Genomic DNA, 144,179 nt, shown 5'->3' with positions numbered 1-144,179 from the left:
GCAGACAATTCACTCTCTGTTTTTCTTTTCACATTACCAGTTCTTCCAGTTCTTATTTTAATGACTGGTAGAATGATTCCAAAATTACTTAAGGTGAAAGAAAGATCAGGAATTTGTCTTAGTTGTAACTGTTGTTTTAAAGATACTGAGCAAATTTTAACCATGTGGAGGAATGCTATTGAAAGAGAAGGATTTGGGGTATAGTTATGCTTCTATTTGTTTGAATTCGACTTTGGCCAAATCCTAAGAACAGAATGAAAAACGGTGTATGAGTCATACGTGATTGCTACAATTCTACACCTGTAGCTTCAAATAAAAAGGAGTCAAGAATGACTACCTTCAAAAAAAAAAAAAAAAAAAAAAGAGAACCATAGCAAATTTAGGAAATGATGAATATACACTTATTTACTGTAATGTTACTATGTGAAAATCGTTAATAATCCAATAGAAAATCAGAAAAAGACACAAACATACAGTTTGTATCTGAAAAGGCTTTTATACTGATAAAAAAAGGTCACTCTCACTCATAATAGCAAAATTGTAAATTAAAACTAATTCTGAGATCTTTTCCTCTAACTCGTAAGAAAATCTACCATAGTGGAGGAATACAAATGCATATGTTTTCATCAAATAATACCAACTAAAGAAAATTATCGTATAGATACCTTCCACTCATTATGTGAAATTACACATAAAGAACATTACTCATTCCATTGTGAGAAAAGATTAGAAGCAACTAAATATCCATCATTAGTGAATTGGATGAATAAATTATATTTATTTAATAAATAAAATGTAATAACAGAATCAAACACTCTGCAGTATAATAGGAAACCACAGGGACACTACGTATTGATATGGAATGCTGATATATTGTTTAGTGAAAAAATATATAGAATCATCATGTAGAGTATCTTACAATATATCTAAAAGGAGACCAGGTATGATGATTCACATCTGTAATCCCAACATTTTGGGAGGCTGAAGCAGGAGGATCACTTGAGACCAGGAGTTAGAGAACAGCCTGGGCAACATAGTGAGAAAAAAATGCTTTAAAAAATTAACTAGATGTGGTGGGGCATGCTTGTAGTCCCAGCTACTCAGGAGGCTAAGGTGGGAGAATCACTTGAGCCCAGGTCTTACTCTGGGAGGCAGAACAAGACACTGTTTTTGTTTTTTTGTTTGTTTGTTTCTTTGTTTTTTAAAAGGAAACAAGAAGGAATATATATTTGTACTGTAATATTTTATACATGAAAAATTGGGCGTCAGATAAATAAGGAACTGGTAAGTAGTTAGCTATTTAGGGGAGGGGATGGGAACTTGGTGGGTGTAAGACAGTGGGTGGGAGAAAGAGGAAGGAAACTTTTCACAAGACACTTTGTCATATTTTATTGTGTTTGAACTGCATAAATATAGCACATATTCAAAAATCTAAAGATTTTGGAAAATCCCTATCAAAACTCCTGAGAAATGTACGTTTTTGAGTAGAAAGTATCCCAGACAGTCTTATATCCCTTATTCTTGTTGTGGAGTTTCAGAATCAATTCTATTACTTACCAGTTTCGCTAAAAATGAAACTGAAACTCTCCTTACTTCTCATATACTCAGTTCTAAAAATGGACTCAGGGAAAAACTCAGAAAAAAAAACCTTCTCATGATAATTTCCAATGTTGATTTTTGTTGCTCTACAGAATTCCAAAGTTTTAGATTACACTTAAACATGCACTATTTAAAGTTCAAACAGACCACTGTTGAAAGATATCCAAACCAAGGCATGTGCTTATGTAACACTGAAGTAATGGTATCAAAGTAAAATTAATCTTTTTCTCCCATCAAGCTCTCCACGAATCCAAGAGAGGGGGATGCTGTCTCACACAATAATAGAGAAAATTTCATCTAAGAAAAGAAGGAATTATTTTTCCACAGGCAAATCAATAAGAGAAAAAGTAACTGTGGTTTACTCATTTACCTCTTAGCATCTACTGCTTTGGGTTATTGTTTATCTTTGTGCACGTATTCTATTACAAAAAAGTATGGGACTGTTATCATTAGCACTTTGTCCAATGCAATGCATACAATAGATGCACCATAAAAGCCTGACCTAGCACGGTAAAATATATGGGTTCTAGGGTCTCTGTGACCTTGCCAAATCAAACATTCTTTCTGTGGCTTAGCTCTCAATTTCTTTATCTGGAGGTGTAGTGCCTAACTTGGAGTACCTCACAATGTTGATATAGTGGCCAAATAACACAATAAATATAAAAGACTTTGGAAAGTATAAATGAAAGTAGTACTACTGTTACTGCAATTATGACACAGATATAAACAGATAGGGCAGAGGGGGAAAAAAGTTGATTCCAGAACACGCTTCATGGAGTCTCACTCCTATAGAAGAGCAAAAGGAAACCTAGGTAGGTTAAGTAACTTGCTGAAAATCAAGTAGCCAGTCAGAAGTAGAAGTGAAGACAAATTCTCATTCACATGTTTTGACTGAATGACTCATTTTTCTACTACTTTACTTCTATTACTTGGCCTTGAGAGCTCATGGAAAATGTGAAGGAGAGGCATCACCTGGTTACTCCAGTCATAGGAAGGCTGGAGAAACATTAAAGAAGTGTTCAGAGAAAGCACAAAAGGATTGGAGAGAGGTGATCAAGTCCTGGTTGCGATGGTTATAAGTAGAAGTATAAGGGTGGAGGGATGTTACGGAAAACTTTTACTAAGCATTTCTGACCTACCAAGGTCTTTATGGCTTTATCTCATGTAACCATCAAAACAATCTAGTCAATGTAATCTCCATTTTCTGATTGTGGAAGTGAGACAAGAAGCAGCTACTAGGTAGCTGAGCTGTGATGGATCTGGCACTGCGTAACTCTGTTCAGGCCTTCCAATTGCTATTCCTCATTCCACAATTACTGATAAAGATTGTAGAGGATGTCGGCCCAGTGGGAGAGTATTAGAGACTTTTTTAAGGGAATATATGCTCAAAACTTACACATCATTTATCGTCACTAAATATTTCCTTTCTAAATTTGTAGAGTAAAATATTAGTAAAAATCTCAAGATGGATTCACGTTGGGTGTTTTCTTCTTGAAAGATAAAAGACCTTTTTTAAGATTAACATTTTTAGGATCCTCCAACCAGAAGGACCAGAACAGGTGGTTTGAGTCAGTGAATAAGTGCTATCACCTAGGGTTCTTTAAATGAAATTAGCCTGGGATATTTTATTTCTCTATATCAAGTAAGTAACTGAGTAATAATAATATCCAACTCATACACAGAACATTCTAAGTACCACGTGCTATTCTGAGAAGTAGCACATTCATTTAACCCTCATAACTGCACGAGGTGAGTTCTCTTATTTTTATTATTCTGCAGATGAAGAAACTGAGACACAGGGAGGTTAAGGAACATGTCCAAGATCAAACAGCTAAAAAGTAGTGGAGCTCGGATTCAAACGCAGGTAGCTTGTTTAGCACTACTCAGTGTTGCACATTGTGTATCACTTTGTATATTTCCTCACCTAGGATTTAATTTAAAAAGCGATTTTTCTGTCTAAAGTAAAGCTTTCAAATTCTGAAGTTAGACAGACAAGGGTTCACTTATTAATTAAGTCATTCTAATATTGATTCATTCAGTATATATTATAATCCTACTACATAACAGGCTAAGTAATAGCAAAAGTAGACATAGTTTCTGCTGTCTTAAAATTTAAAGTCTAACAAGGAAATACACTTAAATCAAATAATTGCAAATAAAATAAAATTACAAACATAAGAAAAATGAAGGAAAGATTCAAAATGTTATGATAAGATTAAAAAAAAAACACGTAAGAGGTATATGTCCTAGTTAAGGGTGGTGGTTCTGAGGAAATGACCTTTGAACTAGAATTACTAATTTAGGGTTCTTTGTTTTGTTTTTGTTTTATATTTTTGTTTTGAGACAGGGTCTTGCTCAGTAGCCCAGGCTGAAGTGCAGTGGTACAATCGTGGCTCACTGCAACCTCTGCCTCCTGGGTTCAAGCGATTCTTATGCCTCAGCCTCCTGAGTAGCTGGGATTACAGGCACTTACCATCACACCCAGCTAATTTTTGTAGTTTTTAGTAGAGATGGGGTTTCACAATGTTGGCCAGGCTGGTCTTGAACTCCTGGCCTCAGGTGATCTGCCCACCTCAGCCTCCCAAAGTGCTGGGATTACAGGTGTGGGCCACCACTCCCGGCCTTAAGGTTCTTGAGTTAACATTACTAAACTTTAATATCCACCTAGGAAATAAGGGTAATGGATTGTCCTAAAGTCTTAGTAACATAATAAATGCAAAGAGGTTATCCCAGCACTTTGTAAGTACTTAATAAATGACAGTCATTGGCTTTGTGATATTATTTTTCTCTTTGCCTCTTGACAGGTATCCCATTAGAGAACAGGAAACAAGAAATATGAAAATTGAGCATGATAGCCATCATAACATTAGAAAGGATGGGGGCAGGAAGAAAATATTTTAAAAATACTATGGATTTTAATTTGTAAAAAATAGAGTGATTCCAATGGATTTTAAATTTTTAATAGAGTTAGTAAAATAAGCAGTAACCGAGTGGGAAAATAAATGCACATGGGAAATTTAATTATTCGTTAATGTTTTTCTGGCATTTCCAGAATTTTGCCATGATATTGATTGTGTCTACAGAGTGCATGTTTTTCTGTGTTTTTAAGTATATCATTCAGTGTTATTCCTGGATTGACTGATTAATATGCTCTGACTTTTACCCACAGCTTAATATTCCAGCACATAGGAGAAAAGGTTAGGTCGTCTGTAGTTGGTGTAAAGGCCAGTGGAGGTGGGCATTGAGAAGCTATAGCTCTAAGTAAGAAAGATATTTCAGAGCTAATATGTGGATGGTAGAGAGTTTCCAACCTGATTGTGTTCTGCTTCAGCTTAGCGAGAACAAGATGGAAAGCCTTTTATGTCTTCATAGAAGCTTATTGACTCTTTCCTGAAATGTGAGGTATCTCTGGAAGAATTTCCCTGGGGATAGGTTAAGTCCTGCTACACTTTTTTCCCAGAAATTTGCTTATGCTCCCTTGGGGAGAGCACTTCAAAGGTACAGAGGACACTTCAAAAGGCCCGGAGCCTCATCCATGACTGGTGTAAACTGATTGAGGTATGCGCCCTGCAAATTCCATGAGTACACAGGCAGGCCAGCAGGTAGGCAGGATGCTCCTGGGGAGAGGGCTGTGCTGATGTGGACCTGAGCACATTCTTATCCAGAATCCCAACTCCACCCCTCTTGATCTGGGGGAGGAGAGAGGAACTGTGGACAGGAAGGGCAGTAGAGAGTGGGGGCATAGGAATCTGTCCAGGCCACATCTGGACTTTAGCTATTACCCGCTATTTCACCCAGCTGATTTTGTCCCCATGGAGACAATCACTGCAGCAGCATCTTTCAGGAGTCTGGTTGACTCTGTCCTTGATTCTTGTACTCTTGAGCACCATCAGCTCTGGAGTTTCCATCAGGAAAATATTTGCTTTTCTTTGGTCAGTCTAAAGCTAACTAACAAATATGACTCACATCCTCTCTGTTATTCCTTCTGGGTTACATTCTGAAATATGGAAGGGAGCTATGTTACAATGAAAATGTGACATTAAGTAATGACAGCCTTAAAAAATCACCATTAACTATGAATGGAATTGCCATGTTCTCTCTAAATGCAAGGGTGTTTTTCTCATCATCAAGGATGAGCACTAAAGATGTCTCACGTTTCCAGAGTGATTCTGAGGGGCTGACTTTTCATTTAAAATGTAAGTTTCGTAACTATGATCACATTTTTCCCCATGTAATTAGACAATTTCATCTGACTACTGACTAATGACAACAGTATTTTTACTCCCTCCTCTTCCAAGCACACCCACAGACCCACAGATTCCAACTTAAGGATAGTTCAACTTCAAAGTTTTCAAATTTACAATGGGTTTGTCAGAAAGTATCAATGTATTTTCTATTTATGACATTTTTTTACTTATGATGGGTTAATCGAGATGTAACTCCATCATAAGCTCCTGAGGAGGTTCTCCCTGGAGGGATAAGGTGGAGAGTATAAAGACCAGTAAAATAAAAAAGACAGGAATAGAACTTTCCAGGCAAAAGGAGGTAATAAATAGAATCACCATGGCAAATCCGGAACAACTAAGAGACGCTTTTAAAGGCAAGACTGCCTTCTCCAGAAGCTCATTCTTCAAGTCCCCTCCCCATGCAAGCAAAGACAGGCAGGCGCTGTGAAAGTTACATGGGTGAGATACTACTTCATTCAAATTCTTCATCTTCAAACTGCACAGCAAAGAGGATGTCTTTCCCCGCTTAGAATTTCAAAAATGTATTTAAAAAATGTATTTCCTGTGTACAGTTAGTCACTGCATTATTGACCACACCTAGCACATAGTAGGTAGGTAAAGGGTTGTTGGATGACATATATAACTCATGGAACACCCTATGCGTTGCTAATTCCTGCTGCCATCTCAGAAAAGAGCTTGAATTTTTTGTGGGTGTCAAGCAACAAAAGCCCCCTTGTCCCCCAGCTCTTATGTTTAAGGTCTCCACAAATAGGAAATACCTTCTTGTTTATTCCTTGACCTGTGTGTGACTGCTGTGTCTGAAGTTTAGCTCCAGAAATAAAAGAAAAAAAAAATCCCCAAACAGTTTTTTTAAAAGACCCTCCCTCAATGCTGTTTGCTGCCACCCTTTTTTTTTTTCCTTGGCTTCCTTCTTTCAGCATGACATCCTCTCAAACGCTACCTGACAGACTGCTGCAATCACCCTGTGAATGTAAGTAATTTCCTTATTGACAGCCTCCCATTCTCTCTGACATCTGCCAGCACTCCCTGACACTTGAATAAGCATTAAGACATTAACAGTCTGGCACAGGTTTAAGGGCTGGAATAGTAATGCTTGGCAGGCCTGCTGCACAAAGCCACATGCAAAGACCCCCACTCATTCAACTCTGCCGTCCTTCTGGTTGGAAAATGTGGCAGAGCCCACAGTAAATGCCGATTATTCGCTTGACTGCTCTGGCATTTCGGTGTCTCCTTAGACAGGCCAGATCGTACATTAAAGGAAAAGAAAGGGAAAACACGAAAACGCCTGCCTGTGAGGCAGTGTGAGAAGTGAATGCTAATAAAAAGGCAGGTCTTTGCTCAGTGAGATGAGTTAATATTTTATTTATCTTATTTTAGTTATGGATTTATTTTTTGAGATGGAGTCTTGCTCTGTCATCCAGGCTGGGGTGCAGTGATGCATCTTGGCTCACTGCAACCTCCACCTCCAGGGTTCAAGCGATTTTCCTGCCTCAGCCTCCTGAGTAGCTGGGATTACAGGCGCCTGCCACCGCATCTGGCTAATTTTTATATTATTAGTAGAGATGGGGTTTCACCATGTTGGTCAGGCTGGCCTTGAACTCCTGACCTCAAGCACTCTGCCTGCCTTGGCCTCCCAAAGTGCTAGGATTACAGGCATGGGCCACTGTGCTCGGCCAATATGTTAAAGGGATTGACTTCGAATAGAAGCAATGTTAAACTCCCCTAACATTACAGAACAATTTACATCATACTTTCTTCTGAGAATATCAGATTCTTTCCAAATACTGGCTGGCAAATGCCATCTTTGTGCCATGAATTTCTGAAAGCCAATTTGTGGATCCATACCCAGAAAATTATTAGGAAAGAACACCATAGTAGTCTTTGTTGCTAGAATCTGTTCACTGAGCAATGGCAAAGCTATTAACATGCTTGATATTAACCTGCAAAGTGAGTCAGAGAGCTGCTTCCATTCTGTTTTAAGTAGAGCTTGTTTTGGATCAGAAACCTGTAATCTACACAGGTAATGCTGAAGTTAACATCGAAACAAGAGGGACAGAACTGTTCCTGTGAATGCTACACTTTTTCTTGAGTGAAAAATGAGTCAATCTGACTGCACTTGGGAAACAAAAGAAGAATTAAAATAGGTCTAACAGAAGGTCAAGGTAGTCTGATGAAAGGGGTCAGGAAGATGTTTCCCTTGGGCATATTCTATGGCTCATGAATCTCCTGACATCTTCTGGGGCTAAAAGTCCCCATCTTTCTCATTCTTCCATTTGGGCACTGTTAGGACTGGGGGGTGTCACAGAGAATGGTTGCTAGTTGCACAGTGATTCCTTCTGCAGATTGTCTTCATTTCCTTATTGATTGGTTTGAACCTGGGGTCATTATCGCTGCTTTGCAAATGAAGAAGAGAAAGAAGCTCAAAAAGGAAAAGAAACTTTCCCCAAATCGAACAGGTAGTAAGTGGCAAAGGCCTAAAATGAACCTGGGTCTTGACTCCTGGGTTGGTATGTTTCAATCACGTTAACTCCCAGCCCTTAATATTCCTTAATATTCACCAAGGCAGCTTGGTGAATATTACCAGAGATAGGACATAGCAAATCTGGAAGGACAGTGACTACCAGTCCAGGGCCAAAAGAGCTGTCTATGACCGTGATTATGCTGACTGATAAGTGTCTGAGCAGAAACAGCAAAATCTGTTCTAATCCACCCAAAGAGGCTGCTGAGATGGGCAGGGCAGCCGCCTTCAGACTGACCTCATTCCTTCATAAGCACGCAGGAGAATCAGGGCCAGCCAAGTGGTGGGTATGGGAGGTGTTTGAGGATGGGTGGCCAGGGAGAGTTAGAGTTTTTAAACTAAATTAAGTGCCTCTTCTGGGTTTGCTCCGAACCTTGAATGTTTTAAGAGTATGGGCTTTGGAGGCAGGGGGATCTGAGTTCTGCACCTCACTAGCTGCTTAGACTGGGCTAAGTTTAGTTAACTAAATCTCATTTTCTTCATTTGTAAAATAGTAATGACAACCATATCTTCCTCATAGGCTTGTTGTGAGGACAAACTGAGATGAGGTTTGTGAAGCGTAAAGCACAGAAAATGCTCAACGTCTCTCTCTGGATGTCCAGCAGTTACTTCAAATGCATCCCCCAAGGCAGTTCATCTTCCATGTAACCATAATAATCACAATAAAAAGCCACTGGGAGCTGTCTGTGTTCTGTGCTTTACACTTATTATCTTATTTAATCCTGCCGGTAGGAATTATTTTTCACTTTTACAGATGGGGTAACTGAAGCTCAGAGAGATTAACCAACCTGCCCAAAGTTTCACAGCTGTTAAATGTCAGACCAGACTTGGAAGCTAGGGTCATCTGATGCCAAAGCCCACTCTGGGCTAAACCACCTTGCCCTTACCAGAGATGAGGCTGCAACCCACAGGAACTTTGATTTTCTTTTTTCCCTTGGTTTCACATTCACACAATGAGGAATTCATCCCCTGCTGTTTTATCTCATGGGGATCTTTTACATCTTGTCCAACCTTTGCATTCACTCTGTTTACCCCACTTTAGGACCAGTTTTGCATCTGCTGGACACCATGAACTGCTTCTGCATGGCATGAACTGCTTTCTGAATGCCTCTTCTTCCACCCAAGTCCCTTTCTAGTTCACCTCCACCTACCATAGTACTGCTCGATTAATCCCCTAAAGCCTAGCTTTCATCATGTCCCTGCAGAAAACCTTCGATGACTTCCCACTGTCTGCAGGAAAAAAAAAAAAAATGATACTAGTTAGCCTGGCAATCAAAGTCTGGTTCCTCCACAAATGCACAATTTAGCTATTCATGACTTCTCCTATATACTCAGTAGAATGCAGATGCCATGACTACAGAAATGTGTACCCTTTCTTCACTGCGACATCCCCAACACCTAGAATAAGACCCTGTTTATACTAAGCGCTCATTAAATATTTGCTGAAGTATGAACTGAATGATTTTTCGCAGCCAAAATGATTGTATTTTCTTCCCACCGTGTTTTACTGTAAAGACACTGAAAGACATGAAACCTGCTTTCTTTTTTTTTTGAAGCTGCTGATATATTTTTTTAGAAATGAAGAAAAGCCAAAACAAGATTTTAAAAATTTGATATATTTTCAAAGATAACATTTATCAAATTAATGCTTTTAGTGTCTACAAAACACAATGTCACATAATTGCGCTGTTCAAAGATAATTACAGGGTCTATAAAAATATTCATTCCTAGTCAGCACGGGCAGCGTGATCCAGTACTGGAACAGTTTAAAATAGGGTGACAGAGGGCGCCTTTAGTATTGCCAGTGTATGCATTCCTGAATCAGGGTATAAACTCTTCTGCGGGCCCTCCTGAATGTGGCCTGGAACTAATGGCTCTGTGGCCCCACCACATGTCCTCACGCCCTATCTTCATGCAGTCCTTTCCTTCCCTTCCATCTGCCCACCTACATACTCCATCTATCCTTCAAAGACAACTAAATATCTCTTTCCCATCTTTTTCTAGGGCTCCTTCACCAGCATAATTCACTTATTCTTCTGACTTTCCCATAGCAATTCAATTGTAGGTTCATATGTGTTTATGATTTATTCTTCTAGTTATATATATTTTCACTAGGTTCATGGGAACAGAGCCCATCATCTATTTCTGGTGTGTCTTTGTGCCCACTCTCTGCCCACTGCTTTGTATCACGCCATGTCCACAGATGCTCAATATATATTTTTGAATAAATAAATGAATGTGGCAATGTAGGTAAAAATAACAGATGGCTGAAGTCTCGGCATTAGGCATTTGGCTGACTTTACCAGTTGGTGGAGGGAGTAGGGGAGAAGGGAACTGTGTCTGACAGAGAGTTAGCAAATGAAAGGCAGCAAATCGTGAAAAGCGGCATGGCCTATTGATTAAGGATCAGTCTTGAGGCCGACTGCTTGGGTTCAGATACTAGCTCTGTCTCTCATTTGTTGTATAAGCTTTAGATAACGGATGATATTTTTATCTACCTAATAGGTTTTGTTGTGAAGATCGGATGAGCTTATAAATGTTAAGTGGTGATTCTCATTGTGGTAGATTGCAATATTGTTTCAAATATTTTGCTACCTTTCATGTTACACACACACACACACACACACACACACACACACACACACACACACACACATCTGTCTTAGCTGCTGTTCTGGCTGCTATTTCCAGAACAGCAAATTTCCATAGACTGGATGGCTTAAAAAACAAACATTTATTTTGTAAACTTCTGGAAGCTGGAAGTCTGAGATCATGATGCCAGCATACTTGGGTTCTGGCAAGGGCCCTCTTCTGTCCTTGTGTCCTCATATGGCAGAGAGAGGATGACTTCTCCTTGTGTCCTCATGGCAGACAGAGGATGAGAGAGATCTCTTGGGTCTCTTTAATAAGAACACTAATCCCATTCATGAAGCCCCCACCCCCATGACCTGATCAACTCCCAAAGGTCCCACCTTCTAATACTATCACATTAGGGATTAGGATTTTAACACATGAATTCTGGGGGAACAGAAATACTTAGTCTGCTAGTCTGCTACATTATTCCTGGTTACTGTCATGTGACTTGCTGTGTTCCTTTCATTGACATCAGGCTTGGCCATGTGACTTGCCGTGATCAGTGGCATTTCAGTGGAAATGACATATGTCCTGACCGAGCAAAGGCTTTCTGGGCCATTGCGCCCTTTTCTCTCTGCCACAAGAATGACATATCTCAAATAGGATCTTCTCATTCACCCTGATCCTGCATTGAAGAAGCCATTTGGAGGAGTCTTACCCATCACGACCACCTACAACCTCTGTTACTGTAAACCATTAAGATTTGGGGGTTACTGCTGTAACACAGCCTGGCGAAAGCTGACTAATAGCCCAGTGTAAAGAAGTACTCAATCCCTATAAAGCCCTTAGAACAGCGCCTGGAACATAATAAGGGCTCAACAATGATTATCATAGTCAATGCACTGACTTTTGACACACTTCCCAATTTGCACTTGCTGGTCTGAAATTAAAAGCCTCATCCTTGGAGTCTTCCAAATATTCTGTCACAGACAATCATCTGACTAAGAGTTGGAAGGCGTGGGTTCCGGTTCTGACTCTGCCCTGTGACGGTGCTCACGGGACATGTTCTTTCTGTTTCCTCACAGATAATTGTCAAAGTTCCTTCTAGTTCAGAGAAGTTTCTGAGTCTGCAGACAAGCAGCTGTTGGAACCATCTACATCAGTAAACAAGTGTTAGCTCTACCAGTCGCAAAGCTGGGCGATTTGTGCACCTTGGCTTCTCCGTCCTTTTCTCCCTTCAGAGGTTTATGTTAGGCGTTAGCCATTGCCAGTTTTCAAAGAAATGGCATTTTTATAGGCTCCTGCGGCAAGCCAATGTTTTTTTTTTTTTTCCATTAAGTTGGGGCGCAAAACTCTTAGCCAGAGGAAAAAGTGGTTCCCTAAAAAAGGGAAATACATGCTTTACAGAGGTTATGAAAAAATCTTTGGCTAACCAAGTATTCTGTAGCATAAAAGTACCAAAAAAAAAAAAAAAAACCAGGGTACAATCAGAGAAGAAAACAAGGCTGCCATAGTGAGCAGAGCTCCAGCCTGAGAACCAAAGCCTTGGTTCCCAGCCTGTTTCTGCAGTTAGTCGGCCAGGTGACCTTGGGTAATCACTCATTTCTTTCTATATGTAATAATAAAGGATCTCCAGATTCCTGTCTAGCACTAGCTAATATTTCATCACTATGACTCCATCAGAGTTAATTGACAGGGTTGTTTTTTACAGGCTTTAAGTGGCAGTTCTCTTAATTTGCAGAGTAGGGGAAATATAATAAAGAGGGAAATGTTTACAGAGGAAGCCCAGCCCACACTAATCTTCTGAATTGGTAATAAATTTTGATCCTAAAGGAGGAATAAAAGAAAGAACTAGATTTATAATCATTTAACAAACAAGCATTATATATGATTTATCAGAAGAACAGGTAGTCTAGTATCTTTTCCTGCCTATCCTCGGGGGATTTTCTGTTTCAACTAAGGAGAGCTGATCTCTGCCATATTTCTCCCAGTTCTGTTGCAAAGTATCCAAGAGATCAGCCGGAGGTCTGTAAAATAGAGTGTGGGTACCAAAGTTTGCCCATGGATTGATGTATTATTGGTTTCAAAAACCAGGTCCTCCTCCCATCCCAGCACCTTGGGATGGGAGGTGCCTGCTGTTCCCAAGTCTCTGGCTTCAGCAGAATAGAAAAGGAATCCAGCTTCCAGGCCCCTCCTTTTCCTAGATTCCCACCATCATCCTTCCTCAGCCTGGCCCACTCTTGCATATGAGCAGAGATGGCTCCAAGATTAGCTTTGGTAAATATATGATCTAAATAAGAACATAAGCTGCAAGACAAGTTCCTAGGGAGCGCCTACTCCACTTTAAGAACATATTACCTTTACCACATAGAGATTTTATGATGGTCAGAACTTGTGAAAGCCCACCCCCAGCCTCAGAAGGGCATGCCAGAAGAATGGGTCACGAAGGGGCCCTGTTCGAATCTCTCTGTGGGAGGGTCTATTGTGTGGGGCACAGTTGATTCATAGTCTTCAGCTGTTGTACCTTGGATTGACTGCAGCGTTCACTTCCAGGTCACACTTCCCCAGGCTGCCCCAGTCATGACTGACTACAGTGGTGGGTGCTAGAGCTGGGCCATTCCTGCCTAAAGGGGGATTCCTCAAATGGGCACCTTTGGTTCAGGGACTCTCCATCAGGCTGGCCACAGCTCTCAGAACTGCACTGTGGTCTGAAGCACTTCCTACTCAACGCTTTCTTCTGTTTCTTCGTTCATAGGTCTCAGAGCTGCATCATGGGCTGCAGGCTTCCTCCACTTCCTCCAGCTCCCTCCACTTTGTCCTTTATCTTTCAGAGGCTCTTCTCTTAGTAAAACACTTGCACATCTAATTCCAGTTGGCATCTGTCTCTTAGAGAAGCAGGGTATGATGCTTTTAAGTCTGTATGCCTGGCCCATTGTATTAGCCAGGGTTCAGAGAAACAGAAGCAATATGATATATCTATATACCTAGATGTAACCTATAGATATATAGATATATCTATTTGTATAGATATGTAGATATATCCTATCGGTCTACAGGATATACACATAGACATACATATAGACACACACACTCACAGAGTAAGGAACAATAAGGAATTGGTTCATGCAATTATGGAAGCTGAAAACTCCCTAGATCTGCATTCAGTAAGCTGGAGACCCAGGACGGCCAATGTGTAGTTCCAGTCCAAAAGTCACCAGGCTCAAGACCCAAAAGGAGCTTGTGTTTCAGTCCAGTTCTGAAAGTCAGAAGAGACTAATGTTCCAGCTCAAGGCAGTCAGGCGAGAGGAGTTCCCTCCCACTCCTGAGAGGGTCAGCCTTTTTGTTCTAGTTAGGCCTTCAACTGATTAAATGAGGCCCACCCACATCACGGAGGGCAATCTGATTCCCTCAGTCTATCAATCAGATCAAATGGTAATCTCATCCCCAAACCCTCACAGACACATCCAGAATAATGTTTGGCCAGTTATCTGGGAAACCCATGCCCCATTTAAGGTAATGCAGAAAATTAATCATCACACTCACATAGTGCAACCGTTAATCAGTTAAATCACTTTTGCTGAAGTCATGCATACCCATCAAGTTCTCATACTGCAAGATGCATTTATGTTTATATCTCTCTCTAAAATGTCTATGAATGCCTCGAAGGTGGGAATCATGTCTTACTCATTTTTAGATCCTAAATACATAGAAGTTCAATAACTTATATTTACTGAGATCCTACTATGTGCCATGCACAAGGTGCTAGGGATATAGCAATAAATGAAACAGGCTAGGTCCTTGTCCTCAGAGACCTTATGTTTAGGTAACAGAGATAAACAAAAATAAAACAATCAGACATACAATATAATGGACTGGTGATAAGTGTGACAAGAGGAGAATAAAGCCTCACAGGGGGATAGAGAAGAATAGAGAAGTATCATTTTACATAGGTGTTCAGAGAAGGCTTGAATGTATAACTGAATAGATGACAGAAATTATGAACGAAGGTATCAGCAAAGTTGTTCAAGTGTGTTGGGGTAAGTGGAATTCGGAGGTGCACAGAACAGAAGAAAGGCCTCCTCCCCACACCAGAGAATCAGCTCCACTAAATTGTTACTTCTCCCAGCTGTGGCTTTACAGTGTTCTTTTTTTGCCTTTCTTACTTCTATTTTCACAACTTTTTTTTTTCTTTTTAATGGAGTGGGCAGAGTGCCTTTTTAAAGGGACTTCCTTACTGAAGTAAGTTTTAAGTCAATGTTATTGCTACACTGACCTTCTTCAACATGAGGGCTTAGGGCCAGTTTCCACTTCTGAAGATATTCCTCTAAAAGTAGTACTCTGGAGACACTTCAGTAAATGAAGATAGACTTGGCAAAGAAATTCCAAGCCTACAGGCAGATAATTAAGAGAGATTTTCAAAGCCGAGGGGGAAATCAAAGACCATTATGTATGTATGGTTTGCACTAAACCACTTTTATTACAAATTGAGCTCCATACAGCTGTGCAGCAATTGAAGAGGAGACTATATAGCCAGTGAAGGAATGACAGCCATGTGGATGGTGACTTTCTAGTAGCCTACAGAAGCCACACATAAGTTAGGTTTCATGGCTTGTCATGAGTAATTTCAAAAACCAAAGTAGGTGATGTTATTACAGGTCTAAGAAGAAAATGATGATGTAGCAAATGAGGGGGAAAAAAATCAAAATGTCCCATTCCCTTTTAGACCTCCCTACTCAATTCCTTACTCTCAACAGGGATGTGGTAAAACGAATAAGATTTTGTGTAGAGCCGTCTGAAGTGTTTGAGAGGTTTAGTGGAAGAGTCTGGGCTTTGGAACCAGGCGATAGAAATACAATTTATTTCATCCACTTATGAGCCGTGTAGTCCCAGGCCAGTTATTGCGTCTCTCAAGCTCCACTTCTCTTGTCTGTAAACTACCTGCTGGAGTTGTTGTGATGATCACATGAGACAGGGCCAGAAAAGTGCCTGGCACATGATAGGTGCTCAATGAACAATTTGTTTCCTTGGGAAGCAAGTTACTTAAGAAACTCAAATGGGCATTTGTCACAGTTTCTCATCAAGAACAGGGGTTACAAAATCAACTGTCTCTGGCAAGTCTACAGTAGAATTTGGGGTTTGCATTGGGAGGAAACAACTGTGGTAAACCTCTACCCAAAGAGGGCAGCTAAGGATTTATGCCTGATAAAAGGGGGTCCCATCTCTCCTTTGAAAGGTGGCTACTAGAAGCCTTGCCTCATATAGAGGGGACAGTTGTTGCTAGCCCCTCTCTGGGGATAGTACAGACCCCATACTGGGAGATTTTTTTTAAAAAAAGAATCTCCAAAGCCATATTTCTATGTGAAATTTCCAGGTCACATACAATGGTTCCTAATTCAATTAATAAAAAACATGTAACCGGGCATGGTGGCTCTCTCCTGTAATTCCAGTGCTTTGGGAGGCTAAAGTGGGATAATCAATTGAGGCCAGGAGTTCAAGACCACCCTGGGCAACATAGCAAGACCCTATCTGTAAAAAGAAAAAAAAATAGCTGGGTGTGGTTGTGCATGCCCGTGGTCCCAGCTGCTGGCGAGGCTGAGATAGGAGGATCACTTGTGCCCAGGAAGTTGAGCTGTGATCACACCACTACACTCCAGCCCGGGTGACAGAATGAAACCCTGTCTCAAAAAAAAGAAAAAAAGAAAAAAACCAAAAACAGGTAGACCATGAAAAGTATCCCTGCAGGCATGATGTGGCCTGTGGGCTGCCAGTTTGCAACTTCTGGAAAAGGAACATTTCATGATTACATTTCCATTCCTTGTATAATAAAATATTTTAGTTTAAAAATAATTCTTCAAATAATTCCACCAAGTGCAAAGAAGCCAACATACGAATAAATTTCTTCTTGTATATTTCTATTTCTAGGACATCAAGGACCCAAAATAAACTTTCAAACCTTCGAAGGAGTTTGTTGGTATTTATTCCTCAGGGGTCAGCTGATTGCTGACGGGCAGACAGTTCAACAGTAATGCACAGGAAAAGACAAATTGATCCCCACTGATAAAGCTGTTTTCTAGGTATGTGTTCATAAAACATGACATTCCCCCTGCTACCCCGTATTCTATTGGTAGCACAGAGGGGTCAAAGAATTAATGAATAGTCCACGAGATTGTTTCCTTCAGATTTTAAGAGAGAAGGCAGAAAGACCTTAGAAGAAATTATTTCATGTTTAGAAAAATCTTCCTGTTGGCTCCAGATTAGCTTCACAATGACAAAGAGTGCTCCAGAGAAGAGCTGACTGGAAACTATCAGTGGCTGAAAAGTATTAAGCCACCAGTATTTTAATTAACTTGTTCCACTCCATTTCTGAACTTACCACAGAGGAAGAAAAGAAATTGTATTTCAATACAAAAAGTCACAGTAAATGTTAAGCTCCATGTTTGATTGACAGTCACCCACACACCCGCATACACTAAAACTAGCAGCTATAAATTTGGAGCATTTGTAAGACCCAGGGGATTTCTAGAGTGTGTGACAATCCAGATATATGTGCCTCGTTTACCCACAGAAGCGGTCTCCTGCGGGGGAAATGTACTGTGACATCCATTTTGATAGGTAACAGGCACATTAAGATGGAATTAGCTCAGCTGGAATATGACTGTGATAGCAGGAATAGAGAAACACTGGACCAGAAAAACTACAGGGCATCCTTAGGGAACATGCTCAGTTCCCTTAACAACATGTACAGTCATTTGTTCAGAATTGACTGGGGGGAGTTGAAATGATCAATACCTCTTCCCAAGGTATCCGTGTATTCTGCAGACGTATCTTCAGCAAATGATTGCTCAAAATATAACTGTGCAAACAGTATTGGGCAAGTATTGGATCTGAAGTCTGATTCACTTTATAAATTTGGAAACTTAGTGACATGCAACGCAAGCTAATTCAGTATTCTTCTGCTTATTTTTCCATATATCCACTACTGAAGAGTAAAGTCTGTAAAGAGGGGCCTGAAGATGATGTTTACACCTATTCTAGGCATGATAGGATTTCTTCCCCTCTTAAAATATTAGGCTAGGAACCAACAATAAGGATATATGGAAAACAACAAAAAATTTTTCTACCCAAATGATGTTTCAGGAATATGCTGGAATTTTTCAAATTCTCACTTATTACTGGCAAAAGGCATAGTTTGGAAGTTACAAAAGTCAGAACCTGAGACACATAAACGATCAAAAGGTGTTATTGGTAAAGTATATTGAGACCACTGAGAGGCAGGCACTAAAATAAAATAGCACTCCTGTGAAGCGGCGTACAAATAGAATTTCTATTTAAAAAACAAATCCTCAGTAACTTCCCTTGTTTGCCAGACTTTTTCTTTCTCACGACTCCCTGTCTCTCATGTTATAATGTCCTCAATAATTAAAGCATTTGACCTCAGGAATCTACCCATTTGGAGGGTGAGTATATTTCCATTATTGTATTGAATAAACTTTAGTTTGAGAAAGGCTTTCTGGGAAAGATGAGTCAAATTTAAGTAAGTATAAATTGGCCACCATGTTTCTTGGGATTTTAATGTTCCCAAGATATTGAATAATCTCAGTTGGGTCAACACTACAATTGACTTGAATGGCAGAACTCCAGGGGAAGTTGCTATGCTGGATTTGGCACTTAATGATGCTGCAGTTGTGTTTTCCCTTGAGAGAGTGCCCCATTATGGAAATGGAATCTCCAGAGTGGGATTTAAGTAGGGGTAGTCAAGACATCACTTTGCAATGTCAGTGAAGATCTGATTGGCCATTTGGGTGCAAGACAGGACACAAACTCTAGCTGGGATAGTGGTAACATTGATTTCAGTGCAGATTACTGCATTCTGCTCAAATTCCTGCTGTCATTCCAATTAAAATCAATAGTCTTCTTTCTTACCAATTCCCCCAAATGTGTAGGTTGCTGCAACCTGCCAAGAATGTATTAGATTTCCTTAATAAAGATAGATACATCACAGCAGTGGGTTAAGTGATACGGCTAACAGTTAATCCTTGCTTCATTAAGCCAAACCAAATAATTCTCATTTAAATGAAGAAACCCATCCTGCTTCCCAGTAACTATTTGGTATTGAAGCAGCAATGAGAGCTCAGGCCATGTAAACTTCACTTCTCTTTAGGGACTCCTAGGGCATTTCCACTAGTACCCCATGGAGAATGATAAACATTCAAAACAAAATGATACTTGTCCAAGGAAATGCATAAAATAGGCTTTGTGAAACCTCTTCCTAGAGTTTGTGTTTTTAAAAAAAATGTGTGTGTTCACTCTCTTGTTCAGTCATGAAAATATGAGAATCCTCCATGGGCCTCTCAGACATTAGTATGAATTAGAAAATCCTACCAAATAATCTCCACAAATCATCTCACGCAAAGTGCCTGGGCTTTACAGACTAAGTGCACGTTATACATATAAATCATTATCACTTTGGGGTTGATTAGAAAAGGGCAGGTATTTTGCAATCCTGGCAGTGCGTGTATGCCTGTAGCAGCTGATTAGCTATTTCAAATTAATAGCTTGAAATTAAAACAAGCCTGGGGTTAGAATAAAGGGAAATGGTTTTTCTATGTAAGGAAAGCTTCAGTCTCTTCAGAAAGCCCCCCTTCCCCCTCCCCCTTTCCCTTCCTCTTATTATGCAGCCTCCGAATGAGGTCTGTCAGCTGGAGGAATTATATGTGTATGACTTAGCATGTGAGTTTCCAGATCTCACAGGCAGGAGAAATGATGGGAATAACTGGAAACGACCAAGATGTCAATAAAATGTATTTTTCTCTAGTCATCTCACAAAAAGGCCTTGAAAGTTTCTCAGGGGGAGTTTTCCTGCTGTGAGACAGGCTGAACCCTCCCTCTGTCTGCCATAGCTCAGGAGATGCAGTTGGCCTCCCCCCAGCATGCCCGCTACACAACACAGGTGTCCCCCATTCAGTGAGAAACCAAAGAGAAAGAAAAAGCTGAACAGAGAAAAAGAGATAAAACAAATACTGTGTTTCCAGGGCAGCTGGGGGCACAGGAACAGGGAGATTGGGTAATGCGATTGAGGTTTATAGGTAGAAAAAGGAACTGGATTTTAATGAAAAAATTTTTTTAAATTTGCTCTTTTGCCATTTTGCCTTCTTAGTATACTTGGCCTGGATTTTGTTTTGGAAAGTATTAGAAATCAAACTTGCACTATCTTACTTTGTCTTCTAAAGTTAAGCAAGAGAGAAAAGAAGAAAAACAATGTGGATCTTTGAAAGACCCTTTTCTAGGCAATAGAAAATATACTTTGATATTCTTGCTGCCTCTCCAAAAAGTCTGGGAGCCTGAAGTTTGTCTAAACTTGGGATTTCTTAACTAAGCTGGGCAAGGCTTTTATTTCTCCAACTATTGACTTCATTTCCCTGATGATTCCCCTTATGTTTCCATATTTTATTTGATAATGATAAGCTGTCTTCTACGCAATTTTAATTTTATTTTAAAAGAAAGATGATAATGCCATTTTGTAGGCAAAACTAATTTTTTTCATGAAATTACCCACTAAGAATGCATAGTAACATACTCCTCAGTCTTAAAGATTGCTACCATTGCAACATATCGAGTAAAAAGAGGGAAAAAAGGAAATGCTTTGACATCAAACATCTGTTTTCAAACTCCAGCTCTGCCACACACTAGCCATGTGGCATTGGGCAAGTAACTTAGCTTTTGTGAACATCTGCTTTTTCCTCTCTAAAAGGTAAGGTTAATAAAAAAATACTTGGCAGCATTTTGTGAGGATTACTTTAGATAACAAACACCCATCATGGCAGATATTATGTATCCATTTCCTCCATTCTCTGCCTCCCAATTTGAAAATGCTTTCTGGCGATTCAGTTTGATTGGTATCCTTAAAACACCTCCTCAGTCCAGTCAGCTCTGTGGTAGGCATTAGGAGAAATGACAAGAAAGCAAAAAAAAAAAAAAAAAAAAAAAAAAAAAAAAAAACCTAGGTCTCAAAAGAACAGTCCTTTGTTCGAGCAGATGAGATGTATGAATAAAATGCAACTGGGAAGCAAGCAGAGCACATATAGACAAGTTATTAGATGTTATGGTATAAACAGCAGATGCCAAGAAAGATTATGGGAATGAGATGGGTTTTATTTAGGCTTTTTTGATACACAGAATTTTAATTGGCATAAGCAAAACAGATCACTTTAAAAACAAATAAACTCAGGAGACTTCTTTAATGGAAAGAATATAGGTTAAGATTTGAAGGTAGAAATGAACAGAGCATATACCTTCAAGAAACTGACCAACTTGGAACAGAGAGCTTCACTGGGGGAAATGGCTCAAAAAGAGTATATTGGCACCAGTCAACAAAGAGCCTTGAATATTATCCTAACTAATAACACCTGATCTATGAGCCCTCCAGAAAAAGAATGAAAGCAGAATTTTGGAAAGGTTATTGCTATCTAGGATGGACTTGAGACAAAGTTTGGGGCCAGAAACTGCTAGGGTCATGTGCGTGGAGGTGAGTTAAGCTGTTTTGTGCTACTTGGATGCTTCCTTCTAGAGTGTGTGTTCCAAGTCCTAGGCTCATTGTTTCACCAACTTTTCTAGATAGATGGTTCCATCCACGTTCACTCAACTCAGGAGAGACTGGCTTATAAAAGCTTATTTAATAATATAGAAAATTATACATAGTTATTAAGGGGAATGGGGGGTATATACGTTAGGCAATTTAGCCTATCTAGTTTCTGTAACAAGAACCCCTTCTGGAAAATTAAACCAGTATCAGAAAGTTCATTAGTCAATCAAGTTTATTGGCCATTCATCAATTTATCAAATATTAACTAAGCATCTACTAAGCGACAAACAGCATGGGGGCACTGGGACCTGCAAGTGGCTTAGTGAGGCTGAAGGGGGAAGGAGTGGCATTAGGGAGTGAGCAGAGGGGAGGGCAGGAGCCAGGACACAGACGGCCACGTATTTGCTGGTGAGGGAACTTGGACATGTTTCTCTTACTGGCAAACCAGTGAAACGTCTTGGTACATTTAGAAAAATAAAAATTATTTTAACTTTTTTTTTTTTTTTTGAGACAAGGTCTCACTCTGTCATTCAAGCAACTTTCCCACCTCAGCCCCCTGAGTAGCTGGAACTACAGGCGTCTGCCACAACACATGGCTAATTTTTGTATTTTTTGGTAGAGACGGGGTTTCACCATGTTGGCCAGGCTGGTCGTGAATTCCTGACCTCAAGTGATCCGCCCATCTTGGCCTCCCAAAATGCTGGGATTACAGGCTTGAGCCACCGTGCCTGGCCTATTTTAACTTCTAAATACGTTACTATTTAATTTGATACAGCATTGACTAACACAGAATACATGTGTTTGCCCCAATAAAGCTACCAGTCTGAAATAAAAATATATAGAAAACACATGAAAGTCAGATGTAACAACCTCTAGGAAGCTAAGTTTTGGTTACAAAAAATGAACTAAAGGCTGATATCACTAATATCCATAAGAGTCATCTATATGCATTTAAAAAACTGGATTGTTATGTTTTCAAGTTAGGAAATAAATTAATTTCAAAATAGTGGGAAAAAAAGAATGAAATCAAATAAAATCATTATTGGGGAAACCATCATAAAATTGAGCAAGCATATCTACTAGAGAGGCTCTAAAATATATACATTCCAAATTAAGCCTCATTACAAATGTGCAATTTAATTTTTTGATAGCTAATGCATTTACATGGCTCAAAATCAAAACAACATGAAAAGTGTAAAGAGTGAAGCAAAGCTCCTACTCCTGTCCCCAGCCCTTTTGATACCATTTTGTTAATTATTGCTGTACTATTCTGATCTTTGTGTATACCCCAAATATGTCTTTGGTAAATATGAAATTTAATTTGGAATTTAAAAAAGAGAAGGAAGCAAATCAACATTCACTGGGCAACCACTACTTGCCAGACACTGTAGGTGTTTTCCCATAAGTGAGGTTACTGATTCCTCACAGCAGCTCTGTAAAGTTGGTCTACCACAAGATGAAATGTCATGGCAGATGGGCGAAAAACCCACCTCTTTGCATCCTGTGTTAGCAGTAGAGCAGTAGTACTTTCTCTAAATTTTCCTGCCTCTAGAGTCACATTGGACATACCTTTTGATTTCTGTATTTTAACTAATTGCACCACTTTCACAGGAGCTTTAAAATACCCACCTTTCAGGGCTGTTTTGAGGATTGAGTTGCTAAGTACATGGCATATAGTAAGAGTTCTATAAATGGAAGCTGTCATTATTATAATGCCTCTGGGAAAACTTTGTATGTCAGGCTAAGCTCATTCGATATGTATTGATTTCTGTTTAACTCATGGGGATGACCCCCTTTTTTGATTTAGTCTATACTGACGCCAACTTTATTCTTGGGTGAGTGACAACCATATAGATATAAATAAATCTAGGTATTAGGTGACTAGATCCTCTCTTAGACAGCCAAGTTCAAGGCCTAGGAATAAAAATGACCACATTCGCCCTATCTCAAGGGTCAGCTTCTATAAAGGGCCATATAGAAATATTTGAGGCTTTGTGGGTCTTTGTCAAAACTACCGAACCCTGTATTGTAGTGCCAAACAGCCATATAAATGAATGAGTGTGGCCATGTTTCAACACAATTTTATTATGGACACTGACATTTGAATTTCATATAACTTACATGTGTCTGATATGGTTTGGATGTCTGTCCCTTCCAAATCTCATGCTAACATGTGATCCTTAGTGTTGAAGGTGGGGCCCAATAGGAGGTGTTTGGGTCATGGGGTGGATCCCTCATGAATGGCTTGCTGTTGACCTCATGATAGCGAGTTCTTGTGAGATCTGACTGTTTAAAAATGTGTGGCACCTCCCTCCGTTCTCTCTTGCTCCCATCCTCACCATGTGACATGCTGGCTCCCCTTCACCTTCTGCACTGATTGGAAGCCTCCTGAGGCCTCACCAGAAGCAGATGCCAGCACTATGCTTCATATACATACAGCCTGTAGAACTGTGAGTAAATGAAACCTCTTTTCTCTATAATTACTCAGTCTCAGGTATTATTTTACAGCAAATACAAAATGGACTAATACAGTGCCACAAAATATTATTATTCTTTTGATTTTTTCCCCAATCATATATAAATATAAAAATCATTCTTAGCTCATGGGCCATGCAAAAGAAGGTGGTGGGCTGGATTTGACCTCTGGGGCATAGTTTGCCAATTCCTACTCTAAATGATAATTTGATAATCTGGTAAATCAACTCACTCCTTCCCCCCACACCCCAACCCCCCAATTATCATGAGCAAGCAGAGAGGGAAAACTAAAGGTCCATTTGGAAGGAATATTCCTGCTTAACCAGGGAGCTACAATGTTCTTTCTCTTAAATGCAGCTTAGAGTTTTGTAAATATGAGTTAATGATTCATATACAAATTTGAGTTGCATTGATATCAACTAAATGATCTTGGTGCTGAAAAGAATAGTGGGAAATATTTCTAGCTGCTAAGAAATCAAGCAACGTTGGAATCTGAAAGCATGTAATAATTTCATTTGAAAACCAAACTTCAGAATAAGTTAAAGTATTCTTGCTATTGGTGTCCCTTACAGGCAGGGAGTTTCGTGCCGTTGAACACACAGGGGAATCCTCGATGCTGCAGGGAGCTCAGGAACACCTTGGTTTGGCCTCCTTGGGGGCTCTGCATTGGCTGAGAGCCTAGAGGTCAGACTTGTTGGGGACACAGACAGCCACTGCCACCTCGATGGAATGCTGGTCCGCATGCAGCCCCTGTCTGCTCCTAAATCTTCAGCAGTGTCATCTTCATGCCCTGCCTCCAACCTTCATCTCTCCTGTCCCCACTACCAGGATTTCCTTAAAAGCACAGGCCTCAAGAAACAAAGGTCAGTAAGGCAAATTGCCTGTGGAAAACTTTTGCTTTCTTTAAACATCCCTCTCCCGAGACAAAGGAGCCCCCAAACCTTGCTAATTGTTTGGAAATGGTTAGGGAAAAATACCTTAATAATTCCATAGATTATCCTGCAACACAAGCGTCTCTTTATCATCTGGGAAGCCAGCCATTCTAAAGGGGCAAATGGCTCCAGTTCACTCAGGAAAATTCCATCTGTTTCTGTGGGGTTTTCAGAGTTATGGAGTCTTTGACACAAGACCTGGAATGCTAGATTGATAAGGGAATATTTTTAGAATTTATTTTAGAATCTTTAATGTTAGTACAGAAACTAGCCTTTTACAGTGCTCAAAAAATGTCTAAATGTTGGAATTTTGCTGAATAAGTATTTGGGGTTAAAGAATTACAATTGGCAAGCCATGAGTGGGAAGTAGGGAATGAACAAAAGCACAAAGAAGTGAAGGCATGAGATATTTTAAGCTCCAGAAGAGCAAAAACCCATCTATCTTATTCCCCATGATGTTCTTCACCACCAGCCCTTGGAAGAGTACCTGGTTCAGAGAATGTTTGTTTAGTGAATGCATGTAGAGAGGAATAAGAATAGAAAACAAGGCCTCCCAGTCAGGTCTCAGCAGAAAACGGAATTTCCTCCCCGATAATTCAAAAGAAGGGACTTTAATGAAAGGATGACTTAAAGAGGTAGGATAGGGTTAAGGGAAGAAATAAGACATGTTGAAGCACCCAGACATCAGCGACAGGCGGCTAATATCACCGCTAAGGCTGAAAGGGCAGGAGCAGCTCCTTGGCAAAAAAGGACGCAGCTAGTGCTAGAGAAGTGCTCTGAAATACAGCATGAGGAAGAGAGACCCTGGCCTCTCTTCTCTTGCACTTCACTCTCCTGCCAGTGCCTCCCAGTGACCAAATCCACCTAGAACCCAGAGAGCCCAGGAGCAGGGCAGAGAAGATTGGAGGATGGATCTGAGAAGGGGAGCAAAGAAAATCACTAGCACATGGGGTGAACTGGAATAGAAAGCTGGTTTTAAAAATCGCTATGCCAACACGAGGTTGAATAGCAGTGGTGAGAGAGGGCATCCCTATCTTGTGCCAGTTTTCAAAGGGAATGCTTCCAGTTTTTGCCCATTCAGTATGATATTGGCTGTGGGTTTGTCATAAAGAGCTCTTATTTTGAGATACGTCCCATCAATACCTAATTTATTGAGAGTTTTTAGCATGAAGGGTTGTTGAATTTTGTCAAAGGCCTTTTCTGCATCTATTGAGATAATCATGTGGTTTTTGTCTTTGGTTCTGTGTATATGCTGGATTACATTTATTGATTTGCATATGTTGAACCAGCCTTGCATCCCAGGGATGAGGCCCACTTGGTCATGGTGGATAAGCTTTTTGACATGCTGCTGGATTCGGTTTGCCAGTATTTTATTGAGGATTTTTGCATCGATGTTCATCAGGGATATTGGTCTAAAATTCTTTTTGTGTTGTATCTCTGCCAGGCTTTGGTATCAGGAGGATACTGGCCTCATAAAATGAGGATTCTCTCTTTTTCTATTGATTGGGATAGTTTCAGAAGGAATGATGCCAGCTCCTCCTTGTACTTCTGGTAGAATTCGGCTGTGAATCCATCTGGTCCTGGACTTTTTTTGGTTGGTAGGCTATTAATTATTGCCTCAATTTCAGAGCCTGTTATTGGTCTATTCAGGGATTCAACCTCTTCCAGGAGGGTGCATGTGTCCAGGAATTTATCCATTTCTTCTAGATTTTCTAGTTTATTTGCATAGAGGTGTTTATAGGAAGTTCTTGCCAGGGCAATCAGGCAGGAGAAAGAAATAAAGGGTATTCAATTAGGAAAAGAGGAAGTCAAATTGTCCCTGTTTGCAGATGACATGATTGTATATTTAGAAAACCCCATCGTCTCAGCCCTAAATCTCCTTAAGCTGATAAGCAACTTCAGCAAAGTCTCAGGATACAAAATCAATGTGCAAAATTCACAAGCATTCTTATACACCAATAACAGACAAACAGAGAGCCAAATCATGAGTGAACTCTCATTCACAATTGCTTCAAAGAAAATAAAATACCTAGGAATCCAACTTACAAGGGATATGAAGGACCTCTTCAAGGAGAACTACAAACCACTACTCAACGAAATAAAAGAGGACACAAACAAATGGAAGAACATATGATGCTCATGGATAGGAAGAATCAATATCATGAAAATGGCCATACTGCCTAAGGTAATTTATAGATTCAACGCCATCCCCATTAAGCTACCAATGACTTTCTTCACAGAATTGGAAAAAACTACTTTAAAGTTCATATGGAACCAAAAAGGAGCCTGCATTGCCAAGATCATCCTAAGCCAAAAGAACAAAGCTAGAGGCATCACGCTACCTGGCTTCAAACTATACTTCAAGGCTACAGTAACCAAAACAGCATGGTACTGGTACCAAAACAGAGATATAGACCAATGGAACAGAACAGAACCCTCAGAAATAATACCACACATCTACAACCATCTAATCTTTGACAAACCTGACAAAAACAAGAAATGAGGAAAGGATTCCCTATTTAATAAATGGTGCTGGGAAAACTGACTAGCTGTATGTAGAAAGCTGAAACTGGATCCCTTCCTTACACCTTACATAAAAATTAATTCAAGATGGATTAGAGACTTAAATATTAGACCTGAAACCATAAAACCCTAGAAGAAAATCTAGGCAATACCATTCAGGACATAGGGATGGGCAAGGACTTCATGTCTAAAACACCAAAAGCAACGGCAACAAAAGCCAAAATTGACAAATGGGATCTAACTAAACTAAAGACTTCTGCACAGCAAAAGAAACTACCATCAGAGTAAACAGGCAACCTACAGAATGGGAGAACATTTTTGCAATCTACTCATCTGACAAAGGGCTAATATCCAGAATCTACAAAGAACTCAATCAAATTTACAAGAAGAAAACAAACAACCCCATCAAAAAGTGGGCAAAGAATATGAACAGACACTTCTCAAAAGAAGACATTTATGCAGCCAACAGACACATGAAAAACAGCTCATCATTACTGGCTATCAGAGAAATGCAAATCAAAACCACAATGAGATACCATCTCACACCAGTTAGAATGGTGATCATTAAAAAGTCAGGAAACAACAGGTGCTGGAGAGGATGTGGAGAAATTGGAATGCTTTTACACTGTTGGTGGGACTGTAAATTACTTCAACCAATGTGGAAGACAGTGTGGTGATTCCTCAAGGATCTAGAACTAGAAATACCATTTGACCCAGCCATCCCATTACTGGGTATATACCCAAAGGATTATAAATCATGCTGCTATAAAGACACATGCACACATATGTTTATTGTGGCACTATTCACAATAGCAAAGACTGGGAATCAACCCAAATGTCCATCAATGATAGACTGGATTAAGAAAATATGGCACAGAAAAAATACACCATGGAATACTATGCAGCCATAAAAAAATGAAGAGTTCATGTCCTTCATAGGGACATGGATGAAGCTGGAAACCATCATTCTCAGTAAACTATCACAAGGACAAAAAAAAACAAACACTGCATGTTCTCATTCACAGGTGGGAATTGAACAATGAGAACACTTGGACACAGGAAGAGGAACATCACACTGGGGTGGAGGGATAGCATTAGGAGATATACCTAATGTAAATGATGAGTAAATGGGTGCAGCACACCAACGTGGCACATGTATACATATGTAACAAACCTGCACATTGTGCACATGTACCCTAGAACTTAAAGTATAATAATAAAAATAAAATAAAATAAAACAAAATTTATCATATAAAAAAATCCCTATGCTTTCGTTCATTGCCTACTCCCAAAAGATATGCTCTGGCCCACTCATCTCTTTTTAATTGCATTGATAAGCTATTAGGTCTCAGTAGCTATTAGCTATTGGAAGTTTTAGATGAGGAAGTGGCAAAATATAAAGCTTTGGAAAGCTTTGCCTATGTTCACATTCCAGCTCTGCCACTCCTTAACTGTAAACACAGGCTAGTGATAGAGAGTTTCACTGACTATTTCAGCAGTAATGATCTAATGGTGGCTGCCTGTCCCTAGTCTCAATTTTCTTTTCTGTAAAATGAGGGAAGTTATGGTAGCTACCTCATAGCATTGTTATACCAATCAAATAAGATAATCTAAGTAAAGTGCTTAGGTCTGATAGTGTTTCTGTTTTTAAAGCTTGTCTTAAATAAAGATTTAAGTAAATTTGTCTTATATTACATAATTTACTATCAAATCAATGTTACAGCAAGGTTTTAGTGAATCTGGCAATCATAAAGGCTACAGTCTTCTCATGAGAACACGGCCATACAATTTCACTCTGTTTTGGTCTACCTAGGCTAAGTAGTTCCCTTTCTTAGGCATTGATTTCTTTCTCCTTTAAGTAATACTAGAATATCATAGAAGCTTTAGGTAACACTGATGAAGTCCACCTACATGCGATCTCAACATACAGCTGTGATTTAGTTACCAGCGCATTTCTGAAAATTGCTTCTTTAGCATTTCAGCATGTTATTTGAAAGAACAACTGAAGTAGAAAGAAAATCAAGCAACAACAGGAGGGCCTCGTTTTTAAATTCATTACTTTGCAAGCTGAAAAACTTGCTTAGATCAGTTGGGGTTTCAAATGTAAAAATTGGCTTCTGATACAAAAGCCAGTAGCTACAGTTTAAAAGTCTGAAGCACATTTTCCCCACTCACTTCCTTATTTTTCCAACAAGAGTTTCACATGCCTTTTTAATAGGTGAGATGTGCAGCCCATGGAATGCAGAGTATTCCTGTTTACATCATTATTAAAATTTAAACAGACATACACTTTATGGAAAAACTGGCCCTAATCATGATTTTATGCCCCTCCCCCATTTCTAATTTTTAAACAAAATTAGTATATGAGACACATTATTCTGACTGAGTTCTTGTTAAGTATTTGTTGAAAATTTCTACAATTTTAAATGCATTTACAACTCTGACAAGCCAATTTAACTTGAGAGGCTAAGTAACAAGAAGATATCAAAGTTTAAAATATTCTTTTGATACCTGAGCTTTGTGGCTATTTCAATATGTAAGTGAGCCTTCACGATGGTTCTTAAAGGTAAGTTATTATCATAATGTATGCTTTATCTAGTAAATACTTCTCTAGCGACTTAGTTTTTTTTTTAATGTAACTAAAAAATAGCATCTTTTGGGTTATGAAAGTCCTTAAACAGTGATTTTCAAGAACTTCTGTCATTGCTTAATAATATTCAAAACCTATAGACAAACTTCAGAATTACATGTTAAAAATTGTACAGGTTGAGTATCCCTTATCTGAAACGCTTCAGAAAAGAAACGTTTCAGATTTTTGAATTTTTTCAGGTTTTGGAATATTTGCATATACATAAAGAGGTATCTCAAGGATGGGACCCCATTCTATAACAAACACAAAATTTACTGATGTCTTATATATGCCTCATACACATAGTCTGAAGGTAATTTTATACAACTTTTTAAACAATTTTGTGCATGAAACAGTTTTGACGTTGTTTGCACTGGGACTCATCATATGAGATCAGGCATAGAATTCTCCACTTGTAGCATTATGTTGGCACTCAAAAAGTTCTGGATTTGGGAGCATTTTGGATTTGAATTTTCAGATTAGGATGTTCGACCTGTATATGCAACCTGTATATAATCACAACTATGCTTTTTCTAAAAAGCAGCAAAACCCATTGCAAAGAAAGATAAAAGGAAATTCACCAAACTCTGAATAATAGTTATATATGATAGACAGGAATAAAACAAAGGTTTTAAAACAATGCTAATCTCTCTTAAGAAATTCCTGATCCATTTTTTGTATACCTCTCTTTCAGAATATGGTGTCAGAGGTTGTAAGGAAGAGCAGGTTGTAATACTGGCTCTATCACTTACTGTGTGACCCTGAACTAGTACAAAAGTCTCCTTGTGCTCTGGTTCCATTATCTGTAGAAAAGACATAATAATAATACTTTGCAGAGTTGTTGTGAGATTAAATGAACTAATGCACGCAAATTACTTAGAACAGTGGCAGGAACTCACTTGAAATAAGTGAGAGCTATTATTTTGTTATTTGTAATGAATCTGCTTACAATTCCAACTCTACCAGTGGAATGTGACCTCTTGAGGGTAGTGATCACCTGTTTACGTATATTCTGTAGCCCTGGACCCTAAGACCATGTCTAGCAAATAATAAGTGCTCAATAAAGAGTTATGACTACATCAATGAATGAATTCCCCTTGGCAAAGTGATAGAGTGTTTCACTGACTATTTCATCAGTAAAGATCTAATGGTGGCTGCCTGCCCCTAGTCTCTGACCCTTCTTTCTCTTAGTGTTCACCATACTTAGCTTCTGCTCCGAAAGTGTTCCAAGCCTATCTGCACTGCTCCAGGCCACTAGCAAATGGTTCAACTGATGACGACACATCTATAGACGAACAAAGAGCACTTAAAGAGCACTTAAGAGGAAGAGTGTTATGCTAAAATATATCAACCTATAGTGTTAGAAACTTGAATCACCTTCCAGATTCTCGTATGGATAATGAACACTAAATCACATCAGTTCGATAGAGTCAAAAGGTACTTCATCCATGTGTAAAAATCAAGGTTTATAAGGCAGTCAGTATTTTTCTTTGGTACCACTCTCCCCTTCAGCAGCTGCAGCCCAAAGCTATTGGGCAAAGCTGAACTTGCCTCAAAAAATCTTCTAGGAAGCCTAGAAGTCTACATAAATGGCTGGACTACACCTTCATAGAGAATGAGTTTGCTCTTCTGAATTTTCTTCAAACTTCATTTTTCCTTGCTTTTTAAAACAGACAGCATTTCGTAAAACTGTAATATGCTGAAGATCTATTCAGAATTTCTTGTGATGAAACAAAAATTGTCACAGTCAATTAATATAGGGTAATAGCTAATACTTGTCTCTCCTTACAAGGTTAGTCAATAATAGAAAACTATCTCTTCAGTTTCCTCTGTGCGTGTTTCCACTCCAATTCTTCCTCTCTTGCTTATGCAGAGGCTGTCCTTAAAATATACTAAACACACACACCTACACCCACACACGCACAAGCCACACCTATATTTTTACTAGTTTGAGTAAAGAAAATGTGTATTATCATATCCCTTTTCTAAGATTTGGCACCCAGAGGAGTGAATAAATCACCTTGGCAAAGTACCTTACAAATCTTCAAAGGGCTGTACCCTAGCATCCCTAACTGCCCTTTATTAACCCATTATGGGTTATTACTTCATTAAATGAAACTATTAAAATACCCAGGGGATGAGGTGGAAGAAATGGGTTGGATGGAATTAGTAAGTACCAAGTAAATATGGTGTAATGGAGGGAATTCAGTACAGGAGAAAAGGGTGAGTGACTAGCTCACACTGACTAGTATTTATATAATGTCCAATAATTTACAAAGTGCTCTTACATAAAGGAGGAGAACCAAAAGACACAGTGGAGGAGAGGGTAGTCAATTAGACTAGGTACAGAGGCTTCACTACACGTATTTTCTTCAGACCTTAAAATTACCTTATTTTAAGTTCCATGGAGATAATGGAATCCATGGGGACTACAGGGATATGTACATATGCTTTTAATTATTTTGAAATGCAAAATAGGTGGGTCAAAATCTGGCTTAAAGTTTTGTAAGCTTTTACACCATAACTCCTGTTATTTGAATGGACAAAAAAGTTCATTCTGAAAATTTTACCTTTTATTTTTTTATTTTTTAAGAGATGGAGATAGGGTCTCACTCTGTCATCCAAGCTGGAGTGCAGTGAAATAACCACAGCTCATTACAGCCTCAAACTCCTGGATTCAAGTGATCCTCCCACCTCAGCCTCCCAAGTAGCTGAGACTACAGGTACAAACACCATGTTCCGCTCTGATAATTCTAAACCTTGATATATAAAGTAGAGTCAGGAAATGGGTTTCTAAGAGCTTTCATTCATCTGATTTCCCAGTACCACGAACATGGCAAATTCAGATTATCACAGCAGAATTGTAGCACAAGAGCAAGAATGACCAGAGGCCCTCCAAAGCCTGGGGTTGCCCAAGAAGAAATTCCTATTTCTGAGCAGTTATTCTGAGGCAGGCTCTAATTCAATCAACTGGATGAAGAAGCAGAGCAGTAGTTCCACCCAGAAGACCCAAGAATCTTTAACTTCATGACAGCTTCTCTTTCAAACCACAAACCAGAACACGGCCCAAATCCCATAAGGTGCAGTCTCCCTGCTCTGAGGTACGGCATTATTCTGTATGAAACTTTAGAAGAAGGAAAGTGTGAAAGTCTGAGAGTCTAGCCTACCCCCATCCCAGGAGGCCATTATGGGTCATTTTACTGCAGTTTCTCTTTGCTTTGTTTTTTCCAACGATGCATTTAGCTACAGCATGTAGAGAGAAACCCTATTCAAGAGAGTGGGGTCATTATCCACACACAAAAGGCCATTTAGAGAAAGAACAGTGCAGTCAGTTCAAGCTATGGCTGCCAGAGTCCAGACCTATTGGAAAAAAAGGTTAGCTGTTTAAGTGGGAATGTGAAACAAAATGTAATAATTAGGGCTAACTAGGCACCCTCCCCTCTGCCGAGAAAGCTGTCTGGGATCATAAACTAATTCCCTGAAAGTTCTAAGCTTAGGCGAAAGCAAGTCATCAACACTAAGTGACAGTTCAGTTGTTAACCTTTACCCTAGAGGCTAGGTTTTTTTTCTTTCTTTTTTTTCTTTTTGGTATGTTTTTAATAGACGTCACTTTTATAAGCTTGAGCTGTTCTGTTTCTAGTTACCACTATTGACAGTTTCAGATCACTGTTGTGTGTGTGTGATTGTGTGTTAAAAAAAAACATGAAAAAATATAAATTCTAAAATTAACAGCGGTTATCTTTAGTGATGAAATATACAAAATAATTGGGAATTAATTTTTCTCCCTTCAACCTTGTACTTCCTAATGGCTCTTTAATTAACACGTAATGTAAACGGGAGGAAAAAAGACACATATATCTCAGGCAAAATATTCTACCATGTTTCACTTAAATGAGAAAAAAACAATTAGAGTTTTGACAAGAATAATCATGCACAGAAAGGAGGTATAAGCCTCTGAGAAGAGGCAGTGTCATGAAGGTATGAGAACTGGTATGAATTTTAACCAGCCTTCGCCCTCTTTTCTTCAGCCATTTAGTGGCATCTGCATAAAAGTAATTTCAGACTAACAGATATTTCATAGTTGTCAGTAAGACAGCAAGTTCTCAGCATTTAGTATGCTCAGAAGTGCAGTGTTCTGGTTAATAAAGCAATGCTAGGATGAGCACATGCTAGTCATTTAATAGACATTTCCTGTTGGATTGATTGGTTGGAATATTATGGTTACAAGAGAGTAACCATGTATACGGGGCATAGATAACCAATATTCAATAAATAAAATGTGAACTAAAATGCTTTTGAAAATTTAATGTGTCATGATTCAGAAGGTTCTTTCAGTTTTGCACAGCCTTGACTAATCATGTTGAATATCAAAGTACAAATTCACAAGGAGTTCCCTTTGCTAGATTACATGACAAATCTGCTTTTTATATGATATTTCTAAAGTGACCTGTAGATAAAATGGAGATAGAAATTAATTGCTTGGGAAATAGAGATTAAGCATTTCACTTACACCTTTATGGACTTTCATTACCATTTGCCTTCATTTTATTGCTCTCATAACAAAGTATTTACTGAGTGCAGGACATTTAATCCAAAAAGCATGATGACTGTGTTCACATCGCTTCATTACAAATGTAAGAATTACGTGTGGTAGGGGTATTTCCTTTAAATCTCATGAGACTTCTTTTAAAATTTTTGTGTCATAAAGTTTTGCCTAGGTGGTAGAAGGAACAAGGGAGACTCTTTACAGATATAATTGCCTTTTGCCTTGTGGGAGAAGAGTAAATGTGAATGAACAGGCATGGGCAGATCGAGAGTTGAGAAAAGGATAACTATATAATTCATTCAACAAATATGTCTGAATGCCCACTATGTGCCAGGCACTCTTGTAGGTGTTTGCAATACATAGATTTTACTAGGGGAGAAAGACAATAAACAATAAGCATTGTCAATATACAAATAATTTTACAGGATGATAACAGTTATCAAAAAACACAGCAAGGTCCAGGGGATTAGGAGAGAGGGTTGCTTCTAAAATTTTAAGTAGCATGATTAGTAGACTTAATTGAGGAAAGTATTGAGCAAAACCTTGAAGGAGATGAAAGGTTCAGCCCAATGGATAGGGGAAGGGAGGGAGTCATTCCAGGCTACAAATAAGAGATAATAGAAAGGGGGAAACTATTGGGTGAGGTAAATAAAAACAGCAGAGTATGGGAAGAAGACAGGGAGAGTCATTTACAGCAAGAAGGTAGCCAGGAAATTCTTAATATAATGGAACTTTAAAATGCTTGGCTTTAGAAATTGTGATTGGCTAGAAGAGTAAAAAATAATCTCTTTGCCCAAAATGTGATTAGCATATGGGACATGGGCCCTACAAAATAAAGAGATAAATGTGGACAACTTTTATACACCTGTACCTCTAGTTAGCGACTAACAAATTGAATGTATTCATTCTTTTATCATGTATGTTCTGAGCACCACATATACCGGACACTGTGTTAAGGACTGTGATGTGGTGCTGAGCAAAAGAGACATGATTCTCCCATTCATAGCAGAGACCTACTTCAATTAAGTGATGTATTTATCTTATTACAACGGCTGTGGAAAATTACGTAGAAGTAGGAAAGCATATTACTAAGTTACCTGACCTACTTTGGGAGTCAGGAAAAGCTTCCATTAGAAAGTGATATTTGAGCAGAGATTTGTGGGATGAGTTAGCATTAACTAGGAAAAGAGAAAGATACATCTAGATCGAGATGGAAGGAAGCATGGAATATTTGAAGAATTGAAAGGTCAGTGGCTCTGGGAGAGAAGAATGGCTCAATCCATCAGGAGCTAGTGGAAAACAGAGGGCACACTCAAATGGGGCAACTGAGGACAGTTTAATAAAGGGGCTCTGTATAATGATGTCTGAATGGTTAAGGGAAAGGAACAAGGAATGAACAGTACTCTAGGATGAGCAAGAATGGAAAGCTACTTCTATGCCTAGGCATCAAAATGGAAGGCGGGAGCATTTATCAGAGAAAATGGTAATAGGAAAGAGACATCACATGGTAGCTGTGACCTTCCATAAACAGGTGCAGCCAAAATATAAGGAGGCTTTTTCCAAAATGTAAATTGTCTCTTACATAAACATTATTTCTTAAGTAAATACTGTCAAGCTGCCAGTCATTTACAAACAAAAATAAAGGGAAATGTGAATACTAATCAAAAGTACTTAATGAAATTATATAAAAAGGAAGAAAGATAATGAAAAATTAAAAATCAATTTAAAGAATTAGAAATTTGAATATTTCCAGCTTTTTGACTAGAAACAAACTTGGTTTTGGGCATAGTGAGTATTTGAGAAAATCAGCTATAACACTGTCACAGGATCTTTGGGGTGTCACTTTTCTGGCTGGAAACCTCTGTGGCTCATGGTGCCTTTGCCCAAGTTTTGCTTGGGCCTGCTGAGCTCATTCCGCCCACTCAGCCTACAGGAAACTGTGCTTGGCTAGCACTACTGGCCTGGATCCCATGCCTGTCAAGGGCAAGCCAGGCACAGGGCAGCAAGGGTTGTGTGAGTGAGTGAGCATGTGGTCCAGCTACTGCGCACATTCAGGGTTGCTGACTGCGGTGAGGTGGGCAGCTCCAGATGCTGGCAGGGGTGCTGGCTCCCTGTGAGGCTGTGGCTGGACCAGGCATACGGCAAGCATCTTCCATGGCTGGCACTGGAGAATGCAGTGTCCTCCAGAAGCTTGGAGATGCCAGGAACCACAGAGCCCCAAAGAAGGTGCCACAGCTCTGGCTCAGGGAGCTTTTAGATCTGGGCCCTCTGAAGGGCCACAACAGTTCTCTCCTTCTCTCTTCTCTCCTCTAATCACCTGCAACATGGTGAGCAAGGGAACTGTTTCAGCCTTGTTTGTGTTACAGCTTTCAGCCCCACCATTCCGTAGTTCCTGAGTTCCTGTTCTGTGTCCAGGAAGAATGAGGAACACAGACAACTGGAGGGTGGGCAAGGTGCAGAGGTGTTTTCTTGAGAGACAGAACAGCTCAGAGGAGACCCACAGTGGGTAGCTCCTCTCTGCAGGCAGGGCCTCCTGACCAGTGTTCAGCTCTCAGCAGACAGGAGATCAGCAATGGGTAGCTCCTCTCTGCAGGCAGGTTGTCCCATCATCTGCCTAAGTCTGGCTGAGTCCGGGGTTTTTATGGGCTTCATAAGGGAAGAAGTATGTGCTGATCAGGTAGCCATGAGAGGGTCAGGGAAAAAGCACTGTAATTTCTCACTCTGGTCCATGGAACTGGCAGCCTGGCCCCCAGGCCTCAAGCCATCCCTGGCCCGAAGGTGGGGTTTCACCAGGGATCTGCCCCTTTCCACCCAAGAGCCTGTCTGCCTCCTGCTGCCATTAACCTGCCATCCATAGTGCCCATAGCATCCAGGCTGTTTGTGTGCAGAGGTGCCTTCAGTTCTGTGCAAAATCGCCCCCTCAGCTTCCCTCCTGTACTCATCAGCATCCAATGTCCAGAGGGGACCAAGGCAGCAGGGGGCTGGCATGTCAGCGCTGCCTCAAGTGTGTGCACACCCAGCCAGATTGTGACAATACCTGGGCTTGGCCACAACTTTGCTCTGAAATCAGAGCTGGTGCCAGGAGCAGGGAGAGGTGAGACAGCAGGAGCAGGCACTTCTAAGCCTATAGTGGAAGGGGGCCCTGGGCTTCTGAGAGTGCAGAGATGCCTGAGACTGAAGCCTGGCTGGGTGGCTGCAGCTGTATCCAGGAGGGCAGGGCTCCCACCCCTCCAACTTGGAAGGGGTTGGGGCTTCTGCCTATTCAGGCTCCTGGTAGCTCTATGGAGCCTGCAGCCCCAGCCATGCCTGTCTTACTGCAGCTGGCATCATGGCAGTGGCTGCTCCAGACAGGCCACCACTGCCATCAACACCACACAGTAGCTGTGACCTTCTGTAAAGAGATGCAGTCAAGCTGAGGCTAGACAGCAGGGGGAGATGCAGGGGAATAAACACCATACTGCGATCTTCAGCCACCTTCCCATCTCCCACTGTTCTTTAATCAAACTAGCTGGAAGTCAGAGAGTGAGGGAGCTCTTTGATGCAGCCTAGAAGGATCAGCTCCCAGGGCACAGAGCAAGGTGAAGAAGTATAAAGTGGACCTAGAGGGGTAAATGGAAAATATCCTGCAGAGTATGAAGCAGATCATACCATCTTATTGGGCAATTGAAGGATTCAGGTATTCATTTTTCTGAAAGTGATAGGCAGTGAGGGAATAATGTGATCAGATTTGCCATTCATGATGGAAGGCCATTCTTGCATATGAGCAGACTGGAGCCACTCATGAAGGATACAGGAAGCTCAGATAGAAGTATAGTGATTGGACCCAGTGAGAGAAGGTGATAGAATCAACTAATCTGGTGGTTGTGGAAGGTGAGGAGACAAAGAGTTCGCACTGGTTTGCAAATTGGAAGTGTGAAAGAGGGTATGAGAAGTGTCAGAGAATTATAGATTCACATTTGTGTAAGTAGATGGATGATGGTGCCATTCGCTGAAGAAAGACCAGGTTTGGGAGTTGGAAGAAGAGATCATAAACTTGGTTTTGGTCATAGTGAGTCCTTAAGAAAACCAGCTATAAATCAAATTGGCCACCTACACTTAAGTAGGTATTTAATAGCCTACCTTTTATTGCACCCCAACAAGGCTCTGTATTAGGCATCTTATCTTCAATCTTCAAAATACAGAGGCAGGCATTATTTTTCCCATTTTATGGATGAGAAAACTGAATCTCAGGGATATTAAATTCCTTGCTTAAGTTAATTACTGAAATCCAGATATTTTAACTCCTGCTGGAGTTCTTTCTCCTTCATCCTGCTATATCTGCAAGTAATGGATGTATTCGAGAATCCTGTAGAAGGGGTTGAGAAAAAGTTAAAGGATTTCTGTTATGAGGTTTTGTTTCATATTGGGGAGAATACAGGCTTTATGTCATTGAATTCTAAAGTAGGCTCATGTGAATTTCAATTAATCAATCAATCAAATCAGTACTCACTGAGCATTTATTATATGCTTATCACTTTGTTGGCTGTTATAAAGAGATTATGAGTAAGATAAGATGATTCTTGATTCAATGGCTTAAAATTTAGTTGGGGAAGCAAACATACACAGGAAATACTCTTAGATGTGATAACATTATGTGTTGATATAACAAAAAGACATACAGTAGGACTGACAGCTTGAGAAAGGATAGTATATATTATGATCAAGTCTTATTTAGGGGAGACTTCCATTGTATATACAAAAGGAAACTGATAAAGGAGAGAATACTACGTGTTGATGGTCTAAGAAACAACATCCAGCAATTGAATGTTGGTGTGCATATTCAATGTCTCTTTCCCAGGAAATTCCTTAAAATGCGCAATTAGTTACAGTTAGCTAAATGAAGTGTGCATCAAATGATCTGAGAGTTGAGGTTTCTGGGAACCTATTTAATTTAACATTAGTTTTGAAATTCCTGCAACCAAGAATGCTTTGCTTTTTTGATCAAAAAAGACAAAAACCTGTTCATATCTTTGTTGAAGGAAAAGCTGAAACTGCAAATGTGTTTAAATCTCATACGATCTAAATCTTTATCCTAATAACGAAAAATGTCATCAACAAAGCTTGGTCTAAGATCTTTGAGGCTCCATAAAGATTATTCTATATTAGAAACCCACCTCAAATTTATTTCCAAAAGGAAAGGTAAGATGTCTCTTGAATAATAGCATCCATAAAGTAAGAAATTTTCTTAGTAGTACATATTATAATATGTGACATTTGTTTAGTACCTTATGGTTTGCAAAGTACTTAATATGCTTCATCTTATTTGACAACTAAGCAAAGCTGAATTTTCACCAGAATGTTATAGTGGATAATATACTTCCCCAGAGAGGAAAAATAACGTGTTGATTTTAAACATATTTATAAACAAATAATCAGTCTTAGGTACTTAGGCAGTAAGAGGGAGGCCATGGTTGTCCTATTGAATAAATGTGTAGTTATGTAGAAATGATGACAGTGATAAGAATAACACAGATTGAGCCTTTCCTATTCATCTGGTACTAGTTCGTGTACTTACATGCATCAACCTGCTTAATACTACAAAAATCCCATGAAGAAGATAAAATTATTTCCATGTTATTGATAAGGAAACTTAGGCACAAATGTCTAAATTGCCCAAGGTCACACAACTAGTAAATGACAGACCCGGGCTTTGAACCCAAGAAGTTTGGCTTCAGAGCTCTCACAGTTAATTGCTACTCTTTCCAAAATGTAAATTGTTTCTTATATAAACATTGTTTCTTAAGTAAAAATTGTAAGGGTCCTAATACTTTACAAACAAAAATAAAGAGAAATGTAAACACTGATCAAAACTACTTAATACAAATCATATAGAAGGAAGAAAGAATAAAATATTAAAAATCAGTTTAAAGATTGAGCAATTGAAATATTTCTAGCTTTTTGACTAGTCTCCCAAAAAAGAAAGATTAAAAAGGTAGAGACTAATTTATTGTGTAAGCCTAACTCAATGTTATCATAATCATAAAAATTTTTAAATAAATCCTAAAAATATTTCCTGCTTTACTTAAAGAGGAAACTAGTTCTTCTAATATAGAATAATTCAATTTCCTAAGCAAGAAAGAGAGGGTCTAGAGACAAATAGAATATTCTAAATTCTCAGGCACCTTACTGAGGATCCTAAACTTATTTACCCATTCCTCACACTAGGTGTGAGAGGAGCAAGGGGAGAGCAGCGGCAGAATAGGTTCTTTGAACTCTGCTCTCTTTGAAATGAGGATACCTCATACCCAGATGTCCCCAGCTTTGGAGAATTCTTTCATAACAAGAAGGAACATTGTCCCTTGAGGCTTGAAGGTACCAGTATTTTGGAGTGGAAAATGGTCAACCTCCATCAGCTCTGATAAAATCTAAAAAGGAGCTCTTAGGACTTCTTTGCTTTTGAGGTTAGATGGAAGAGACTTTTCTCCAACGTTCCCCTCAAGAAGTTAGACTATGGAATTTTTTCCTAAAGTCTCTTTATGCAGTCAACGAGAGGTGGGTGTAGATCTGTTATCAGTACCTCTTGTCTGCTGCTCAGAGTTAGAAAGTCACAGGGGAGGTGATGCTCAGGTGTTAGGACTGTGGGTGTTTAGCTTTCTTATTCCTAACCTAGAAAGTCACCTACCATTTCCTATCACAAAGAAAACAAAAATGTATGTTTCTCATCGTGATGACAAAATTTAACTTTCCAAACTCATTTGAAGAATTATTTTATCTTGCGCTGGACTTATTCAAAATTCAGTTTAGATAAAAAGACTCCTAAATACGTGGAACTTTTTTTTCTCATTGAGGAACTTCACCAATATGGGGGATAAGATCTTATAATCATAGTGATCATAATAAATAAAAACCACTATGCATAAATATTTTATGGATTTTACTACATAGTCTTCTCCTAGTCCCAATAAAATTAAGAATATTAAAAATAAGCACATTATGCTTTTTTTTTTTTTTTTTTTTTGGTCACCTGCCTGGAGTGCAGTGGTGCAATCTCAGCTCACTGCAACCTCTGCCTCCCAGGCTCAAGTGATCCTCCCACCACCTCAGCCTCCTCTATAGCTGGGACTACAGGCATGCGCCACCATGCCTAGCTAATTTTTGTATTTTTTTTGGTAAAGATGGGGTTTTAACATGTTGCCCAGGCTGGTGGCCTGTCAAGTGATCTGCCCACCTTGGCCTCCTAAAGTGCTGGGGTTACAGGTGTGAGCCTGGCCAGCATGCTAAATTTTCTGACCTTGTAATTCATTCCTGACTGTAAGATTTAAAGTAGTGTTTTTCAAATTGTGATTTGCAATACAGAGGGTAAAGAAATCAATAGGTGGGCCTCACCAAATGCCAGTTAAACACTACAAAGTAAAAATGAAATAGAATGGACAAGAATAGAAATATTAGAGTATTTCATACACAGTAAAAATATTATGATTTTATTAAACTTTGTTAAAATTATTCATGTATGTATGTGTACTGGGATACAACTATAATTCTTCTTTTTGAGATGGAGTTTCACTCTTGTCATCCAGGCTGGTGTGCAAAGGTGCAATCTCAGCTCACTGCAACCTCTGCCTCCTGGGTTCAAGCAATTCTCTTGCCTCAGCCTCCTGAGTAGCTGGGATTACAGGCGCCCGCCACCATGCCCAGGTAATTTTTGTATTTTTAATAGAGACAGGGTTTCACCATGTTGGCCAGGCTGGTCTCGAACTCCTAACCTCAGGTGATTTGCTGGCCTCGGTCTCCCAAAGTGCTGGGATTACAGGCATGAGCCACCATGCCCAGCCAAAATGTATTCATTTTTTATAACAGTAAAAACAAATTGAAATCCACTGACCTAGAAAAATTCCTGGACAAGTGCATCAGCCTATTCGTGATTATTTTTCCTTCACATATCCAAAATGTTACTGTCAAGCATCACTAATAAATTTTGATGTAGTCACCTAATGGAATATTATATAGCAGTGAATATAAATAAATTACAGCTGATGCAACAATATAGGCGAATAGTAGGCACATAATATTGGAATGAAAAACCAACATACCGAAAAATGCATACAACAAGATACCATTTCTATGCCACTCAAAAAACAAGCAAAACTTACTTTTTTTTTTTCATTTTTTAGAGATAGGGTCTCATTCTGTTGCCCAGGCTGAAGGGCACTTGCATGATCATAGCTCACTATAATGTCAAACTCCTGGGCTCAAGGGATCTTCCCACCTCAACCCCCCAAGTAGCTAGGACTACACATGTGTGCCACTAGGCCCAGCTAATTTTCAATTTTTTTTTTTTTTTTTTTTTTGTAGAGACTGGGTCTAGCTGGTCTCAAATTCCTTGCCTCAAGTGATTCTACTGCCTCAACCTCCTAAAGTGCCAGGATTACAAGTGTGAGCCACTACCCTAGCCAAAATTTAAAATTACGTTGACTAGTAATACATGCTTATATGATAAACTATTAAAATTTAGTTATTTTAAGGGTAGTTACCTCTGTGTGGAGACTGGGGAGAAAGTGGAGGAGATTAGGGAAGAACACGCAAGAAGTTTCTATAGCGTTGTTAGTATTCTAGTTCTTAAGCTAGGGGTTGGATTTTATTATGTTTCAAAGCCTAAATATATTCTTAATTTTGTGTTATATTGTTTTGCTTGTGTCCAACAATAAGAACTGAACTTGTTTACATTTATAAGGAAATAAATCTAATTTTTTTCTTAAAATCTTGTCTTTGATAGAAGTCTGGTAACTCACCTTGTCCCTAAAACACACCACATTTCCCTATGGTGGAGCGGTCCATAATAAATATTCCAGACAACTAAGCTCATCTAAAAATAGGAATGGCTTTCAACTAACTTCCTGGAAATGACAGAATAAATAAAGAGCATGTTCTCAAAATTGCAGACCCCCCCACTGTATCTTTGCATAATGTTCTTCTTTTCCTTGCCTCAGTTTCTCCAGCTGCAAGGAAAAATTATATGTAACTCTGGATTCTTGCTCTCTCTCTATCCTGTTCAAATCTTCAAAAAACAAGATTAAGCACTTCTATAGCAGTGCTTCACAAACTTGCTATTTGATGGACATACCACTAAAAAGACTCTTGAATGGCTGCTAAAATACCTAGTTCCAATCCAAACCCCCAGTTCATTTAATAGTTCAGCTCTTTTGCTATAAAGGAGCAAAGTGATTCTTGAATGGGAAGAAAAGCAGCTGCCCGCAGTTTCCTGCCCTCAGAGAATTATTTTTTTTTTAATGTTAAGTGCTCACTCAGCAGTCAGAGAGTCTTATGTACATGAAACCTCACTTCCTCAATGTAAATACACACAGTCCTCAAATCAAACACTCTGTGTTCCAAATTTATTGGAGAGTTATTTGTTTGGGATGCAAATTATCTTTTCAAAAGAAGATGACATTAGAAATGATGGAACAGGTCTCTAAAGGAGAAAGCACTGATAGTTGCCCTGGTCCTTCTTGCCTCCAAGGCCTCAGCAGTGTGAAAGGATTTGGTAGGGGAAGACCAAGGGGCAGGAATCTACAGTCAGCAGAAATGTCCCACAAAGGGAAGCAATTAAATGCAAGGTTGGGGAGTGTCCCTCCGGGGATACTGCTCAGTGGCACTCAGTCCTGGGCAGCCGATGGTGAGAGTGGGGAGGATATGAAAAGGAGGGACTTCCACTGCAGGATGCCAGTGTCAAGGGAGACTTTCAAAGGCAGGCAGACCAGATGGGACTTCAGTAGGTATCTGCAGGACCCGTTTATAAGTACTGAAGAAAAAGCAACCTCCAGAGGTGATGGAAATTAAAAAGTACGTTCAACGCTTTGTCTACTAAACTGCTCAAGGCTCCCAGAGAGGGAAAACTACTATGTCTGGCTGACATGAGATTATTATTATTATTATTATTATTATTTTGCTCCTCTTTAATAAGGGGGTAAAAATCTCTGGTGCCTACAGCTACAACAACTCCAATTCTAGTGGTCAGACAGCCCAAGGCCACAGCCCTAACCTAAAGGCAATGCACGCATGGTCGTAGTAGAGAAACAAGAGTGATCCTGACACGGGAGTACCATGGAGAGGACCTGCAGGTCATGGGAAGATTCCGTATAAATGTTAAATACTATTATTCATTGTCACCAACATGGAATTCTCTCTAGCATAAAAAAAGGTCCATTCAGTTGACAGGGCTGACGAAGCATATTTAAGATGCTGAGCACCAGTCCTGTGACTGAGTAAGGATGCCAGGAGATCCTGGGCATTTGTGGAAGCAGCTATATCCCTAAGAGCTTGCCAATTCCACTTTTGGTGAAAAGGTCCAGGTAAATTTACAAGGACAACTGAATAAATGTTAACATGCTTTTTATATTTTCTTGTAACAATTCAGTGTAAAAATGTGCATACTCTACAATTTTCAAAGTTGTCATCTGAAAATTCTAAGATTTTGATGATAAAGCAAGAATGGGAAGAGCTAAGATAAAATTTAGGTCTACCTCAACACAATCATGCAAATTAGTAAAGGCACTAAGACGAGGGCCTGAAAAGTATTAGACTACATCATTAAAAATATGTTATTGTAAAAATATGTGTTTACAAATTCATTCTTGTCTTCAGCCTTGGGACAATTCTCTAGGCTCTTATTTTGAACTACTAGCCAAGTCATTCTCTTCTCTCTTCTTGCCTTGCCTCACTTCGCCTCTTTTCTCTTCTATTTCATATAATAATTATTGAGAATTCAGGTAGTGTTTGGGATTATGTAAAGTAATGAACAGCAACAGCAAGAGCTATAATCATTTTCTTAAATAAAAAAAAAAGGTAGGCCAGAATTTTGCTGATGCATCCTCAACATGATCTGAAAGCCAAAGGTAAGAGTGAAAATTGGCTGGGCACGGTGGCTCACGCCTGTAATCCCACCACTTTGGGAGGCCAAGGCGGGTGGATCACCTGAGGTCAGCAGTTCAAGACCAGCCTGGGCAACATGGCAAAACTCCATCTTTACTAAAAATACAAAAATTAGCCGGGCATGGTAGTGTGCACGTGTAATCCCAACTAGTCAGGGGGCTGAGGCAGGAGAATTGCTTGAACCTGGGAGGTGGATGCTGCAGTGAGCTTAGATTGTGCCACTGTACTCCAGCAAAGTGAGACTCTACAAAGTGAGACTCTGTCTCAAAAATAAAAAAAAAAAAGAAAAAAGAAAAAGAAAAAAGACTGAAAATTGTCACTGGATCATAAGTTCCAAACAACAAATCTAGGTGATTCTTTACAAGGTTGACATTGAGTTGGTGATTAATAGAAGGAAAGTTTTAGAGGGAAAAAGAAATAGTGTACGAATTAGTATGTCTAAGAGTAAAGACATTATTAGCCTACACTCCAGAAAGTCAATCCTTTAATTAAATGAAGATTATACTATCCTTTGAAACGTACTAACATCCTCAGATGAAGGCATTGCAAAATACTTTACAAAAGATTCGAGGTCAGGAGATGGAGACCATCCTGGCTAACACGGTGAAACCCCGTCTCTACTAAAAAAATACAAAAAAATTAGCTGGGCTTGGTGGCGGGTGCCTGTGGTCCCAGCTACTTGGGAGGCTGAGGCAGGAGAATGGTATGAACCTGGGAGGCGGAGCTTGCAGTGAGCCAAGATCGCACCACTGCACTCCAGCCTGGGCGACAGAGAGAGACTCCGTCTCAAAAAAAAAAAAAAAAAAAAAAATTCACCAACTGTAATCCACTCATACAATTATACAAGAATTTTATAGGCACTGGATATTTTTTAGCCTCAAACTCCTCAGTTACTCATGAAATCAGCACACTGAAAGTCTTCATTCAATCAGAAGTATAGATGAGTTGATTGATTCATTCCAGAAATACTTACCGAATGGCCCTGTATGAGGTTCTGTGAAAGAGGCAATGATAAATCAGGTGCAGGCCTCATTTTTCTAGGGGGTTTTGTGTCTAACAGGAGAAATCGGAAATCCCCATAAATAACTAGACCACAGGTCAAAAGAGCGGAGCATCACAAGAGAAGTGTGGGTGACATATCAGGGGCAAGCATATGTGGTAAACTTTAGAGAGGAAAGAAATGGACTGGCTATGAACGAGACATACAGGATGGACAGGAAATGCAAACCAGACAGAGGAAAAAGTGTAATCAAAGGCATGGTTTCGGCAATTTCAAGCAGCTCAGATTCGTTGGCATGAAAGGGAATGCCAGGAAATATGATAGGAAAGGACTGAATGAATCTTTCATGGAAAGAAGGATTAAGAACATCAGGTTGAGGAGATACATTGAACAGCTTAGATCTCAGCTCACAGGTGGCACACTTCTCTCCCTATGCTTGCATCATCCTGGCCATTGTTTAACATCTACCTTTGAAATAACTCTTCTTTACAGATTGAGACTGTAGTGCATAAGGAAGTATATTAGGACATTAACCTGTGAGTTTAAGGTAGGTTGTAGAGTAAAACGCATAATATGGTAATTTTTCTTTTGCTGTTTGTTTACAAAGAAACAACATCATGTAAATACTGTTGAACAAAATAATATATAAAGGAATGACCGTGTGGATGGACGGGTAGGTGGATGTGTGATTGACATGTGACTGAATGGGTGGGTGGAGAGTTGGACATGTGAGGGGCTGAGCCTATAGGTGAACAGGTGAATGGACAGGGGAATGGGTAGTAAGTGGATGAACAGGTGAATGATTGCTGAGTTGCTGGCTTGCTGGATACTTAAAGCAGCTGGGTGATTTCTCTATGATCCCATAATTAGGTCAACAGCAGACCAAAAAATGTCAATAATATATAATTATTTGCTAGTAAATTTTAGTCTGGCTATAGGAGTCCAGGACATTTTAAAGTATGCTTATGAAGTGAGCACATCCTTCATTGCACATTATAACAGAACTTAAAAGACACATGTTCCTTCAATTCCCAAGCCATTCATCCCTTTCTGAAATAGTATAGGAATTAAAGTTTTCCTAAAAACAACCTAAGTGAAAGAAGGCCAAACCACTATAAAGGTAAAAGTAAATTTTACCTTTTAGATTTAGTGATTTTTAAAATTGACATTCACCATCCTATAGAATGAGGAGATTCAGCTATAATAACAGTTTCAAAAATTGTAGAACAATGAAGTTTCTTTTCTTTTCTTTTTTTAATTATACTTTAAGTTCTGGGATACATATACAGAATGTGCAGATTTGTTACATAGGTATACACGTGCCATGGTGGTTTGCTGCACCCATCAACCCATTACCTACATTAGGTATTTCTCCTAATGCTATCCCTCCCCGTACCTCCCACCCCCCAACAGGCCCTGGTGTGTGATATTCCCCTTCCTGTGCCCATGTGTTCTCATTGTTCAACTCCCACTTATGAATGAGAACAGGTGGTGTTTGGTTTTCTGTTCCTGTAAATTAATTTGCTGAAAATGATAGTTTCCAGCTTCGTCCATGTCCCTCCAAAGGACATGAACTCATTCTTTTTTATGGCTGCATGGTATTCCATGGTGCATATGTGCCACATTTTCTTTACCCAGTCTAACATTGATGGGCATTTGGGTTGGTTCCAAGTCTTTGCTATTGTGAATAATGCTGCAGTAAATTTATTAGCCCTTTGTCAGATGGATAGATTGCAAAAATTTTCTCCCATTCTGTAGGTCACCTGTTCACTCCCCACCACAAATCAACAGATTATACATTCTTCTCAGCACCACATAGCACTTATTCTAAAATCGACCACATAATTGAAAGTAAAACACTCTTCAGTAAATGCAAAAGAATGGAAATCACACCAAACAGTCTCTCAGATCACCGTGCAATCAAATTAGAACTCAGGATTAAGAAACTCACTCAAAATTGCACAACTACATGAAAACTGAACAACCTGCTGAAATGAAGGCAGAAATATAAATAAGTTCTTTGAAACCAATGAGAACAAAGACATAATGTACCAGAATCTCTGGGAACAGCTAAAGCCGAGTTTAGAGAGAAATTTATAGCACTAAATGCCCACAGAAGAAAGCAGGAAAGATGTAAAATCGACACCCTAATACCACAATTTAAAAAATTAGAGAAGCAAGACAAATTCAAAAACTAGCAGAAGACAAGAAATAACTAAGATAAGACCAAAACTGAAGGAGACAGAGACATGAAAAACCCTTCAAAAAAATCTGTGAATCCAGGAGCCGGTTTTTTAACAAAATAGATAGGCGCCACCCGCCAGACTAATAAAGAAGAAAAGAAAGAAGAATAGCTGCAATAAAAAAAAGATACAGGGGATATCACCACTGATTCCACAGAAATAAAAACTACCATCAGAGAATACTATAAACATCTCTATGCAAATTAACTAGAAAATCTAGAAGAAATGGATAAATTCCTGGACACATACACACTCGCAAGACTAAACCAGGAAGAAGTTGAATCCCTGAATAGACCAATAACAAGTTCTGAAATTGAGGCAGTAACTAAGCCTACCAACTAAAAAAAAAGCCCAGAACCACATGGATTCACAACCGAATTCTATCAGTTGTACAAAGAAGAGCTGGTTATCACTCCTTCTGAAACTCTTTCAAACAATAGAAAAAGAGGGAATCCTCCCTAACTGATTTGATGAGGCCAGTATCACCCCGATACAAAAACCTGGCAGAGACACAACAAGAAAAAGAAAATTTCAGGCCAATATCCCTGATGAACATCAATGCAAAAATCCTCAATAAAACACTGGCAAACCAAATCCAGCAGCACAGCAAAAAGCTTATCCACCATGATTAAGTCAGCGTCATCCCTGTGATGCAAGGCTGGTTCAACATAGGCAAATCAATAACCGTAATCCGTCACGTAAACAGAACTAAAGACCACATGATTATCTCAATAGATGCAGAAAAAGCTTCAATAAAATTCAATACTCCTTCATGCTAAAAACACTTAATAAACTAGGTATTGATGGAACATATCTCAAAATAATAAGAGTTGTCTATGACAAAACCACAGCCAATGTCATACTGAATGGACAAAAGCTGGAAACATTCTCTTTGAAAACCAGCACAAGACAAGGATGCCCTCTCTCACCACTCCTGTTCAACATAGTATTGGAAGTTCAGGCCAGGGAACTCAGGCAAGAGAAAGAAATAAAGAGTATTCAAATGGGAAGAGAGGAAGTCAAATTATCTCTGTTTGCAGATGACATGATTGTATATTTACAAAACCCCATCATGTCAGTCCAAAAACTCCTTAAGCTGACAAGCAACTTCAGCAAACTCTCAGGATACAAAATCAACGTGCAAAAATCACAAACATTCCTATACACCAATAATAGACAGAGAGCCAAATCATCAGCAAACTCCCATTCACAATTGCTACAAAGAGAATAAAATACCTAGGAAGCCAACTTATAAGGGATGTAAAGAACCTCTTCAAGGAGAACTACAAACCACTGCTCAAGGAAATAAGAGAGGACACAAACTAATGGAAAAATATTCCATGCTCATGGATAGGAAGAATCAATGTTATGAAAATGGCCATACTGCCCAAAGTAATTCATAGATTCAATGCTATTCCCATCAAGTTACCATTGACTTTCTTCATAGAATTAAAAAAAATTACTTTAAATTTCATATGGAACCAAAAAAGAGCACATATAGCCAAGACAATCCTAAGCAAAAAGAGCAAAGCTGTAGGCATCCTGCTACCCAACTTAAAACTATACTATAAAGCTACAGTAACCAAAACAGCATGGTACTGGTACCAACATATAGACAAATGGAACAGAACAGAGGCCTCAGAAATAACACCACACATCTACAACAATCTGATCTTTAACAAACCTGACAAAAACAAGCAATGGGGAAAGGATTCCCTATTTAATAAATGATGTTGGGAAAACTGGCTAGCCATATGCAGAAAACTGAAAGTGAACCCCTTCCTTACACCTTATACAAAAATTAACTCAAGATGAATTAAAGATTTAAATGTAAGACCTAAAACCATAAAAAACCCTATAAGAAAACCTAGGCAATACCATTCAGGACATAGGCATGGGCAAGGACTTCATGACTAAAACAACAAAAGCAATTGCAACAAAAGCCAAAATTGACAAATGAGATCTAATTAAACTAAAGAGCTTCTGCTCAGCAAAGGAAGTTTATTTTCAAAACCAACAAATACCAACCAATTCACTGCTGAATTGGTTTGGTTAAACAGTTAACCAAAAACCTTAAAAAACGACTGTATGTAAGGGGGCACAGTTCACTGCTGAAATAAGGTTTTAAGAAAGATGCCCCTACTATTCAAAATGTGGACTTTGGACTAACTGGATCAGCATTACTCGGGAGCTTGTTGGAAATGCAGAACTTCAGGTCCCATCCCAGACCCATCAAAATGCATTTTTATATGCACATTTTAGTTTGAGAGTACTACTAGTTGCTCTTCTTGAAAATTCAAAATGTATGTAGTGTTATATATTGTTTAATTTTGTTTAATCCAGTGTTAACCAATGTTATTTAATCATGGATCTTTTTTTAATAGAATACTCATTTAACATTGCATGGAAATTGTGGACAGTTTGAGTGACGTTGAGATAACAACTAAAGTCCTTCCAAACAAAGCATGTTATGTCTGTGTTAACTATAGAGACATAGATACATACACACACACACGTATATATCTATTAATTAAACTATTATCTATTGATCTATCTAGTAAAAGTAGCCATAATTCTGTGTATATGTTTAATAAAAACAAAAAAGGAAAATGGATTTGTTAGATTTGAAGAAAATGGTGGAAGGTAATGTTAAGTTCCTGGTTAAGAGAAGAAATTTTGTGAAAAGTCAATCAAGACAACAGTGTCTACTGGGAAACATTGCTGTGGGACTGGGATTTCCTTTTGCTTTCCAAGATCTTTTCCAAAATATTCATTCTTCATTAATAAGGGCTAATTTTTATGTACTTTCTTCCACTTGTTCCTATTCAAATACTTTATTTTTAGAAGGAAATTTTTGGGGGCCGTTAATATTTCCAAAGGCTTGTAAGAATGTTAGCTTTTTGGCTGGGTGTGGTGGTTCATGCCTGTAATCCCAGCACTTTGGGAGGCTGAGGCAGGTGGATCACGAGGTCAGGAGTTCAAAACCAACCTAGCCAAGATGGTGAAACCCCATCTCGACTAAAAATACAAAAAAATTAGCCAGGTGTGGTGGCAGGCGCCTGTAGTCCCAGCTACTCAGGAGGCTGAGGCAGAGAACTGCTTGAACCCAGGAGGTAGAGGTTGCAGTGAGCCGAAATCGCCCCACTGCACTCCAGCCTGGGCGACAGAGCAAGACTGTGTCTCAAAAAAAAAAAAAAAGAATGTTAGTTTTTATGTGACGCTTCCTCGGATAAGTTCAAATTGATAATAAAGATTTGAACTTAATTTGATGTTATTGGAAGTAATCTGAAAATAACAATACTTTCTAGTGTTGGTGGTTCAATCATTTAAACCAATATTTCAAAGGAGAAGTTATGCTTTGCCTTTATATTCTCTTAGTGTCTATCGAAAAGCACATGGATTCCACCCCTTTCATTCAAAAAAGCACATGGATCTAGGGTGGTAGCTCTTTTTTATCCCAGAGACTAAAAGCTTGAGAATAGAAAGGGCTTTGTCATTGCAGATCTCACTTTGTTTTGCCCAACCTTAGGAACGAGCAGGAATAAGAGTGAAACTATGCTTAGGTTGTAAAAAGGTCAGAGGTACATGAGATAATTTCAGGTGCCACAGGCAGATATTTTATTTTAATAGTCATGAATTTATCTTCATATGAGAAAAGATGTAATCAGTATAGCAAATGTGCCACTTCCTAGATATTATCATTTAGGATGAGGTTAAGTTTAAAAAGTGAGGCCATTTTAAAAAGCAAATAGTGTTACAGGTATGTATACAATAAGAATTGAGACTGTAGCAATGTAAAGATTGCAATGTGGGAAATACTCCTCTAAGTCAATCCTTTCGTTCGGCAGATGAAAATGAAGCCCTCTATATATGGAAGTTAATGGGATTAGGGCCCAGGAATTTTTACTTCTCAAAATCAAATTTAAATCTCTGTAATAGACTCAGATAAAAATACCTTAAGTGTATCTAAAATATCTTTAAGATATAAAGTCATCAATCACAACGAATGACTACTTCCCCAGATATTGGACAATTGATGATATGCATGCAGCTCATAATTTTCAAGACTCTCCAAAGCATTCAGATGCATTCTAATAATAAAGTAAAAGAACTTCCCCCTCCTTTTGAATAGGTTGGATTTACCTTACTTTAAGTATGAACCATACACTGTCATTGGAATTTGCCTTAGACCTGCTACCACTTCTCTGAAGGTTGGCTTTTCCTACCATTTTAAGATGGAAATGAACAAGTAAGATTCTGCCTCCCATTTATTATACAAAAATACAGGCAAAGACCCTACACCATTTAAGTTTCCAGTGCCTTGGTTTCCCCCTCTGTGAAATACCACTTAATTGATCTCTAAAGTAACTTCTAGTTTCAAAGTTCTATGACTTTACAACTATAAAAAAATGCATTAAACCCATAAATAGCTAAACTTCCAGAGAAATACATTATTAGATATTAAATGTGTCATTTTTTAGTGCCTACCATGATACAGGTACTCAACAAACCTTGACTCATTTAACCTGCCCAGCACACATACACAATTCCTATTTCACATATGCAGAAACCGGAGTTCAGAAGGTTGCAGTGACTTAGTCAACATGACACAGCCAGTAGGTAGTGAAGCTGAAATTTGAGGCCACATCCCCTTTTCTTAAAAGTCTACTCCTTAACCTCATCATGCCAAACTACCTTACTATGGTCAAAACATTATCATTACCTTTTCGGAAAAGCTACTGGGGCAAAATTACAGAAAAAAAAATATCTATTTGTCAGTTTGTCAACACAGCTAGAGAAACACCCTGAGGACTGCCTAACTGATGAAAATATTGAGAACACATGTCATTTTGAAATGATTTTCTTAAATATATGGAATAGATTAATGATGTGAAAGCCGATCAAACTAAATTTAGATGTGAATTTTCCATTTGAAAAACCCCAAGCTCTAATACTGATCCAGGCTACAGAGAGTAAGTGATTACATCTTATTTTTTGAGAAAGGGTCTTACTCCATCACCCAGGCTGGAGTGCAGTAGCATGATCAAGGCTCACTGCAGCCTCGACCTCCTAGGCTAAAGCGATCCTCTCACCTCAGGTAGCTAGGACTATAGGCATGCACCAGCACACCTGGCTAATTAAAAAAAATTTTTTTTAGAGGTGGGATCTCACTATACTTCCCAGGCAGTTGGTCTTGAACTTCTGGGATCAAGCAATTCTCCCAAAGTGCTGAGATTACACGCATAAACCATTGTTCCCAGTCCTAAATTTCTGATTCTTGAGAGGTAAAAGAATAGAAACCATATAAATATTCTAATGCACAGAAAAGTATTTCCATAGTTTCAGGATTATATTACATTTTATTTCATTGAAAATATGAAACATCACGCCTGTAACGGCACTTTGGGAGGCCAAGGTGGGCAGATCACGACCATCCTGACTAACACAGTGAAACCCCATCGCTACTAAAAATACAAAAAAATTAGCGGGGCATGAAGTCCCAGCTACTCGGGAGGCTGAGGCAGGAGAGTCGCTTGAACCTGGGAGGCAGAGGTTGCAGTGGGCTCAGATCACGCCACTGCACTCCAGCCTGGGTGAGAGCGAGACTTTGTCTCAAAAGAAAAGAAAAGAAAATAGGAAATAAATATTACTACCGTATAAAAGAGAATAACTGTTTATGACAGAAAATTTGAAATGAATCATAAAATTTGGGAAATGTCTAAAAGTATAACCATAATATTTGTAAGTGAAAAGCTACATTTTATAGCAAAATAAAAATTTGTGTAGATATGTTTATATAAGCATATATTATATTTAGGTGCTGAGTCAAAACTCAAAATATGTAAAAAAAGTATTAAGTAGCATCTATTTGTTGGAACAGCCTTCAAATATAAACTGTACACAGATTTTGTATTATCTTTTGAAATAACAATTTAGCAGAAATAAATTATCTTTGAGACCAAACAGTTCTGATCTTCAAGGTGGTTTTGAGGTAGGAAGAAAGAGAATTTCTTTGGGACATACAGAATCAGCTTGAGATAATGACATTGGCTTTGAAAAATAATTTCAGGAGTAAGTCTTTATTTCTAGCGTGCAGGCTTACTCTTAACCACATTCCTAGCTCAGGGCTCACAGAAATGATTAAAAAATAATTCTAAATGCTTGAACTAGCACATGAATACCTCACGGCAACATTGGCTTGCTTATTTTAACTGATATTCATTTAAACAGCAACATGCGAAATGTCAGCATTTCAAGTGAATTAATCAGTTGATATCCCTGATATAATCACCCATTTTGGACGAGGTGCTGATGAACACATGCTCAGATTGAAAGTAAAATGAGGGTAACTATAATTTTCCCAAAGGCCATAAGCTTGAGCATATGAATGAGATCACTTAATAATCTAATTTTCACTGGCTTCACCTACAGGATGCAGTTTCTCAATAGCCATGCAAAGCTTCCCCAGTGTCAAACGTTTCTGGGAATCCCCAGCCGCTATCTCCTGTTCTCATATGTAATCACGAGTAGATGCCTCCTGGGCACTGCGGCTCCTCCAACAATATTCAGCACAGAGCAACAGCCTTTCCTGCTGCTCCTCGAGGCCCAGCTGTGGCTAGTGTGCTTCACCAATATTATATCAGGCCACTGTGCCAGCTTTTCCAGGGTGCATGACACTCCTCTGCCACCACCCTGTTAGGCACACTCGACTGATTCCCTGGGCCTCAACAGTATCTGAGCAGTATGTGGGTTGTATGGGAAATGGGATTATGATCCACCCTGACTCCCCACCTGGTTCCAATGGATAAGGTACAGACTCTAGGAACTGAAAGCTAGTTGATGATCACCTGTGGGTTTATTAGTAAACCAAATTTATTAGCAATCTGGGCAAGTTCCCAAGAGGCTCTGAGAACCACAGTAAACTTGGATTGGATAATGCAGTTTGGATCCAGAGCCAAAGTGTGTCATTGCATCCCCACCCACATTCAGACCTTGGGGTCATCTGGAGCCTGAGGTGGACTGGGAGAGTAAGGGAGAAACAGATCTTCAGAGCAAACTTGCCATCAAGCCAGTTGCGTGGAAGATCACAGGCCCATCCTATTTGACCTTATTACTCGCTGAGCAGAGTGTAAAGAGGAAAGAGTGAGAGGTTGACTCTCCCCCTGTGCTTTATCCCATGGAAGCAGAGGGCTGGAGAATGTGAGTGCCCCTGCTCGCACACGGGTCATAAAGAGCAAGAGACTTGTGCAGGAGTAGTCACTTTTAACACAGGGACATTCTTCCTAACAGGAGGCTGTCACCAGTGAAAGGAGCTACCCTTCTCCTTTGTAGGGAATCAGGGATAGGGTTGGCAGAGAAGCTAGAAGCTTTCTTTCAAAGCCACAGCCCTGATGGGAAGAAGTTCCCTCTTCTGTGAAAACATGAAGATGGGAGATTAAATTTCTTCCTTTGAGACTATGCAGTTGTTGAAGTGCTGGTGAGGAAAGGGCAGAGGGAAAATGGCTGCGCTTACTTTGTGTTACATTCTCTTTGAGGGATCCCAAAACACTCTAGTCTATACCCTCCAAGTGTGAGAAAGTTTATTAAGAGAGTTCTTCCAGCTTTGGCTTGTCATCTTCCTGCCTTTGCTGGGTCTAATGGGCTGGCAGTGAAGACAATCCAAGTGGCAGCCTTGCTAGTGCAGAGAGCCCCCTTTGCTTCTTTCCAAAGAAAGAATGCTGCATTCACTGGCCTGTCACACTTGGCTACTTTCCCTTAGAATTAATTCTCTTCCAGAAGATGTCACAGTCCCCTTCCTCCCTGAAAATCTATGGAACAGACCAAGAATTTACCAAACATACCCATATATATCTATAATGTCAGCAATAATTATCATTAGTGTTTTTTCAGCAGGAGTCTCTTCCTCACTCAACACAGAGACAACTGGTGGGTCTGTTCTGCGAGTTAACCAGACTCTGCCAGCTATGTCCACACTTAGGCAGTGAATCTGACCCAGGCCCAGGCTGTCATTCCCCACTCTGCATAAGTCATAATCTAATTTTGTAAGCAGGCATATCCATGAGGGCTGCTTAACTTAAGGAGAAGTGAGCTTTGAGATACTTAAAACGTGAAACCAAAATAACAAAGAAGATAAATAGAGGAGTTCAAGAAGTCATTTAAATGGAAGAGTCTATTAATTCATCTATTCACTCTTTATTTTACTCAGCATTTATTTAGAACTTTTGTAGGTGCTAAAAACAGTGTGTGAAGGTTTAAAAAAAATATATTTAGTTCCTGTCCTTAAGGATCTCACAGTCTAAGTATAAAGGCAGACATGTAAACAGGCAAATAATACCTGCCATAAATCCTTTTCCATGAAATGTGGGCATAATGAATTTTATAAAAATGAAACATGATAAATGCTATAACAGAACATAAAGTGCTATGAAGTACAGGGAGGAACTAATTTTTACTATAATTTTTATTATTGTTACTAGAATCATTAGGTAGTCCCTAAATTGGAAAGATCTGTGAACATATAAAAAATGACAAGTACTTAAGCTTAATTTTTTTCACACATGACTATTCTAGGCCTGGATTTCTATTACAGTATTTCTTGAATATACTTATTTTTAAAGTTTATTTATGGAATAATTATGGTAGCAATGACCAGTGAGGACCTTTGAGTTATAAAAATAGATCTTTTATAAAGTAAACTCATTTACTGAGAAGTCATTGGAACATCTTGGTCTTGTGGAAAAACACAGTTATTATTTACTGATAAATTATTTCCTGCTTATGTAACTGACCTGTCATGTTAAAGCATTAAATTAACATTTTGGAAAATGAAGCAAATATCTTTCTACAAATAGAAAGGATCATTTTAAGGTTTTTAATTTGTTTCTTGCTTTTATTCAGTTTTCTGAGATAAAAATTAAAGAGTTAAAAATATTTCTTTTAGTTAATAATTTTTAAGTTACTTGGAAGTCACTGAAGCTCATTTGATCTATATTATTTTTCTGAACTGGTGGGACAAATCTCTACAAGCATCCATAGAGACAGCTCCCAAGTATCAGTGAATTGAAGGATTTGGGGATATGCTTTACTGATTGTTCCATATTTCTTTACTTTTTACACTGCTTTTCTTTATTCAGTCTTACTGTTTCATTGCTGTTGCTTTTTTCTAGCAATGAAAAAAGCTCATGCCTCAGGCTCTTCACTGGTACACTGGAATATTGCTCAACTCTTTGGTGGACATCAGTTTCAGTAAGTGATTGTGTGTGTCCCTCTTGGGAAACCTGCTATAGACCTCTCCTTACAGACAATATTCAAGTATAGAATAGACACAGTATAAAGTAGAAATTGATATAAACAAAAAAGTCAATGAATGTAGTGTTTATGGAAATTCATATTCCATATAACTGGTGATTATGTATGGTGAAACATCTGTTGTTTCTCCTGCTAGTAGCACCCTGATTTTCCTTGTAGACTTATCCATCCCTAACTCAATCCATATAACCAGACAGCCAATGACAATGGTGTATCACAGGAACCACAGTGTCTGTATCAGAAGTGGTCACATGAGTCAAGAAAGGTTAATTAGAGCCAGCCCTGAGACTTCTGCATGAACTAATGAGTTGGGGTTTCTGTTTTGGTGAGAGCAAGCTCGGAGCTGTTGGAACCAATCTGCTGCCTAAGAATGGCACCAGCACAAAGAAAGCCAAGTGAAGAGCTGGAAAGACAGAAAGACATCCTGGTCCTGATAATATTGTTTGAGCCCCTAGATATAGCTGGCCCTGAGGCTAGTGTAATCTTATACATCTCAGAAAAATGAGCCAATAAATTGCTAAGTTTATTGCAGCATATTTTCTTTATTCTTAAAGTTCACCTTTATCACATTGATTTGTTATCGTCTCTTATTTGTTTCCTTTACTAGATTTGAAATGCCTTGAGATCAGAATTCCCGCTAGCTAGCAAATAACAGATGCTCATTAAATATTTATTTGACAAACAATTCAGAATCTATCCTTCAAACAAAAATCACACAGCTAGATATTTAGCAACATTGATAACATATATTAACATTTTTCAATAACGGTTAGATTTTATAGTTATCAAATTACCGTTTTTGTGGGGGAAAAAATGGAATACTACCTGGCTTAAAAAAATCTGGGAAAGACTTTGCACCAATAAACGTTCTGCTAATAGAATTTCAAAAATAAAAGATACGTGGAGAAAAATGACATCTTCCATTATAATTAAAGTTACTGTTATTATAAATACTGATGAACAGGATACCTACATGAAGTCCCACAATCTAGTTTCTACTTTGCTCACTTGTATTAGTCCATTCTCAAACTGCTATAAAGAACTACCTGAGACTGGATAATTTATGAAGAAAAGAGGTACAATTGATTCACTGTGTCATGGGCTTAACAGGAAGCATGACTGGGAGGCCTCAGGAAACTTACAATCATGGTGGAAGGTGAAAGGGAAGCAAGCTCATCTTACCATGCGGAGCAGCAGAGAGCGTTGGGGAGGGAGAGAAGTTGTGGGGGTGGGGAGAAGTGCCACACACTTTTAAACCTGCAGATCTCGTGAGAACTGAGTCACTAGCATGAGAACAACATGGGAGAAATCTGCCCCCATGATCTAATCACCTCCCACCAAGTCCCTTCCCCAACATTGGGAATTGCAATTCAACATGAGATTTGGGTGGGGACACAGAGCCAAACCATATTACTACTCTAACAAATGAATTGCAAAGTTATATAATATCTAACAATTCCAATATACAACTTCACTTTACTCTCTCTATCTCTGTTGGGATGATGTTGCTATAATTGTAGAAATCAATCTTTATTCAACCAAATGTGTAGTTAGCCATTTGGAGAGTTTCCTTTTGTGTCCCACCCTGAAAGTCTTTAAAGAGAAGACTAGAAATATTACTAACTGTCACTGCTTGAACCACCGGCTGGTGGTGTCTATTTATCCATGGATTTCTGGGTAAATAATGATTAATAACTAAGAAAGATCAGTGATTCACAAAACATAATTTGCCATTCAAGACAAGCAGTGTTTAGAATGGCAGGTAGAGGTAGGGACTAATCATAAAACTTTATTCGAGTGAGGAGTTCTTCATTTGAATATTACAGGTTTTTCTGTTTTGTTTTGTTTTAAAATCAGTAAAAGAAACTGGGTCCTAGAAGCTGCAGTGATCTAAGTAACAGCGAGTTTGTGCATTCTTTTTTTTTGTTTGTTTTCGTTTACATACATTTAAATTAGTACACTGCTGGCACACCTCATTTGCATGAAATTCTGCACCATACTTACTCATTGTAGTAAAGTTACCTCCTTCCTTGGGTGGGGGAAACTACTTTGGAAGATAATTTTCACTGAAATCTAACCAAACTTCATTAAGTAAATTGTGACAAGATTATAAATGATATGAAAACTAACATTCTAACATTTGGCCATCAAGTTTAAGAAAATGGTTTGCCTATATAAATTTTAGTAATTTTTCAAAGATAACATATTCTACCCTCATATGGTCCTCAGAATTAAAGCCTAATGAACAGGAAAGAAAAGGAAAAGACTGCAACTGAGTGCTAAGGCAGAACATCTTGTCAGATGCAACTAATGAATGTAGAGTATATACTAAATACCAAGTACAGAATTTCATAGGGGCAACAAGGTAACAGTCCATATTTTTCACTTACACAGCTGAAGTAGATTTTGCAATGACCAGTTGCATTAAATGCACCAAACACAATTTCAAAAATAGACCTAAAACCTATAATAAATCTACACTCTACTTCCTCTCTTATGAAGGACTCATACCTGAAAGGAATGACCATACAAAAATGAACAAGCACACACTTCCCTGGCATACCCAGCAGATTCCCTTGCCACAATCAACACAAACTTTTACTCAACAAAGGGTGAGGCTCAGCCATCAGCAGGTGTGGAATTATTCCAGTCTCTCTCAATGTAGTTGACTCTGGATTTTCTTTCTTCACTTGGAGTTTTTGTTTAACTGAGGTCTAACTGAAAGTTCAATGTTGAATGGCTTCTAGCCCACAGAGTTTACCTACAAGATCGCTTGGCTTCATTTTGGGAAAGAGACTTTTTATTTTGCCACCAGAAAGTGAAACCAAAATTTAAAACACAAAGCATTCTTAGTTATATGATTTCCTTCATCTTTCCTGGTTTAGGAAGAAGCTGAGTTTTATGTGGTTCTGCGAGCTGACATTTGGCATGCTTTGTTCTTTGGTGGTAAGAATTATTCAGTAAGTCTTTCTATTGTTTGTTTTCTGAATTCGAATTACTAACTTTTTAACTTTGGAAGGCAAGACAAGCTTACTTATTTTTTAAAGTGCTGCTTCATATGGTGTATCTTAATTTTTATAAATATGTTTGTTTGCTTGTATGTTTGTTTTTGTAAAATTCTATTTGTCCAGTTCTCCTTAGTCCTCTGGGATAAGTCAGTTATTTACTAAGAGGCTTCTGTGCCACTTCCTTGCAATAACAAGCAGACACCTCTTTTTTTCTTAATGATAGGATCACAGTTTTAATGAATAAACATCACAGTTTCTAACCACTGTTTTAACTGAAGTATTAAAGGATGCATGTGGGTCTCAGTGATCCAGGCAAAAGTACCTTTGAAAGTATTCTGTGGAAGATGCTGTTATCCACATGAATAGGAAAAAAAAATGTCCTAGACATCTATCTTGTCCTCCCAGGTGTTTATGAGGATTGCTGCAAACATTGTAATTTCTAGGGGCATTTCAGCCTGGGTACATTAAATATAATCTAATTCCCATTTCACAGTTATATCAGTAGCTAAGGTGACTTGGTATCTGGTGATAGGAACTGATATAAAGGTCTGTGAACTTCATTCTGATAAATTTTTAACTGCATTCACTTTCTTTTTCATGTGACTTTTATCTTATTACAAAAGTTAGAAGGAATCATAAATTTAAAAAATCTACCTGCAATCCTACCAACCCCTCTTCACATTTTAATATTGGTTTATCTAGATTTTCTTTATTTAGTAATCTATCTTTACCCTTAAATTATAAAGAACTTTCCAAAACATTGTGCTCTTTTAAATAGATGTCCTGCTTACAGAATCTGCCTCCAGAACCTTGAATCTATAAGCAGAATCTTGAGGTACTCTCTCATGGCCTAAGTAGGCGTGGTTATATTTTTTGGAATAAATCCCTCTTGTTTCCTGTTGACTTTATAAGACCTCTCTTCCTACATATCATGGACAAAATAATTTGGAAGCTGCTTCTTGGATTTATGAATCATTTAATAAAGTCATCTCCCCAGCTCAGGTTTTTCCTGGATCAATAAAGTTTTCAAAAGTAATTGATTCAGCCAAAAGAAGCCACCAGAGAGCTTTACAAAGGACTCCACATACAAGGAACTCTATTGAATATCAATAACAGTATTCTAGATTCATGTGTGATTCAACCTTGTAACAATACTAATGTTTGGCATGGGGTAAGCCAGCAGTCACTCCTGAATAAAAATCAAAACAAAACGAAATAAGTAACATAAAAAAATCCTAAATCTACAATATCACCATTGGTGTTGAAGCCCAATAGGCTACTGACTGTTTTTTAAATTTAAGTCTTTGAATAATGTGAGATGCTACCAAAAATTATTTAATATTGTAGCAATTTTATAAAATAACCTAGAAATGATATTAGCAATAACCAACATTTTAAAGCACTTAATATGTACCTTACATTAAATATCTATGAGACTTTATATGTACTCTTTTGCATACACATTTTATAACAACCTCATGAGGTATAGAGGTAAACTGCCCAACACTATCCAGGTGGCAAACTGCAGAAGAGGATAAATCAAGCTTTGTGTGACTCAGATGCCCTTTGCATCATCCTCACGATGCATGTGGCATTCTGCAGATATTTATATGACTCCAGAGTCCATTTCATTTCTGCTAGGTTAAACTTCCTGACCTCTAACAAAGCAGGACACTTAGATACTCTAAAATGATTCATATTTGGGTCCTACCAAAGATCTGTCCAAAGATGTGCTTATTGTGTGGTTCAAGGCACAGGGAAACCTCTAGATTATGAATCCCAGAATGCAATTTGACTGATATTCAGGTTTTTCATTGAGTACATGAAAATAAATTTGAACTGCCTTCTCCTTCCTTAAGAAGAACCCTTCCCTGGCTCTGAAAACATTGTCAATGGGGTATGTGCAATAGTAGAGGATAAAGGGAACTGAAACGAATTAATAGAACTTTATTAAAACTAATATGCATATAACTAGTTTTAAAAGGTAAAGAAACAAGGGAAAATGAGCTCATCAATGTATGAGGAGTTACCCAACCTGGAAAATATTATGGCAGGGATAAAACTACTGCAGTATTAAAGACACACACACACAGACACACAGACACACACACACACACACACACACACACACACAGCATTTCTAAGGCTACCTGATGAGTCTTTGAAACAGAAATCCAGCTGGCTCTAGCCTTTTAGATGATGGTTTTTTTTTTTTTTTTCTAAAATATGGCTAACAAGCTTATATGACTTATTCTCTATCAAAAATGAACTCTGAAGAGCAACCTGACTCTAAGAATAACTTCTAATATCTAGGATGAGCACCTGTGGTTCTGTTTGCTCACTAACCTCACAAAGTGTCATTCCCTTTAAGGGTAGGGATGGCATTTTGATCAAATTTATTTTCTCTTCATTTTTCTGGACTAATCGTAATTGACCACAGATTATAGTTGCCAGCACCATTCTAGGTGCCAAAGGATCCTTGGCACCTTACCACAAGTACCTGTCAGGTTGGTTGAGAAGGGAAATGTCAGCAGACAATTAGGATATGGTGACAAGTGCTGTGATGGGCCATAGGCACTCAAACTTCATGGCCACATGGTGAAGGGGAGCGTGGGCAGAGCGGTGGTGAGAAAGAACCTTTCTTGCGAGATTTTGTAAAGGACACGTGTGGTCCAGGTGAAGAAGGGGGTGAGAGGTGCTCTAGGCTAATAAGCTTATGAATGAAGGCACAGAGGTGTGACAAAGCATCCTTGAGGAACCGTGTTGCGGGAAGTCAGGGACTCCCAACAGAGGGGCCGGCTAAAGCCATGGCAGAAGAACATAAATTGTGAAGATTTCATGGACATTTATTAGTTCCCCAAATTCATACTTTTATAATTTCTTATGCCTGTCTTTACTGTAATCTCTGAACATAAATTGTGAAGATTTCATGGACACTTATCACTTCCCCAGTCAATACCCTTGTGATTTCCTATGCTTGTCTTTAATCTCTTAATCCCGTCATCTTCGTAAGCTGAGGAGGATGTGTGTTGCCTCAGGACCCTGTGATGATTGCATTAACTGCACGGAGTGTTTGTAGAGCATGTGTGCTTGAACAATATGAAATCTAGGCACCTTGAAAAAAGAACAGGATAACAGCAATGTTCAGGGAACAAGAGAGATAACCTTAAAATCTGACTGTCAGTGAGCTGGGCGGAACAGAGCCATATTTCTCTTCTTTCAAAAGCAAATAGGAGAAATATCACTGAATTCTTTTTCTCAGCAAGGAATATCCCTGAGAAAGAGAATGCGCTCCTGAGGTTACACCTATGAACAGCCCCCTCGGGGGTGGCTGTCTTTTATGGTTGAAGCCGAAGGGATGAAATAAGCACCAGTCTCCTGTAGCACTCCCAGGCTTATTAGGACAAGGAAATTCCCGCCTAATAAATTTTAGTCAGACAGGTTTTCTGCTCTCAAACCCTGTCTCCTGATAAGATGTTATCAATGACAATGTGTGCCTGAAACTTCATTAGCAATTTAAATTTTGCGCCATCCTGTGGTCCTGTGATCTCTCCCTCCCTCCATTTGCTTTGTGATATTTTATTACCTTGTGAAGTATGTGATCTCTGTGACCCACACCCTATTCGTGCACTCCCTCCCCTTTTGAAAATCACTAATAAAAACTTGCTGGTTTTACGGCTTGGGGAGCATCACGGAACCTACTGACATGTGATGTCTCCCCCGGACACCCAGCTTTAAAATTTCTCTCTTTTGTGCTCTTTCCCTTTATTTCTCAGATCAGCTGACGTGTAGGGAAATAGAAAAGAACCCATGTTAACTATCAGGGGCAGCTTCCCCGATATCTGGCACCCAACGTGGTCTTTCTTTTTTCCTAAGTGCATGTGGGAACCTGATTCCCTTTGGTAGATGGGGAGAAATTGCATCGGCTTGGTCCACAGATATGCGTGTTCGACTCCCTGATGACTAGTGAGTAGTCTGTGTATGGTCTGGGTTAACTATGGGTGACACGAGTATAAAAATTATACTTATCTCTTCTATATTAAACTCCGGTTAAAACAGTGAATGGTTTGAGTGCCCATGGAAAATATGGTCACTCTATTCAGGGCACTGGTAACATTGTGTCCTTGGATGCCCGAAAAAGGAACTTTAGATGTAAACCTGTTACTGGTCTCGACAGGGAATTATGTTCCCTTCACTGGGGTGATTGGGCCTTGGTGCATGCCATCCTAATACCTCCTCAACCTTCCTCTCCCCCACAGCCTTTGTTATCTGATCAGCCTCTCCCTTCAGCTAATCCTCCCCTACTATGATGCTGAAAATTCAATGTCTAACTCTGGTGACTCTGGCTTAATCGTATCCCGTATTTATCTTACTTCTTTTCACGAAGATCTGGTACTTGAAGCTCCTGTGACTTACATAGCCCAGAACCATAGATATGCTAATTCCTCCCTCTTCAAACCTTTGCAGCATTTGCTTCTGGGCATCACCTAATGGCTCTGGGACCAAACTACAGTTTACCTGTAATTCTACAGGCCCTCCCCATCCACTTCAGCCCCTCACCCTCCTGTCATCTCAGTTCCTCAACTGGTCACTTTGCCATCCACTCAGCCTGCTTCTCTGTACCCTTCTTCACACATGGACACCTATAATCACCAGTATACTTCTGCTTCTTCTACTCTTTCAATTCCCCTTTCTCACACTCTCATTCTGGTCTGCGTCGATATGCGCCACTCAGTCTTACTTTTTTAAAAGAATTTAAGGATGCTTGTACTCAGTATGGTCCTACTTCTCCTTATGTTAAAATGGTATTGCAAACTTTTTGTACAGAGGTCACTTTACTTCCTTTAGACTGGGACCTTTTGGCAAAAGCTGTTGTTACCCCATCTCAGTATTTACAGTTTCGTACTTGGTGGTCAAAAGAGACCTGTCTCCAGGCTCAACTAAATCAGACTAATGGCATTCTAATTACTCAGGCTCAGCTCACAGGTTCCAATAGTTTCTCTAATACTTATGCCCAGTTAGGCTTTGATACTTTCACCACAAAACAATTAACAAATATCTGTATGAGAGCTTGGGATAAATTACTTCCCCAGGCCAAGCTCCTGTTTCTTTTACTACTGTTAAACAAGCTCAATTGCTTTTGCTACCTAATATCATTTTAAACAAAGGAGATAAGACACGTGGCCTTGAGATGGGCTCCAGCGGTGAAGAGGCCAGTTATTGGATTAATGTAATTTCTAAACAATGGCCCACCTGCACCATACACATTCAAAGAAAAAAGTTTGAAGGCCTAGTAGATACTGGTGCTGATGTTTCTGTTATTTCCTCTAGTTTATGGCCTTCCTCCTGGCTTAAACATCCCACCAAGATGGGACTAGTAAGTGTTGGAAAAGCTGAGGAAGTTTATGAGGGCACATTTATCTTGCCTTGCACTGGTCCTAATGGTCGAAAGGGTACAGTTCAGCCCTGTATCACACCAATCCCCATTAATCTTTGGGGTAGAGATTCACTGGCACAATGGGGGGCTGGAATTAATATTCCACATAACTCTTATAGTGCTCCCAGTCAGCATATGATGGAAAACATGGGATTTGTTCCTGGACTCGGTCTCCATCCAAAGCATGAAGGGATTACTAAACCTCTCCCAGTTACTATGAAAGAAAACAGGGCTGGTTTAGGTTATCCTTTTTAGTGGCAGCCACTGCCACGCCTCCTGATCCTATCCCTTTACAATGGAAATCTGACAGACCCGTTTGGATTCAGCAGTGGCCGCTTTCTTAAAAAAACAAACAAACAAACAAAAAAACTGGAGACTTTAACTCAATTGGTTTCTGAACAGTTACAACTTGGAAATGTGGAACCTTCTCTTTCCCCCTGAAATTATCCTGTGTTTCTAGTAAAAAAAACGAAATCAGACAAGTGGCGATTGGTAACCGATTTAAGGGCCATTAACGCCGTAATTAAACCTATGGGAGTTGTCCAACCTGGCATGCCTGCCCCTGCTTTAATACCTAAAACTTGGCCTCTCATCATTATTGACCTTAAAGATTGTTTTTTTCATATTGCTTTACATAAATCGTATTGTGAAAAATTTGTTTTCACTGTACCATCTATCAATAATCAGGAGCCTGCAGCTTGTTATCAATGGAAAGTACTTCCTCAGGGAATGCTGAATAGCCCTACCATCTGCCAGCTTTATGTTGCACAAGTGCTGTCACTAGTTCGAGCCCAATTTCCCCAGGCCTATAGTCTTCATTATATTGATGATATTTTAATTGCTGCTCCCACTGATAAAGAATTAATTGACTGTTATCAAATTTTGAGCTGCCGTGTTACAGAGGCTGGATTACACATTGCTCAGGATAAAATTCAACAGACAACTCCTGTTCAATATTTAGGAATGGCGGTCAATAAACAACGCATTGAAACTCAAAAAGTTCAAATTAGGAGAGATTCCTTGAAAACTTTAAATGACTTCCAAAAACTTTAGGGTAATATTAATTATTTAAGACCCACTTTAGATATTCCGACCTATGCACTGTCTAACTTGTTTTCTGCGCTGCAGGGAGATTCCAATCTCCACAGTCCCAGGATTTTGACCCCTGAGGCTTCACTAGAACTGGAAGTCATAGAGGAGAGAATCCAGACTGCCCAGTTATCTAGAGTACAGCCATTTCAGTCTTTTCAGCTTCTGGTTTTCACTTAATTGCACTCCCCTACTGGACTAATAGTTCAACATAATGATTTAGTAGAGTGGTGTTTTCTTCCTCATTCTGTGTCAAAAACTTTGCCTGTTTATCTGGACCAAATAGCCATTCTAATTAGACAGGCACGGTGTACAATACTTAAAATTTCCGGATTTCATCTGAATTTAATTGTAGTTCCTTTAAATCGGCTCAAAGTTCAAGCTGCCTTTCAACATTCCGTACTGTGGCAAATTCACTTGGCTAATTTCATTGGCGTTATTGACAATCATTATCCAAAGAACAAACTGTTTGATTTGATAAAAATGACATCTTGGGTGGTCCCTCGATTAACCAAAGATCAGCCCATTTCTGAGGCCGTTACAGTGTTCACTGATGACTCCAGTAATGGCAATGCTGGTTATGTACATCCTACAGACAAGCTTATTTCTACCCCTCATGCCTCTGCTAAAAGGCAGAGTTAATTGCTGTGATTACTGCCTTACAGGATTTCCCCAAACCTTTAAATATCGTCTCAAATTCTACTTAACGTGGGAAAGAGGATATGCTTGTGTTTCACCAGGACATCATCAAACGAAAACCACAGGGAAAAGATGTCTGTGTCAGAGACCGCCCTCAGACGTGGTGAGATCTGTGCCAACTCCTTAGAAGCTGTCATGCCAAATCACAATGGGTCTGATTCAATCCTCTCTGATGGCAATGGAGACCCATCTAACTAATACCACTTCTAATTACCTTTCTTTTTCTCCTTACAAACCTAAAAATCTCACCATTTCTATTAGCCTGAAAATAACATCCCTCTGTTCTTCTCTTCCTTCTTCAGCACTCAATCTCACTTACAATAGGTTTTATTTAATGATTCTCCTCATACTTTCTGTCTCACCAGTTTCCTCTCACACTGATTTACCTACTACACATAATTATTCTTATTAGGCTTACGTGCCTTTTCCTCCACTTATTCGACCTCTCACCTGGATGGACGCTCCTGCAGAAATCTACACTAACAATAGTGTGTGGATGCCTGGAGCTACAGATGACCATTGCCCTGCTCAACCAGGAGAAGAAGGCACTGCATTTAATGTTACCATGGGTTATAAATACCCCTCTCTGTGCCTTGGACAAGCACCTGGTTGTATTCATTTAGAAACTCAAGTCTGGGCTGCTTATCTTCTGGATAAATCAGCTACAGAGGAACTGGGACATTTGGTCTCTGGCCTCTCCCTTTCACCTTTATAACAAATGAAATGGGGAGTAATGGGAGATACCCCATACTTTCAATATAAACCTGCAGGAAAACCATGCCCTAAAAATTTTGAGGGCCCATCTAAAACTTTAATTTGGGAAGACTGTGTTAACTCACATGCAGTAATATTAAAAAATGACTCATATGGTTTAGTAATAGACTGGACACCAAAGGGCTGTTTAAAAAACAATTGCTCCTCTGGTGTAAGGGAATGCCTGGAGGCTGCTTATTTTATTTCTTATCAGGAGAACGAGAATCATCATTCTACTTTGCATAGGAGGGTCAGCTCATTCTTTCCTTTAAAATAAGAAGATAAAGGCATTACCCACCCCTCACCGAGGCCTCGTATGACACTCCTCATTCTGAGCCCAGAACACCCAGAACTTTGGAAATTGGCTATTGCCATGTCTGGACTGTGAGTATGGGAAGGGGAAACTATTCTCTCTGTTGTCCCCACTACTGTCCCCCTCTCTCACTATCAGCGTAGATCCAGATATTCTGCTTTACTTACCTCCAACCTGACTGCTCCTATACAGAGTTGTGTTAAGCCTCCTTACATGCTGTTAGTGGGAAATATCAAAATTTGGATGAACAGTCAAACTGTCCAATGCATAAATTGTCATTTATATACTTGTGTTAACTCCCATTTTGACTCCAGGAAAAGTGTAATGTTGGTTCGAGCTTGAGAAGGAATCTGGATTCCGGTAACTTTGCCCAAACCTTGGGAATCCTCCCCCTCAATACATTTAATTAATGAAGTGTTACAGCAAATTCTAAAAAGATCTAAGAGATTTGTTTTCACTTTAATCACTGTGATCATGGACCTAATTATGGTCACTGCACTGGTCACCACTGCTGAAATGGTGTTACATCAATCTATTCAAACGGCTCATTTTGTTAATCATTGGCAAGCCAATTCCACCCAAATGTGGAATTCTCAACGAGGCATTGATCAAAAATTGGCTAATCAAATTAATGATTTAAGGCAGTCTGTTATTTGGTTTGGAGATCGGGTAATGAGCCTCGAACATCGCATGCAAATGCAGTGTGACTGGAATACCTCTGATTTCTGTATCACCCTGTATTCCTATAATGAGACTGATCATTCATGGGGAACAGTCAAAGGACACCTTCTGGGTAGGGAAGATAATTATCAATGGACATAACCAAATTAAAGAAACAAATTTTTGAAGCCTCTCAAGCTCATTTATCCATTGTGCCTGGAGCTGAGGCATTAGATCAGGTGGCAGAAAATATTTATGGATTAAACCCCACAACCTGGATTAAGTTTATTGGGGGCTCCATTGTAGTAAATTTTGGAATTATGTTTCCCTGTTAAATCGGCTTGTTTTTAGCGTGTTGGACCAGTGAAAGAATCCTGTGTCAAAATCGAGAGAACGAACAAGCCTTCATCGCCATGGCACGTTTATATAAAAAGAAAGGGAGAGATGTTGCCAAAAGTCAGGGACCCCAAACAGAGGGACAGACTGAAGTCATGGCAGAAGAATATAAATTGTGAAGATTTCATGGACATTTATTAGCTCCCCAAATTCATACTTTTATAATTTCTTATGCCTGTCTTTACTGCAATCTCTGAACATAAATTGTGAAGATTTCATGGACACTTATCACTTCCCCAATCAATACCCTTGTGATTTCCTATGCCTGTCTTTATTTTAATCTCTTAATTCCATCATCTTCGTAAGCTGAGGAGGATGTATGTCGCCTCAGGACCCTGTGATGATTGCGTTAACTGCACAGATTGTAGAGCATGTGTGCTTGAACAATATGAAATCTAGGCACCTTGAAAAAAGAACAGGATAACAGCAATCTTCAGGGAACAAGAGAGATAACTTTAAAATCTGACTGTCAGTGAGCTGGGCGGAACAGAGCAATATTTCTGTTCTTTCAAAAGCAAAGGAGAAATATCACTGAATTCTTTTTCTCAGCAAGGAATATCCCTGAGAAGGAGAATGCGGCCCCTGAGGGTAGGCCTATGAATGGCCCCGTTGGGGGCAGCTGTCTTTTATGGTCAAAGCCGAAGGGATAAAATAAGCACCAGTCTCCTGTAGCACTCCCAGGCTTATTAGGACGAGGAAATTTCCGCCTAATAAATTTTAGTCAGACAGGTTTTCTGCTCTCAAACCCTGTCTCCTGATAAGATGTTATCAATGACAATGCCTGCCGGCAACTTCATTAGCAATTTTAATTTTGCCCCGTCCTGTGGTCCTGTGATCTCACCCTGCCTCCATTTGCTTTGTGATATTTTATTACCTTGTGAAGCATGTGATCTCTGTGACCCACACCCTATTCATGCATTCCCTCCCCTTTTGAAAATCACTAAAAATACTTGCTGGTTTTATGGCTTGGGGAGCATCACGGAACCTGCCAACATGTGAGGTCTCCCCCTGGACACCCAGCTTTAAAATTTCTCTCTTTTGTACTCTTTCCCTTTATTTCTCAGACCAGCTGATGCTTAGGGAAATAGAAAAGACCCCACGTTAACTATTGGGGGTGGCTTCCCCCAATAGAACTGGAGACAATTAAGTATGGGATAAATGTTAAGATGCAGATAGTGAGTGTTGGGAGAGGAGGTCAGAGTCTCTCATTAGCCAAATATTCTGTGCCTTCTGCTATTCATGAGGTGATGAACCAACCATTTATGAATAAGCATGAACACAGCTTTGCTGTTTTGTGCATGTGTCTTCCTGTAGCTCAGTGGGGAGTGTGTGTGCATGTGTGTGTGTGTGTGTGTCTGTGAATACTCCTGCCTACTAAATTGTTAGCTCCTTGAGGACAGGGACCACATGAGTCAGGAAACGTTTTAGACGGAGCATCATCCTTGAAGTCAGGGCAGTGCAAAAGTGGTACCATTAAGGGAACACAATACATAAAAGCTGAGATCAGTTAGAAAGCATCTTTCAAGTTAATTGTTGAGTGAAAATGAAAGGAATGTAGAATATGTTTTAAACATGTATGGACCACAAAATAATGTTAATTAAAGATTATTTTCCAAAGAAGATAAATGTTGGATTTACAAGAAAACAGAAGTTAACAATGAGGAGCATTTGTAAAGTTCCAGAACTGGAAAGTTTCACACCACATGTAGATGATGACAGGGGATTTACTGAAACAGTAGATAGGGTAGTGTGACTGGATTAAGATAAATAGGTGGAAAGTCTGATCGAGCTAATTCTTATAGAAAGTGTGTAGGGTATAAATCATAAATAAACAAATGAAGATAATAGTAGAAGATCCTGATCACCTGACAGAAAGTAAATAATTGATTTGAAACCAAAGCAGCTCCTGAGTTCTTAGGAAGGAAAAATAAATACTAGTATCATAATTTAAATGATGTTTGAGAAAGAGTTTCCAGCAATAATTTATATCTCTTCACAGAATGTAAACATTAAATTAAAAGGATGGAAGGAGCCTATGGTTATTTTTTTAAAAAGTGACCTTGTTTTTAATATGACCAATTCCATATGAAAAGCTGAGGAGATATAACAAATGGACCAGAAGCTTTGGGTTCTATCCCCGATTTTCCCTGGGCTACCACTTCTGCTTTCCAGTCTGACAACTAGATGTTTTTTTTTTCTTTTCTCTTTTCTTTCTTCTTTCTTTCTTTTTTTTTTTTTTTTTTTTTTTTTTTGAGACCGCATTTCACTCTTGTTACCCAGGTTGGAGGGCAGTGCCACTATCTCAGCTCACCATGAACTCTGCCTCTTGGGTTCAAGCGATTCTCTTGCCTCAGCCTCCTGAGTAGCTGGGATTACAGGCATGCACCAACACGCCTGGCTACAAAATGTATTTTTAGTAGAGACAGGGTTTTTCCATGTTGGTTAGGCTGGTCTCAAACTCCCGACCTCAGATGATCCACCCACCTTGGCCTCCCAAAGTGCTGGGATTACAGGCGTGAGCCACCGCACCTGGCCTCTTTTCTCTTTTAAACTTACTTTTGTCTCTACTTTGTTATGTTATCTGGGGCAAGTCACATCAGCTCTCTGGGTATCAGATTCTTCAACTGTAACATGAGGAGGTAGGATCAAGATTGTCACTAAGGATGGCTTTCAAATTTACAATTCTAAAAAATTCCATAAAATTAATAGAATACAATCCTAGCTAATATTCCCCACAGATAAGCAAATTCCCATTTCTCCTATAAAGGGAAGAACACAGGACTCAGAAAACCTGAGGAGATCCCCCGAGTGAGTCTTAGTTCAGTGTTCATTTTAAAAGCAACACTTTCAAAAAAAGTATGTTTTTTCATAATGTCATAGAACTCATGGGATTTTATGGTCATAATTAGCAGCATTTTTTTTCTTTCTTAGCAGCTCAAAAAATTATGTGTGTTATACATTTAAATTATCTTTTAATTCTCAAGTCCGGTTAAGATCAGAGTATATATAGAAGCAGATCTTTCAAACATCCGATGCAACAGTATTTAGATGAATCAGGAACACAAGTAGAATGAGACAGAGTCACCAAAGTGGTTGTCACAATTTTATTAATTTTCAGAAAATCCTCGTACACTATAAGATAGTCCCTCTATATCTCCTGCTCAAGGTCATTCTTAAATAACTAATTCTTCTAAAGAAGACCCAGGGTTCTGTTGGTTGAAACTTTTTATTGTATTGTTATTCACTGTTGTTATATTTATTATCATAATAATTATTAATTTAGATCAATGTTTTTCAAACTGTAGACTGAAACCTATTTGTGGATTGTATCGTCAGTATAGTGCGTCATCACAGCATTTTAACAAATAAAGCAACGTATGCTAAAACAGGAAATCTCATCCTATCTGGTAAGAGTATCATTTCCTGAGACTCTTTCTGGATATGCTTTCTTTTTTTATCTTTTAATTTGTATTTTTAGTTCTGGAGTACATGTGCAGGATGTGCAGGTTTGTTACATAGGTAAACGTGTGCCATGGTGGTCTGGTGCACCTATCAACCCGTCATCTAGGTTTTAAGCCCAGCATGCATTAGATATTTTTCCTAACGCTCTCTCTCCCCCAACCCCACCCCAATAGGCCCCAGTGTGTGTTGTTTCCTTCCCTGTGTCCATGTGTTCTCATTGTTCAGCTCCCACTTATGAGTGAGAACATGCCGTGTCTGATTCTCTGTTCCTGTGTTAGTTTGCTGAGGATAATGGCTTCCAGCTTCATCCATGTCCCTCCTTGCAAAGGACATGATCTCATTCTATTTTATGGCTGCATAGTATTCCATGGTGTACATGTGCCACATTTTCTTTATCCAGTCTATCAATAGGCATTTCTATTGATTCCATGTCTTTGCTATTGTGAATAGTGCCGCAATGAACATACACATGCATGTATCTTCTTAATAGAATGATTTATATTTCTTTGGGTATATACTCAATGATGGAATTGTTGGTTCAAATGATATTTCTGGTTCCAGATCTTTGAGGAATAGCCACACTGTCTACCACAATGGTTGAACTAATTAACATTCCCACCAACAGTGTAAAAGTGTTCATACTTCCCCACAACCTTGCCAGCATCTGTTGTTTCTTGACTTTTTAATAATCACCATTCTGACTGGTATGGATATACGTACAAGCATACATTCACATATGGGAGTCCTGGGTCATGGTTTAGGATGCATTTTTTTTGCGGGTTGTGATCAAAAAAGATTTAAAAATGCTAATCTAGGCCCAGACTTGGAGGGCGCTGTGGCTGGCTATTAAACAGCTTGAAGCATAAGCAACCATGCAGAAAGATGCTGAATTTAGGGCAATGTCTTTGCAGAAGCACCATGTCCATAACCATACCAAAAACATGCTTGGCAAAATAGAGGTGCTTTGGATTGCTTTGAACTAGCTACTCATTTAGAAGTATTTGGTGAATCTGTTCTCTTTACAAGCCATCTGTATCGCCAGTCTCATTTGACAGTCTTTCTACTCAAAGGCCCCTAACTATTTAATTACTAATAGTAAACTGATAGGAATTTATAACAAAAAAATTCAATTGATCTCTGATAGTTGGTGACAACCTTTATTTCTAATATAAGAAAATTCCTTGGGAAATTCTACTTTGAAATTTGGACTCAGATGTTTAATATCTTTTAGGCAGTACATTCACCTAAGGAAGGTATTATTTGAGGAAGTAGACATTGTTAAATACCTTTCCTTCCAAATTACTCAGAATGATAAAGAGTTAGGTCCCCTTGCAGGCATATCATTCACTTGGTGTTTCCTATATTGCCCTGGAGTTTCTGCTTTCACTTCTATTTCAAGCATCCTTCCTGTACGTCAAAACAGGGGGTTCCTACAAAGGAGGAAATGAAACCAGCAGCTGTAATCATGAAAATGAGAAAGTATTGTTTCCCTCCAACCTGTATAAGTGGTGGAGTCTATGTCATAACTGAAGAATATTCTTCCTATCCCTTAGCTTTTTCAGAGCAACATTCTAATGTTGACTGTCTTTGAGATTCTAACCAGGAGTAGCACCTATGCTTATCTACAGTCTCCTCATGGAACCAAATCATTTAATTTTACAAATGAAGAAACTGAGGCCTAGGTAAGCTTGTCACTAGCCCACGTTTGGAAAGCCTGTTACTGGGAGATCTGACATGGTGAAGATGTCCCACAGCAGACTGGTTATATTACACTGACTTACTGCATTTAGACTCTTTTTCAAGGACGCCTTAAATCTTTGAGAGAAGTGTAATACCTGACTCAGGTATTTTAAATCTATTATTGAGTTTCCACATGGAAGTTTCTCCTCTTACTGAAAATCATGCTAGGTGGGTACAACTAATAAAATAAATCCTAATAAATTTAATAAGTGATATAATCTGATTTTAAATCCCTTGCTATAGTTTCCATGTACTTCAGAAACAGAGGAATAAAGGCTATATATTCTTTCTCAAGATATCTGTGAGGAAGATCAATGGTGAGTAGATTTGCCTCTAGCATGGACATTCTGTAACCAAAATTCTCTTTATCCATTTGGATGCTATGAAGTAATATATTACCAATAAATATAAAAATAATACACCTGGTTTAAGTATAAGGCTTGAATCACTGCTACTTCAAAAGGAGTCAAAGGATTTTATTTATAGGTTGGAGAATACAGGAGATTCAGAAAAGGAGTAGCTTTTTAAAGATCATTATTTTGAATGAGAAAAGGAAGACCAAGTTTAAAATAAGTAAGATGAGAAAGAGAGAAAAAACTTTTTGACATCTGAGTAAACAAAACAACCTCAGATATGTTTGATTAGTGTTTTCACAGAGGTTGCTGTCAAGAAAGTTTCCATCCAAATGAATTCTATTTTTTAGTTCATATCTTTGTAAAATACATCTTGCTAGAAAAATGAATTTATCTTGTATAATCTATACAGTATGGTTAAAACTGACAAAAGAAAAAAAATATTAAGGCAAAATTAAAACAATCTGCTAAAAAATATGTTCAGATATCAAATACATAAATTCATAAAGTAAGTGGAAAAATCTAAATACAATGGTATGTACAATGACCAATAAATATACACATTGAAGTATGTCCATTCAATATACTATGCAATAATTCAGCTGTTAATGGAGATTATGTTGCAAAGCAAAAATATTTATGATATGTAGAGACGTTACAAACTTGTACTATATATACAAAATGATGAGCTCTGTAATTCCATCTTATTACTCCCATTTAAAAGAAAACCAGCAGTCATTTAAATGGCAGTTTCTGAAAGACCATAATATTAATAGTAGGTATCTTTGGTAAAAGTTTTGAAATCTAAAAAAATTTTATTTTAAAATTTTGTAAAATAGCCACAAATTAGGGTTTTTAGAGTAATAAATGTGTTTCGATTGTGGAGAAAATAATCTGCCCTTCCTTTCTGCAAATATTATTTCCACTGTCAAGTTTGTGGTCAATAAAGCTCAACAATTGGCTAGGATTTCCTCAATTTATGTTAAAAGTACTTCATTTTTCCTGAATTCACCTGGAAGTCTCTGTTAATGAGATCATAGATGAGAATATAAAACAAAAGAAAAATAACTATAGGCATCCAAATAATGCCACAAAGTTCACACACTGAAACCGACAGACTGACACATTTGACACACTAAAGTTCAGGTATTTTGCTCACGTACTGATTCAGAGCCTATTTCCTGTTACCTTAGCCATAATTTTGTACACATAGCTATTTGACTTCCAAGCCTGTAGTAGATTAGAGCCAACAAGTTGAATGGGGGTTGAGAAGGGGTGGAGTAGCTACTGATAGTGCGGCAACAAAGAAAGGAACAGAAAATTATAAAAAGAAAACCTGGAAGCATCCAGTTGATATACAGATTGTGTATAGGGGCAAACAAGTCTACATCCTTCAGTGGGTCCCAGATCATCAATATATAATTGTAGAGGAAAATAACTTAAATTTAACAATAGTTAACACTGACTAATAAAGAAAGGCAAAAATATAACCAGAATCTACTTTTTAAGAAGCTGAAAACTGAATTACATTGCTTAATATAATCCCACATAAAAAGCTTACAATAAAATTAATCTAGTGTTTCAAGGGACAAATGATCAACTATGTTGAATGATTCATCCCCAGCTGTTTTAGGATCACTTTTTTTTTTTTGAGACAGAGTCTTGCACTGTCACCCGGGCTGGAGGGCTGGAGTATGATGGCGTAATCTTGGCTCACTGCAACTTCCACCTCCTGGGTTCAAGCAATTCCCCTGCCTCAGCCTCCCGAGTAGCTGGGATTACAGGTGCCCGCCACCATGCACGGCTAATTTTTGTATTTTTAGTAGAGACAAGGTTTCACTATGTAGGCCAGGCTGGTATCGAACTCCTGACCTCATGATCCGCCCACCTCGGCCTTCCAAAGTGCTGGAACTACAGGCGTGAGCCACCACACCCAGCAGGATCACTTATATTTAGGGTAATTTAAAAAAAACTTTTGCTTACTTTTTGCATCACTTGAGAACACATGCTTCTTTCTTAGTGCTAGCCCAATATTAGGGCTATTATGTTAATATTTCTGCCTGACTGAAATGGTATAGACAGGTCATAATGGTACCAAAAGACAAGAATGTGACTAGCTTGTCCCATCCTTGCTTTCTGTGGATGTTCATCCTAGCATCCACTGTGGACTAATACATGTCTTACGCTGGCAGATCAGTACATTGTTCCTGTGCAGCTAGTTCTGTTGTTGCCTGGTAGAGCTTGCTGGTGTCCTTTCTATGGCACAGCCAGCTGCTTGCAAAGAGCAGATCAGGGTTAGACACAGTTCTAACCGTGGAGAACTGGGCTCCAGTTGCCAGAGCTCAGCCCTAAAATCGGGCGATCTAGCATCCGGGTGATGATAACAACAGTGACAAACTGCTGACACAGAACTCCCAAATTCTTTATCATCACAGAATAAATAATACTCCTTAAAATGAATCATAGGCAAACCCTTAGGTCAAAACCCAGTTGGGTGTATTTTTGACTTGTTCCTTCGAGTGAAGGCTCCTCTTCCTATCCTTGTTCTTCCATTTAGGTACTAAAGTTTTTCTATGCTGTAAAATGTCACTTTTGTGATTGTCAGTCCCCTCTTTGCCTTTCTCTCTCAACATTTCCATTCCCTTGTCTTCTAGTGTGGAGGTTGCTCTGCTAAGTCCCCGCCTCCCACAGCTCCTTGGCCACAGTCCGAGGCTGGTGGGTGGAACGCTGTTTGTCAGGGACTGTCTGGGTCAGAAGTGGCTGGGCTGCTGCTCAGCTGGAGGGACAGACACGGTCTCCAGCTGCACGGCTAGTGCAGAAAGGATGCTTTCAGCGCCCTCCCTTCTCCTCACAGGATAAGGGATCACAGGGGTTTCTTTTTCCTCTCCCGCTCTTTACCCAGCTGGCCCAGCATCCCCTTCCCTAGCATTCTGCCTCCCAGATGGAACATGGGGACAGAAAGTTAGAGAGACCCATAACTGGCACCTGGAAACTATCTACCCAGAATTTATATCTAAAAGGAAAGCGCCTCATCTAAATCAAAATATTTGCCCTCTTGTCAAGTGTCATGTCCCCTTCAATTCCTCAGTTTCCACTGAATTTCTGTCTGGAGATTTTTATTCCCATTTCTCTTGGAGCCAAGGTCAGCAATCCCTCAGTCACTTGTTGAGGGGGCTACTTTTCTTCAATGTACTGTTTTGTTTTGTTTTCAACTCAGTTTCTTGTTTCAGTTTCTGCTTTTCTTTCCCCTTTTCACTCCTCCCTAGCCAGTTGTTCTCTGACCCTGCACTAATTCTGCCTCCTCCTCTCCTGATTTCTTTCCAGATTGTTCTTCACTCGGTCCCATTTCACTCTCTGGCCTCAGGCCCCTCCCAATGTCACCCATCCCTTTCTCATTCTCATTTGTTCCCCGTATTCTTTTGGTAATTTCTGCCCCCGCGATTCTTATCTTTTCTGTCCTAAATGTTCTGTTTGCCTTTCTTTCCCTCTTCTGATAAACAGAATCCAGTGAGAAGGAAAGACACTTCCTGCCTATGAAATTGTGCCATTCCATTTTAACAAAAATAAGCACGGCCAGTAAAATTGCTTAACACGAATGAAAAATAAATGTTTGTAGAAAGATAGGAAGCAGGACAAAAAGTACTTATTTGCTATGATTGAAGTTAAAATTTGAAACTGTGAACTAAAAAGGAGACATTCTTTTAATAGTTAATGAGCCAAAGTTGGGAAACTCCGTGTTAATATTTCTAAGATTTATGACCAATTCTGTCCTATTAAGCAGTTTAATCAAATATTGGACAATTTATTACTTCTTTGTATAATTCTTATTTTTTAAAATTATTAATTTTAATAGCATAAATCCATTGTAAAAAAAATTAAAAATAGAAAAGGATATACCATGAAGTTATTTTCCCCTGTACCCAAATCCTAGGCCACTTTTGCAAATGTAAACACAGTTCATTCATAATAATAATGGTGTATATGTATGTTTATATAACACGCACATAAATAATATGTATATATAACTATGTTTATATGTTCATTCTCCCCTTTTTATACAAACGGAAGCATACTATACATATTATAATGCAACTTGCTTCATTCCATTCATATAGGATGGAATAAATTTCACAGAAACACATATAAATCTACTTCACTCTTTTCCATGATTGCATAGCACCCCCACTTTTTTGTAGATTCAGGGGGTTCACGGGCAGGTTTTTTACATGGATATAATACATAATGGTGAGGTTTGGGTTTCTAGTGTACCCATCACCCAAATAGTGAACACTGCACCTAATAGGTAAGTTTTTAACCCTTATGCCACTTCCACCCTTCCCCCTTTTGAGAATTCCATATTATCAATATACCATAACTCAGCAATTCTAAACATTTTTGGTCTCTGAAAACTTTATATTCTCAAAAATTACTAAAGATCTCAAAGAGTTCTATCTATCTCTATATATCAGAAAATAATCATGATACATTTAAAAATATATTAATTATAAGTTAATTGAGTTATAAGACCATCGCATATTAATATGAATAATATACTTTTTGGTGAAAATTAAAATTAATATATTTTTCAAAATAAAAAGATTTAGAGAGAGAAAATAGCATTACTTTATAACATTTGTAACTCTCCTTAATGTTTGGCCTAACTGAAGACAATTGAATCCTCATATTTGCTTGTGCATTAAATCTGTTGCAAGATGATGTTTTCGTTGCAAATCTGGCCTAACACAGATATGGAAGTAGAAAAGGGAGGAGTTGTTTTTTTTTTTTTTTCCCCACTACACCCGGCTAATTTTTGTATTTTCAGTAGAGAAGGGGTTTTGCCATGTTGGCCAGGCTGGTTTCAAATTCCTGACCTCAAGTGATCCACTTGCCTCGGCCTCCCAAAGTGCTAGGATTTACAGGGGTGAGCCACCATGCCCCACTGGGAGGAGTATTTTAATAGGCTTTTTAGATAATTGCAAATGTTCTTCTCCAACTACACTGAAACTCAAACTGGTAGTTCATTTTTGTTTGTTTGTTTGTTTGTTTAGAGACAGGTCTCATTCTGTCTCCTAGGCTGGAGTACAGTAGTGTCATCATAGCTCACTGCAGCCTGGAACTCCTGGGCTCAAGCAATCCTCCTGTCTGAAGCTTCCCAAGTAGCTGGGATTACAGGTGCATGCTACCATGCCTGGATAATTTTTTAAAACTTTTGTAGAGACAGGGTCTCAATATGTTAACCAGATTAGTCTTGAGCTCCTGTGCTCAAGTGATCCTCCCATCTCAGCCTCCCAAAGTGCTAGGATAACAGACATGAACCACTGAGCCCAGCCAAAGTGGTAGTTTCTTTTTTCTTCTTCTTTTTCCTTTCTTTTCTTTTCTTTTTTTTTTTTTTTTTTTTTTTTTTTGAGACAGAGTCTTGCTCTGTCGCCTAGGCTGGAGTGCAGTGGCACAATCTTGGCTAACTGCAACCTCCACCTTCCAAGTTCAAGCAATTCTCCTGCCTCAGCCTCCTGAGTAACTAGGACTACAGGAGTATGCTGCCATGCCCAGCTAATTTTTATATTTTTAGTAGAGATAGGGTTTCACCATATTGGCCAGGCTGGTCACGAACTCCTGACCTCGTGATCCACCGACCTTGGCCTCCCAAAGTGCTGGGATTACAGGTGTGAGCCACTGTGCCCAGCTTGTAGTTTCTTAAAGGTTAGTTGCATTATAGAATTTGAAGCTACCTCAATAAACTTTTCCTACTTGGTTATATTAAATTCTATTGAGCTATCTTACACTTTGAATGAATCATTTACCCATACATGATTTTGCAGCATCATGCATTACCCATTTATTTCAAATGTTGACATATTTTATATCATATTACAAAATTATATTAATTAATATCAACACCAATCTTCCCAAAAAGTTATTAAATATTGAGATTTTGTCAAGTTCATAGGGGCAGATATATACTTTTCCAAAAAAATCTTTTTTTGAGACGTCTGGCTCTGTCACCCAGGCTGGAGTGCAATGACAAAATCTCAGCTCACTGTAACATTTGCCTCCTGGGTTCAAGGGATTCTGCTGCCTCAGCCTCCCGAGTAGCTGAGACTACAAATGCATGCCACCACACCCAGCTAATTTTTGTATTTTTAGTAGAGACAGGGTTTCGCCATGTTGGCCAGGCTGATCTGGAATTCCTGACCTCAAGTGATCTGCCTACCTCAGCTTCCCAAAGTGCTGGGATTACAGTGAGTCACTGTGCCGGCCCGCTTTTTGAACTTCTAATTTTCCTTTGACAACTCAAATTGTACCATTGTCAAGAAATATGTACCACTGTCAAGAAACATGGACCAGTGCTTTTCTTGAATTGGCAAGTTCACTTCATTTATTTTTGAGACAGTCTCTTTCAAATACTCAATTCTGTCATTTTATCTGTCAGTCATTTTTCTTCAAGAAAAATATTACTCTGCTATAGTTCAACTTCCAACTGAAACAACTGCAGAGTGCTTTTTCTTGAGACAACCCCTGCACTTCGATACGCAGCAAAAATGCTTTTTGCGTGCTTCCCATTTTGTCACATAGAATATTAAAACACAAGTACTCCACAGTCAAGATTTAATGTAATTGGTCATCACCTATACTGCCTCATTAAGGATATTCTTAAGTAAAATTGGCCTTTTATTCTTTTCAAATGAAACTATGTGGTGGTGAAGAATATAATCACTACTAAGATAGTGGGAGCCGCTATCTTGATTCATGCTAAGCACCATAAGTTTTACCTACCATTGCTTTTGCATTTGCAGTGGAAATGTCAAAACAATGAAAAAGGTGAGGAATGTTTTTGTATTACTAAGAAAATAGCTTTGTTCTTATAGTCAACCACAGAAGTCCATGGGCCACATTTTAAGAACTGCTACCATTATTTATTTCACCTGTCCCACCTTGTTGAACACAAACTGTTTCTGGTCCTTTGCCGATACAAACATGTCTACAATGCATATCTTTAAATCAACATTTCTTGATATTCCATTTTCTTTATATTTTAAATTATTTCAGCTTCAAAGGTATTAAAAGAGCTAAAAAATTCTTTTATTTTCTGTCATTCTTCTCATGACTACCAAAGTATCTATTGATAGCAAGTATGATACCCTGTTAAAAGGAAAGACCAACCAGCTTCTGTTATTAAAATAGCATCCTTTGGCATATGAAGATGTCGATCTGCATTTAGAGATTCATGGGAGGAGTGGGTTTTATTCTATATAATTCTTTATAGAAAAAAATAGAGAAATTTGAACAGAACTGTGCTATGATCCTCATCATTCTGGTGCTTTTGGAAATTTTCAGATAAAACAGAAAATGGAAGTTATTGATTTAGAATATCTGTTATTTGAAAATAATTGGATTGATGCAGAAACTAAAGTGCTGATAATAATCCATTTAGTCATTCAAAAAATCTTTTCTCAAGAATCTACTATGTTTAGTACATTGTACCAATACCAGCCATTGCAGAGACAGTATAAATGCATTAGGGACAGGCCCTGGCAGCAAGGAGCTTACCAAGAGTAGTTGAAAAGCTTTTGCAAAGTCAACTGAAAAGATCACATGCACTTCTTTCAGTTTAAGAATCATGGAGAGTAATGTGTTAGTCCATTTTGTGTTTCTATAAAGGAATATCCGAAGCTGCATAATTTATCAAGAAAAGAAGTGTATTTGGTTCAGAGCTCTGCAGAATGTACAAGAAGCATGGCACCAGAATCTGCTTCTGGTGAGGCCTCAGGAAGCTTTTACTCATGGCAGAAAGAAAAGGCAGAACAAGAGAGATGCCAGGCTCTTTTAAATAATCGGATCTCATGTGAACTAACAAGGTGAGAACTCACTTATTACCACAAAGGTGGCACAAAGTCATTCATGAGAGATCCACCCCCATGACCCAAAACCCTCACACCAGGCCCCACCTCCAACACCAGAGATCACATTTCAACATGAGATTTGGAGAGGGGGAATCATCCGAACTATATCAAGTAGATTGAGCTTAGTCAATGCAAATATATGATCTTTTATCTTACCGATAATTAAGGTGACTATACAGTCCTGGGTTTATACTGGCTGCCTTAGCATAATTATTGACGGCAGACTGGGCATGGTAGTATGCTCCAGCAGTCCCAGATACTTGGGATGCTGAGGCTAGAGGGTCACTTGAGCCAACATGTTCAAGCCTGCAGTGAGCTATGATCATGCCACTGTGTTCCAGCCTGGGCAACAGAAGGAGACTCCATCTCTAAAAACAAAAAGTATTATTAGAACCTCCCTTTAATTTTCAAAAGTGTCCCAGTTTGGACAATAAACTACACAGTCATGTACTAATAATAGACTTACAGTTCCTCTCCAAGTCTCATTTTATCATTCTACTTTTTATAAACCCTGGCAGAACTTTTTGGTAGAAGGCTAACATTTACTAAATACCTACTACATGCTGCATGTGCTTTCTATACAAACTTTATTCTATATTTACAACAACCCTATGGGAGTATTATATCCTCATTTTACAGATAAGGACACTGAGACTCAGAAAGTGCAGGAACTTGCCTAAGACTACAAACAAATAAGTGGCTAAATTAGGATTTGTCTACTTCTGTCCACTATCAAAATCCATGCTCTTTCCTCATTTTTTCAGAAGTGTTTCATGGAGCTGGCATCAAAATCACCTGGGTACTTATTTTGCAGACAGACTATAGGGCCTCACTCCAAATCTACTGAACCAGAATGTCTCACGGTAGGGCCTGATATCTGCATTTGCAAGAAGCCCATTAGGTGATTCTCATGCACTGGAACACTTGAGGACCACTGCTTTACATTATACTACCTCCAGAGCTCAGCCACCAATCATTTCTTCAAACAAAATATATTTTTTTCCAATATTCAAACATTGGTGGGTTCCAAAAGTAATAGCATAGATCCTACTTGGAAACTCCAGTTTTCTTAAATAATAACCAGGTAGTGTATCTGTTGGTAACTTTGTACAGTTGGTCTCTTCAGGTGATTTAACTAAACATTCATTCTCCCTGTGAACTGTTTCCCTTTCCAAGAGATTTTCATAGGCCCCTCACATGGTTAAGTGGAAGCTTTTCTCTGAAAAAGCCAATTCTATGTGTTCACACCGACATTTCAGCAATGAAAATTGTGGCTATATAGCCCCCCAACTTTAGCAAAGGACCCCGGGATACAGTATTTTTTGTATTGTTGAAAAAGTATAACAAGAATCAACTTTTCCTGACACTCATTACAGCAGAATCATTTAACAGCTATTAGTGAATTTTTTTGAGACCTATGGCTCTATGCCCACTGAATAGATCCAATTCATATATTTTACATTACAGAATAATAAAGATTAACTAAGTCCATGTGATGTGACTTTTACAACATACTCCTGGCTTACAATTTAATAAATTTTGCAAGGCATATTTGTTCAAGCTTGACATGCCCTTGAATCGACAAACAGAATGTTAATGGCTACCTTCTGCAGTCTCTTATCTGTAAGAATATCTAAAATGCTCCAGATCACTGATGCTCTTGGAAAGTACCCTCTACCTGTGTGTTATAAAATGCATTTCTAGATTTCATATATAGTTTAGCCTAGGTCACGCTCTGATAGAAACTTTTGCCTAGGAGGAAAGACTGAAGCAGCACCAAGTCAGGGCCCTTGGAAAAGTCTACTACACAGCAGGGTAGCATTATTAGATCAAAACAAGTATTGAAAGAGGGTGAGTAACTCCAATAAAATCTGGGCCAGACTCAGTGGTCAGAGGAAAAAAAAATGGATCTTAGAGGTCATCTTGTTCAGATTTTGAGGTATCTGCCCTCAGTAGCCATGGTAGGATTATCCAGTAAGCCTGAAAGCCCAAGGTGAGACCAGTGAGGAGGTCCTAATTCAATGAAAAACGGTCCCATAGAAACTAGCTGAGAAAGTTATGTAGGGCTGAAGAGTTAAAAGGAAGTAGGCCTAGTAGGAGGGCCAGGGAGGCAGAGTCACCATGGTCATAAAGGTTAGGGGAGGCTGTAGCTCAGGGCTTACATGGGCACTAGGCTTCTGTTCACCCAGCAGGGTAGAGGAAACACTGCTTCGAGACTCCACTTGCAAGTGGGAGGAGATGGGGACCAGCCCTAATGCAAAACCTGTTTGGTTCTCACTGGCGTGTGAATTTGGCTGGTCTAAATTTGGAGATAACACCATTATTAATATCTGCAAATTCATTTGCATGTTTTAATACAGTCTCACTGGCTAGTGCCTTTGGGCTTTCAATGTCCTATTTAGATCCATCATCAAGTATGGTAAGTTTTGGAGTCTTTTGTTGAATGCTTTATTGAGGTTGGAAGGGATATTATACCTAAAGTTGATGTCCAGAACCATCTGGAAAGGTGAACCTTAGTTTATTGTATGCCAGCTCCAACAGATATTTTGATGTTTGAAAGCCTCTGGTTCATCTTGTTATGATAATAAGAATGTACATTTAATTGGTAGGAGCTCAGAATGATTCATGCCAAACTACAAGAGGACAACAATCAGAGTCCCTTGAAACAATAGCATGATTTCCTCCCTAGAATTCATCATTTATAAGCAAGACATTTATACTCATGGCCTATGAACAGTTTTAATTCCTTAGACATGCATATTTTATCTTGACCATGCTATATGCAAGACTTCTGAAAACTATTTAAAAGAAGAAAATGTTTTAGCCAGAATCTACACCTAATAGTCTGGAGTAAAATCTGAGAGAAATATAAAGGTGCAGCACTATAGTAAAGCCACAGAAAGTGATTAAGAATCTTTAGACCAGAACCTACCTGGCTCTCTCAGGACTTTAGAACTTCCTTAAAAAGTACACAAAATAGCATCAGTGCTTCTTGCTCCATCCCTCACGTTAACAATCACAGCGCCATACATATAGGAGTGGTACCTGGGAATTTCCAGCAATAAATTTTGTAGTTCCCTCAGCTGACTTTCAGAAATTGTGGCCTTGAAACTTATCTGTGTTGATAGTATCATGCTGGATGATATGAGCAAGGGCTCAGCTGAAAGGATGGGACAATCTGGTAGGGATAGCAGTACTGAAGATGTTCCATTACACACCAAAAAAGTAGAGTCATTCTTGGAGAGTTATTTACATGCACCCTCCCTATTCTGCTTTAGATGAAAACTTTTAAAAACAAATAAAAGTCATATGGATCTTTTTGAGTGTGCTCTTACTCTGCTCATTTTGACATAACTGTTAAATACTGCAAGGAACTGTGAGTAGACTGATGTGACTTCTGCTGCAGTGAATGAAGTCACAAGCCTGTCTTATACAAGAGCCAGGGTCCAGACATAACAGCAGGGAGGACTATGAAGGTGCTCTTTCCAGCATAACCAGGCAAGAGTAGTATCACTAGAAGGAACTCCTCTAACACCACTTGGCATGGGTATTTCAACCAACCTCTGCCTGGGGATCACCAGGACTGGAAAGATATAAACCAGTGATTTTTCTTGGATCCCAGCTACTGCTGAAGAAATCTAATATTTCTCTTTTTATTAATGTAAACAGACAGCTTTGAAAAGGGATCCTTCCCACATTTTATAAGATTGCATTAGGTAAGTAGGAAAGTGTCATATAATCTAGGGACACTCTATTTCACCATTATTACTGCACTCTATCTGATTTTCCATAGATGTGCCATTGGTGATAGAGTGTGAGTTTAACCAGTGGTGGCTTCTGTTCAAGTGCTGATACATGTTGTTCAAACAAAAAGAGTATTTGATTATAATGATTATTTTAAAATAGTCATTGGATATTCTCAAATAAACCAACTGACCCTCAACTGTGCTGTCTTGTGGAATTAAGAGGAAGGGTATTCAGAAAAGTGGTTATGAATGTTTCTAAGAACATAGCTCTCAGACTTGAGTCCTCAGAACACAGATTCATTAGACAGCCAACCCTAAGCAACAAGGAATGGTGAAGACGTGTCCAGCTTGCTAAGCAGCCTGGCTCTTCTCCATATGGGGAATTAGTCTGTCTTGTCTTTTGCTGAAAAGGATCACATTTCAGCTCAAGAGTAGCAACATAGATTTGGTCAAGGACTTCTCCCCTAGCTCCACCCCCTGAACCTACACACCCAGATGGGAATGTGGTGATTTAGCAAATTGAATGCAAGTTCAGAGATTGCTTTAAACAACAAAAGCAAGAACTTGATGTAATTTGCAAAAAAAAAAAAAAAAAAAAAAAGAGAGAGATACACATACATACATACATACATAGAAAGAAAGCAGCTAGTTGCAAAGTAATCAAAGAGCAAATAACACTGGAACCTAATTTGCCAATTGCCTCATGTCTAAGTGGACATTCAGAACCAGCTGGATACCACTGAAGCCTGCAAAGTTAACCTCCCATTTAACTCTTTTTTGATCTTAGTGCTTAATGCAGGCCAACATCTGCTCACACATTAACTGTGGAGTACTCCAGATCAAAGAGCCTCTAATTATATGAGATTTCTTCAGAACTTAAATTTCACTAGCTCAACTAGTAAGATAAAAAGATAACTTAGGTATAAGCACCTGAATAAACCTGCTAGATATTGGAAGACAGCAGGGTAGAGGAAGATGCCTGTAACAAATACTGTTCACACACATTTGTTTTCTACTTCACTTTAAAAGAATGTAGGAAAACCATTTTTCTTAACTGGCAGACATTAAAGGGTTTCAGCTGAAAGTTACTAAAATGTTACAAATGGTTCACTAAAGTACGTAAGAACAACTTTCACCTAAGGATGTCAAAGCATCTAACAAGATGGGGTAACATTAAATCAAGAAAAGTTTAAAACAGAAGTTCATTTTAGTATTAAGAATATACTATCCTGCATGTTATTTGGGTAATAGCCCCAAATACACCTGAATTGTAGGAAATCCATGTTTGTGTCTTGGACTCTGCCATAGTGCCAGCCTGGTATGTGGTAGATGTTCAATAAATGTTTGTTGAGAGAATTGTAAAAAAATAGTTCACAAGTCTCATTGCATTTCCACAAGTATAAGCAAACTTGTTACTTATGGAATGCATGGGGTCAAGCTTGACTGCTGGTTTATTGGCTGTTATTAAGTCATTTTATTATCCAAATTTAGCCAATGTCTACCTTTAAGTAAAGGCAGTGATATATCTTGCCAAATAAATGATGGAAAAGAATAAAAAACAATTTAAATGACTGTTAAGTCATACACATGTCATATCATAGTCTTATAAGAAACCCCACCATTATCTAACACATTCTTTAACCTCTGCTTAAACTCTTCTAATAATAGAGAAGACACTATGTCACACGGTAACTCATTCTGGTTAGGGCATAGATTTGATCATTATATAAATGATCCTCCTCATTTGGAAGTGAATTCTGCCTCCCGTAAATTCAATGCTTTGTATCTATATAAAAGCCCTCTAACTTTATGAAGATCCTTCAAATATCTGAAAAATATTATTATGTGTTCCTTCCCTCTCATTCCCCCAAACTGAATATCCTCATCCAAAATAAACATTCATATTCTCTAAGACATGGTTTACAGGCCCTCCTCCCTATTTTGGGCATCTTCCAGTCTGCTTATGCCATTTTTCTAATATGAAATACTAAAACCGGAAAAAAAATTATTTTAGACTTTTTTTCTATGATCATTGTCTTATACATGCTTGACTTATATTAAGCTTGATATTAACTGACACTTCGAAGATGTTTTTATGTCAATTACTGTTACACAACATCAGCCTATCCTTTATTTGTGTGACTAGTTTTTGTTTCTGAGTTTAGGACTTTACATTTATTTACATTTAAAAATTTTCATCTCAATTTGTTTTGCATAATATTTCAAGCTATCATTATAGACTACTGAGACTTCTTCAGTCTTGAGTCTGTCATTCATGTGACATACATTGTATTAGCTTATCCTCTCCTAAACCAACGGTGAAATAAATACTAAATAAACTCAAAATCAAGTCCAGGAACTTCTATCTGAATCCTATTTTCAGCTTCTCTAAGGCTCCATGCAGGGGAAATTTACGTGTTCTAAGTGCCTTTGAGCCAGAATTATCTTTCAGCATTTTGATGCCCAGAAATGACTAAATGCCTCAGGGCTTTTGTTTGCTTTAGGTTAAAAGCTGGAGAAGTTTCAAACTGTGTAGGAATCTTTTCTTTAAGCGATGGTATTTCATTTCAGTTTGAAGTCCTGTTTTCAAATGGAACCTTAAGAGACTTCTACCTTTCCTTTCCTTTTCTTCCACAATGTCGATCTCATTTTATGTTCCTCCCAATCTCTACTTCACCCTTACCTCAAAAAACTTTATTCTTTTCTTAAGAGATCATGTTAATCCATCAAGAGGAAACACACTGGAGAGCAGGAACCCAAAACCACCCTAGTGGAGAGACAGACACAAGCACAGAGTGAGACTGTACTTCACATCTGGAAATTCCCTTATTCCTCTTTTGCTTCTCTCCTGTCGGTATTATTTTAACATGAAACGGAGCTGAATTTGAACTGTATAAATAGAAGCCCTTAACAAAATGTACCTCATAGCAAAATGATGGTTTAATGAAACCTAGAGATTAGAGTTCTGCTTTAAGTCAACAAGGTGTTATTTTAACAAACTTCCAAGCTCTAAAGATGTAGAGCACAGTTTACAGGTATATGGCACGCTCAGAGATCTGCTACCTACAGGCTCTGACTTGCAATCAGAGGCATTTATCTCATTTGGTTCAGGCAAGGCAGTATCATGTGCAGCTGAGATCCTTTCAGAATAAGAGCTGGAAAACTCATAGCTTGGCCACTCCCTTGCTCTGTGACTTTGGACAAGTCATTTAATCTATGTGGGCTTGTTTCAACTTTTATAAATTGAGGTGGTGCTGAATTAAATCATTCTGAAGTCTCTTTTAGTTTTAACATTATCATTCTTCTAAACATGTTTTTATGCATGAAGTTTACAATGTTTGTGATTATAAAATGATTCATTAAAGAAAAATTAGACAAAATAAAGAAAAATCTTTGTAAAATCACTACCTAAAAACAACTGCTGTTATTTTTCTAATTCTATTTTCTATACATATTTCTACATAATATTTAAATACTAGACATTTTTGTTCACCTGGGGCTCCTCCAGCCTGGGCGTACATACCTTACACCAACGTGACCTGACCTCTCTGGACACTGGATACAACCACAGTCCATTCTAACTAACAAAGGACCTAGAAGTTGTGGTTTGACTGAAACAAACAAAAAAATGAGCTAGACCACTCAATTTAGGAATTTGGAATTGGGAGATTGAGAAATGAAATCAATTAGTAATGAGGTTGAGATGAGCAGATGCATGATATAATAGAAGCTAAGGAAAACATTTTGAACAATGTGCACACTGAAGTTATGATGACAGCAAAATTACGTTTAAGGGGAGGAGGTTGAAGTGGTAGAGCGAGAAATATGGAGTAGGCATGCAGGGAGAAGGCTCGAGAGGAAAATCTAGTAGCCTGAGAGAAGACCTTTGTGCTTAGTAATTTTCCAGATTCAGTTTCCAAGAGGTCTATCTGTTGTTGACTCCTATGCATTGATTCTCATGAGGCTCCTGAAACATACTTAAAATAAAAGTCCTTTTATCTGAGCTAGGTCAATGTTACTGGCAACCAAAAGAGATCTGACTCAATTTAAATTTGAATTAAGATATTTTATTGATGATTATAAACTATTTCCCCAAGTTACTGCATATGGTTTAGATGCATAGTTTTCAACGGCTAAATAATAATGTATAGTAGGATACATTATATAAAGAACCTGAATGACAGTGAAGCTGATTTCTGTTAGAATTATTCCTGGTATTAAAAAATCTAAGACCAGAAGTTACCCAAAGGATTCTGGAAAATCTCCAGCATTCTTTCAAGGATCGTTTTACCTGCCAGAAGAGGACACACACACACACACACACACAGACACACAAACACACACACACAGAACTACACAGCTTAATCAGTAGAATTTAACATGGAGAAATTCAGCCTGACTTCAAAAAAGTCTCTTGAGTGCTGTTTTCCTAACTTAACCCATTACAAATGTTTTTATGAGGGCACAGTGGGTATTCTCCAGCTTCCCCATGCCATCATAATTCAGACATAGCCCCACCCTAACCTGATCTTAGTCATGGAACAAGAAAATCCGGGACAAAGGCCACTGTGAAGTTCAGATGAGCAGGTTCGGCATACAGGAACAACACGTGCACCTTAACTCTAAATCTACATTTTCTAATAGAAAGATTAAAAGAATATAAAATGCCATTATTATCTTTCTAAGAAAGGTCAAAGTGGTATCAGTTCATAGACGAAATGGTATCAGCTCAAGCAATGGTATCACCAATGCTTGGTAAAGCCTCCAGCAAGCTATGAGGAATCTAGACTCCATTCAAAATATGATATCAAATGTTGCCCTTTGCAAATTTGGATTGCTTAAGAAAAAAAAATTCTATCCCCTTCCCTCACACAAATTTTATCCACATGGTAACTTGAAAATTCTCCACTAGCTCCTTTTTCTCAACATGATAGGACAATTAGTCTTTCTAATCTGGGTTTCTCCCAAACCCCTGAACTCACACCAATTCTCTCATAAAATTACCCCAATTCAGTATTATTGAATACAGCAGAGACACAATCACTGTTTTAATTAAAGAGGCAAAGGCATCTCTGAATAGGAAGTAGTCTTTGAGTGCTTTGCCTTGTCTTTTTCAGGGAGTTGGTGACAGACACTGTGATGTCGCTAAACCACCTATAAGGTAAGTGACATAAAGTTTTTGTGTTTATTCATATGATTTAAAATGTATTGTGGACCTACTTAAGCATTAATTCTGAGAGAATAGAAAATGAAGTATGTAAAAGCATTTTATAAAATTTAAATATACTTACACTCCAAATGGAGTGCTTTACTTTTGCTGGAAGGACAAATAGGCAACGAGGTCTATTGAACAGATCAGAACATCACAGAACATCACAGACTTGGGTTCAAATCCCACTGCCTGTTTAACCCTTGGCAAGGTCCTCACCATTTCATGTTTTGATTTCCTCATCTATAATATAGCATCATTGATGAATTATGTATTTAATCAAGGTTAAATGTATTTTGTATTAGTGATGCCTCCCTTACTAAGTTAATGAGAATATTAAATGATATCTGTAATGTGTCTGCCATAAAAAGTGGTCTTAATGACATCAGAGTTAGATAGGAATGTCTCTGGTGTTCCATAATTAGCTATGAGCTGGCTATTATTTTCCAATATTATAAAAACTTTCCTGGAAAATCTTCCAATCAAAATATAAAACGTGAAATTGATTTTATCTCTTTTCTAGATATTTTATTTCTAGCTATACAGATATACATCTCTTTAGAAAGCCCAGGAGAGTGAATAAAACATTAGAATTAATGTTTTAAAGGTTCAGTATGGTGACCAGATTCAAAATACATATTTAAAATTCACAAGTTGTTTTGTGTACTGTCAACCATAAATAACGAGATTTAGAAAATGTGTGTGTGTGTGTGTGTGTGTGTGTGTTAGGTAAAGTTTCACTTTCACCCATGCAGGAGTACAGTGGTGCAATCTTGACTCACTGCAACCTCCACCTCCTGGGCTCAAATGATCCTCCTACCTCAGCCTCCTGAGTAGCTGGGACCACAGATGCATATCACCACACTGGACTGATTTTTTTTATTTTTATTTTTTTTATTTTTTTTATTTTTGGTAAAGACCAGGTTTCACCCTGTTCCCCAGCTGGGCTCGAACTCCTGAGCTCAAGTGATCCCCACCCGCCTAGGCCTCTCAAAGTGCTGGGATTACATGCATGAGCCACTGTGCCTGGCCTAGAAAACATGATTAAATATAGAGTCTATAACAAACTCCATATTTAGTGGTCTTAATGGGCATACCTGTCTTGTTTCCCTATATAGTTTATAAAAAACTAAATACTTAATCATCATCTAAAGCTTGAGAATGGTCACCTGATGGATAAATTTAAGTTGTCTTGAATATACACTCTGATTTGTGGTAGTTATAGGTGGGTTTTTATGGAAAATAGAAGTAGTAGTTCTTAAGGTATTTAACGAGAATTTATATTAAGTTAATATAAACTATTAATTGACTATATATTGGTTTTTGTATCACAATTTCCAGGAACATGAAGATAATGAGTGAGGCAGTTAGGAGGAAAAATGGCTTTAAATAATTATCCCCAGGCATGAATACGGGGCTGAAGTCCCATACTCATGTCTCTGGGCCTGATAAATTTTGTATATCTCAGTTCAGACTGCTCTGAGCTATTTTTCTTTTCTTGGTATCATAAACTAACAGGGAATGAATTAACTTTCCAATGATGACATAAAAAAAAATCTGGATCCCAGCACTTTGGGAGGCCGAGATGGGCGGATCACGAGGTCAGGAGATCGAGAGCATCGTGGCTAACACGGTGAAACCCCGTCTCTACTAAAAAAATACAAAAAACTAGCCGGGCGATGTGGCGGGTGCCTGTATTCCCAGCTACTCGGGAGGCTGAGGCAGGTGAATGGCGTAAACCCGGGAGGCGGAGCTTGCAGTGAGCTGAGATCCGGCCACTGCACTCAAGCCTGGGCAACAGAGCGAGACTCCGTCTCAAAAAAAAAAAAAAAATCTGGAGGAAAACATCAACCTCAATCCTCACCTCATCCTATACATCAAAGTCATTTATTCCATAATTGTTTCAGTGTTAAATGTAAATACTGACATCACAGAAAAATCAGAAGTAAAGAAAGGTGATGATATTGGGTCACTTCAGTAAACACACACATCCACCTGTAGATTTAACCATATAGAGACAGAGATATATAGATATAGATACTTATTTAGATGTCAAAAAGTGTAATACAGTAGAAGCATGATACAGTTGGCCTACCCACCATTTAATGAAAGGAGCAGTGGCATCTCTGAATATGAAGTCTTCTTTTATTGAGTGTTTTGCCTTATCTTTTTTCAGAGATAGGAAGGTCGACTGTACTACACCATTTTGTACCAGGGACTTTAGCATACAGCAGGGACCTCAGCTTTTACTATCTGCAGGGGTCCTGTTACCAATCCCTGCAGATACTGAAGCATGACTGTGACAGAATTAACCCAAGTTACCTGTGTCACTGGAACAGGCCCAGGGGAAGGTTCCTCAAACCTCACTGTATTATATGTGTGTCTAATGCTATATATTTGATTAAAAAAATTATTTCCTAGATAGAAGAGACCTTTTTTTCAGTCTAAGTTTTATAAGTTTCTATATCCACCTCCTAGAGTATCTATGACAAGTTTCTATATCTACCTCCTAGACTCTAAAGCAGTATTAAAAAACCCTATTTTTAAAATCTCAACCAATTCATCTTTTACGCCCAGTGAGAAACATTTGCATGTATATCATCTTCATAAAGTTTTATGAAAGCCTTAAAAGATAAAACAGACAATAGGGGAAATATTTGTTTTAAAATATGACAGGATTATTTATATTTATTATGTGAGTTTAACCTAAATAATAAACCTGGGCTTTTCAAACTCCTGGTAAGGCCCATCCTACCCCAAGGACACATCCAAACAAAACACAGATGAAATCCCGTGACCTTGAAGAGGATTGCAGACACTTTATTAAAGACTGTTTTGTTTTGTTTGGAGGAGCAGAGGTATTAATAGCAGGAAACAAGAGATTTCACTGCATGAAACACAGTAAAATTTATTAAAAATCCTCTTTGCCCATCCCTTTCATCAAAGCCTCATTAATCAGAGCAGCTGCTCATACTCCTTATTATCTTGTACCCAAACTGTAGCCCATCCTGGCTTTTTTCTTATCTTCCTCTTATCCCTCCTGCTAAGTAGCTCCAACCTATTGCTGTTTTCATAAATATTCCCCCAGCCCCCAATCAGGTATCTCTATATTTCCACATCTAATTTTTAAAAAATATATGTCCATGCTTTTTCTTATGTTTATCAATTTAGCCTATACTCTCCCAACCCCACCTCACTCTAATCAGCAGAGTTCAACATTCCCCCTTATGAGCAGAGAAATGAGGAACAGAAAAGAGAGAAGGGGAAAGGTGGAGAGATTACGAAACAATTCCACAATTAAACAAATATATGATTTAATATATTTCTTTTTTATCCCTGTCACATATATTTTTTTAAAGTCAGTATTAAAATACTAAAGTTCGAATAGAAGAATGGATCAAGGAAATGAACATGTATTATACAGATGCAGACATATAAAAAACAGTCATAGGAAAAAATAAACCCCACTACTAAATAAATAATAGCAAATGAAAACAATGAGACTTAATTTATTGAACTAGCAAAGGTTAAAAATTATAATATTCAGGCTGGGCACAGTGGCTCATGGCTGTAATCCCAGCACTTTGGGAGGCCAAGGCATGTAGCTTACTGAAGGTCAGGAGCTCAAGACCAGCCTGACAAACACGGCAAAACCCCATCTCTACCAAAAATACAAAAACTAGCTGGACGTGGTGGCCCGTGCCTGTAATCCCAGCTACTAGGGAGGCTGAGGCAGGAGAATCACTTGAACCTGGGAGATGGAGGTTGCAGTGATCCAAGATTGGGCCACTGCACTCCAGCCTGAGCAAGACAGTGAGACTTCTCTGTCTCAAAAAAAAAAAAAGAAAGAAATTATAATATTCAGTGCTGATGGAGGTATAATGAGATTGGCATTCTTAAATATTGCTAGTAAAAACATAGACTGAACATACTTTCAAAAACTAATTAGGTAATACATATTATAAAATTTTATTTCTAACCTTTGTTATTCATTTCTAGGAATAATTGTAAGGAAGTAATCAGAGAAACATACACAGATCTACATATAAGTATGTTCATCATTTATTTTAACATTATTTATAATGACAAAAATTAGAAACTATCAAAATGTCCAGAATTGGTTGTTGGTAAAAATAACTTAAGCTATAGTAATACACTCAAATATTAGTTATTAAAATTGAGATATCTGAAATCTATTTAGTGACATTGTAAAATGCTCATGAAAATATGAAGCTAAAATGAATAAGGTGCATGAACTAGCAAAGACGAACTACATACGCTGAATTATCTAAGTTATATAACACAAATGTGTGCACACATGGAAAGAAAATACAACAAAATATTAACTATGGTTGTCTTTGGATTGTGGAAATTTTCGTTTCCTTTTTGACATTCCCTGATTTTTCCAAATTACCCATAATGAGGAAAAATAAAGTATTACTTCCATAATCAGAAAAAGAGTTTAAAAAAAAAAAAAAAAAACAAGAAAAGACATCCAAATTCTATTGTAAATAATCAAATGACATTTCTATTTGTCATTAATTAACATTCCAAACTCATGGATGAAACTTAAAGATTAAATCTCTTGTCCCTGGAAGAGACTTTCTTGAAGATAAAATATACCACCCTGGTCCCAGGTAATTTGATAAAGTTGGTGGAGATTAGGAAAAGAAGTGGGAAGAGAAAATTATAGAACATAATGAGAGCTGTACGGTTTCATGAAAAGCCTTAGTTACTTATTCTAAATGATAAAGGAAGTACTTAATTATTAGAAGCCATTAAAGATGAATTATTATATTTATATTTTCCTATTTGTCTGAGACATTTAGTAGGTTTTCTAAAAACAACTTTAAAATAGATTATCTCCACAATTTTATCAACAAATGGTAACATCTTTCCTTGGTATTCTTGGGTTGTTTTTATCTTTTTTTTTTTTTTTTGCATGACAATAGTCAACAAATTATTGTTGAGCACTTGATACTAAGAATAGGATTTGATCTTGACCAGATATGATTGCTTAGCACGCAAGCCTTCTGGACATATCAATTACAAATTGCACACAGAATCATAGAGCCGAAAGTTAATGTTAGAGAAGGAACTTGGTTGATTTTTGAATATCATAGCTTAATCTAATCATCCACTGTTTTATTCAAGCCTCCCATCTTCCCCTGGAAGAGCTAGGTAGGAAGATTAAAACAGTTAAGAATAAATCCATCTTCACCATTAGAAAGCCATCTCAGAGTGTGTCCATTCGTAGAAATTCTGAGGACAGTATCTTAATTTATCATACATATGGAGTTCTTCTGGTCCTTAAAAACATCCCATATGGATGTGATTTTTTGAAAAAAAAAAACCTTCTCAGAGAATTCTTGCAGTACTATCTACTAGTACTAGTATTCCCGGAGTACTATATTTTAGGGTAGTTCCAGAACTGGACACCCCTGCAACAGCCAGTAATGCCTCTGGGGAAACCAAATAGCCAAACATGAGTTAAGAGTTCCTCTCGGGAAATAGCTTCTACCATTATTGAGCTCCCACCCTACTCTTATGCTGGACTCTATTCTAAAGCAGTTATATCCACTTTGGTCACTTGAGGTGATTTGGAGCCAATCACCACATAAAGCAACTCAACTCAAGGGTGACCACACTTGTCGAAGTTTACTCTAAAAAAAAAAAAGTTGTATTATAAAATAAAATGCATTTACCAAAAAGGGCATAAAATCTGTATGTACAGTTTAATAAGTAGTTATAAAGGAACACCCATATGGCTATCAACCAAATTAAGAAGAACATTGTCATCACCCCTAGAAACACCCTGTGAAGCCCTTCCTTGTCATAACCCACTCCCTGAGTTCATCTGAAACACTATCTCTCCAGCCCCAGCAGAAATTCTTGGCTGGGATTTTATCAGCACTGAAGAAGTGTTAGAAAGACTTTCCCAAAATAGTCCTTACTGTACAGCACACGGCACTTTTTTGGCATTTAATAAGAAGGCTACTATTTTCAAAAATTTCTCATTGATCATAGGAAATAACTGTTTTCCAGGACAAAATAGGCATAGATGTTCTGGAGGACAGCTTGCTTTAGCAGTGCTAAATAATTCAGCTTGCTTTTTAATGATTATTTCTAAAAGGACATTTTAAAAAATTGACATTTTAAGCAATTTACATTTCCTCTTCTGAATTCTATGTTTATATCACTTAGCTATTGGACGCTGAGTATTTTTCCTATCAACCTGCATGTATATGCATATGCATGTATGTGTAGAAAAACAGATGTTAATTCCTTGTCTGCCATATTTGTAACTAATATTTGCCTCAGCTTGCTGTTTAAGAAGGCATAGAAGTTCTTAATTTCATTTAAATAGAACATATTGACCTTTTCCTTTGTGATTTTTTCCAATGACTTTGAAATAATTTGAATGGGCATTTCCAAACATACACAAAAGAAGCAGGAATATTATAATAAACCCACATGTCTTACTACTTGGCACGATAACTATCAACACTCTGCAATTCTTCTTTCATCAATTCTCTCCCCTTTCCCCAGGGTTCTTTTGCTGAAGCATTTCAAAGTAAATCTCAGATATAATGTTATGCCATATATAAATACGTCAGAGTATGTCTCTAGTGGATAAGAGCTTCTAAAATACAATAAACACACTCATCAACATTAACAGTAATTCCTTCATGTCTGATATCCAATCACGCTCAGTTTTTCCTGATTTTAAAAAAATGTCATTTCAGAATTGGATTTTTGAATCCGTATTAAAAAAGGATCCATGTGCTATATTTGGTTGGTATGTTATTTTAAGTTCTCCCTCTTTTTTCTATTCCAGGCCATTTATTCGTTGAGGAAACTAGGTCACTAATCCTAAAGAATATTATGCTTTCTGGGTTTGGATGATTTATCCTTGTGATGTCATTTACTATATTCCTTTATCACTAAATTTTCAATCAAGTCGTAGTCAGATTTACGGATTTGATAAGCTTCAGGTTTAATATCTTTATGCAGAATACTTCATAGGTGGTGTCATAAACTTCCTATTGCATAATGTCATGAGACACATAATTTCTGAGTGTCCCACGTTTAGCAATGTTAAAATTAATTAGTGATTTCGGCATCGTCAGCCTGATGTATCCTTTACAAAATTCCCAAAGAGCTAATGGTTTTAATAGGCATTAATTGTTGCCTAGATCCATTAGCACCCTAGGGCTCCAACATTTTTAAGCGAAGAAAGTCGTACTCTAATAAAATATCATTAAAGAATCACCAGGATGTTTTCCAAAATTTTATTTATTTATTTATTTATTTATTTACATTCAATTCTTGGAATTCATTTTGGTGTACAAAGTTAAATGAAGATTTAGATTGATTTCTTCCAGAAAGGATGTGTCCCAAGAAGGTCTGAAGATAAGCAGTCAAAATGGTCTTTATCACATCATCCATCTAGTGATGGAATTCTGACAAATTCGTGTTTTTCTAGGGGGAATCCTAAACTGTTTTCTAAACATTTAATAATTTTCCCAATGCTCTCAGTGTCCTGGCATTAGAACATTGATGAGAGAGCGGTTTCATTATCTACAGAGATCCTACAGTAAGACTCAGTCTGAGTGAATAGCTGAGAAAATTAGGTGTCTGTTGCGTCCTGTTACAGTGAGTAGGACTTCTATACCAGAATGGAAAACTAACACTCTTGTGATTACTCAAGGTTTTGCTGAATCACTAAGTTTTTGAATCTTGAAACTGTCAGCTTTTTATTTCTGCAAACCATCATTTTGCCACTGAAGGAAATAACCTTGAAAAATCTGTACACATGACATACAACTCAAATTTAAGCAGAAGTAGTCACATTTCCTTTTCCCCTTCTTTAAGAAAAAGAACACACTTGCCTGTTTCCAAATGTTGGCACTTCGTGCCTGCTCCTTAAGTTAGTAGAAATGAAACTTATTGTGAAGGTAATTATTTGGGCCATTTCTTTTCTACCTTAGGAAAAATAGTATCAGATGTTTGGCTTCAATCAGGAAAAAAAGAAAAGAGAAGAGAAGAGAAGAGAAGAGAAGAGAAGAGAAGAGAAGAGAAGAGAAGAGAAAAGAAAAGAAAAGAAAAGAAAAGAAAAGAAAAGAAAAGAAAAGAAAAGAAAAGAAAAGAAAAAAGAAAAGAAGAGCAAAGCCGTAAGGCTTATTATGAATGGTTTCCCTGACTCCAAAAATTTCCATTCAAATTAATGCTAGGTTAGTCTTCAAAAATTTTAATCACATTATGTTTTTGCTCAAGAACTATCTATAGTCCCCTACTGCTTACCAAATCAAATTCAAATTCATATTCTCTTACTATAGATCCCTCACCACTTAGCCATGCTTTCTTCTCCCACTCTTTTTCAGAGTTAACTCTCCAGTCTTGTAACTCTTGTCCATTCTCTGATCCTGTGTGCTTTTACACTTGCCAATCCCTAACCTAAATGCCTTTCTTCCAATTCAGATTTTAGCTTTTTTTTTAAAAAAAAAAAAAAAAAACTAAACCAAGTTTAATCTCATCTAGAAGCATTTTCCTGATGGTGGCCCTTACAGATCTTTCTGTCCTTGAAATTATACCTCTTAGAAAAAGAATGTTATCATTTAGCATTTATTTTTTTCTTTTACTGTTTACCGTGTATTGGTAATGGTTGTCTAACTAGATTGTATAAGCAAAAGTGATATGACATAGGACTTTACTTTTAGACATTATTAAATTGAAATTCCCATGAACGTTTAAAGGGGGTAATTTTGGTGGTGTGCTTATCAAATCCACAAATGACATGATTCTAAGAGGGTGGCAGATTTCATAAATGACAATTTTCGTGTCTTCCTACATGTAGGACCTTGGAAAGTGATTTTGAATGTTCTTTCATCAAGAGATAGAGTTTATTTTTCCAACCTTCAATGTTGCTGGCCTTGGGATTTATTTTGGCCTATAGAGTGTGGGGCAGGTGATGATGTGCCTGTCCTGAGCTGAGGACTCAGGGGGCCTTCTTATTTCATTTGCTGTCATGGGATTCCCTCCCTTTCCCAGGCTAGCCTGTTGGAGAATGAAAGGTCATGTAGAGCTGAGACTAGCCATCACAGCTGAGGTTGTTCTAGACCAACCAGCTCCCAACTGACCACAGATGCATGAGTGAGCCCAGTTAAGTCTAAAAGGACATTGAGCTGAGTCCAAACTAACTACTGACACATGGAATTAGAAGCAAAGTTGCTATTTGAAAATTCACTAAGTCTGGGGTGGTTTACTATATAGCAAAAGTTAATGGATACAAAGGGAATATAAAAAATGTCAGATGGCAGAATCTCAATCCTAAAAGACTTCAGCATTCTAGAATAATAAACCACACAATTAAGACAAAAATAACTGTGATAAGTGCAAAGCTCTAAATTCAAGTTAAAAAAAAAATCAACTTGTGAATATAGGAAAGCAGAGATAGAGCTTGCCAACATACATGCAAAACATTTAGTCACTTTGATTGACCACAAGCATCTGACTCAACCTTGTGTTTCCATTCTTCCAACAAAACTAATTCTACATAAAAAGTAATTTTATACTGTGTGAATTGTGTAGAGGCTAAAATAGATCAGTCTAGAGGGCAGTTACCATGATGCTGAAGGGCCCAGAAACCATCTCACATAAGGAAAATTGGAAGGCAATGAACTGTAAATCCAGTAGAAAGACTGAAAGGGTCGAGTGGGTTAGATAGCTACCTTCAACTAATTTAAGAGTTACCATGTGGAAAACGGATTGGACAAGTTTAGTGTCAGCCCACTAAAAATCAAGACCCATGAATGGAAGCTATAAGAAGGTAAATTTAAGGTCAACATAGGAAGGAAGTTGAGTTAGAGAGGCTGCATTTGTATACTGTTTATGAACGTAGACCATGGTGTCAAAACCAGGTCCTCTACTTACCAGCTATGTGTTCTTGGGTAAGCTGCCCAACCTTGCTAAGCATCAGTTTTCTCATCATTAATTCCACTAAAATGGAATTAATAACTGTACCATTTTATAAGGTTGTGATGAAGATTAAACAGGATTTTTGAAGATGCACTTAACTTGGGATCTGACACATAGTAAGCACTCAATAAATTTTATTTATTATTATTCATAATAAGATCTGCATAAATGTGAAATGAGCTGCCTCACAAGGCAGAAAGTTCCCTATCACTGGAGGTATTTACAAGAGGATTGGCTGATGTTTGTAGAACAGATTTAAGAAACAGATGGGAAGTTAGAGTAGGTGACATTTAAATGACCTTCCAGCACTGAATAAGTCTGTCTGTATTCCTTAAGACTGGAATAACTTCTTTAGTATGTTTCAGAATACCTAGCACTATTGATCAAATGATATGCATGTAATACATTGGATAAAACTTTGTTGGTTATATCATTATACATGTGGTTTCCCCATAGTAAGAGGTGTTCCGTGCCAAAATGAAAGTTTGTGAGGATTTTGATTTTTTTGTATCTCATATCCTCAAGAAGTGTATCATTGAAGTTTGTTTTTGTAATGATCAGTTTTGACTAAAACCCAAAACTACAATTTTAATGTAATAAGCTCTTCTTTGTGTGGTATTTAAATTCCTAGGTGCAAAGCTCTTATCTTTTCACACTTGGCATTCCCCTACCAGAATGCCTAACTTTAAACAGGTCAGATATTTTCAAGGCATAGGAAGCCAGGGTTTCTTCCGTGATTGGTCTCATATCAAAAGTCAAGCTGGAGTCAATAACCATTTTTCCTTCTCCTTATACATACAGCAACTGGAAGTGCTAATCATGTTTATCACTCTTGCCTACTAAAGGCACAGCAGGCAGTTCTAACTCCCATTGCAATTCTCTTTAATAAAATAGATTGGGTAGAATCACCTAATTGTTTAATATGCCTATCTTCCTCAGTAATCTCATTGTTATCAGTTAATAGAGAGGAATTCACACTGGCCAAGGCTTGAGTCTTTATGGTCTCAACTGATAAAAATCTTTCCTTTCCTTAAGATGAGTTTCAGCATAGTAAGAGGCATTAATCATCTGTAAGAAAAAGAAGTGCTTTATTTTCCTCATTAATGAAGTTAAGAGTCTGGTGCTCTGGCTGGAGAATGAAAAAATACACAAGTGAGAAGAAGAGTTCTGAATTCTAGGTTTGAATGAGCTCTGCATTCTGAGTACGTGGTGACATGAATAGACAAGGTATTCACAGGCACAAGCAGGATTTCTGGACCATGCCATGCCTAGTATGTGCCACATATTCAAGGCAAAGATTAGAGACACACTCATTACTCAGAGGAGACAATTACGTGCTATTTCAACTGAGTGAGAGCAATGCTGCAATAAAAGAAAGTGCAAGGTACAGTTTTAACCCAGAACAGAGGTTCTAGCAGTGGAGGAAAAGGAGCGGAAGTGAATTGTAAGATAGATTTTTTAAAAGCAAAAGGAACTAGGCAAGAACAAGCAGAAGGAGCAGTGTGAACAACAGTACCGAGTTGTGAAGTTGAGACTGGGGTACAGCATTGGAGGGAATGGGCAGTGGGCACTGAGGCCAGAGGGGTAGATACATCCCACATGTCTCCCTCTGCCATCCAGAGGTGTGGACCAACTCAGAAGCCAATGGATGCCATTCCACATCTTAGTGGAGAAAGTAAGTTGATCGTATTTACAACTTGTATGCAGTGTCCAGATGAGAGATGATGAGGGCCATAAACAGAGAATTCATAATGAGGAAGGAAACCGTGAGATTGAAGGACCATGCACCATCTCAGTTTGGTGGCTAACTGAATTCATGAGAGAGAAAGGAATTGTGGATGACACCCAGACATATGGCCTGAATTGCTGGGTAGAAGACAGGACCATCCACTGAGGGAGAAACAGAACATTCGTAGAGCATGAGAAGCAGAAGGGAAAGAGAAGCTAACTAGTTTGGTTCTGAACAGGCTGAGTAAATGAACCAACACAATAAAGACAACTGCTCAAAGAGAGAGAGTTGATTTACAAAAAAAAAAAAAAAAAAAAAAAAAAAAAAAAAAAAACGAAAAACAAAAACAAAACCACAACCAGCACTTTGGGAGGCCGAGGCAGGTGGATCACCTGAGGTCAGGAGTTTGAGACCAGCCTGACCAGCATGGGGAAACCCCGTCTCTACTAAAAACACAAAATTGGCCAGGTGTGGTGGTGCATGCCTGCAATCACAGCTACTCGGGAGGCTGAGGCAGGAGAATTGCTTGAACCCGGGAGGCAGAGGTCGTGGTGTGCCAAGAGTGCCATTGCACTCCGCCTGGGCAATAAAAGCAAAACTCTGTCTCAAAAACAAACAAACAAACAAAAAAACAAAACAAAAAAACACAAAGTACACCAGGGACGGAACACTGGGTAACAGAAAATTGCAGGTATTGTTGTAAGAGAGACCAAGAAGGTCAGATGAGAATTAGAATGGTCTGCTCTCACAAAACCCAAGAGAGGAACAACTTTCCAGAAGAGGGCAATTGAGTCAAATGCTGTGAAGATCAAGTCAGAGAAGAATTGGAATGTATTCTTTGGGTTTGGCAGTTAGGGGTTTCCTACTGATCCTGGCAAGATCACCTTCAGTGGTGCTGAGAATGAAGGAAACAACTTCCTTTCACAAAGCATGAGAACATTTTCATTTTCTCTTTTCTCTCTCTCCCTGTTTTTTTTTTTTTTTTTTTTTTTTAAGATGGGGTCTCACCATGTTGCCCAGACTGGAGTGCAGTGGCTGCTTTCAAACAATCCTCCCACCTCAGCCTCCTGAATAGCAGGGATTACAGGCGCACATCATAGGGCTCAGCTTCTATTTTGTTTTAATCTCAACATAACATCTCTTATGGCTGATTCTTTTTGAAACTCCTTAGTGTAAAAATTGTAGTTTCTGACTTTTCCAAATGAATAGAGCCTTTTAAGAGTTATCATTCTGTAAGCAACTGTCTTTTAAGGTAAAGTTAAATTTTTCAGTAAGGAATTCATTAGAGAGGTTTTAGAAGGCATGTAATAAAAAGCAACCTGAACCCAGGTAATCAGAAAACATGGATCTCGGATTCATCAGTGTGAGAATTTCTTTCCTTTCGTTTTTCTGCCACTCCCTCTCCTTAACAAGCAGCTAAGATGTAAAAAGAATTGCGCTTGGTGCTTTGGGGACACTAATGAATAGAGCACGATCCTGCCCCACTTCAGCCCCTAGCCAAGGAGATTACAAGCCAGTGCAAAAGACAGATGTGCAATCAACCAACCTTAAAATAAGGTGGGCTGATATAAATGTTCACAGTGGTGCAAGTAAAGTTCTATGAGGGCCTAGAAGTAATCCTCCGTCTTTTATGAAATACAGGAAGTGACCTTTAAAAACACAGACACAACTGGGGAGTTCATCACTCCACTAATTACCTCCCTACTGTTCAGACCATAAACTTTTATGCAATCTGCTCTCTGTTCACCTCATTTGTACTCATTTATTTTAACAGGCATCCAAGCTGCCTATATGCAAAAACTTTACAGGTATTAGTGGTGAGTGGAGATTTTAACTCCACCCTTGACTTGACTGTAATTCTTTCATTAAACTGAACTTTAATGATATTTAATAATATCACTTTGAATCTTTTCATTGAAAGTGTTAAAGTTCTGAAAATTAAATGCATAACCTCATGGATTAGGTGGACACTAAGCCTCCTTCTCCCAGGGGAGATAAACTGGGACACCTCAATATATGGAATGGCTTTTGAAGAATACTATTTTGATCTGAGTAACCTCATGGTAACATCTTTGCAGCTCATACCCCCTTTAAATTTCTTTGTAAAGCAACTGCTTTTAAAGGATCAGCCTAAGGCTGCATGCTCACACATTATTTCCCATTTGTGCACGGTTGCTATTTATAACTGGGGCCTTTTAGAAAATGAAAATCTAAGGTGGGTTAGCTGTAGCCAGAGTGACCCATAATATAAGCCAGGTCATACTTTTTTTGGCATCCTTCTGTGTCCTCTCAGGAAACTTTGATTATATTTCAACTAGAAATAGGAAAGAGATTGTCCAAATAAAAAAGCACTTCTGTAGCAGGTGGTTAAGACACAGGTTCTTGAGTCAGCATGCCGCGGTCTGAATGCCACCATACCATTTATTAGCTTTGTGACTCTGAACAAGTTGTTTATCACCTAGGCTTCATCTGTAAGATGATTAAATGAGATAATGCTTATAAAGAATTTATGTTAGTGTTTGGCACAGAGTTCTCAAACAATAGTAATTGTTGTGATAATTATTATTGCTGTTATCATTTATACCAAATTGCCCTGGATTACAGTTTATAGTACACTGCCTCACACATGGTAGGTATTCAATGTCTGTTTATTTCTTAGCGGATGCTTGGCTAGCTTTTAGCTGAGAATGCAATATTTCCAAGGAGTGCTTCCTTCGGCTTTCTTGAGAGTACTGGGAAGATAACAAAAGGAACTCAAGGGCAAGGAGATTGGGCAGGTAGCAAAACTGCCTTAATTCTGTATTAATTCTGCTGATAATTCAGTGGTGCAGCTTCACAGAGCTCAGTGATTTTTTTTTTTTTTTTTTTTCCTATCTATGTGAAAAGAGGGTATATGCATCCTATGGCAGCCTTAGGTCATGTGTTTTGACTGCTCTCAGGTGGTACAAATTAAAGTTTCTTTCTCCCTCAGTAATATACCAGGCCGTCTACTTAGCATTTTTCCATCAGAATTTCCACTTGATATTTTTCAGCTGGGTTCTGGAAGCGACATTAGGGTGGTGTTAATGGAAAAGTATCAGCACATTGCGACAAGGAAAGAATAAACAATATCTCTGTAATACAAATATGACTCTGTGCCCTTTGATAGCAGCACATTCCACAGCAGCAAGGATCTGAGGATAGTGTGTGTTGTGTTCGTGTGCGTACGCTGCTAACAAAACATTTATTTATATTTAAACATTAGTATATGGTGATGTGTGTGTGCATTTAGTCCATACATGTTGTACCGTATGTTTTAACCTGTAAAGATAAGCTATAAAGCAGGATCAGAAGAACAAGAATGATATCTGTTTCGCATGTTTACTGTTTCTCAGTTTTATAGTGGGGAGGCATCTACATACTTCTAAAATTAATCAATTTATAAGCCTAATAAATATTCTACAGATATTAATTGTTCACATTTCATTTTTTTTCTGTGGCTTTTGAGAGCTAACATTAAATATTTTTATCCCTACAGGAGGACAAAAAATGAATTGCTATTGGCTTAAGCTCACTTGGTAAATTTCATTACAACCCTTCTAAGTTTATCGAGTCTATTTATAGAGCCATCTTGCCTGTTAGGAATGTTAAGGTGGATAAACTTCTCACCTTTATGCACCAGACTCTATTTTTTCACCCAGTTGAACTCCTACAGATGGAACTAATGTAGTAAACTTCAGCCTAGGTTATGCCTGTGTGGTAGTGAGAACCCAGGACTCTAAATTTAAGAGATCTATAGTCTCCCTCTGATTATTTAACATTTATAAGACAGTACAGATGATACTGATTTTAAAAATTATTTGTCTTTAGTCAAATATAGTAAGCCACTAACATAGAATACTACTTCAAGAACCATTATGAACAAGGATAAGAAGATGAAAATACCTAACTGAATAACAAACTAAAATGTTGCATTTATTTCACCATCAATAGACAGGCACTACCTGCCTACTACGTACATATCATGGTTTCAGACATTTAGGGGAAAGGCAGGATGAAAAAAATCTGCCATGGACTCTAATGTATGATAGTCGAAACAGTTGCCTTTTTAGAGGGTTAATCTATTAAGCCAAAACAATAAGTATTATTTCATGTTAAATAAAAAAAGAATGGATCTAGAATGAGGTATGAGGTAATGATTCACTGTTCCCATAGAAAGCCTGTGTGATAGAGTTATAGCAAAAGCTGGAGCCCAAGATGGTTGCCCTAGGGAATCCAAACCTGCCTCAGAAAATGAAATAGAATATTACGTGAAATACAGATATGAAAATATTTGTGAATATCCCCAAACTAATGACACCTCCTACCTACAGTAAGTATCCCTAGAAGAATTACTTGATTGGCAATGGACTTCACTATGGCGGACAAACAGCTAGTATCAATAGAAACATTATTTGATAGACAATGGACTCTTGAGTTTGAGTAGTTTCAGTAGAATCTGTTTGCCTCAGTCTAAGGACAGTTTCTTTGAGATTAGATACCTAGGTTTACTACCTTCAGAACTGAAAGACAGAGCTCTCTGCTAAGCAGAGTCCTGCTCACCACCATGTTCTTCGAGCCAGAAGTTAGCTTCTCTGTCTCTTCTTTCTCAACCAGTCTGGATTTGGGAAATGGGTGCTAACAAGTTAGCATCTCCATTCCTTTAGCTGCTATTTATTGTACCAGGTTCTCTCAGTGACTTCCCACAGAGCAGGCAGCCTACTCTCTGCTCTGTGTAATTGTGCAGTAAGATATTATTGCTGCCACAGCAATAATGACCAAAATAGTAGTGGCGTAAACCAAATGAAAGTGTATTTCTGTCTTAGGCAATTACAGTCAGAGCACAAGCAGCCAAGGGTTCTATGGAATCAGAAACCTCAACTTTTCAATGTTGTTTCTCTGCCCTTCTCTCTTGGTCTCAGGTGGCTGGTCTAGCTTCTATTACCACATCTGTATTCCAGCTGACGTGAGGGGTAGGGCCTTCTTACAAAGGGCATGACCTGTAAGTTACATACATCATGTCCACTCACATCCCATTGGCCATAATCTAGCCATACAGCCACATCTAGCTGTAAGGGAGGTGGATAAATGTGCTTTTTATCTGGGTGGACATATGCCCAACTGAGACTTCCATTATTTTAGGGAAAAAATCGAACTCTTGAACTGGAAGGTTTTCTCCACCTCATCACAAAAAGCTCCAGAAGAAAATTACTTGGCTAAATACATTTTGCCTCAGTGACCAGAAGCTAAATGTATATAGAGAAAGAGTTCCAGCCGAATCAGGGGTACTTACACAGAAAAACTAAGATCATGTTCTTATACAACTATAGTAGTTGTCATGGCTTAGTTTGCTAAAAATCATTATCTTCCAATTATTCCACACACGACTTTCAGTACTTTTTGGAAGCAGCAGTAGTCTATACACTAGTTTTTGAGTTGACTTCTCCATCTTTTTGGGTCACTGACAGTCCTAAATAATGAATATTATGTCCCAAGGCACCTGTGGAATTAGTGCTGTATGGCTAGATCCATCCAGATCTAGCCATAACATAATAATATAATGTTCAGTAATTTTGAACAGCCTATAACTTACATGACTACTCTTAAAATGGTCCCCATTAGCTTAGCTAAGCATTCCTTTGCTAGGGAAAATTGTGTGGTGGTAAAAGAAGCTAAAGATTAATCTATGAAAAGGACACCTGTAATTTTTTCTTCCCACGGATGCTTCCCAACTTTGAAATAAAGCAGATCTATGTTTTGTTGATTCAAAGTTCACCAGTTCCTTTCTTTTTAATCTGTTGTTTATCCAGTTACTTCCACCTGGCTCCTTCAGTTTCCCTTTCCCTCACTCAGAAATACAGAACGCCTAGGGAGTCTTGTTTACTTTCTTAGACACCCTTTCATTTAACAACACTGCTATCCTTCAAAGCAGTCGATCTCTCCATTTCCTTCTGGTCAAATAAAATAATTTTATTTATTACTTTTTTTTGCATTGAGGACAAGTCAATCAGATTAAGCTGTCTCCTAAATTCTTTTGAGAAAGGCAAGTTGGCAGTCATGGTCATGGGCATCCCCTCATTCAAAACAGTTGTCTGCTTGTGTATCTGGAGAAACCTGCACAGTTTGCTGAGCTCATGGCATTTTACTGGGTTGTTTTAACTTAGCATGATATGTACAATATCTTGCCAGTAGCACCAATGAGAATTTTGTGGAGAGCCTGGTAGTTTTTTACGTTAACCTCTAATGTTACCTATCTCCCTCAAGCCCTGCTTTTATTTTCATCATCATTGTCCAATTCCCTTTCAGGAGTCTACTTTGAATCTCCCATTAATTTATTAAAATCCTGCAATTCTTTTTGCATTTATTGTTGGCCTGTGCAACCTCTAGGGAGTAACATGTTTACTGTCAAATATGTTAAAGTTTACTCTGTTTTAGTTCATCCTCCAGAGTATCTCCTATAAATTACAAAGAAAAGTCTTCTAGCTGTAACATTGAGGGATTTGATGGAATAAGTTCAGCTGGAGATTTCACAACACAATATTTAGCAGCTGCAAAGGAAAGGAAGACAAAGCTGCCAGGTTATCCCCAGGAAATCCCAAGACACATATTTTTAACATTTGCATTCTTATTTACATAAATTTGTATGTTTCATTCAAAAGGCACTGACTCCAATTATGTAAAATAAAACACTCGATTTCTCTTTATCTGACGGGTAGATAACCACATATTCTAGGCTTGCTGGCCTGTTGCCTAGAGTGATTTCTCTGGCTTCTTCCTCTCTGCTCCAAGAGTTTCTCCCCATTATGCCTACCCTCTCATCACAACCATTAGGGAAAAGAGTTATCATTTGGTTGTAGGATTTGAGTTGGCTCCAAAATATTGTTCTCTATTATGTGCTCTCATTGAAATCCTGTTTTCCAATTGTGGGTTTTCACAAGACACTCCCTTCCCCCTTCCCCCACAACAACAACAACAAATGCTGGTCCCTGATTCAGCTTGGAGAATCATTGTTTGGGTGGTGAAAATCCCATCTTGAGCCAGCTTTCAGTCTTACACTCAAAATTTCCCGGTAGTGAGGAAGATAGTTTGGATTCTGGGCAGATTAACCATAGGTTTCAACTATCCACCCCAAATGCTGCCTTCCATGGGCCCCTATAATTATAGGTTGACTCTGCTTACATTTTTTAGTGTCATTTCTCCCCTCCAGGTAGATGAATATCAGAGCTGACTGCAAAATAAATTCATTAGAGTAATTTATAGCAAGTATATTAAGCCCAGAAGCTAGAGCAATGAGAAAAGAGATCCAGAGCGTCCTTTGGGAGCGATCTCACTCAACCCAGAACAGTCCTGGTGACACCGTACAGAAAGCCCATCTGCTAACTCTGCCCCAGTGGGGAAGGAGCGCCTGAGAATCACACGGAGAGACAATATCACAGAACCATGGATGGTTATACTGTACTAAATTCACTTCCACTGTCTGAAAAGCATTTCAAAAAGCCACTCCCTAACATCCATATACTGCTGCTTCTGTTCCTCATCATGCCCAGGAAACCACGGAGTAAACTCAGGACCACATATTGAATTGAAATGAAATTTAGTCAAGCGACCCCTCAGGGATTCATTGACTTTTGACCTTTGCCTTTGAAAAGGCTTCTCTCCGTCTCCACAGACAAGCTGGTGATCTGTTTATGTTTAGAGGCTATATAAACAATGTCAAGATACAGGGGCTAGAGGGGACAGTCATGGAGGCAAGGCCGTGAATATTGGAACAGTTAGCAACACATTCGGTGACATCCAGGGTGTGTTTTGTTGTTGGTCGGTTGCTTTAATCTTTGGGAGAAAGGATATTCCTCTTACTGAAGTCAGCAGAGGGGAAGTGCAGACCTCACCAAACACAAAGTAGAGAAACACAGTCCTAAGAAACTTGAGTTGCTCCCCTGCTATGCCTGCAAAATGTCAGCCTCGCTGACAGCAGACAGGCAGCTTCTGCTTCACCCGGGATTTCACACCCCGCATACAGCTGCCTCGGCAGGACTTGTGGCCAAGGCAAAATTACCAGGAATTAGCTAGGAAAACAGATTCACTTCCTGTAAAAACTGCAAACCCCGCCCCCCTTCCCCCTACGCCCTGCCTCTGGTTCCACCCATGTATATCTATAGGAACACTATGTAAAGAATTTTTATTTGTTTGTTTTCGGCTTTTCCTGGCAGTGACTATGTTTCATACTAGATATTGGATTGTATGTGGTCCGGAGATGTACTGCAATAGCAAAGGACAGGAAGGTGGTGAGAATCCCAGGGACACTGTGGTCCTTCTGTTAAGGTATACCTGGAAGGTACGCTTGATCTACTCATCAGAGTTTGGTTTCTCTTTCTGAAATACAACACCTCCTTCTTCTATTTCTTGAGATAAGCAAATTGGGGATCTAGTTTCTCTAAGCTTACTAGTTAGCTTTTCATTTATTCATGTATTCAATTCATTTGCATAACTCCTTGAGTGCTTGAATACATAGTGGACAAAATAGGTAAAAAAATTTTTAAAACATTCCTGGCTCTTGTAGATTTATATTAAATTATTTAGGCAGGACGCGGTGGCTCACGTCTGTAATCCTAGCACTTTGGAAGGCTGAGGTGGGTGGATGGCCTGAGCTCAGGAGTTTGAGACCAGCCTGAACAACATGGCGAAACCCCATCTTTACTAAAAATACAAAAAATTAGCCAGGTGTGATGGCACATGCCTGTAGTTCCAGCTACTTGGGAAGCTGAGGCATGAGAATTGCTTAAACCCAGGAGGCGGAGGTTGCAGTGAACCAAGATCGCACCACTGCACTCCAGCCTAGGCGACAGAGTGAGACTCTGACTCCAAAAATATATATATAAACAAATAAATTATTTTATCTTTGTAACAGCCCCATGAGGCAGATACCATTATGATGAGTTTTTGTTTGATTGGATCTTTTTTTTTTTTTTTTAAACAGGGAACTTGCTCAAGTCACACAGCCCATGAATGGCAGACCTGTGACTTGAAGTCAGGTAGGTTGGCTTCAGAGAGCCCCACACTCTTCCTTTAGGGTGCTATGCTCCCCGATGGTACTGATGGCTGTGATTGCAGGTCCAGAACAGGAGCAGTTCAAGCATATACCTGTAGTTTCTAGAGGCAAAGTCTTTAAGTCAGCAAGATAGTTTAAAAGATAAATATTGTATAGTTAGTATTGTGGCTGATTTCCACATGAAGATGTCAGTGACTAAAAGCACCCTCTTTCTTATAAGTTTCCATAGGCAGAGGAAGGTGAATGAGAGTGGAGAGATCAGAAGAGTGAAGGAAGATGGGGAGGATGTCATTGGAATTGATGTGGAGGCAGACACTGAGGACAGGGACTCTCAGATCAAAGTTTTCTCAGGCTCAACATTTTGCCTGAGAAAGTCCTACTAAGGCCAACTAAATAGTACAAACTTTGAATTATATCAGTTACTTTTTTGAGATCAATTTTATTATTTCACTGAAATAGCTCAAGGCAAAAAGAAAAACGGTCAATTGACTCGAATCATACTGTCTGATAAAAGTAGGTTCATTCTTACTTTGCCTATTGGCTTCTCAATCAGAGGGCTTGGAAAGCAAACTGGAGTTATACTGCTGTACATGGAAGGTTTCCATTGCTGTTCCTGCAAGAAAGGAAACAGAGAAAGGGAAATTTCAGGGATGTGGCTGGCTTTCCTGCTGCATGGATCCATTTTCCTGTTACAACAGTGCCTCAAGCATTTCAACTTGATAGTTGTCACTTGAAATATTTGAGTCAGCATTTTTGCATGATCTCTTTAGTTTGCGGTCTGTGCAAACTCAGTTAACCTTGTTTAGGGACACCATTTATGACATTTTTAAGGCATTAATACATACATGTTGACATACATTCAGAATATGTTCACCTCTTAAGATATCTTCCTAGAACATGGATCAGACTACGTGAATCTTTTTAAAAATGACTTTACTAATATATCATTGCATAAAAACAATGACCTGGCCAGGCACGGTGGCCCATGCATTTAATCCTAGCACTTTGGGAAGCCAAGGTGGGCAGATCACTTGAGGTCAGGAGTTCAAAACCAACCTGGCCAACACAACGAAACCCTGTCTCTACTAAAAATACAAAAATTAGCCAGGTGTGTAATTCCAGCTACTCGGGAGGCCGAGGCAAGAAAATTGCTTGAACCAGGAGGCAGAGGTTGCAGTGTGCCGGGACTGTGCCACTGCACTCCAGCCTGGGCAACAGAGTAAGACTCCATCTCAAAGCAAACAAACAAACAAACAAACAAGTGACCTCATGTAACCCTCTGGTTTCCAAATCTTTGATGCCATATGGGATAATTTCCAAAGTACTCTACCTGCTATTTAGAGCCTTCCCAAAGAGTCTCTGCTTTTTCAGTTTTGATTCTGCCCTATGGTTTACCCTAAATCTCAAGTCACATTGGTCCATGTTATTTTCACGAATGTCTCCAATTTATGCTGTTCTGCTCATGATTCCTAAAATAACCTTTCTGCAATATCTGCCTGTGAATTCCTTCTTGTTCTATAAAGCCCAGCTCAAATTCCCTAGGAAACATTTCATTATTGTTCTCTACTTCTTACCAGAGTCAGAATAAATTTCTCCCTACCAAGTTCCGTGGTACTATTATTGGAGTGTGCCATGGTTTGAATGTGCACCCCATAAGTTCCTATGTCAGAAACATAATTACCATTGTAAAAATATTAAGAGATGAAGCCTTTAAGAAGTAACTAGTCTATCTGGGTTCTCCCCTCCTAAATAGATTAATGCTGTATTCAGGGGGATGTGTTAAGTTATCTTTGGAGTAGGCTCTTGATAAAAGAATAAGTTCAACTCCCATTTTCTCTCTGTCTCATGTGCTCATTTCCTCTCACCTTCCACTATGGGAGGGCCCTCACCAGATACTGGTGCTATGGTCTTGGACTTTCCAGCCTCCAGAACCATGAGCCAAATAAATAGCTTCTCTGTATAAATTACCCAGTCTGTGGTATTCTGTTATAGCAGCAGAAAATTGATTAAGACAGAGTACTTATCACTATCTGCTGTGAATGTGAGCTACAGAGGACAGAACTCATGCTTTAGTTACAATTTGTATACTTCACAATCTAAAACAGGTCTTATACAACATGCATGCTCTTCTTTTTCAATTAATTTTTTCTTTTGTCAGCCAGATCTTTTTCTTTATATCTTTACTAATTTCTAAAATACCCCGCTAGATCCAGCTCTCTCCAACCTCCAGTCCCAATTCTCACTACACACATTCACCCACTTTTTTCAGTCTTAGTAGAGAAGACATCAAGAGACTTGCAACTGGGGGGGAAAAAACTTAATAGTAGGTACCAATAAACCCCATTAATTAAAAATGAACTTCAAAAATTAATCAACAAATATTGACCCATCCCCACCCACACTGTCCATTAATTGGCTTGTTTCTTGAGTAAAAGGAAGACTTTTTTTTTTCCTGTGGACTTAGCAAGGAATGGAGTATGACCCTCTGGAATCTCTACTCCTGCTGTTACTAATTATCTTCCCCTCTTCCCCTAAGGCAAATTACTTGTACTCTCAACGAGGGTGGTCCTGTCTACAAATGTGGTTTGTGTTATTTACACACATCTCGCAGGGTATTTTGAGACTAATTGCAATGATATCTGTGGTCTAGAAAGGCAAAGTATAATTCCTGGGGAACAGGCCCTATAGTTTACCCTCAGGAGAAGCCATTCAAATCACTAACTTCTTCCCAGGGTCTGAAAACAAGGGTTATAGTTGGGTCCTGAGGGATGTGGATTTCTGTCCATTAGGAGTTAAAGTGAGACTAGCAACTCATTTCACAGGTCATGTTCCAGCCATCAAAGAGTGATTACCATCAAACCCCACTGGCACAGGTCCCAACAATATTAGGGAATGCACGAATGAAAGTTTCAAAGGATACCATTACCAACTCCCGCCTTCCAAAGATAAAAAGATACTGAATGGCACCAGAGAAAAAGCCAAAATATATCAACTTAAGGTTGTAACTTTTAAAAAATGAAAATAACTGTTCAGTATTGATGATTGTGAAACATGATTCTGTTTCAAGGAAGTCAATCTGCAGAGGCAGTAGATGAATCTGAAGAACTCTGCCCTTTACTCTGAGGCTCCTCCAGTTGCTATGGCAACATGTAACTAGTTTTCTTAGGGTGTTATGCAGCCTGATTTTCTTTAGACCAAACATTCCCCTGATACATTTACACTGGGTATACCTAAGACCAAAACAACCCAGCAGTTGCAAAGCATAGATTTCTTACTTATACATTATTTACTTGGTGGGAAAACATAAGTCGGGGCCACACATAAAAGGGAACTTCTGAAACAGTGGGTTCATAGGCAAAACACAGAGCAATGAGGGACATATAGTTATTATTAAATAGCATTTCCCTTTTCCTATCCCCCATCCTCATTTCAGGCTTTTCCCACCTACAGGGTTTTGTATGTACTATGTGTGTGTGTATATATATGTATTAGAGATGTGGTGCATATGTATGTACACACACACACAGTCTGGGTGACTCATACTTAACAGTGTTTCACACTAACTCACCATTTGCTGAATGTGGGGGTGTGGGTGCTGAGGATGAACTTGGAATAAGGAGACTAGCAGGGAATTAGAGAAAAGTTGTTGAAGCCTCAGGCAAACCAGGCATCCTCTCCAGATCTCTGGAAAATGAGGGTAATTGTCCCCTTATCTTCTTCCCATAATAACTTCAGAGCTACAGAACTCCAAAAAGTGACAGAACTTCTCAGAAATCTCTACATGAAAGGTATCTGGTGTTACCTTTCCAGATTGGACCCTTAAAAGGAGACCAAAGAAGTTGTTATGGCCTGACCTGTAATTACTACCTTCAATGTTTATCCTGATGCCTGAAATATAAGCGCAACTTCTGGTGCAAAAGGAAAGCGATAATCAAGGTTTTTAAGGAATAAAGATGTGAGGATCATCTGGCAAGCTCAGCTAGTTGATTGAGCAGTGGGATCAGAACAAGTGGCATCTGCTTAAGGCTGAGTCACCAGGCAGCCCAAATTATCCTAATAATTCTGAAAGAAAGAATGCCTCCTCTTGCAGAAGTCTTGATTTCATATTCCATATAAAGCAAGGATGTTCACATCCATCCAATGCCTGCCCCTCCTCCCCACACCTCAAAGCTAGTAACACTGTGTTCTGTTTTGAGATGGAAGCAGATTCTACCTTAAAGATTGCCATTCCCCTCTCCAACCTCACCCTGTCACTCATTATTTAAGGAGCAAAAATAACTGCACCCTGTATCGGTAGAGGGCTTTCCACAAACTGATGACAAAGCACTTTGGTTGCTCCTCACACTGCTCAAAGGCTACAAGCTCTTTCTGGGGCCTAGGATATGGAGGGAGCTGTGACCTTTCAAATACTCAGAGGAAATAGAGGAGAAAGAAAATTCCTAAAAGGGGATGTGATGTAGATAATCACCACTGTCCTGGCCCCTGCTCTCTCTGGCCCCTCAACCTGGTTGTTGAGACAAACCAACAGGGATTTGCGCTGGTCCCTCCCATCACAGCTGGAGTTCCTTCCTTGGAAGGGTCAAGCACACAGACAGACATAAAGCTGAGGCGGCCTTGGGAAGGGAGGAGAACTGGGTGGAGGGCGATTAAATGTTGACTCACTGAGGCTTGACCAGACTTCCTCCCTTTTCTACGCTCGAGTACAGTTTTTGATGAACTTAAGTAAACTGTGCATACTGCTACACTTTCTTCCTTCCTTTTGGGCTATTATCACAGGCTTGCCAGCAGAGAGAAGGTCACAGGGGAGAATAAACTCACAAGCATTCTGGGTTTTCCGTTTATTTTGGCAGGATCTTGTTAGAGCCTGACCTGCTAATGTGTTCTTCAGCACCTCCCTCAGTACCCATTTCCCTTGAATGTTCTGCTAAATTTTTGCCTTTAAATTTCTGTTGCCTGGTGGTTTTACATGCTGATTTTTAAAATGTCCCTTGTGCGGTTACCTTCCTTCCCCATGTTTCATGCATCTTCAGCACCACCTGTACTTACCACAAGGCTACAATTACAAAGAACATTAAAACAAGAAACACTGCACATTAATGGGACTTCTGAAAGAAGACGGCACATTCCCTTCACCATACTCACATATCTTGGAGTTTTCTGCCAGGCTTTATCCAAATGCATGTGTTTTAAGCTATAACACCACTTTGTATTAACCTCTTGTATCCACTTAGCATCACATATTACATATTTTTGTCTTGTTGCATAGTCTCTAGAGTTGTAATATTTAGTAACTATAAAATGTTCCATCAACATAGACTATAATGTATTTTATATCTTGATATATATTTTTATCATTTCCATTTTCTCCCTGTAATTACATATGCTTTTATTTTTGTCTTTTGAGTCATTTCTTTAGAATATATTTCTAGAATATATTCTTTAGAACATATTTCTTTAGAATATAATTCTAGAATATAGAACATATTTCTATATTTCTAGAATAAGATTTCTAGGCCAAAAATATAGACATTTTTATGGCTCTTTTTATTTACTATCCAATTATTGCTTTTCAAAAGGATGGAACTGGTTTATACAGCTATCTCTAATATATACACATATGTACTATATATGTGTATATATACATATGTACATGTGTACTATATATGTATATATATTAAAGGTATAGTACATAAGTATGTACTATATATATGTATTTAGAGATATAGTACATATGTATGTACACACACACATCCAACTCTTTTTCTTAACAGCAAATCCCTGAGGAACTGCCATCATCAACCTTGTATTTATAAGTAAGAACACTAAACACCACAGAGGTGAAGTAACTCAGTGTCAGATGACCAATGTCCCTTTTATAGGCTTCACTGGCTTCAAGTGCCTAGACCCAATATGTTCCTGGTTTCAATGAGTAATCACTGACTATGTCTCTATCCTGTAATTTCTTAAGCTTGTGTCACAGTGAGACAGTGAGCATGGAGTAGGAAATATGTCAACTCCATAGCTTACTACCTTTGAGACCATGAGTAAGTTAATGAGCCTTGCTAAGCCTCAGTTTCCCCAAATGTAAAATGGGATAATATCTATATCATAGGCTTGTTTGGAGGACTTTAAAATTCAGACCAGCAAATAAACTTACATAATAAGTGCTACTATTATTTTTCATGTTAATAAAAAACATTCTCTTGTTAGTCTTCCCTGGTGCCTTCTTCAGAGTAGAATACAAGGTATCAGTGAATCTCTATTATAATGTAATAAATAGATTTCCTCCCCTACTGTCAATCAGCAAATATTTTCTAAGTACTGTAACTTAGCTCTTTGCTAATTTTATAAGAATTTTATATAAAAATATTTTTTATAATTAATATAACAATTTATAGAAACATAAATAAGCTAGAAGTATTCCCTTCAGGAACAGGAACAGGACAAGGATGCCCACTCTCACCACTCTTTTTCAACATAGTACTGGAAATCCTAATCAGAGAAATCAGACAATATAAAGAAATAAAAGGTATACAAATAGGAAAAGAACAAGTCAAATTCTCTCTCTTTGCTGACAATATGGTTCTATGCCTAGAAAAACCTGAAGACTCTACCAAAAGGCTTCTACAACTGATAAGTGACTTCAGTAAAATTTTAGGCTACAAAATGGATGTACAAAAATCAGTAGCATTTCTATACACCAATAATGTTCAAGCTGAGAGCCAGATCAAGAACACAATCCCATTTACAATAGCCATAAAAAATAATAAAATACCTAGGAATACATCTAACCAAGGTGGTGAAAAATCTCTACAAGGAGAACTACAAAACACTGCTGAAATAAATCATGGATGGCACAAATAAATGGAAAAACATTCCATGCTTATGGGTTTCAAGAATCAATACTATTAAAATGGCCATACTGCCCAAAGCAATCTACAGATTTAACACTATTCCTATCAAACTAACAATGTCATTTTTTGCAGGAATAGAAAAAAATTATTCTAAAATTCATATGGAACCAAACAAGAGCCTGATTAGCCAAGAAAATTCTAAGCAAAAAGAATAAAGCTGGAGGCATCACCTTACCCAACTTCAAACTACGATGTACAGCTACAGTAACCAAAAGAGCATGGTATTAGTACAAAACAGAAACATAAACAGACCAGTGGAACAGAACAGAGAACTCAGAAATAAAGCTGCACACCTATGAACATCTGATCTTGGATAAAATTGAGAAAAATAAGCAATAGGGAAAGGATTCCCTATTCAATAAATGGTACTGGGATAACTGGCTAGCTATATGCAGAAGAATGAAACTGGACCCTACCTTTCACCATATACAAAACTCAAAATGGGTTAAATATTTAAATGTAAGACCCCAAACTATAAGAATCCTAGAAGAAAACCTAGTAAACACCATTCTGGACATTGACCTTGGCAAAGACTTCATGACTAAGTCATTAAAAGCAATTGCAACAAAAGCAAAACTTGACAAGTGGGGTCTAATTAAACTAAAGAGCTTCTGCACAACAAATGAAACTATCAACAGAGTAAACAGACAACCTACAGAATGACAGAAAAGACTCACAAACTATCTGACAGAAGTCTAATACCCAGAATCTTTAAAAAACTTAATTCAATAATCAAAAACTGAATAACCCCATTAAAAAGTAGACAAAAGACAGGAACAGACACTTCTCAAAAGAAGACATACAAGTGACCCACAAACATGTGACAAAATGTTCAGCATCACTAATCATCAGAGAAATGTAAATCAAAACCACAAAGAGATACCATCTCACACCAGTCAGATGGCTATTATTAAAAGTCAATAAACAAGTGCTGACAGGGCTGTGGGGAAAAGGGAATGCTTATATACTGTTGTTGGGAATGCAAATTAGTTCAGCCACTGTGGAAAGCAGATTGGAGACTTCTCAAAGATCTTAAAACAGAACTAACTACCATACGACCCAGTAATCCCTTACTGAGTCTATATCCAAAGGAAAATAAATGATTCTACTAAAAAGACACATGAACACATATGTTCATTGCAGCATTATTCACAATAGCAAAGACATGCGATCAGCTTGGGTGCCGGTCAACAGCTGCCTGGATAAAGAAAATATGGTACCTATACAACATGGAATACTACACAGTCATAAAAAGAATGAAATCATGTCCTTTGCAGCAACATGGATGTAGCTGGAGGCCATTATCCTAAACAAATTAACACAGGAACAGAAAACCAAATACCACATGTTCTCACTTACAAGTGGGAGCTAAACATTAGGTACTCATGGAAATAAAGATAGAAACAACCGACATCGGGGACTACTAGAGTGGGGAGAGTGGAAGGAGGGCAGAGGCTGGAAAACTACATATGGGATACTATGCTTATTACCTGGGTGATAAGGTCATTTTTACCCCCAAACTTCAGCATCATGCAATACACCCATGTATCAAACCTGCACATGTACCCCTGAATCTAAAAGTTGAAATTATTTTTTAAATGCTTAAATAAAAATCATAACAATTTAAAAAATTACAAAAGGTACAAAATAGATTATTTAGAAGTTTATTAAATAGTTTAAATGAGTATGTTTACTTTTAAATTGTAAACATATCCAATACTTTTCTATTATAAATCATAATTATAAATATACTTTTAAAACTCATTTAAAATAAAACATACAATGAAAGCTTCAACAATGAACAAATATTTTAAATGTTTTTTTAAAGTAACCGATTAAGTTAATAAAATAAGCATAGGCTTATAAAAGTAAGTGCTTATGAAATACATTTATGTCTGCTTCTAAGGACCTTATAAATAAGATAATGATATAGTGAAAAGCACATTGTTGGCCTTGTAGTCTGAAGACCTGAATTTGAAAACTGGCTTTGACACTTACTTGATATGTAACCTCTTTGTGGCTCATTTTTTCAGCAATAAAAAGTATAGTATATAATTTGTTTTTATTTTATTTTATTTTTTATAAAAAGGAAGATCCAATCTTCTTTGTTTGTCTGAAAACAATCAACAGTCTTTTATACATCTCTTTGGAATGTCAAACCATGACATGTGATATTACAGCACAAGATAGTCCATTCACTTGTATGACATAAACTCTAGTATTCTATAGGCGCTTGGAAAAGTAAGAAGGGAAATGAAAATAGGAAGTCATCTATTCAGACATGTGAAAGCATCACATAGAAGAAGAAATAATTTTCCATAGTTCCAATATATCACTGGAGGTCAACTTCATACACAAAATCCCAGAACTATGAGGTCCAAACAGCTCACAACAGTGCTTTCAACAACAGGGGAAGAGGGAGGCAGGGATGCTGTAACCTGCATCTCTGCAAGTGGGAACTGCTTGAGACTGGCAGCAAATTTGGGAAAAGGTATTAATGGATAAGAGGCATTTTATGGGTTAAATTATTTTCCCTCCAAGTTCATATGTCTTTACTCTCAGTACCTCAGAATATGACAAATATTAATATGACTGTATTTGGATGTAGGATCATTGAAGAGGTAATTAATTAAAATGAGGTCATTAGGGTGGGCCCTAATCCAATTTGACTGGTGTCCTCATAAGAAGGGGAGATTAGTGTACAGATATGTACAGAAGAAAGACTGTGTGAAGACTTGGGGAAAGAACAGACATCCGCAAGGCTTCAGGAGGAACCAATACAGCCCACGCCTTGATCTCAGACTTTTAGCCTTCAGAAATGTGAGGGGAAATAATTCTATTGCTTGAGATCCCCAGTCTGTGGTACTATGTTATGGTAGCCCTAACCAACAAATACAAGGCATCCTAGAAAAAAAAAAAAAAAAAGGAGCTTCAATATTGGTGAAAAGGTTTCAGGGCAGAAGGTAGTCAGTGTAGGAAAGGTTTTCCAATGAACTGGGGAGAGGGTGTTGCAGTGACCAGTGACAAAGCAGATGCAGACATCTGAAGGGGTGGGGTTCTGCATGGCCGTGCTGAGCAGGCACTGGGGATATCTTATGCCTTACCCTCAAGGAGCTCCCCAAAGTGTAGTTGGGGAAAGTTGTGAAAAAATTATATTTAAAAGAAGTGGTACATATTAAGGCTAGAGGTATGCAGAAGATGCAGGGGGACCAAAAGGAGGAGCATCTAACACACCTGGGAGAGGAACCCCCTGTTGCTGGGAGGTTTCCAGGAGGAGGTGGTCCTGGAGCTGAGTATAAGGGGACAGAATAAAAGCTAGGTGACAATGAAGTGGTGTGGGATGGGAGAGGATGGCAGATCTGAGGATATGAAAAGAGATGTATGCTGTTTGAGGAGGAGGAAATCTCACGAGTGCAAAAAAAGATGTATGGAATAAAAATAACTGCTGAGTTTTTTGTGAACCACAAATAACCTGGTGCTGTTAGATCTTCCCAAGTGAGACTAGGATGGTGAGAGATGGTGCAGGAAAGAACCACAAGGCAAGAACCACAAAATTCTTTTAACAATGTTTCAGTGGATTTCCTTAGTGAAGAGGAGGATACGTTTGAGGGGATGAAAGACTGGAAACCAGGCAACTATTTAGGATGCTGGTACCACAACCAGGAAAGGTAGGCTAATGTCTGGATATTGGCACTAGCAAAGTAGCAGAAAGACTAGAAAGGAGGGGATAGACTGAAGAAATCATCAGAACTTATCCACTGGTTGGAAATAGAGGTGGCGCTAGAAAGGATTACTGGCACGTTTCTAGGAAGTGGAGGAGTGAGGAAGTGCACCTAAGAGTACAGAATCTTCCTAGGATTACAAGAAAAGGGAAGGACATGGTAAGAGTGCAGATGACAGGCAAAGAGAGACAGTTAATTTAGGTTAGGGTATCGCTCAGAACCAAAAGTCACAAAGAGCATTCACCACTTTTGAGCTCTGCTTTTAAATGTATTATTCTTTGGTGTACCTTTTGCAGTACATTTTGACCTTAACCTGTCTTCCTATCTCAACTTTAACTTTTTGTTACAGCTAAAATTTTCTACCGTCTCCCATGCATACATTATACTGATTTATCCCTCTGTTCCTTCTCATGCCTTCATCTCCCCTTCTCATTGGTCCTGGCTCCACCATCTACTACTCACAGAGACTTGGGCACGTTGCTACACCTTTCCAAACCTTAAACCTCCTCATACACCAAGTGGAGATACTACTAATGACCACTGGGAGAGGTTGTTGTGTAGTCCACTGGAACACAGGAACAAAGCTCTAACCCAGACTTGAAGGTAGAGGGAGTGAGGGTTAGGGAAATCAATAAATCTTTATAGAAGTGGTAACTCCCACTTTCTACTTTCCCTCATAAACATCTCTTCCTTGGAAATGTGGAAGATTTTCAATTCTTGCTCCTCTCAGATCTGTTCTCGATATGACGACTGAGAGAGTTCTTTAAAAATTTTTGAAGTGTGATCCTTCCACTCTGTACTCCTCTTTAAACCAAACACTTCAGAGGTTTCCCACTGCTCTTAGATGCAGACTAAAATTTCACTTTGGTCTAGAAGGCCCTTCCTGGCCAGGCCTCTTCCTACCTCTCTATTCGTATTGCACCATTTTCCTCCTCCTTTTAGTACCTTGAATATCAAGTTCTCTCTTGCCCCAGAACCTTTCCTTATGCTCTTCTCTCTTCCAATACAAAAACAAACAAACAAACAAACAAACAACAGCAACACACATCCACCTCCTGGCATCCAACTCTTCACTTTCCTTTCTAAATTAATCCAATCTTCCCTTCACTATTTAGCTCAACTGTAATTTCCACTGGGTTATATTGATTTGCTTCTATGCTGTAATTCCAGAAAACATTTCTCCTTTGTGGCCCTTACATAATTTTAATTAATTTGAACTTTTTTTTTTTTTTTTTTGGTACAAGTATTTGTGTGACTTCTCATGAGAAAGCACATATGATCTGTCTCCACCCCCGATGACCCTCAGCTTCCCCAGGGTCAGGGGCTTTTCTGTTCTTTTCCATCACTATATCCCAAAACTCTTGCTCAGCACCTGGCTTATCACAGGCTCTCAGCAAATACTTCTTGAGTAAAAAAGCGAATAGTTAAATAAAGAAATTGATGAATTCCTAAGATAATTCTTAAAAGACAAGTAAGAGAGGGGCAGGCAAAGAGAAGAGGGTAAAGATTTTTAGGCAGCGGGTAAATACACATATTCAAAGGAAAGAGAGAGCAAACATATTTGAGTAATTGCACATTGAAAGATCATAGGGTATGCAGGAAGTCGGAGAGTTGGGCAGGGCCAAACTATCAAGGACCTTAATTACGAAGATATGGGAGAGCAAGAAAAATACTTTAGGCAAGGAATGTCTGGAAGACTATGTGCCCTATAAGGATCACATTGGTGTCATGCTGAGGAATGTATTAGAAGAGTCTGAGGCTGGGTGCAGTGGCTCACACCTGTAATCCCAGAACTTTTGAGATGCCAAGGTGGGCAGATCACTGGAAGTCAGGAGTTTGAGACCATCCTGACCAACATGGTGAAACTCCGTCTCTACCAAAAATACAAAAATTAACTGGCGTGGTGGGACAGACCTGTAATCCCAGCTACTTGAGAAGCTGAGGCAGGAGAATTGCTTGAACCTGGGAGGTGGAGTTTGTAGTGAGCCGAAATCACACCACTGCATTCCAGCCTGGGCAAAAAGAGCAAAACTCAAATATATATATATATATATATATATATATATAAAACAAAACAAAAACAGTCTGAGGCTGGAAGCCCAGAGATCAGGCAGGATCCTGGGAGCTAAAATAAGATGATGGAATCTGAGTTTACAAAGAGGTCAGATTCAGGAGAATCAGTTTCCCACAGCTAACTATAGAATAAAATTAAAGTTTTCTTTCATATGATGTGGCTCTGTGCCTGTGCTTAGTGAATGCCTTCACTTCATCTTTTACATGTATTCAGATCCATGTTAGTCTTGTGTCTTTGTGGTCCAAAAAAAAAAAAAAATACAAGAAGAACAGCATGAAGGTGCCTTCTTCATTCAATCAAAGGCACAAAATCAAAGGCACAAAAACTGCATATTGATTGGTGATGCAGGGTTTCATCTTTTAGAATAAGGTGTGCTGCTTTTGTTCCATGCCAAAAGAACAAAATGTACACAGGTGGTGTGAATAAATAATCCAGATATAAATAAATTATAGTACGATGCCCTTCTGGATGACATTTTGGCAACAAGTTACCTTTGCAATAGTTCATTCAAGGCCAGCTCTATGAATGTTTGATCTGCACAGTAGCACTGAACTTGGTCCTCAGATGGGCCCCCACTTGGTATAATGTTATGCTGTTGCCATTTAAAAATTCTAGTAACTGTATTCTTAAACTTGGTTTTATAAGCGAAGGTGGATGGAACAATGGAGGATGCGCATGAGCAGAGGGAACGAGCACCACGTGCACGTCTGTTGCTCCTTGCCACCACGTTTGCATACAGTGTGCGCAGTGTCCGTAAGCATAGAATTCCAGTGCGCAGTGCCTGTAAGCATAGAATTCCAGGGAAACCACAATGTGTGGGAGTTCAGGGAGACTCAAAGCAAGTACAAGGTTGTACCTTCAACTGAGTAAACAAGGATGCTGACAGCTCCAAGAGATCATGCTTTCCACTTGACCAGAACTTGCTTCATGTGCAACAGGAAAGCTGTGGTGTTGTAAGAAACACAACCAAGGAACCTTATCATATACTTTTTAATTTATGTTATTTTCTTGTATTAGTCACTTATGCTGAAAACAATGACATAGAAGGTAAAAAACAATAAGGAAATATATAGTCCTTTTCCTTTTAGTCCTTCTTTATTCATCGATATTAGCCAAAAGTAGGAAGTGTTGGTAGAATATATGTGTATCAAGAAGTGGAATAAACACTGTTGAGTCAGTTGTACAGCATGTCCACTGTTCCAGAAAGAATGAAATACATATGCATGTACAAGCCACAAAATATAAATTGTATAATTTCAGTGATTCTGGATATGAATTAAATGTTCTTACATTTCCATTGAAAGCTGACATTGTATAATATAAAGATGAATGATAAAATTCATATTAACAAATTTTAATTTTTATTAGAATGACAACAAACAGCAAATTAAAAAAACACCATGACAACTTGAGAGAGAGAGACTACAGAAGAATAAAAAACACTTTACGTTTCAGTATGTTGAATGACATTTTTTTCCCTTCTTTTTGGACAAAGGGCTCTGCATTTACATTTTGCAAGGGGCCCTGCAACTAATGAAGCCAGCCCTGTTGAAAGGGAAAGCATTGCTAGATACCAAAGCACAGGCAAGACAATCACCAATCCCGTTGGTGAGCAATGAAAACAGTGGGCCAGGTACGGTGGCTCACGCCGGTAATCCCAGCACTTTGGGAAGCCAAGGTAGGTATATCACTTGACGTCAGGAGTTCAGGACCAACCTGGCCAACATGGCAAAACCCTGTCTCTACTAATAATACAAAAATTAGCCGGGTGTGGTAGCACACGCTTGTAGTCTCAGCTACTCACGAGGCTGAGGCAGGAAAATCACTTGAACCTAGGAGGTGGAGGTTGTGCTGAGCCAAGATCCTGCCACTGCATTCCAGCCTGGGTAACAGAGTGAGACTCTGTCTCAGAAAAAGGAACTGGCTAACTGGCAAAATTCAGTTTTAAAAACTGGTTTGTCTATATAAATTGCCTTGGCATTCATGACCTTCTAGGTGAAATGTATCTTAATGTTAGAGTCCTATGACAAACCATACTTGATACATTGCAGCACTTTTCCTAAATCAGGAGCTCAGGTAAAATACAAGTGACAGAGATAATCAAATCGGATTCCAAAATCACCAAAAACAATCTGTCTAAAAACTCGGGCGCTTCATGTGGTCCATGCACCTGTGAATAACTACAGGCTGAAGTTAAGCTTTGGATTCTGATACTATACGGACAAACAGAATTTCTGTTCTCAAAGATTAAATCAATCAATATTCGCATAAATTTTATGAAATGCTAAAATAATAAAAAACAAGAAATATCCATGCATCGTTATAGTTACATGCAACTTTTAAGGAAAAGAGAATAAGCCTTTGTTCTCCCATTTTCAGGGTTTTCTCTGTTTCACAAGCATATGAATTTTGGCTGATAATCTTACATCTTTCTTATAGTGACTCTTGGATTCATTTTTTTACTAATTCTTGTAAGATAAACAGCTCAGAACACAGTAGTGTGGGAGATACCTTAATCTCTTTGAAACTAAAAGATTGCTCAGAATTACGCTAATATTTCTAAGAAGCGTATATAGTAGAAACATTTCCAAAAACTATAGACCTTAACTAGTCTTCCTAAAATTTTCTGTTACTAGAAATTAAGTGGGGCAAGTTGGTAGATGACGTCCCAAATGGAGTGATAATCCATTAGCATAATTCACCCAGGAAGTAGACAGGTGGGGCAATTATAAGTGCAAAGGTTAAAGATACCCCACCCATTGATTACCTGCACCTGAACTTTCTTGATGGTGAGGTGTGGGGAGACACTCATTCTGGGATGAATAATTAGCAAAAGGCTTAATGTGCAAAATTCCCTGGGAGAGAGGGCACATTGGTTTTTATTCACAATAAGGAGAAAGTGGCGGAGGGAGAATAAACTCTTAAAATCAGGTTTTGGTAGGAAATAGAGCAGACAGGAGTAACCAGTGACTGCAATTGAGCGGGCAGGTGCAGTGGGGCACCCAAGATTGCATCTGCTGTATGACTGGATCTTGGTTTTCCCTGATTACATGTCCTGTAAGACAGTGATTTATAAGCCAAAAGCAGGCCTTTCCATTTTGATCACCAGTCTAATGGGGCAAACAAGTAAATACTCCTAAAAATATTGTCCATGTAATTGACATTATTTTAGGTATTTAATTATGATTATGATTATAATTCTTAGGAATGAAAATAGTGTTATACAAAAGCAGTTATTGACCTATCAATAGATGTGCTTCTCTTGATAACATGAGAGCCCTCCCTGGGCTGACTTTAGAATAAGACTAGAGACGACTCCTATGTGGAGGTCCCCAGGGCAGCACCTGCCGTAGGGTTCATCCCACAGCATTATGTGCTCACGTTGAGACAGAATCTTACTCTGTTGCTCTCACTGGAGTACACTGGCACAAACAAGACTCACTACAACCTCAACATCCTGAGCTCAAGCGATCCTCCCGCCACAGCCTCCCAAGTAGTTGGGACCACAGGTGTGTGCCACCACAAGTAGCTATTAATTTTTTTTTTTTTCTTTTTGTAGAGACAGAGTCTCATTATGTTGGTCAGGCTGGTCTCAAACTCCTAGGCTCAAGCAATCCTCCCACCTTGGCCTTCCAAAGTGCTGGTATTTCAGGCATGAGCCACTGTGCCTGGCCTCATTTACTTTTTAATTGTTAAACTAGCTGTTTTATTTATTAGAAAGTGTGATCCATTATCCAAACTTCATTTGGATTGAAAAGCACAAAACTCAGCACCAGATCTGGGTTTGAGACTTTTTTTCCTTTCTGATTTTTTAAAAAGGAAATAAAAACCCTACTACCATTTCTCTTAACTACCCTAATCAACTCATAGTTTTGTTGGGAAAGGCCACTCTGGTAAGACACAGTGGTAGAGGCATTCTTGACTTTAGTTTCATTCTCAAAGCAATACTCCTTGAGATAAAGCATATGAGCATGACTTTCAAACTAGAATGTAAAGTACCACACAAATGCTAGCTTCTCCCTCTCAGAAACAAAAAGAAATGTATGGAAAGATCTATTTTAGAAGAGAGGATGAATGCCAGTGACATTTTTATTTGAAATTGTATTATGAGAGGTAAAAATTTAAAAAGCACACATAGGGCATGTTTCAGGACAAGCAATCATGTCCCTTAGCGGGACTGACTTTTTCCTCTCATATCTCCAAGCAAGGTAGTCTATGCCTTCCCAGACCTCTTGGGCCAAGGGGGACAGAGATACTATCTCTACCTTCCCTGGGGCAAGTGGCTTCCTGCTTAGCAACCTGAAGGCCAACCAAGACCCATCTTGGTGGAAACTCTTCCACATCTCCTATGAGTCATTACGCCAAAGGAAGGCACTATCCTGATTTCTAAAACCATCATTTTTCTCCCCCTGTTCTTGAACTTTACATAAATGAAATTATACAGGATTTATTCTTCAGATCTGCAATCTTTTCCTTGATATTATGTTTCCGAGATTCATCATGCCATTGTGTATGGCTCTCATTCATTCACTTTCATTGTTGGGTAGCATTGCATTCTGTGAATATATCACAATTTATCCATTTCATAATTGATGGACATTGTACTGTTTTCAGTTTGAAGCTGTTACAAATAATGCAGCTATAAGCATCCTTATCTATGCCTTTTGGTACACATATGTACATTTTTCTATGGTGTGTGTAAATGCGAATAGACTTGCTAGATCATAGACTCTGCATCTATTCAATATAGACAATGCCAAAAGTTTTCTAAAGTGGTTTTACCAACTTTCTGAAATACCAAATTTACACTACCTCCAGCAGTATCTTTCTGGAGTACCAAATTTACACTACCTCCTTCATGAATGACACCAGGTGAGCCTGAATATCTGCGTTTACTTGTCTGTTAACATTACCCAGAGTTGGATTCTGTCGCTTGCAAATAAGAACTTTACAAGACAGCTGAAAAATCTGGAGAGAAGAATTACAGATTGAGAATAGCAAGAAGAAAGGCCCTAAGACCATTATGCAATATCTTGTATTGATTTCTTGCCAAGCACATGTTTACACACACATATCCCTAGATCGGTGAAAAAGAGAGAGAGAGAGAGACAGAGAGAGAGAGAAAGAGACAGGTAGATAGATAGCCAGAAATCATCTCAGTTAATCATTCTTACTTGCTGATTTTATGCAAGCTACTATGTTAGGCAAAACCCTATGAAACAGGTATGATTCATATTTATTTAGATTAGGAAACTGACATTTAATAAGTTCAAATAACTTAGTTAATATCAACTATAAGTAGTGACAAAGGAAGGATTTAAACTAAACCCAAGATTGTCTGGCTCCAAAGACTCTGCTGTTCACCAATATGCCACACTGATATCTATTATTTTTAAACCCAAGAAAGAGTTGATTCATTTATAAAGGGTATTTAGAGCATATTCTGTTAACTGTAAATAACCTCGAACATCACTAGGTATGTTCCAGCGTTCTTTATTTTTTTCCAGTGTCCGTGTAGAACATCCTAGGCAAGACAGTAGATGTGTCATAAGAAAGATGGAACATTCCAGGGAGTGGAGTGCATGACAAATTGTTTGTGAATATTCTTCATTCACTGCCAGCTGCTGATACTGCATTCCAGTTTAACTCAAAACAGTCTTAGGTAATAATGTTAACTCATAATCATAAAACATTTTGCATCTCTAACACATTACAGGTTAGAATGCTGTTAAGTCACAAGTAAACTATACATTTCTTCACCATCTACACTCAAGTCTTTTTTTTTTAAAGATGCTGTTTTTCTCAGGGTGAGTGTCGAGTACAGAAGAAATATAATTTTGTTTGCTGTTATGGTTTTATTTCATTCTCATAGTTAAATACAAAATTTGAATCAGCTTATCAAAATACTGTATAAATTTAACCTGTAGGAATTTTACATATTGTAGTATTGATACATTTTGGTTGGTTGGCTAGCATGGAAACGTGTTTGGCTTTGTTGCTGTTGTTATGTTGGTAATGATTTTTGATGTTTGATTGGCATAAAGTTTTACTGGTTCACGACCCCTGATAAGATTTTTCCTTGGATGAGATTTCCCTCAATTCTCTTTTTAAGTTTCTATGATTTTAAAAACATAGATGACATAAAAAAGAAAAATTTAAAAACTGACTAGATTTGGAACACACTAAGGTCATTTTTGCATATCATGTAGCACCTATAAAGTCATGTTACATCAAAAGACAACATTGGCATCCACTTGGAAATCAGTAGTTACAACCCCTAAGAAAGGACTTCCCTCGGCCAGATAGGAAAGGGTAAAGTAGGGCATAAGAAGAGTTTAAATATTTTCTTTTTGAAGCCTATTTAATTACACTGTTTGACAAACCAATTCTATTTTGAAAGCCTCTCTCTAAAAATTACTATTGAGCAGACAATTACAGTATCATCTGTTGCCTGCTGCTTATAATTTACAAGTGATTGCTACATGTAAATTGTATAATTAATCAGCCTTAAAGAGAAGTGATAACTGTGCCCTCCATCCAAATGCGAAGCTAATGTTTGGTGTTGGTACTTTCTATTTTTGCAGTTTAGGCTGATGTCAGTGTTTAGCAGCCACATGCATACCAGCTGCTACTTCCAGGAGTGCCACTTTAAGTCTTCAGAATGTGGGCAGCTGACTCCTTCATAAATGACACCAGGTGAGCCTGAACATCTTAATATACTTCATCCTCAGTCATATTCACAGGCAAGGAAACGCCTTCCCACTGTCAGAGAAAGGCAGCCTCTTCTGGAGAAGAGCAGACACTCAGCGGATGCAAAGCCCAGTTGCGCAACGCCAGGAAAATGTACATCCCAGTAATTCAAGTAACACTCCTTCCAATCCTCAATATTCTGAATAGACAGTCCACTCTTTTTGAGCATCCCTAGCATTTAATTTATAATCATAATTTTTAAAAGATGATTTCTGAGCCATGAAAATTCACTCGATAGCTAAAGACAGATTGAGGTAGAATTCAGCTCTTGATGGAGAACAATCCATTTAGGCTCTGGGAAAAAAAAAAAAAAAAAAAAAAAACTCAGCTAAGAAACTCAGAGAATGAGTCAGCACTGTGGATCTGGAACCTGGTATTTAGGTGTCCTCACTGCCAAAGGTGTCTCCAACCTGATATTTAGTTTCCCTGAATCACCTACCTTCTAATTCCCATTCCCCAATGTATTTAATGATTCTCTTGACTTAAAGTCTTAGAGAAAAGCTAAAAATACAAAGAAGACATGACAACACAGCCATTCTTTTCTTCTTAGCATTCTCTTTCTAACGTTACAATTTATCTGTTAATATTAGTATATGCATATAAATAGTTCAAAAAATAAAAACAAAAGTTGATCCACGTTAATTTATTATTACATTTGGTCTATATCTGGACTCTACTTGACCTGATAAGAATTGAGAAGTTCTAGTACCAACCACCAAATAAATGAGAGTGTAACAGAAAGCATTATGACAGAATTCATAGAGTAAGGAAGAGTTATGTTACCAACTTTTATACAGGAGATTCCCCTGCTTTCGGCTGAGCTTGAACTCTGATCTCTGTGAAACCTATTTGTTTTGTCTGAAAGTTGGAATCTAGCTAATGTCAATGTTAGTTTTACCATTAGTCAAGAATTCAGCTTAATATTAAACTTTATAATAAACTGAGAGGATTCACTTGCCTGCTTATTTTCTATGGGTGGCATCCACACATTTGAAATATAGCTACGAATTATGTTAATTTAGTAAAAATCATGTTGCGGATGCAGCTGTTTATTTGCTTTTTATAACCTATGATATCAGTCCAATGGATGTGTCTTGATTTGGAAGGTCTGATGCACTCTGAGAGTGACTTTGATTTGGGAATAGACTACACCCAAAGCAGCTGTAAGCTATGGCTGTGCCCATTTGCCTCAATGTCCTAAAGTTAAATGTGTGTGTGCAAATAAAAGAAGGTCCCTGTTCTTTACAATCAGGAGTCAAGTCAAAAGACACTGATTTCAATTTCATGTTTAACTGTTTAACAGTTATGATCTCTGAATAGTACTCCATGGGGGCAAGAAGTCTATGTTTTCCTCGCTGCTGTATCCCTAGCACCTACCATTCCGCCTTGCGAAAAACAAGTGAGTGAAAATATTTTTGAGTCCTTGTTGCTGAATTGTGTTCCGTATGCATTTCTGTATTTTCTTTTAAAAATGTATAATGGGCATATATTTATAATAATGAAAAAGAATGTTATTTTATAATGCTTAATATTCTTTCTTAATATTCTCATATAAATAAACTCCTTTTCCTTATATGAGCCAATTTGTCAATTAGTCTACCCAGAAATTATAATTTTACAAATTTGAGAAAAACAGGAAATGTCTTGTTTCCTGGCACTGCCTACTTTTACAACCACTGCCTGCAAACATTTTATAAATTCACCCTGCTCCATGAGGAATTTATAAATTCACCATGAGGAACAGGGTGAATTTATAAAAACTGGGCCTGTTGACACTGTGCACAGCTCCTCCTGCAAGGCCTGAGTGTTCAAGGTCAATGGCTGGGCTGATATGATGGAATTTCCTTCGTAATAAGACTTTTTTTTTTTTTTAAGCCAGAATCTGTTGTCTTTAGAAGATAGGGGCACTTGCTTATCTTGCTTAATGGGCCTCAGGGGATCAGGTCCACATGGACATCTCTATTCAGAAAGATGGACTCTGCTGGAGCAGCTTCACAAGAACAGGACCTCCGGCAACCTCCTGCAACCCAGCATTGCATATGTTGTATTGAGTTAAGCCACTGAGATTTTAGGGGCTAAAAACAAATTCCCTTTCAGTGAGGGAAAAGGAAGTGAATATTGAAAGGCACTGGTTCATGTCCAAATTTTCATGGCAGGCCAGCAAGTCTTGACTGAATCACTTAAGTGGGCCAGTGACTACATCTTTACCTTTGAGTGTAGTTGTTTTCCTTTAATTTACTGAAAAAAATTTGTCTTAAGTGCTGCTCCTACATGTGCAATAACATTCATGTAATTATCATTTAGTTTTCAGACACCTTTTGACATAAATGTGATCTCTCTTCATTTCTGTGCAAGTAACTCAGAAAAATAATGCAAGTCATTCATTTGTTCAACAAGTAATGACTGAACAAGGCATTTTCTAGATGCTGCAAACACGACACTGAACAAAACAAAAAACGTCTCGTCCCCATGGAGCTTAGAGTCCATGGAACTTAGATTTGATGGGTGACATAAAACATTAATAAGTGTAATCAGTAGTATTTCAGAAAGCTAAACGGGTGAGCAACAAAGATAAATCAGGGAAGGGGGACAGGGAGTGTCAAAGGCAGGGAAGGATTGCCCTACTCCTGATATCTATGACAGTGCCTGGCACCAAGTAAGTCTTCAGTGAATGAGGGCCAGAACATACTAACTGTCATTGTACTAACACTCGGCTTCCCTGCAGTTTTTCTCTTGGATTAGTCTAACACATCTCTTTATATGTATATGGCCTTGAGAATTTGCCCTATTTCCTTCATTGCCCAATAAAGTATTGGCAGATACTAGCCTCTGAAAAGAAACAGATCAGCCTCCATTGGTGATATTTCTTAGACTTCTTCCCCAACTTCTCACTGCCTTCTCCTGTTCCAAACTTGTCTTTGCTGCACTCTTGAATATTGGTTCCATTTTTTTTTTCACAAGCTACTCTTGATTCTTTGTTCTTAGTGCTGATAAAGTTAAGCTCCCCAGTAAACCTTCAATCTTCCTCAAGAATGTGTCTCATTTCCTGAATTAGAGAAGTCATTTGGTGTCTGCTCACCAAACTGTCTTTTGAGGGAACTTTTGTCCACTCTAAACCCTGATAGCTAAGCAGCCACATTTTAAACACACAATTCCTTTTATTTTCTTCCCTCCTCTCACCCTCATCCAAGCACATCAGGTAATTACACTAATGTCACCATCTGAGCCAAGTTAATTCTTTGGCTTGCTGGTATTAAAAGAAAGATGAGGGCCAGGCACGGTGGCTTATGCCTGTAATCCCAGCACTTTGGGAGGCCAAGGTAGGCAGATCATCTGAGGTCAGGGGTTTGAGACCAGCCTTACCAACATGGTGAAACCCTGTGTCTACTAAAAATACAAAATTAGCCAGGTGTGGTAGCGCATTTCTATAATCCCAGCTACTCGGGAGGCTGAGGCAGGAGAATCACTTGAACCCAGGAGGTGGAGGTTGCAATGAGCTGAAATGGCACCATTGCACTCCAGCCTGGGCAAGAAGAGTGAAACTCCATCTCAAAAAAAAAAAAAAAAAAAAAAAAAAAAAAAAAGATGAGCTGGGACAACTAAGTTCTTTGTCTCCTAAATTTGAATTAAATTATGCAGGCAGACTATACCAGTTGGTAGTATAAATTAAAGCTGAAGAAAAAGCACCATGAAGCAGAGTTGGGTTCATGGCAAGGCATATGAAATTCAAAATCATGAAGCAATAGATGCTGTAAGTAAGCAGAAAAAGTCTCAGAGCAAAGAAAGAAAACAAATCTGATACTGGCTGGTGGAACCAGAAAGAGAGGAAAAGAGAGAAAGAAGGTGGACGAGTGTACTTTATTATTCCCTAGAGTTGTACCGTGAGAGCTTTCTAGTGTTAGCTCTAATGACAGTACTAAATCAATATATATCCCTAATGTTCATTAGCTGAGCACTGAAGGACTTCCTACCTCAGAGTCTTTACCCTTCCTGTTCCTTCTGCCTAGAATACTCCCTGCACCCCCTTTCCCATTCATCCATTCAGCAAATAATGGAGAAAAAATGAAACAGCAATGGCAAAGCCCCCGAGGCTCTGCCTTATATTTCTACATTGTTTACTCTCTGCCTTCCTTCAGGTCTCTGCTTAAATGTCACCTATGACAGAAGCATTACAGGTCGATAGTTTATAAAATGACAACTTGCCCATCACTTTCTGCCTCTTTCTTCATTTTGTTTTATTCTTTTTCATAGCACTATCACCATTTGACAAATTGTATAGTTATTTTTGTGTTTTGCTTGTTTTCCCAACTAAAAGGTGAACTCTGCAAGACAGAGTAACATCGTCAGATTAACTACTGCATGTCCAGTGCCTAGGACAGTACACAGTAGGTGCTCAATAAATATTTGCTTAGTGAATGAATAAATCCAGAGAAAGGTCCCTAGAGGAGTTGAAGCTGTGCCGGGTCATAAACAGTTTTTCATATGACTACAGATAGGAAAGGCATTCTAAGCACAGGAAATAGCATTAGCTAAAGCTCAAAATAAAGAAACAAAATAGTATACAAAGTCACAAAAATATGAACAAATTGGTGCACATATAGTGTAGTGAAATAAGTAATTAGAGACAAGTGTGGTTACATAGGCCAGGTTATGCAGTATTAGATGCCATGCTAAGGAACATGGGCTTTATTCAGTTGGCGAAGTGCATCCACTGAAAAGTTTTAAGCATATATTAGCACTATATGGTAGGCAAAATTCTAAGATAGTTCCCCAAATTCCCAGCCGAAGTGTACCTATATCTTCTCTCAGTTAATGAAAGTAAACACTAATATATAACATAACATATATTATATGATAGATATATATTAGATATATTAGTACATATATCAAATTATATATTATATATATAAGGATATTAGTACATATTATTACTGTATATTATACATAGTACATATTAGTATATTAGTATGTATTATATAATTGAGATATATGTGAGTATAGATAGGTACATATATATATCTCTATATAGTGAAGAGATTTTGCAGATGTAATTAAGGTCACAAATCAGTCGACTTTAAGATAGGGAGATTATCCTTGGTGAGCCTGACCTAATCAGGTGAGCCCTTAAAAGGGACTGAGCTTTCTTCAAGGATCTAGAACTAGAAGTACCATATGACCCAGCCATCCCATTACTGGGTATATACCCAAAGGATTATAAATCATGCTGCTATAAAGACACATGCACACGTATGTTTATTGCGGCACAATAGCAAAGACTTGGAATCAACCCAAATGTCCATCAGTGACAGACTGGATTAAGAAAATGTGGCACATATACACCATGGAATACTATGCAGCCATAAAAAAGGATGAGTTTGTGTCCTTTGTAGGGACATGGATGCAGCTGGAAACCATCATTCTTAGCAAACTATCACAAGAACAGAAAACCAAACACCGCATGTTCTCACTCATAGGTGGGAACTGAACAATGAGATCACTTGGACTCGAGAAGGGGAACATCACACACCGCGGCCTATCATGGGGAGGGGGGAGTGGGGAGGGATTGCATTGGGAGTTATACCTGATGTAAATGACGAGTTGATGGGTGCTGACGAGTTGATGGGTGCAGCACACCAACATGGCACAAGTATACATATGTAACAAACCTGCACATTACGCACATGTACCCTAGAACTTAAAGTATAATAATAATAAAAAATAAAAAAAATAAAAAAAATTTTAAAAAAAAAGGGACTGAGCTTTCTTTCTTTTTTGTTTTTTTTAAGACAGGTTCTCACTCTGTCATCTGGGCTGGAGTGCAGTGGTGCAACCTCAGCTCACTGCAACCTCCACCTCACCTCCTGGGTTCAAGCGAGTGTCCTGCCTCAGCCTCCTAAGTGGCAGGGATTACAGGCATGTGCCACCACACCCATCTAATTTTTGTATTTTTAGTAGAGATGGGGTCTCACCATGTTGATCAGGCTCGTCTTGAACTCCTGACCTCAACTGATCCACTAGCCTTGGCCTCTCAAAGTGCTAGAATTATAGGTGTGAGCCACCACGCCCAGCCTGAGCTCTTTTGATAAATTGAATATAGACATGATTCTCCATTGCTGGCTGGGGCCATGTGACAAGCAATGGGAATGGCCTATAGGAAATGAGAGGGCCCCTGGGTAACAGCCAACAAGGGAATGGTACCTCAGTCCTACAATGGAAAGGAATTGAAATCTGCCAGCAGCCTGAATGAGCCTGGAAGTGAATCCGAAGTTCCAGCTGAGACCACAGTCAAGCAACACCACGATTTCAACCTAGTGAGACCCGGAGCAGAGACCCAGCTACTCCTTGCCTACAGAAATGTGAGCTAATAAATGGGTGTTTCTTTATGCCACTGTGCTTGTGGTAATTTGTTATACTAGAATAGAAAAACTGTTAGGCTGTGTGGAAAACAGCTTGGAGAGGGTTAAGACTAGAGCCAGGGAGCCAGGGAGGGGGGTGCTGCCGTCATCCAGACATGGGAGGAATGTCCAGAATTGCAATGATCCTATACCTCTGAAATTCATAGGGGCCTTCCTTCCCTGCTGAGCTAAGCACACCACTGCCTTTGAACTCTACGCTTTAAAGCACCTGTAACTTTGGAGGAAGCTACTTTCCATCGATAGGTTGGCTCCACCTGCTCTGATCAGTTCATTCCCAGCTTTTCCACCTTCCTGCCAACATGTGGTACTAGCTATCAACAAGTTTCCTGTCCAAGCCCCCTGAGTTGTGAAAATCAGCCATGCTTCTCACCAATAGCTCCCTTTGGAGGCATGGGCACATAGCAGTTCTCAACCTTGGCAGCCCATGAAAATGGTCTTGAGAGCTTTTAAAAACATGATATCCAGCCCAACCCCTCAGAGATTCTCATTCAACTGGGTCTCGGGCATTGTGTTTGTTTGTTTTAACTCTTTCAGTGACTGTGGTGTATAGCCCTGGTTGAAAACAACTGAAATACAGCCTCAATTTGAAGGTACAGGATTTGAGAGTTAATATTTAGTAATAAAATATCATTTTCTCATCTATCTTCAGAATAGCATTATACAATATTCTCTTTTCTCCTCCCTCTTCTCTTCTTCCTTCTGCTTCCAACTTTCCCAGTAAGAAAACCATCATTATTATGTAAAATTTGTTATTATGTAAAATTTGTTACATTAACATTTCATTATAGAAATGAATTCAAGTAGTTGATGAGAAAACTAAGGCTCAAAAAAAGTTAAATGAATTGCTTCATAATCACATCATTTGTGGGCTAAACACAATCTCAAACCATCTTCATGTCCCAAACCTTATGTTTTCCCCACCAACACCATTCCATAAGGAACTGTAAATAATATATCTACCTCTCTTTATATCAGCCACCACCTACCGACTATTCTAGATACTGTCAAGTATGTTTCAGATTTAATTTGATTCTCACATTGATGTTATGTGGTGAGAACAGATACTTCCACGGTGATAAAACTGAGGTTTGAAGTGGTTAAAGAATTCACCCAGGGTCAGACAACAAGTAAATGATTAACTCAGAATATATGTAGCAATCTTCTGATTCTAAGATCAGTGTTCCTACTGCAAAGGCAGAGTATCCTTGGAAAGAACATTCTTCAGCCCAAATAAAATAAAAATAATCCCTACTATTTCTTCAAGTTTCTCCTTATCGCTTGGGGTACTCACATAAATTCTCCACTTGATTCTAAGGCTGCGCTTTCTGAAAAAGCTTGCTGATAACTACAGTGATCCTAATAAGACACTGTATTCCAAAAACTCATGCAACTATACAGGCACACGTTTACATACATGTGAATACAAGTGAGAAACACAAGGCATCTATACCACAGAAAGTGAATCATGATTATTCTGGGAAATGAGTGATTTTTTTCCTTCTTGTTCTCCTTCACTTTCTCTTTCTTCTCCCTCTCCCTGTCCCTCCTCCTCCTCTCGTTCTTTTTCTTCTTCTTCCTTTTCTCTTTCTAAATTTTCCACAATGAAAATGTAATATTCTGTAATTAGGAAAAAGTTAAATGATGAGAAGAGAAAAATTACAGTCTCTAAAATTCTTTTTTTCCTGCCTCATCCATCCCACTGCTATGTATTAATACTCAATCCCCCTCCTCCAAAGTTTTTGGTATTAGGCTCAAATAAACCCTCTCCTTATATATTGCTACATTCATTCATTTACAACTGCAGCTACACATTTCTGCTGAGTGCCTATAAATTGCCCATGACAATAGAAAGATAAGTAATATTTTCCCTTTGTCCTCAAGAACCTCACATCTAGGGTGACAAACTAATTAATGGGTTATTATTACATAACTTTGGTATTACACAATAAGAAAGAAGGAATGCCTTCATTCTCTACTTTTCATCTTGAGAAAAATGCCTTCATGTCTCCACTTATCTTTAGTTTGAAAGGGTCTATACCTGGCAGCTGGAATAGCTGCCATTGTTGGAAATCCATACAAATCTGTTTTGAAACAGCATGTGTATTTACAGAAAGACATAGAAAGAGAAAATATCAGTGGTGGAAGAATAGACCTGCAATGTTGGACTATAAGTAGGACGGCCTTAGCATTTGTCATTCAAACCTTTGAGATGCTTGTGAGAATGGAAAATGGTGGCATTAAAAGTTATCCTGGGGGCCAGGCGTGGTGGCTCATGCCTGTAATCCCAGCACTTTGGGAGGCCACGGCGGGCAGATCACTTGAGGTCAGGAGCTGGAGACAAGCCTGGCCAACATGCTAAAACCTAATCTCTACTAAAAAATACAAAAAAGTCGGCCAGACGTGGTGGAATGTACCTGTAATCCCAGCTACTCAGGAGGCTGAGGCAGAAGAATCGCTGGAACCCCAGAGGCGGAGGCTGCAGTGTACGGAGATCTCACCACTGCCCTCTAGCCTGGATGACAGAGGGAGACTCCGTTTCAAAAAAAAAAAAAAAAAAGCTGGGCATCCCGGTGCACTCCTGTAATGCCAGCTACTCAGGAGGCTGAGACAGGAGAATCGCATGAACCCTGGAAGTGGAGGTTGCAGTGAGCCGAGATTGCACCACTGCACTCTAGCCTGGGTGACAGAGCAGGACTCCATCTCAAAAAACAAAAAAGTTATCCTGGGCAACAGGCATGAAACTCTCATTTTTTTTTTTCCAAGAAAACTGAGACATATATTCATGCTTACATGGGATTAAGAAAGTCAAGACTTTTTTTTCCCATTTAGACGACTTCTCATGGAAAATCAAGGATATTTGCTAAACCCTTTCACATTCAATTTTGCAACAATCCTGAAATAATTCCCATTCATGTTATTTGCATCATTCCACACATGGACCACCTGCTTTATGAGTGTGCCATGTATGTAAAGGACATTTCCACCATCTCGGTATTCTCATGGGACTCCCAGTTCCTCACCTGCATCGTAGGACAGTTCTGCCCAGGAATTTATTCTTCTGGGTCCTTCATCTCTGCAGCCATGCTTCTGAAACTACAGCTGCTGGGCCTCTCTGAGCCTTCTTCGTGCGATAGCAGAGGCAGGCCTAGTCACAACTGCAGACACAAAGGTGAAGGACTCCCTGAAGCTGACTGGTGGGTAAAGAGCAACAGCTCGGGCTTTGTTGCTGGTATGAGTTTCTCCTGTTTGCTGTGGAATACAATTTAGGGAAGTAATGAGGGAGCCCTGTCGTGTTCACCACACACAGGCTCCATCAGTGCAAAATTTCACTCGGCACATGAACACAGACAGATGCACATTTTCTTCACCAATGAAATATTAAACATGACAGGTGTGTTACTCATCGGGAAAGGCTGCATGCAAAATGCATGTGTAACCCACAAGGTCTTCCACATTTCATCCCTACAGCTCAGCTAGGGTTCTAGGAGATGATATTCCTCCTGCAACTACGTTCAGGTATTCAATTTCGAAAGTTACGGTCAATGGTATCTTTGGGAAGATAATTTAAAGGCTTTTGGCTTTAAATTAAGAATCCATTAAGATAATAAAATGTTGTCTTCGACTTTATTGTTATTCTGCCTAAGGGATCTGTGGGAGAACACAGGATAAAAACTATGGAGAGAAAGATTCCTGTCACTATGGAAACAGATTCATTTATTTTTATAGGCTGATTTCTAATTCCTCTCCCTGGGCAAAGCTCCCACTAACTTCTGATGCTAGGAGATGATGCTCATTCAAAAGATATTTTGTTGCTTCGGGTTGTATTTCCTGTTTATTTGGAGAGAAGGGTGGTAGGAGAGGAGGGCTCAGTAAAGAGGCAAGATGTATAAGATGTATAAGAATATCTTTCCAATGGTTTGACTTACATCAGAGTAGCCAACTGATTGGAGTGAGAAGGCCATATTCAGAACTCACTACCAATATAGGAAAAGGAAGCCCCTTAAGAGTTACTAGCTTGACATCAACTCTTAAAAAATGCAAAATACACAGAGAGCAGGTTCAAGAAGCATAACTCCTGCACAAAAATTCTCTCTGTTGACTATGTTCAGCCTAGAACCTCATAACTATGTATAGAGATCATCACAAAGGGTAGCATTCTTTAGGAACCACCATAGGTTTCCAGTCAATTATTTTTAACTACTCATTTCTTACTGTTTGTGAAGTTTATATTACCTAATGGGATGCCAAATTCTCTCTCTTACAAGCAGGGATCTTGTGGATAAGGAATAACGTCTTACTTCCGCTATTAGTAACTCCCAAGAACAAATGAGGATTGTGATTGACACCTGCTGCTATGCTGTTGCACTCTCAGCCTGAGAAGTGTTAGGGATATAAATAGCAGCTTGATGATTTAACTCAATCTGGTTTAAGAGATCATGTGTTGCTGTTACTTTGCATGAAAATGACATCATGCCTGGTTATTCAATGTGCTGTGCAATCCAACAAACTGAGGATGGCCAATCACAGACCTCTGTATCAGAATTTGGTCAAAGCTCTGGAATGCAGGATGAAACAGTGCATGCAGAACTGGTAGAAAGATCAGTGGAGCAATTCATCCATCAAATCTGACCAAACAGCTGCCACTCCCCTTTCAGGCAACTCAGACATTAGCCATCAG

The 144,179-nt window shown here is 38.6% G+C and overlaps 2 long non-coding RNA genes across 3 annotated transcripts; both read left to right on the top strand.

The window, feature by feature from the left end:
• Positions 1 to 60,707: 60,707 nt before the first annotated feature.
• Positions 60,708 to 103,426, top strand: LOC114678308 (uncharacterized). Of its 2 annotated transcripts, XR_013417512.1 has the most exons (4): positions 60,708 to 61,045; positions 83,655 to 83,851; positions 92,760 to 92,803; positions 100,843 to 103,426. It is a non-coding gene; the product is annotated as an uncharacterized LOC114678308 (long non-coding RNA). The 2 variants fall into 2 exon arrangements; XR_003729646.2 differs by lacking the exon at positions 83,655 to 83,851 and having other exon boundaries at positions 60,718 to 61,045.
• A 9,341-nt stretch (positions 103,427 to 112,767) lies between these two features.
• Positions 112,768 to 113,609, top strand: LOC144340974 (uncharacterized). The gene is made up of 2 exons (XR_013417514.1): positions 112,768 to 112,911; positions 113,554 to 113,609. It is a non-coding gene; the product is annotated as an uncharacterized LOC144340974 (long non-coding RNA).
• The last annotated feature ends 30,570 nt before the right edge of the window (positions 113,610 to 144,179 follow it).

Source organism: Macaca mulatta, chromosome 5, assembly GCF_049350105.2.
Source record: "Macaca mulatta isolate MMU2019108-1 chromosome 5, T2T-MMU8v2.0, whole genome shotgun sequence".
NCBI lineage: Eukaryota > Metazoa > Chordata > Mammalia > Primates > Cercopithecidae > Macaca > Macaca mulatta.
The sequence above is the reverse complement of the archived record's forward strand: the minus strand, read 5'-3'. Positions and strand labels throughout refer to the sequence as shown.